Source organism: Erigeron canadensis, chromosome 7 (assembly GCF_010389155.1).
Source record: "Erigeron canadensis isolate Cc75 chromosome 7, C_canadensis_v1, whole genome shotgun sequence".
In the NCBI taxonomy this organism is placed as follows: domain Eukaryota; kingdom Viridiplantae; phylum Streptophyta; class Magnoliopsida; order Asterales; family Asteraceae; genus Erigeron; species Erigeron canadensis.
The window spans coordinates 28,938,862-29,083,040 of NC_057767.1; the positions used below are offsets into that span (position 1 = coordinate 28,938,862).

Here is a 144,179-nt window from a genome sequence, read left to right on the forward strand (position 1 = left end):
GATGAAATCATTGAGGGCTTTTCGTATGTACCAATAAAATCAAGTTTTTCATCATCACGAATTAACGTTAAATAAGCTAGTAAAAAGATATGTATGCTCTTGTACACAATGGATGTAAATTTTTCTTTTTTACCTATATCAACCGGAAGCTGATTTTTACACGGAGGTTTTTGATTTACACACGGAAATTTAAATTGATTTGACTATTATACCCCTAATTATGTTTTCCCTACTTTACTCCTTTTACATTTATAAAATTTTCTAGACAACTCTTATCACCTTTTTAATTTTTCCAATGAATATTATCTCCATTATGAAGAAAAATTCCATTGAAAAACCCAGCATTTGTTTTCTCTTTTCATAATCATTGACAACAAAACTCCATTCATCTCCTTCACATAAGTAAAAGTAATACAAAGACGTCCAATTTATGTAGGAGATAAAGACAAACAGGTTGGAGGTGTGGTGGTGAAGGGGCGCTGTGTCGGCATCGCTAGAAGGGGTAGCCAAATTTTTGTTTATATTATAGATGGGAATTGATATCCGTACCAAACATTTTGATAAATTTACCAAATTATACAAACTTTATAACATACAGTACAAGTAATTCATGCATAACTTTGATAGATTAATAAAAACAAATGGTACAAATGTAATCTCCAATTATAGATATGGCCAGTGGTGTGGAATCCTGTGGATGACAATTTCAATATATTAAAAGATTTGCTTCTTGTTGTGGAGCGGCAGTTGGTAGCCATAAGAATAAAAGAGAGGCAACGATTTATCTGGTTTTTCATTCATATGATTAATAAAGATGATAGGGTTCTTCAAAGATATTGTATTTTTGATCTTATAGATCTTGTATTGAAAGGGGTAAGAATATGATGGGTTTTCGTGTGAATCAAATGGTATACAGTAACTTAATCAAATTGTAAAGGAACTAATACGATTATAAAATTGGGAAATATAACAATACAAAGTGTTAGTATTACTTTTGGCTAAAACCTCGGATCTTGAAGATTAGGTCAAAACCTTATGAATAAATAAATAATGAAATAAAAGTTAAGGGTATCTTAGTCAATTAACTTAAATTTATGTGTATCAAGTAAAAGTTACAGTGTAAATATCACCTCCCATATCAACCCCTTTAACATTAAACGCTAATAATAGCTGTCTCTGAATCTACTATTACTATTAGGCTATTAGCATGTACGGGGTCCAAATTTTAAATTCACAACAACTCATATGAAAAGTGTTATGACGCCTTATAAATGCTCTCCTATATGTACAAGTAAACCATAAACCCACTTTCATACATTTATACATACGGTAACTATGTTCCACAATCATTCATATACGACTTTTTAAACGCGCCATACGTTACACACTCATATTTAATTAGTAGAGACTATTATCTAATTTCATATGTATAACTAACATTACTAAATTAATTAGTAATCTTATATAGATTGGTTATTATAAAACAAGTATTAAAGTAAAATAAATAAGACATTATATTGAACCGTAGATCATTTATGTTGATTATCTACTAGTTAAATTTTTTTCAATTTTTGGTTAAATGGAATTGATGCGTATTCTATATTCGGTTGTAGCATACATGGATGAAATCATTTTTGTCTAGGGCATTCCGTATATGTAGTTATGTACCAATAAAATCAAGTTTTTCATCATCACGAATAAACGTTAAATAAGCTAGTAAAAAGATATGTAAGCTCTTATACACAATGGTTAAAAATTTTTATTTTTTACAGGTCAACCCCTTTAACATCAAATACTAGTCCTAGTTACTATTACTAATGACATATACGGGGTACAAAGTTTAAATGCACAACAACTCATATGACAACTCACCCGCCTTATAAATGCTCTCCTATAGGTACAACTAAACCATAAAAGACATTTGAGATAAGTATTTTGAAGAGTTAACCACTTGCTTAAACCCCAGTGGTCAGCGGTGTTTACACTTCCCATCAGTGCCGCTTAAGGTTTTAAGGGGCTTAAGCGACATCAATTTTGAGGGCCTATTTAATTAGCATACAAAACTAACGTAAACAAAGCAAGCAAAAAGGAAAAGTACTTGCCTCAAGACGGATATACAAAATTACTGTAAAAGTTATTGGTGTGCTGTTCTACTTGTTAATCTGCTGCCTTTCCTTGTGCTAGTACCTGCCTCATTGTGTACTGTGGAAAGGGCCTTTTATGCCTTTAATTGTTAACGACTGCCTTTCAAGAATAAAAACCATCCACTTTTATTAGCTTTTCAATGGTCTAATACATACATGTTGCCTTCATTGTTATTAAGCCTTGCATTGTTATTAAGCCTTCATTGTTATTAAGCTAAGAAAAATCAAGAGATGAGAGTAAAGACATAGAGAATTGAAAATAAGTGATAATCAAAATACCTTTTATAAACTTGAATGCTATAATCATGATAACCCGACAGTCACTCTTCGAAAGGTGAGTAATGGAATTTTGATTTTCAAGAAAAGTGATTGGTTGAAACGGTTGATGTTCACTTCAAGCCGCTGTTTGTTTTTTTAAGATTAAAAACCCTTAACTATTTTTATTAATTTTAAACTACACCTTTGTATAATTATAAGTGATGTATCATAAGTTTGTGGGCCTTAGGCCCATGCCTAACCCACTATAACTATAAGGTCGGCACTGCTTCCCACTATGTGGGGCCCCGGTGGGTTTTCTCCTAAGATTGTGGGTTCAAGCCTCGGCTGACACAATCCTTGAGTTCCCCGTCTAGGAATTTTCCACAAGGAGGGGGGCTGAGAGACTGCAACTTATGCTCAGCATCTCACGAGTTCCAACGATAGTTGGTTAAAATTGTCTCCAGCCACGTCTGAGTCGAATTATACATTTCAAAAAAAAGTATTTTGAAGAGTTAATTGCAAAATTGGTCCCTGTGGTTTACACACTTTAGCAATGGGGGTTTCTTTTTAAGTATCGTTGCAATAGGGGTCCGTGTTTTGATAATTTTTTGCAAGATTGGTCCTTTTCTAACATAACCGTTAGCGGATGTCGTCAAATCTTAACAGAAGGGTCCATCATTGCTAGTAAACTCAGAAAGGACCCCCATTACTTAAATGGAAAAACCATAGGGACCAATCTTGCAATTAACAACTTGATATCTTTTTGATTTAACTCGAGAGATTGAAATATACAATTGTCAGTGTGTCGGATCCCTAATTAGTAAGTTTATGTATACTCAAAAATTTTGATAATGGAAATGTACCTCGTATAATCTTTTTTACTTTGAAAAATAATTGATATATAATTTTTGTTATTATATATAGTTACGAAATTAGAGGTTGTATGTTTGAAATTTGATATTATCAAAAATTAAACCTATTCAAAAAATATAATTACCATGTATGGTTTTTTAATTCCCTGTGTAACATGTTAAACATTTATGTGGTTGGTGGATTAATAAATATTAATTAATAAATATATAGTTTATTTTAATATAGATCATAACAAACTTTTTAATATGTTTTTTATATATCGAGTAACATTTTGTTATTTTAAGACGTGAATATAAATATTATGTGGATTTAATTATCATCAACAGCTGAAGCATTTACAAATTTTATAATATTTTTTTAGAAATATGTTTTTAACAGTTTAATTATCAATAATCATGAAAAGCTAAAGTATGTTAATAGTTATATTTAAATTAAGTATTTATTAATTTTCATTCTTTTATAGAAAAGTTAAAAAGTATACATAGGGATTTGACGCACTGACAATTATATTTTGCAATCTCTTGAATTAAATCAAATATAATATCAGGTTGTTAACTTCAAAGATTGGTCCCTAGGGTTTTTTCATTTTAGTAATGGGGGTCCTTCTTGAGTTTACAAGCAATGATGGTCCCTTTTGTTAAGACTTGACGACACCCACTAACAGTGTTGTTAAAAAGGGACCAACCTTGCAAAAAATTCTTAAAATAGGGACCCTCATTGCAACGATACTTAAAATGGGACCCCCATTGCTAAAGTGTGTAAACCACAAGGATCAATTTTGCAATTAACTCTATTTTGAAATGTAACAAATCTCTCTATATAACTAAGAGAGGATATGTTTTTTGCTTAGTTGGTATTTATAAGAGCATGACATGTAGGATTTTGTATGAGTTGTCATTTTTCCATTAATTTCTTAATTTTAAGGTGTCATATGTCTATCTATATTATTTAAATTATTCATAATCATTAGTCCTAATCATCATTAGTAATTATTAAAAATAACTTCTTCCGTTATTTGTTATTCACGTGGAATCGGCTGCATCATATCATAAACCTACAAAATTAATATATAATAAGTTGCACAAATATTGAATCAGTAAATTAGTATATAATAAGTCAGTTGCAAACTTATATCATCTTGAATCAAATTAATGGTATCATATAAGTTATCTTAAATCTACTCTAAAGATTAAATTTTAGTAATAATATTTAAATTTAATTCTTTATATATAACTAAAAAAATTATGTATTTTTAGGTGTAATCTTTGCATATGATTTATAAATATTTACGTTGTATTAGTCATGTTTTAACATATTTGATATATATCATATATTCATAAATTATAATTTTACGCTTTTAGTCGGTTTAATCTAGTTTTAGATAAACAAATACAACATGGGTCTATAGTTTATTTGGTTTGTTTTATCATATAGGCTTAGAGAGTGTCCCCCTAATCTAATTATACTTGGTGTGGTAGGATCACCAGTTACGTACAGACACATATATTATATATTGGTGAAGTAAAGCAATTCAAAAAAGTGAAGATTGTACCCGATTTAGTAACCTTAATTACATCCACGACTAGATATCTTGCTCAATTTGTTGTTTTAATTTTTAAAATAGTTTCTTTAGTTTCATATTGACCCTATGATTCTATTTATTTATGATTGATAAATTGGATGACTACATTTCTTATTGAGTGCCCTTGTGTAATGTGGGGAGTTTTACTTACAGATATCACTCGAATAGAAGCCGGCAATGACTCCTAATAAACGTATGAAATATGCTACTACGAAAGATAAGTAGCCGAAATTGTTGTAATTATATTTATTTATATTCTATCGTCCTATATTTGTTGACTATCTACTAATATAATTTTCTTCAGTTTTTGGTGAAATGGAATTGAGGTGTAGTCTATATTATGTTGTAGCATACATCGATGAAATCATTTTTGAGCGCTTTTCATATGTACCAATAAAATCAAGTTTTTCATCATCACGCAGTAACGTTAAATACTTAAGGGGTGTTTGTTATTATAATTACAAAAAAAAATTTGCGTTTACAAAATAAATTGTGCGTTTTCAAAACTGCGTTTTCATAGCAGATAATCACTTTTTTACACAAACACTTTTTTAGATTATTTGTGTTTTGTGAACGAAATAATCAGATAATCACTTCAAAACGCATTTCCAAACACCCTCTTAGTACACAATGGTTGTAAATTTTTCTTTTTTACCGATCAACCCCTTTAACATTAAACACAAATACTAGCTGTCTCTAAATCTACTATTACTATTAGAAAGTTCTATACATCCTACAATGAAAAAGAATAGGAAAAATTTTTTTACATCCATGCCAGATCCGGTAACCAACGAAAGATCTGCTCGCCATTAAACCCAGATGAATGAACATTTGTAAGATAATTAACACTGTTTCTACACTACTGCGGCCCCTCACCAATCGACAGTCAAAAAAAACAATTAAGGAAAAACACAGTGATAATAAATCGGCAAATTTGCCGTCGACAACAACCTCCAACAACACAGTCATTGCCTCTCTTACCACTGACGACTATAAAAACTAAAAATCTTGTATTAACAAAATCCTGTTAATCATCTTTTAAAAGCTATATAGAATTCAAACTTATGATTACTCATGGATCTGAATAATATTATATGATTATCTTATCTTTTAATCTTCAAGTATTTTACTCGCACACAATTTTAAAATTTATTTAAAATAACAAAGTATCTTTCATTATACTACAACACAGTTGTTTTAATTACTTATCGACCAAGAGGTTTGTGTCTGAATCTGGATACCACTTCTGAATGTTAAGAGGTGGTTCAAACATCTGAAATCTGAATACCTATAAATATCTAAATATTTATAAATAGATATATTAACATTTCATATACCTACAAAATAGTAAAATATATATATACAGGGACGACTCTACAATGGGGGCAGTGTGGGCAACTGCCCCCATTCCAATTTTGGTACAATGTAATTTTTTCGAGGTATATTTGTAGTTTTGTTCCAAAATAATAATAATAAAAAATACATTATACATACAAATATCATCATCGTTGTCATAAGCCTCTTCTTTGGAAGTATGTTACTTATGTTGGAAGCATTAGTTTTGAGATAAAATCTTTTATTGGTAAAGTAAAAATCTTCAGTTATTTTGATTTTTTAACGAAGTTGAAAAAGAGAAGTTGAAGTGTTTTATTTGTGTGACTAATTGTATCAAAATTTATCACATGCTCTAAAATTGTAAAGACCAATGTTCAAGTTAAAGATAGATGTTCTCATAACTGGCACCAGGACGAAATTATTTTAAGGGTCCATTTTTTTTAATTCTCCGGTTAGAGTTAATTTTTGTTTAAAAACTTTTTTCCCCTCAAAGATTCTAATAATATAATAAGAGACTTTTAAATTTGCCCCCTCACACAAAAAATTCTGGCTCCGTCCCTGTATATATATAAAAAAAAGTTCTATGATAACATACACACTAAAATCAAAAGCTTTTTTTTATAGACAAATTAATTAAAATGTATATGTTTATCTCCTTTAACATACACACCCCATATACATCTTCCTCATCTTGAGAACTGAATATCCCTACCTACCAACCCACCCAAACTCACGATTAAAAGTTCAAAGCCTCATAAATTTAGTTTACACAAACGGATAAAAAAAACTCATCATTTCATTGAACGAATAGATCAAAATCATGTTTTCCTATTGCTTTTGTCCTTCTGTCGTTACTCAATTCAAATGTTTATGAGGGTGGGTGAGCGAGAAATCTATACGCGACGGTGGTGATCGGAAAACATATCTCTGGTGGTGTGGGTTGTCTCTTACATTTTCTCAATCGACATTTACTTCTGGTCCGAATTAGTAGTTTTAGTCCATTTTTTTGTTAGAATTATTTGTTTTTCATAATTAAAAGAGAACTTTTTTAAGATGATTATTTTAACAAATACTTTACATTTCTATTAATTTATACTATTAGATCTTATTTAGGTTTCAGAAGGTTTTGTATGTTTTTTATCGGATTTATCAGATTTATTAAGTTTTCATAACTTTTAAAAGGAATTAATTTTGTAGATAATATTTTTTTTAGTTAACTTTTTTTTAGATATATATTTTATCTGTTTTCCAGAATGTTTTGTATGTTTTTTTCAAATATAATTTTAGAATTTTGAATCCGAATTAGTAGTTTTAGTCCATAATTTTTATCAGATTTATTAGGTTTTTATAATTCTTAAAAGAGAACTTTTTTTACGATAATTCTTTTAACAAATTATTCACTTTTCTATTAAATAATACTATCAGATCTTATTTGGTTTTTGGAAGGTTTTGTATGTTTTTTTTTTGGATATAATCTTAGATTTTGATTCCGATTTAGTAGTTCTAATATATAGATAATGCAATTATCTATATTTATATGTTTTTTTTTGTGGATATAATCTTAGATTTTGATTCCGATTTAGGAGTCCTCCTATTAGGGGTTTTGTATGTGGTTGGCGTAAGCCGCATACAAACCCCCAATAGGAGGAATCCTATCCCACCGGTGGAAGCGATCTTGTGTGATGTTGGTGTTATCATTGTCGAACTAACTAAACACTTAAACTTTCTCAAACCAAGGGGGTAGCCTTAGAGGGAAACGTTATAAAAAAAGGACTCAAACATCACAATTTTAACAAAATCATTCAAAAACTAATATAAAAAAAAGACACAAAAACACACCATGTCTATCTGATCCAACAGCTCTACACAACCCTCATGGTCGTTGAAGCAGTATCGACACAGACTTATAACATACAAAATATCGGTGCCGACCATTGGCCTAAGGTGAAGCTCATCATAGTGGTCCATGGTGTCTTGGAAGCTATCAGAACGCGTCTCCATCTGCTTCAGGGCCAATATGCACGAACCTTTGCGGCATCATCTAATAGCGCGAGTTTGTCTCGTTCTCCCGGTTACATCAAGAGTAAGGGGAAAAAACTGGTGTTAATAATTTACAAAGAATTTAATAAAAATAAAAACAACATCAAATTTAATTAGAACTTGTATCAACTATTTACAAAAGAATATAAGAGCACAAAGTTAAAGGGGTTACCTGAACCACTGCATGTGGAACCAGCTCAAAGCGAGTAAACAAACCTGTTATTCTTTCCATATCCTGCAAATATGATTATGAGCTTTTTATTTAAGTAAAAAGTAGATTAAGGTTAGCAAAAAAGAATATTTTTTTTTAAAAAAAAATAATAAAAAACTCTTGAAAGAACTTATACTTAAAAATATCATCAATGAAATATCTTCTCAATCTGTCTATAGCATCCGCCAGAGCTTAGCGTATTTTTTCACTTTCTTTAAAATCTCAAATCTATCCATCGAAGCTCCATCGCTGAATCTGTGATATCCGACGCAGCTCCGCTGCAGTTAGGCGACCGTACAGCCGCCACCTTACTTTCACCACCGCAGCAACCGTACCGCCAGACTGTAAAGCCATCGCCGAAAGGATTATACCGCAACGACGATCTCCCCTGTGATTTTAGACCGATCATCCGTCATGTAAGTACTCTTATCAAAAACTGCCATGAGCAGAGTTTCAAGTATGTAAATGAGTTTTGATAAGTTATATCAAAAACTATAGTATATACATGGATTTGCAGTCACTTAGTTATTACTTTGCCTTATTTGTTTTTGTTTGACAGGTTTCTGCGTAGCATTGGTTTCCACTCCAGGCCTTGACTTTGTTCCGGTTTTATGAGGCATGTAAAGCTCTCAACATTCGTTGTAATGATGGGCTCACTGAGATTACTTGCTGGTAAATATATTCGGACAATGAAGTCACTTCTGTTTTCTTCTTATTAGTGCCTGGATGGACCAGTTATCGCCCGGGGCGTTAATACCTGGCAGGTAATTGGAATTCTGGATATCGGTTACTAGTGATTTCCAGCTCTATGTAAAATTTTGCAGGTGTCATGCTGCCTACACTCCTAAATAGTAGCTTGTTAGGTGTTAGAAAGCAATGCTAGATTGCTATCTATCTTAAGATTTGGATTAATTATATTGTTAATTTAACATTTTACAGAGTGTGATAGAGTATGAGAGCATAAAAAACAAGCCAGGATTGTCAAATATTAGCCTGTTACATCACATTTCTCATTATGAGATCTACCCATTTTCATTTTCTTAACTACTCTTTGGGTGATCTGTATTTGACATACTAAGTATTTATTGAAGAGTTTATAATAGGATTTGGACAGAATGTTATGTAGAGATCACTGAGTCAAATGTGCCCTGTAGATGTAATTTATTTGTTATTCAAATTGTTGCTTTCAGTACGTAGGTGTATTAATTGGTGCAAAAACGACTCATTGGACCGGAGTTTCGTGTTCCGACACTTCAGTTATCCAAATGTAATTGTCAAGTACTTCCTCCTTTCAGTTTTATTCAGCCATTTAAAAGACTGACTCTTTCAAATGATGCCAATTACATTCATATCAATGGTTATAAAACTTGTAATTTTGGAATTGTGACTTTCGTTCAGAATACATGGGATTATATTCCTTAAAATGAAGTTAACTGGCTTTATTTAACTTGCAGTAAACTTGACATTCTAAACATCGCTGGAAACCTCGGCTACCAGCTTGATAATCAAGTCACTCAAGGCGGCTGTAAGTTCTTTTGATTATGCAATTTCAAATGGTCTTGATTAAATAGCTATATCTTACTTTCTGAAATGTGGTGCTTTGATACTAGGGAGGTTGCAATTTCAAATCATTTACTTATAAATGGGTCCATTTGGGCTTATTTATATCTGCCAATTAAATTGTTTCACCTTAAGGAGACAGGTCAAATGAAGCAATGGGTTGAAAGTCATGTGAAGTTTACTTGAATGCATAGAAACCTCTCAGAATCTCGTTTCATTATTTGAGAAGTAGATTATTTTGTAATCATATAGTTTTTGTGAATCTGTTTTAATACAGCACCTACAATATACTTGCAACTTTTAAGCATTTTTTTGAAGTTTTTGGCACCGCTTTTATTATATTTTCTGTTTATATAGGGCTGCTTTCCCGTGTGCAGAATGACGTAGTTCATGGATGGGCTCTCGATTTTGCTCTTAGGAGATGTGTACAGGTGAGACTTCGTATTTTTACGAATACTTCACGTATATAGACATATAGTTTCACTTGGATTTGTAATTCAAAAAGAACATGGGGTTTATTGGCTTTCTTATTAGAATTAAAGATTCCTACCCATGTGATCAAGTTTGTTGGTTGGTACAGCCTGCTCATGAGAAGATAGGTGTTATAGATGGTCAGCCGACTAGTTGATTGGTATCCTTCTTTATTTATGATGTTTGGTTTTGTTTGTGGGAGATTTGGAAGTTTGATAGCAACATTAGGATATAAAAAAGGTGTTAATATCTAAAACTGGTCATATCTAGTTATGTACTAAATATAAAGATATTTTGGTTGTTTTAATCATATTTTCTTTTAAAATTAGGCTGTTGATACTGGATGTTTATATTTGGAATCCGAAACAATTATTGTATATAACATTCGATTATTTAGAGGTGAAAATAAGTTTGTAATGGCTAATGGGTCAAAATAGGTTTGTCTGCACTTGTTTAGAGCTGAAAAAATGGCAGTTTGGGTAATGGGTCAAATAGGTTTGCCTCTTCATCGGTTCTCCGCCCTTGTTTATTTTGCCATGCATTTTTGGACATAACAGCAAGTGCATCTATAATAGCTTCTGCAAAAGGAAGCAATAATTCCCGTCAGTACATGTAGATTCGAACCATATGAACATACATGTTTTGTATATTTTGCAGGCTACCATCAGAGCTCTTCTTTCTTAAATAATCTGCTATAACATGAGGCTCGGTAAGTATGATACAAAAGGTTATCCAGTTGAGTATTAAGGTATAAATATGGGTGTTTCCAACTATTATCAACGAACAATTCTTTTCTTATTTTTTTAGTTAAAACATGTAGCACTTCCTAATGGAAGCCGAAAAGTTCATGCTCAAGAAGCAGATATGCCATCACTCCAGTAATATAAAATGCTATAATCTTTTGTGATGAGATGCACTTCAACCAAAGAAATAGATCTTTGGTTTAAATTTAGAAACTTTTTAATGTTTAGTTTATTTAGAAGTTCCTTTGGATGTTAAATCGAAGAATTAGATTATGTAATGTATAATAGTTTGTATTTGAATATCAAGTTCTTCATTTGTATAATTTTCCGTTATTTAGCTCAAAAAAATTTTGTTTTAATATAAGCAAATGTTCGCCATATATAACGAGAAAAAATAACATGGAACATGCAATCGTAGGTTATAATTAGCATTGCACAGTGACATGAATAGCGACTAATTTGAGATAGTGACAAGGTTACCTTCATAGTAGCCATGTCGCTATAAAAAAGTTAGTGTCACAACTAGGACTAGAGGTGAACAAAAACCGGTTTCTACCCAACCCGAAACCGAAACCGAACCCGAACCGGTTTTTCAGTCAACGGAACCAAAACCGGGTTTGACCCAACCCGACCCGGTTTGAAACCGGTTTGGGGTCAAACTTTGACCGGGTTTGACTCGGTTTTTTTGACCAAAAACCGAACCCGACCCGAACTCAACCCGGTTTCTAACCGAAAATAAAACCCGAAAACCCAAACCGGTTTGTAACCGCCAGGTTGGGTCAAACCCGAACCGGTTTGGGTCAAACCTGATTGTTGACCAGTTTCGGGTTCGTTTTCGGGTTCGGGTTCCAACCCGGTTTTTTTGAACACCTCTAACTAGGACAACGCTATTATTGTCGCTATTTTAGCGTCTTGTAAATTAATGTCACAAAAATCTGCGACTTTTTTATAGAAACTTCACACTTAATATCGCTATGTAAGTCGCTAGCTTAAAATATGTCGCAAACCAAGTCGTTATGTATGTTGCTAAATGGCATTTTTCTTGTAGTGCCGCCGGTAACAATCCAAAGAAACAACTGTTGGTCTACTTTCACCGCCGCGAACAACCACCACAAGTAACCATCGGTCTCTTTTACTTCGTTTGCAGCCGTTTGCTTTGTATGATCCGCCGTTGCAATAATGATATCGGAACCGACAAACCAATCCCCATGTCCGTAATGTCATCACACTTTCAAGTCACTGACCTAACACTTCCACACACATATTAAACATCAAACTTAATTTATGAGAGCAACTGTAATTAATTGAAAGATCTATTCTTGGAAATTGGAATGAATTGAAATAGCATGGTCAAAATTTCATTTGCATTGTTTTTTTTTATTATTTTTATTTTGTCTCTGAGTGAAAAAAGAAAAGTGTAAGGGCATGTTCAATGGAAGTTGAACAAAAGTTTTCTTTGAATAAAAAAAGTTTTCTAAAAGCTTATAACCATTTGAGAGAATGAATTTTTTGAGGTAACGGTTGAGGATGCTCAACCCTTTAAGAAAAAACCTTTTTTGGTTTAAGAGAGAAAAAAAACTTTATAAAAACATTTCCATTGGAGTATATAACTTTTTTATAGGTTAAAATTAATAGATAGTTGAGGTAGCAAAATAAAAAGCTTTTGAAAGGTTTTTTCCATTGTAGATGCTTTAAGGAGTACTATATTAGCTAGAAGCCTTAGAGGTGATGTATAATGAAAATGACACGTATCATTACAATTTTACACATTACGCCTTACAATACAATGGGGTAGGTATATGACATTTTTAACTATTATATTATATTATCTTTTACTGTATAATGTTATATGTTTAAATGTGAGAAAATGATATATCTTTTTAAATAACCCATACAATATCACACATACATGATAATTATAATTTAGTAATTTTCTCTCCAAATTTTATCCATTAATTTTGGCAAATGTCATAATCATTTTTAAAAACACTCGACTACAACAATTAAATTTAATCAAATTATAATATAAAAATTCAAAGGAAATGTTTAAGTTATTAACAAAATTAGATCTGTACAAGTAAATCTTTTTTAATTGCTCTAATTTTTTGGAATATTTTGAAAGAAACGTATATATACACGATAATATTACGTTTAGGATTCAAGGATATTTTTATATGCGGTCACTTTACTGGTTTAGAAAAAAACTCTCCCAGCAACACGCGAGGAAATTTTTCTTGTTATTATTACACTACAAATGTAAATAATCTAAATAATTCTGTCTGGATTCATAAAACTTACAAAATTTAAAAAACTTGATAAAAATTTTAAAAATAACATTCCCGGACATTTGTCCGTAAGGTCTGAGGTTCGATACTCTGGGGCGTGAGATTTACAAGCTTTAGGTTTCCTTGGCCTTCGTGGAGCATTTACCGGGTGGGGCGGACAGGGGGAGGGAAACAAGTTTTAGGTCCACGGTAACTAGTCCAGATACCCGTTGCCCGACCCTTGCTGTTCTAAAAAAAATGTGTGGTATTTAACATTATCCGATTCATGTTGATTCCTAATGTGACTTTTATTTTTTATATCTTAGATGCAAATTTAACATTTTGAGAAAAGAAAAAAGCAATTATATATATAAATAAAGTTATTTATAAAGATATTTTAGTATGAATAATATTGGGAAATATTTAAATTATATCATAAATCATTTAAAATACTTGATTGCAGATAACTAGCGTATAACCCACGTAATACGCGGGAGAACCATATAAAAATAGTTAAACTTGTATATATAAAAAGCTGGCAAAAATAAAAATAAAAATTAAAAGGTATAAAAAACTAAGAGAAGAAAAAATGAACCGTAATGAGAAAAAATATTTTAGTTGATTACCTTATTTATCTTATATTTTAATCATCTTGTAAAGAAAAATATAATTAGAATATGGAGGATCGATCATAATCATTATATTAAAAATCAAGAATCTGTAAACTTGTAAATAAAAACACTCATTAAAACATAGATCGGAGTTAAAAAAAATCGTTTAAAAGAGCGTTTCTCATATTGCTTTGTTATTAAATTATTAGGCATAATTTTTTGTGATAATTCGTTTGATCTCACTTAAAAGAGTGTTTCTCATGTTGCTTACAATCTATATTGCTTTTAATTTATATTACAAAAAAAATAGTGGAAACTTGCAAAAGGTCAAAATGTATGGGTCTTTAAAAAAAATAATAGAAGTTGGAGGACTAAAATCATCTTTGACTAAAAGTCCAGTCAAAGATGATGTAAGCATTTTAATCCTAGGGTTGAAAATAAAAGATGAAATTCAATATAAGGTCCAGATTTTCCATTTTTCTAATTTAGGTTTCTCTTTTAATATACTAACATGGTACTCACGCGTTGCAACGGATACCATTGATAGGGCTTCTCATATCACGATTACCAGAACAATATAACTGGACAATCAATCAATTAAGATCCTACGCTCGATAACGTATCAATCTTCATGCCAGAATTGAAATTGCTAAAACTAATAGTGATTTCAAGTTTTATCCGTTGTAACTTTTGTTTGTACTATATCTATACATTGAGCATACCCATGTCAACAAAATTTGCAATTTACTCTTTGATTAGGATACAAAATATTCATATTAAACCAACTTCTCTGAAATAAGTAGCCTACATTGTCTTGTAAAAAAATATACACTTTTTTCTTTCTCTAAATACATGTCGTCCATTTCTGAGTCTCTAACTTAAAATAATTTTTCAAACTAAGTCTCTAAATCAAAATAATTTTCGAACTATTTTAAGCTATATAGTCAATGAGACGTTGACCCGTCTACTGCGCTACTCGCAATTTGTCCCCTGGTTGAATGACAAAATGATCAATGATCTTAACTGTATTTAGAGGATTCTGATGAAAAGCATTTACCGTCTAATTGCTCAGAAATTTTCTATGGTGGCTTGCCGACTGAGGCTATTTCACCTTTTCCCGCTGGGGATCTAGCCCTTTCCTTTGGAACCTGCATATTAGAATGTTTATCAGCCATGCAAGAGATGGATGTCAAATATACAAATCTAATGTTTAGATGTGACAAAAAGGATTGTCTAGTAGGGAAATGGGTCAAATCGGTCATTCTTAACGGGCTAACATTTTTAAATACCATTGAAGAGTAAAGTATGCGTACTACTTATAGTGTTATATGTAATACTTGCAAAGAAAAAAATTATCAATGTTATATACCCACCTTATCAATGTTAAGCCCAAGTATCATATATGGCTGCACCCTTTAGTGAGATTAAAATCATCTCATTCTTGCATATATTGCTCCGTGTCACAACAATAACCTGGTTATTGCACAAGAAATCAATTTTATATAAGTGAAAAGAGAAAATGGTACCAAAATTATAAAAATCGAACCTCTAGAACATCAAAAGCGGACATGAGATTCCTGAGACATAGGTTTAGAAAAGTGCTCACTTTCCACAATCTGTACCATTCATATAATGTGTGATAACCCGAAGTAGCCAAAGCCCAAAAGGCTATGTTGAACGCATAATTCAACAACTAATTCCATAAGTAGGATGAGAATTAAAGTAGCTATAAGGTGTGCTGAAACACGCAGAACTCCTATTACTACGTTACTTTTTTCTGACATTATGGAAGGAACAAATGATATTGCAGCCACTAACAGTAACATGGCACCCACAAATGATACATATGATTGCCCAAGCATGTACATAAAAGCATTCTATACATTCCTAAAAAAATCCTAACATGGCCCGTAAATGTATCGTTTTTCTTTAAGATATGGCCAAGATTGCACTATGAAAAAACTATAAAAAAAAAAGTATTCTCGATCTTCAAGTACAGGTTAATGAGAATATTAGCATAATATATACCTGCGGGAACATTGAAAAGGCCAATATGAAGTAAATGAACCCGCCAATAAAATCAAGCACCCAGTTTTTCTTTCGGAACTTCAAGATATTACCAAGAGCAATCTGCATCTCATAATTAAGCTCTAAATTATTCAGGCCTTTAACTATTTCGACACTAAATCACATTGTTTTACGAAACAAAAGAGGCACTTGGTGAGTTACCTCTCGACTACGATTGACAACACCAATTCATAACATAAGACCATTACTAATTATGATACCTGTGTTGCAATATAGAATATAAAGAACCAAACAATGGATAGATTATAATTTAGTATAACTCGAGAAATCTAATATAGTAAGAAAAAAAGAACAATCTCCAAGATTTTGAAAACCTTACCATCTAGCAAGTGCACTTGTTGCTCCATGACTTGTAACCCAACCTCAATTCAGGTTTTCAGCATTCACGCAAGTTGTATCCTGCTGAAATAAAAAAACAATTTCATCAAATCATGTTTAAAATTGTATTCTTGTTATTCAAGATATACTTCTTTTTCTCTGGACTAAGTTCGAGATCATCACTTGGTGAACTATGAGCCTAGACGAAATTCAAACTCCCAACAATAAGTTACACTAAAGTTTTATTTATGACTTCAAATAGACTATTTTTGCAAAGGGAGTCTCCATCCGTTTTTGAAGTTCAAAAGTGGGAGATGATCGAGAACCGAATCTTAATTTGAGACCACGCGATTGTACCTATTCTAATTTTACTTGTACAGGAGCAAAATAACTAAAATATCCCTCTTAAATGCATAGTAGTATAGATAGATAATGGGTAAGCAAGGATAAAAAAGTAATCTCGCAACTCTTCTTTTCAACGGGTGGTATTTTCTTTATAAAAGAGTAGAGATAAATAAGTGCACGCATATTTGTTAAAAGCGCTTTTGTAGTCATAAGTAATGCACTACTTGATTATTAAAAAAAAAAAAAAACATGAGCAATAAAGTGTCTACAGGTCAAAATTATTGAATTTTGACCCGTTACTCAACCCACATGAACCGCCCAACATGCCACCTTCAATGAAAGTAAAAAAAAAAACAAACAACTTACACGCGCCACTATTCATCTTCCATATTACACCTAACGCCTAACGCTTCTATCTCACTTTCTGGTCCGGTGTAAGCATGTTGTCAGGAATATCAAGAAGTGTATACTTTTCAGTATTAGAAATGTCGAGGATCTCCTCAGTTTCATCTTGATCGCCCGTGGACTTCTTTAAAGATTATGTTAGTTTGTAAATAGCAACTTCAATTTCTTGACTCGGCACGTAATGCCCAATATTGATCATTAACATTCTCGAGCTTCTCTGTCAGTAGAAAGATCTATGAGGTTAAGCTAAACAAAACTAAGACATTAAATTGAGCCAAACAGTCTAAGTCTAGCATTTGGATGAGATAGATACAGTTGTTTAAACATGCAATTTATATGATCATGAGTGATAACATGATTTCAACATATGTTCCATTTGTGTAACTATCCAAAGTATATACCCTTTTATCTTTACATCTCCAACAGTGCTCTACTCAGGAATCCTAATATCGGAGATTGTAGGCTACACATAACATGGCAGAGTTTAGAACATGAACAGTCTTCTCACCACCTTTACAAAAAAAAAAAGAGAGCATATAATATTTGTAGTACTTGAAATGTCAGGATGGTAACATGATTCATACAAATTTTATTAATCTGGTGAGACAATATCAATTAGCCGAAAATTTAGTAAAGACGGCAAAAATCGAACTAAAACCAAACATTTGCAAATCTTAAATAGTAATGTTTAAACCTATAGGCAGGTCATATGAAAGTGACTCTAATACCTGATATGTTTAAAACTCCCCGCAAATAATAACCGATAACCACATTTCATACAAAAATACAAATTTGATTTCTTAACGGATAGATGATGCAAGGAAACATACTATAGAGAATGATATTTCGTGATGGTGACCAATATACTACCAGCCCTTTTTGGCTAGGAAAAAAGCAATTTACCGGTCAATACTTCACCAAATATACATCCAGTGCCCAAACTATCATCAGCAAGTGTATACTGCATTTACAAAATAATTGATGGTCGACGGTAAATTAAACAAAAGATAAGAAACAAAATAGTAAGAACAAATAAAGAAAAACCCTTGTGACAAAATAAAATTGATGGCTGCGGCGGAAAGAATCAAAATCAACAAACGTAAATTATATTATATTATAAATATAAAAGATGGGATATATTTTATAAAATATTTTTTTATTATAAAAGTTATATAAAGAATCAAAATCAACAAACGTAATATAACTTGCTTATTATATATTTATATTATTATTATTATATTAGTATTAGGTTGATTTATTGATGGAAGTATAAAATTTAAGTTTAGTTGGATTGGAAGAAAAATTAGTTTTTTAATGAATAATACCGTTGGGTTGGGTTGTAAATGAAGTATGGCGTTATGTCCGGACTACAAAGAGTGATGACACAATCAATAAACTCTAAAACAATTATAAACACTAATTTCAGAAGAATAATCAACTGCTTCTTAATGTTTTAAATCATAGCATTAACATCTGACAATGTTTTATCAATACTAGCATGGTACCCGCGCAAATGTGGCGGCGGTGGCCACAATGCGATGGTGACGGGCGGCGGTTGCGACTGACGGTGGTGACGATGAGTAGTGTGAGCTATTATGTAAATCTAATTAATATAATGGTTAGTATAGTTATTTTAAAAGTTGATGGACTAATGGTGTTTTTGTTTCATTTAGAGTGGGGTTTTATCATATTTATGAGTTATTGTTTTAATGGAGGGCAATTCTGACATTTTTTCTCCTGTAACTTTTAACAGGGTTCATTCTTTTTAATAAGGTGTATAGATAGATGAGGAATGAAAGATGGTCAAAATTTGCACTACTCTATGTGTACATATGGAGAATAGATATAGCAAAACTGAACCAAAAATGAGAAATAAACAAAAGTTGTAAAAAATAAATAAAAATCTAATCATCGGGCCTGAAATATAAACAAAAAAACTAAAATATAAACATCTTTGTCACGTATCACGGATTCACGGCCTACAGCGACCATACATGACCAACGTAAAATTAGTGCCCAGCTCAGATCTTCTCCTGTTTTCGAAAAGCTTTTCACCATAAATTTACAGCCCAACTGCCATAACATTATGTTTGGGCCTGCACATTACTTAGAGTTTTCCATCTTTTGTACTTTTGTTCCATATGACCATAACTAAAAAAAATGACCATAACTAAAAATCAGTAGACGAAAAAATCATATCTATACTATATTATAAAGCAGATCTCTCTGTCTACATTTTAAGTTTCAATATTTACTTTTCTAAAATGTCCATATATCAATTCTATATTTACTTAACACACTTTCTCTCTCCTCAAATCTCAACCAATCATTTTTTTTCTCTCATCCATAAATAATTTATTCCTCCAATTCATTCAAAATCTTTTATCTCAAAAACCATACATCGATAAATTCTAAAAATTATATGGGTGTTCTTAAAATTTCATGCTCTTTCATTAGAGATGTCATTCGATATACTTTCGACGAATTTTTTAAATCCGAGGGCAGAGCCCGTACGGCTAAGTCATTTGGTATCACACTATATAACCTATCACCCCCACCATCTCGCTGCCGTAACGCACGGATACTTGCTCTCGTTCACTATAGCACATAAATGGAATGTTTGATCGAGATACGGTCAAACAGGCCGAAGACTTATAACTTATTAACCCCATGCTTCACCATTCAAAAAACCATATGACTTGACTTTCACTCTCAATGACTAGGCTTATTGGCTTATGACCATTAACTGAAAAACACGTAGACTTCTTTCTTGACCCAAAAGAAGCATAATAACCAACTTAATTTCTCAGTAACTCAAAATACGGCCTAACGGGCCAATAACGCATCGATCCAAAATATAGATAATAACATACTTAATGTTCTAACTTACACATACATATAATCCATCAGTAACCAGTTTTGTAGATAACAAATATGATGAAAAATGAAACTGGAAAGTATATTATTACAATATGATATGAACATTGTAAACTAAAAATATCCCATACCACTTAAACCAAGTCGATCGAGTTGACGTTATTTTAAAGTAAACCTAAACATAAACAAAATCTATTAAAATAAAAACAATGGGAAAGAGTTTCGACTTTCGAACCCTTTCTCAATTGCATGACGGGTGAGTTTCCCATGACCTATCTTAACCTTGTGGTGGGATCCAACATGAATTTGGTAAAAAATTGGGACCCGGTAATACACACCTTTGAAACCAGATTATCCCAATGGAAATCTTCTACTCTCTCTCTCTCTGGGTGGTCGAATCACCTTGATTAAATTCGTGCTTGATAGTCTCCCAGCCTACTACTTTTCTCTGTATAAGGCCCCGGTAAGTGTCATATCAAAACTTGAATCAATTCGTAGATCTTTTTTTTTGGAGGGGGGGGGGATCGATCTCTAAGAAGAAAATATCGTGGATTGCATAGGAAAAAATCATCGCTCCTGTTGATTCGGGCGGGTTAGGGTTGGGTTCTTTACATGTTAAAAATCTATCATTGCTTTCCAAATGGTGGTGGCGCCTCCGTAAGGATCCCCATTGTCTTTGGGGACGCGTCATCTCTTCCATACACTTTTCTAATCGTAGCCAATCCCCTGTCCCTTTTAAACCGGATTTGGTGGGAGCTTGGAGAACTATCGCCAAACTTGACTCCCACCTTGTCCAATTTAATGTTTGCTTGGAGTCTCAAATTACAGGTCGTTGGCAATGGAGGTACTATTCGATTTTGGTCAGAAACATGGATCAGCAATTCCCCTCTTTCTGTTTTATTTCCTGAACTATTTCAACTTGAACGAGAAAAGACCTGCCTCATCAAAGATCGTTGTACCGGTAATGGATTATTCTCCCAGTGGCAATGGAACTGGTCCAAGCCTCCCACTTCTTCCACCGAACTGCAGCAACTCGAAGCCCTTTTATCTTTGATTTCACGCACGCATCTGACAAACTCTAGTGACACCTGGACATGGAAACTTGACCCCTCTGGATCCTTTACCACCAAGTCTATGCGATGCTGTCATCAAAATGCAACTTTTGGACCGAGAACCTGGCCTTTTCCATGGAACCGTTTGACACCTTTCAAAGTAAATATCCTGGGATAGCGTATTGAACAAAACCGTCAAGTTTGTAATTTCTCGCTTTATATTATGCTATGTACTCCTAGCTTCTCGCTAGTATTTCCTTTATTAATAAAATATCCCTTTTGACTGTTTAAAAAAAAAAAAGCCTCAAGATATTTTAATTTTAATAATCAATAAATGGGGATAGTATATTTGTTGTTGGCTGCATCAAAATTTCTTGTGGTTATATAAAAGTCAGGGAATGATGATTTATACTTATATAATGAATGGGTTAAATTGTAGTATTTTCCAAAAAAAATTCTTCTTTGCTGCAGCCATTCCATTTTGCATATTTGATTTACCCTTAATAAATTAACTAATTGATAATAGTAATAGAACTATAAGTATTTTTATGAGGTTTGTTTTCATTGTGTTGTAGATGGTTTTACTTGTTCATGAAAACCTTATTTTCGTTGTTGGCATTGTTATGTAACAAGTTGCTTATTTTTAATGCAACACATCCATACCAATTTATATAAAAAAAAATAGTCTATTTGTTTAAAGTTACATGAAAAAGTTGTCTAAAATATCTTTAATGATTAAATTACATTATATTATTTATTTGTTAAAATATATTCATTAACTCTTTATGACAATTAATTTTACATTAATAACCTACACCACTCGACGCCACCTCTCACCCTACCACCACACTGTCGCCGCCATGTCCACCGCCACATCACGCAGGTTTCGTGCTAGTAATAACTAATAATCAAAACCACTTGGTCTTAGATCAAGTAGCCACATGGGGCCCTCTTTGGGGGTTCTAAGGGAGGGGATGTTGGCTGGAAGACTTGGGATCGAATGTCAATTCCCTATGGTCTCGGACATTTTTTCTCTTCGGACGCGTTCAGGTCGTGTTATCGCACCCTTGGTCTCCAAGGGTGTCTTCGGGTTCTAACCGCTAGCATACTGCCCACTTGGATGTCACTGTTAGGGTTCGAATCACTATTAAACTAACACACCGTTTTTAAGGGGGAAAAAAGTACTCGTAATAAAATAAAATAGAAAAATAATCAAGGTATATATGTCTCGCAGCTCGCACAATCCAAACTAATGATTCTCGTCATCGTTTACTTAAATATATGAGGTTTTATGAAATTATCACATACTCGGTTAACCTCTTATTCGTGCAACATGTCCTATCACCAAAGTACTTTGAAATTTCTTAACTTGTTATGTCAAAAACAAATTGTTAATTTGATTTTTCAAGTCCAAATACATCTTTAACTAACACATTCACCAAAACACAAAAGGTTAGTGACTAACTAACAATTAGGCTTTGTATACAAACTCAAAACTTTCTGTAAAAGTAACTTGATCAAACTAGCAAAAATTGAAGGATTATAGCTAATTCATTAACCTTTTTGCAGTAATGAATGTTAAGAAATATAACATTTTCATTATAATAGTAATAATACTGTAATATTTATAACACAAACTATAAAATACGTTATTTCCAACAGAATCATATAGAGCCACATATTTCCATTCACAATAAGTCAAAGTTAGCATGTGTCACATTTTTGGACTCAAAATGGATTAATTAATTGAAGTGTGACGCCATTTACATTTGAATATCATGTATTTCCAAACATTTGACCAACTCCAACTATACCACTTTCGTTATTCTTTCAAGACTTCATATTTTTCTCCCATGAAAAAATGTCAATCTTAGGCAAACCCAACAACAATGAAAATCTGGGATCATCATCTTTCCATGAATTTAAAAAACAAGCCTCTTTTTTCTTTAAAGAAAAGATCAAGACTGCTAGATTAGCCTTGACTGATGTCACCCCTGCTCAATTGTAATCTCAATTTTTTTTTTTCTTTTTTACGTATTTGGATTAGTTTATTTTCTGGACTTATCGGCTTATTGAAATTTCAAAAGACCGATAAGTGCATAGCTAGTTGGCTTATAGCCTTATATAAGTATGATCAAAGTGATAAACTCATAAGCCGGGCGGGGGGAAATGCGTATACTGGTCTTTTGAAATTTCGATTAGCCGATCAGCTCAGAAAATAAGATAATCCAAGCATCCCATATTTAAATTTTGGTTTATATTTCCTAAGAAAAGTTTAACTTACTTTTTTTTTTTAATATGGGTTATTTAAGATTGGTTGAAGAGTCAACAAATGGCAACCAATGGGCACCAGATGCAAGAACCTTAAAGTTGATATCAAAAGCTGCTTTTGAAATTGATGATTATTGGAGGATTGTTAATGTTCTTCACAACAGGTATATAGTATGTATTTTGTATCTATCTGTTTTTGTTGAAATTGTATTATTGAGTGTGACTATTTGGACTTAAATAACAGATTAGTGAGATTTGATGCAAACAATTGGAGGATGTGTTACAAAGCTGTGTTGGTATTAGAACACTTGTTAACACATGGCCCAGAAAGTGTTGCACAAGAATTTCAGACTCATAAAGATGTTCTTCAAGAAATGACTAGCTTTCAATATATTGATGAAAAAGGGTACCTTTTTTTCTTCTTGGTTTTGGATAATTTGATGTAAAAGATTAATCTTTATTGTTGGTTTACCTTTTTTATAATATCGGTAGCAATAGTTTGTACTTTGTAGTATAAGATTTTGGTCTTTTGACTGTGTTTTACGCCTTTACGGTGTAGATTCAATTGGGGGCTTAATGTAAGAATGAAATCAGAAAGAATCTTGAAGTTTTTTAATGATGGGAATGTTTTGAAAGAAGAAAGAACAAGAGCAAGAAAATTAAGTAGAGGGATTGAAGGTTTCGGGAGCTTTAGCCATAGAGTTTCATCCGAAAACGGTGTTCTTCAACAATCTTCAGCCGAAAAATACAGAAGGTCCAATACACAATTTAATGAACATGGCAATCTTGAAGAAAATCAGGTCCAAGATGCGAAATTGGAAGCAGGAAACTTCATTAAGAAAAAAACGCAGAATTTGGGTTCTAGTAGTGGATCCGTTGATAACTTAATAGTAGAAAAGTTGGGAAGTGAGTTTAGTGTGAAAGAAAATATGGCTCCAAAGGAGGATGTTGTTCTTGCTCCGATAGAGGAATCAAATCCGTTATTGGGTGATAGAAAAAATAGTTCAAAGATTATGGTAGACGTTGAAGAAGATCATCCATTCAACGATGAAGAGAATGAAGCAAAAATGTCCTTGATTTCATGATATGGAGTAGACAAAAGTGTTTGCTTATATATTTACTTGTAGCATTTATCATGCTATAAAGATGTGTTTTGATCAAAAGAAATATCATGCTTTCTATGTACACAAAGTTAAAAGTACAATATGATGTTGTTGTGTGATGAAAACAAATAAAAAGGGATTTTGGTCTGACTAAGATATGTTAATCTGATGTTGATTTTGGTCTAACTATAGATATGTTAATCTGATGTTGTTATGTGATAAACTCAAACAAAACTGCAATTGAATTAGACACCTCGCAACCTCGCCAAAGTGCATACAGCTGTTTCAAGCTCTTATTCAACCCTTGGCTATGCTTTTCTCACATACATATCTCAGTTTTCCCTGCAATTACCTTAAGCATCACACCCTTTTGCTAATATTATGTGACGGCCATTTGTATAATCATCACCTTCGCAACAATTCCCTCACATAACCAGTATGTATCCGATTACTCCTCTCTTTAGCTTTCTCTTCCTCTAAAATCAAGTCATCCATCCCAGACCCACCACCAACCTTCCCCTTTTTGTCTTTTGCCACCTTATCGACAACTTCCATTTTTTTTTTTTTAACGACAGAATTAATATATATTAATATAAATGGCAAACTAGCAAGGTATCATGAATCGACAACTTCCATCTCATAATAAAAATCTCGAGCTTCCTTCCCCTTTCTCTTTTGCTTCATTTTTCGTTAGGAGAACTAACGCTAAACTTCTTCTTCTTATCAGTGTTGTAAAATCGGATTTATCGGCCGATATATCGGTTATCGGCCTTCACCGATAAGAAAAATGACTTATCAGGCAATTTATCGTTTTGGTCAAATTTCGGTCAAACTCGGCACTTATCGGTCAATATCGGTCGGAAAAAAAATTGACCAATTTTTTTTTATTTAAAAAATTGGGTTTTTATTTATTACTTTCTTTAATTCAATTTTTTCTATCTGATTTTTAATTAATTATTTAATTTTTGAGTTAATCTTTAATAATCTTTTAATATCTAGTTGTAAATTGTAATTACTTTCTTTACTACCGTTTTTCCCTTTTGAATATAGTCTATAGAAACTTAAATTTCAAAACTTTAAGTGGAATTATTTTTTTTTCCTATAATTTTATATTCTAATTATTGATTTATTGTATTACAAATTGTTTATTTGTTAGTATATATATAAATTTTAGATAAATTCCTTTACATTTTAAGGTATCCGATATATCCCCGATATATCCTATTTATCGCTTATCAGTGGTCAGCCGATAATAAACCGATAACCGACATTTGCTTCTTACCACCAATAAAGAACATAGATAGAGAACTACAAATGGGTGGGTCAAAATGGTTGCCGTGTCAAGACAAAAGTAAGTTTTAAGTCAACTAAAACACATTTTATCCTTCATAACTTTTTACCTGATTCGGTACCAATCTATTTTTGACCCATTACCTACCCACCTGTTTTGCCACAATTTCTAGGCATTGCAGTTCCAGACGTTCTGAAGTTTCCACCATTTTTGGATCTCTATCCTGCAACAATGCAACTTACACTTACTACTAGTTCCTGTTGTTACAGGTTCTGATTGTTGCTTTACATTTTTCATTTCCAGATACAGCTACGATTTAACAAATACAAACATGTAAGCACAAAATCCAAGTTAATATGTATATGTGTGTGTATATATATATATATATATAACATATATATAAGAACCCTGAATGGTACAAGAAGATTGTAAAAGCATTCAAAATAAACGTTGATCCATAATTACGTAATTCCATTTACCGGAAAGCATTCAAATATGCAATCACCTACTCATCCAACAAACCCTGAAAGTTTCGGTGTATAAATTAGATAAGAGGATATGAATTAAAAAATCAGAATAAACCCACTGGCCACTGCTCGCCATTGTCACAAGAAACTCTAACCTTGCCTAAATGAATGAGCATTTATTCAAATATTTCACAAAAACAATGTGTTAAACAATGTGTTGCTTTGAAAGAATAGGTGGAAAAATCGATCAGCCAATATCTGGATATGACAGTGCAACATAGTTCTAAACAAGCCACAATTCATTTATGATGTTAATACCTCAGTTTGTTCAAAATACAGCCTAATGTGCCATTATTTACAGTCGCCTATGGTCTTATAAGCTCAGAACCATGCCAACGTGATTAAGCATATGTACCAAGCTTTGACATATGATTCATACTTAAAGGGTTGATTCAACTATAACAGTATATAACTGACTCTTTGACATCTTATAGCATTGCTTTGGTTTCTTCAAAAACCTTGAAAAAATCATTTAAAAGTTTTGTGAAAGGGTCAACAGGAAGGACAATTTTTTGTGAGTTAAGCATCATCTGGGAAAGCACGTCAAGTAACCATTTGAAACCGGCATAATTGGTGGGAATACAACAAGTCAGATATCAGACTCCTTTATCTTCCAACATCTGGGGAGCAATACCAAGACCCCTTGAGAGAAGGTATCTAGAAATATATCAAAGTTATGGCGACTAAGAACTCCATAGAGGTAGCTAGTGAATTTATTATGAGTTTCCTTACTCCCCTGATACACCATCACACTATTTTCTTCAATCCTAATATTCTCTCTTTATTAGTTCACCTTAAGTTATTCTGTTATTGTCAAACTTTATGCAGCAATATATTCTAAAAAACCCAGCCTCAATCTACTCCGAATTTAGGGGTTTATATCCTAAAAAATTCAAAATTCGTTGTTCATTGAGTTAAGCTATCTATTCAAAAGCCACATAAAATAATTCCACTTATTTTGCAAGCAATTTGACTAAATAAAGACTGATGCAATACAGTCAAGTTAGTTTGCGATTTTATTTCTCACCAGTCACACGCAACACCAACTGAAGGAAGATTGTATATGAATAAGTAGTAACAATTCAAACTACAATTAAAATTACGGTAAACAAAATTAAATTCAATAACTAGCATGTACTAGCCCAAGCATAACTTCCATATTTACCCACACTAGACCAGTCATCATTGAATCATTCATACGGAAGTTAACTCAATTCCCTGAGTAAACCGGTTCAGGGTATTGACAGCCGCGAGTTAACGATTCTTCTGAAAAGCTCATATATTACACCCTAAGCAAAATAAAATCTTGGACAATCTTAATTTCTGGAAAGACCCAATTATTCTCTAAATACACAAGTACTGCAGATAAATCAGATTGTTCATTCCATGGCACTGATTTCCAATTTGCAGGTGCACAAAAATACATTATTAAACAAACAAACTATGTTGAACTTCTAGTCTTATATGGCTTTCAAGTTTCAATTATTTCAGGAGTACCAAGAGTGATGACTGGTGACACAATCAATAAACCCTAAAACAATCATAAACACTAATTTTAGAAGAATATCCAACTACCCCAAAATGTTAAAATCATAAAATTAACATCTGACAACTGGCATGGAATACAGAAACTTGGTTTATTTCCCCAGATGAATAAAACGCAGCAATTCCATAGAAATCCAAACTAAATGCTACATTCGTCTGTGTAAAACGATACCTGGAGGATTTATGTAACAGTCTCATGCTCCTATTTACTAACATGCAGTTTACAACTACCCACATTTAAAGGAAAGAGGTTGCTATTTTGTAGCAAGTGACATGTGCAACAATTGAGAAATTATAAATGACATAACTGTTGTTGACATTCCTACCGGAAAGGGGAATAGCACCAGCATAGGATCCCCTCTTTGTTTGAATGTTTTTCCATCTTGAAAATCTTTGTTTGATTGAAATTCGTCATCTTCAATTGTCAATTACATATCTCCATCTAAATCACCTGCAAATGTAACTCCTATAAGCCACAATTTCATCTAAACATCAACAAGAGTATACAATTATTAAGGTAAAGATTGAGTTGTCACAGATATACTGTAGTTTTCTCGAGTTTCTTAATAGTCACAACATTACATGTCTAGAATAAGTTATGATGAATGAGGTGAAAATATTATGGTAAGTATCAGTCGACATAACTTGTAAAATAAAAAAATATCAAGACTTGAACAGTATGCTAGTATAAAAACATTAACACAATCTCGTAAATGCTGGTGCGTATAAGCAAATAAGCAATGCACACTCAATATAAGGGATTACTGAATTACTAAAATACCATATGCTTAGCATTCCTCATTATTCAAATCCGCGGCTATTATTATGCTAAAAAAAATCATATGCATGTAAATATTTTGATATAGCAGACTTTAAACTACAATCAACAATAAAATTAAAAAATTAAAAACAATCCCTAATATCTTTGTTACAAGAAACATATAACTTCATTAAGCAAATATCAAATGATTTTATGAGGTTTTACCTGCTAGAGACAATAGTAGTTCATCACACAACTTTCACTGAGCAAGTTTACATATATCTTCATATTCTATCGCTTGGATAACTCTCCCATCATAGATACCCTTCTCAATCTGGACTTTGGCACAGAATTTCTCTGTATTTACAGAAACCAACCTTGCATTCGACCCACGGTACGCACCGTTCACAATCTTCACAACCCCACCAATTTGCGGAATAACCGTCTCAAGCTCTTCTTGATCTACCCTCAACTTATGCTTACTCTCAACCATCTCAATCTCCCCGACATACTTATCAATCACCTTTCGTACAACACCCTTTTGCTTATAATACCCTTTCTCCGCCAAATCTTTACTCATCACCTTCACAACGATCCCTTCAAATAACCAATAATCTTTCCGGTTACTCCTCTCTTTCGCCTTCTCTTCTTCCCTTATCAACTCATCCAACGCCGACCCACCAACCGTCTTCTCCTTCTTATCAACCGCCTTCTTCTTCACATCCTCGACTTCCTCAAACACAAATCTCGACCCCCCTTCACCCTTCTCTTTCCCAACACTCTTTTTCTCACCGATACTCAACTTAATCTTCTTCTCACTCCCATTGTCATCTCTCACCAACAACCTCGCTTCCTCACTCTCCAAACCCGCATCCCCTACACCCCCATTCAATTGCCCGGCCCGTTCAATCTGCCTCCTAATCTCCCTCTCTTGTTTCTCTTCATCAGCAACATCCGCTTTAACCCGCTTACTTTTCAACTTTTCTTTAAAAAGGGTCTCGGAATCCCTATCAATATAGGTCATAAACCAACCTTTCGACGTCTCCTCAACCTTACACTTCCCCGTCTTCCCTAAATACTTAACAAACTCAGTCAACGTAGCCCACTGCGTCGAATTCATATGCACATGATGTCTATCATTTATATACTCATTATAAACAACAGTCGCGGCTACTCGACTAAACCTATGACTCCTTTTCATATGTTCCAAAAACATGCTCTCAAACTCCTCGGAATATCCCTCGACTATCCTATGCGGGTTTTGCCCGAAAACCTCCATTTGTCTTTGGTGACTTTCACTCATACAATGACACTTGAATCCATTTTCATCTCTACATTGTTTTTGACACATTTGACAATACCATCTAAGTTTTTGTAACCCTTTTGCTTTTATTCTGTTTGCTATTGCTTTTGGTGTTAAAAAATCGTTTTTCCCCATTTTCTAATTAATTATATAACTAATATATATTGAGATAGATATAGATATAGGGATTGAGTATGAGAGATGAAGAATTGGAACTTACAAAACGACGTCGTGACGTTCAGATGGATGGATTTTGCGAACCGATCGGTAATGAAAACAGACGAGGGTTTGTTTAATTTTGGGGAAGAATATTATTGAGGATTTAATTTTAATCTAGAAGCTGTATGTATATATTTCGGGCCAAATTATTTGGAATCCCCATCTCGTTTGGGCCGACTTTTATCTTTTGGACCGACTTATAAATCTAGGATCTATATTTGTCCATGTATGTATTTGTAAAACATATATTTTTATTTATTTGTTATTTATATTTATTTGTTATTTAAATCTAGCATTTTTCTTTATAATATACTTTTTCCCTATGATGAGATACATTACCTGGACGCTGTCTAAATTACAATTATTTAAGCGGTAAAAATGTAAAATTTGGCATTTACCTTTCTAACACTATCTACTTAACTATTCCCACACATTTGTACCCTATAAGGTTAATCGTAATGTTTTCAGAACCGAACTAAACACAGGTGTTTATACAAACATGACTATAGAATGTAATGAGTCGTTCAATTACCGTGTTTACTATACTAGATAATCGAAGTTTTATCATTGTTTCATTCCGTCCAACATAGGTATCCATTTGTTTCTAATTATTAATATATAAGTCTGGAACTCAAAACTTGTATCTCTTGATTATTTGGTCACATTGGTATTACTAAACTTATTCAATATTTTCCGATTAGGAAATCCGAAAATCACTCCTTGTTTAATAATCAATAAACTAAGAATGTCAAGCACTCAAACTTGATAGTTTATACGTTTTTATCATTTTTTAACTCCCAAAATAACTTTAGAGGACACAAAACCTACATCATCAAAACCAACAATAAACACTTTCTCCACCTTGATATGTTTGATCATATAGCGGAAAAGTTGTTTTTAGCCTTTATGAAAAATAGAAACAAGAACAAAAATGAAGAGGCAAAATGTAATGTAATGGCTTAATGGGAAACATAAGAATGAGGGTGGTGGCCAGAGACTAATGATCGTTAAAGGCAGAAAAGCAACACAAAAATATGCTAACAAAATGATTTAAGTAACCATAAAACAAGCATAAGCATGAAATTTGCACTTGATGGCTGATGCCATCAGAGTCTGTGTTTTCTTTCCTTTCTCCTCATTAATTTATTCTTACAATCTTACATGCCCCACGCCATCAGTATAATATAATACTACTCCGTATAATTGACGATAAGTATTAATGTATTATTATTGTATTAAAGATGCCCAATTTAATAGTTCTTTGGTGCTAAATCGTAGACGATTAAGCAACAATGTATCTCCACGTTATTTAATTATGTAAGGTTAAGGATATAGAAATGCATAAACAAGGTATTTTTTCACTTTGTTAGATCAATTTTAATCGTTCACCTCTTTCACCTACATTTTTATATTACACATCATCTTCACCCATATATGCACTCATCGCCATCACCTTCTTTTTTTTATTTAAACATTCACCTTCAAATTTAATATACTTCAGAATACACCACAATATCCAATCAAAATAAATTAGGCAATAAAAGACAACGAGATGAACACCTTCACCACCATAAGTGAACACATTCTCCTTTCTCTTGTCACCTACTCCTTTCACCCACACCTCTTGTCCAATCATCCATTTTACCTTCACATTTCATCTTCCCTATTCGCCCACCTTTAAAAATGTTCTTATAGTGTATGTAACGTATGGACTTTGAAGCTTATTTCGCTATAAACTTAAGAACCACAATATCATTAAGGATGACAACGAGCCAGGTATGGGCCGGGTTTAGATAATATCAAACCTGCATCCCAAACCGGACTCGGACCTGACGGGTCCCTGTTTACTTACCAACCGTCAAGTAAGTTTCCCCACGGGTAACCGAGATTTATTAATTTTTTCCTTTTCTTAATGAAGTTCGTATATTAATTAATAATTATTACTGTTTCAAATATGATATTGAAATTAGAATTACATGTACCGGAAATAAATCATATTATCAAGGTTAGTCTTCTAAAACTCTCATGCTTTTTAATATTGGGATGTCGAATGTGAGTGTTAACATGTAGCAAATAACCAATAAAATTTTAGATACACATTGCAAATTGACTCGTTATATATTGAAAAGTTATTTTGAGAACCTTTAAAAATGCAAGAACTTTTTAAAATCAAGCTTAATCCATAATTATTATTTACATGATAATTGTTTTTTGATTGTTTTTGAATTGTTTAGATGAAGTTTTATATTTTACAATTATGTAGAAACATGGATTATTATCCATTATGTTATTTTTGGAGACATGAATAATTTTATGATCACATGTGCACGAATAACGTTATGATCACATGTATACAGGTTGATCATATGTATGCAAGTATTTTTGTAAACTAATATTTTCATGAGATTGGTGATGATCAAATGTATATAGATGGTTATATGAACATTTTTAAGCAATTATATAAGTTTGTGTTTTTTAATCTCGATCTATGAACGCATGTATAATTGTAACACATTATTTCATTGTTTATCTTCTACCAGAGCATCAGTTCTTGTTAATGGGAGCCCCACTGAGAAGTTTCCGATCCAGCGTGGTCTTCGCCAAGGGATCCTATGGCCCCTTTCTTGTTTATCATTGCTACGGAAGGACTCCACATTGCTTTTGACAACCTTGTCCGGAATGGTAAGTTCCATTGTGCTAACATTAATAAGGTTCCTGTGTCTCACCTTTTGTATGCAGATGATGTGATGATTCTTAGTGATTGGAATGATATTAATTTATCCACCATAATTAAAGCACTCAAGTTCTTTCATGGTCTTTTTGGACTGAATATAAATTAGGAAAAATCATCCATAATTGGTGTAGGCGTGCAGGAAAATGAGGTGTCCCGGATGGCTTTGTCTTTTGGTTGTAAACCTGAAAAATTGTCATTTAAGTATCTTGGTATACCTGTCGGAGGTAGCTCGGCCAGGATTAATATGTGGGATCCTATTGTGGTAAAATTCCATAAAAGATTATCTAACTGGAAAGGGAATCTCTTATCCATCGGTGGAAGGACTACTTTGATTATTTCGGTGCTTGGATCTCTCGGTTTATACTTTTTGTCTCTGTACCGTATGCCTAAAGAGGTGAACAACAATCTGGAAGCTATGAGATCGAAGTTCTTTTGGGGTGGTTCCAAAAATCAAAAAAAGATTGCCTGGGTTAAATGGAACACGGTTCTGGCTGCCAAGGAAGATGGGGGTTTGGAAATCGGTAGTCTTGAAGCCATGAATCAAGCTTTACTATATAGATGGAGGTGGAGGGCTTTAATTATCCAACCCTCAAAGTCATTGGGTTCAGATTATTGAGGCCATCCATGGTAAAGATTGCTTTTTCAATCTCTCAGCTAAAAGTAGAGGTACTTGGTACAGAATCGCAAAGACAATTAAATAAATGCATAAAATTCCTTCTATCACTTCGAATATTATTATTCGCAAGGTGGGAAATGGAAAGAGTACAAAATTTTGGAAAAAGACTTGGTATGGTGATACTTCACTTGCTAAAAAATTTCCGAGGTTATTTGCTCTTGAAATGGATAAAGATTGCAAGGTTTGGGACCGCTGGAACAGTCCTAATTGGTCGTGGAAGTGGAGACGTAACCTGGAATCATCTCGTGATGTGCAAATGCTCACAGAATTGATTGGTTGTCTTCCTTCTAACATGGCATCTGGTGAAAATGATAATTGGGTTTGGAACTTCAATGGTAAGTCATATTTTTCTATTTCTCAACTTCGACTCTCTGCCGATCATTTTCATTTACCCTCCAACATCAGCTTGAAAACTAAATGGAATAGATTGATCCCAAAAAAAAAAAAACATTTTTGTTTGGCGCCTCAGATGTGATTGTCTTCCCAATTTAGTCAATTTATTTGCAAAGGGTGTTGACATCTCGACCTTTACTTGTGTGTTTTGCTCTAAAGAGGCTGAACTACTAGACCATATTTTTCAACATTGTAGTGCCATTAGTGACACACGAACTCTGCTTTCCAACTGGCTGAAAATATCTATCCCAAATGAGCCACCTGCTGGTATGATTGATTGGTGTGAAAATCTGAATATTTCGGTGATAAGTAAAAACGTTTGTAAGCTATTCTATTCGTGTGGTGGTGGCATATATGGAAAGCTAGGAACAATAATATGTACAAAGATAGCAATGATAATAGTATGGACATCTTTAACTCAATCGTTGCTACCTCATATCTGTTAATCGCGACAGGAAGAACTTTTCATCTTGGGAAGATTGGATCGAGAAACCCTTAGGTTTGTAATAGGTGGTTGAGTCTAGTTTGTGTAATGTTGTATCTTTTATACTGTTGTACTTGTTCATTAGCATTTTGCTAGTCGATTTTTAATAATACTAAATACTTTTGCCGTTCAAAAAAAAAATATAGCCATTTGAACATGTATAAGCAGTCATATAGTGAATTATTTAAATTTAAAAAGGGTTCTTAAAGGTTCCTATCTTTTTAAATGTTTTTAAAATAACCTTACCCTATATATATTCGATTCATCCGGGCATCACCCGGGTTTGATAGCTACTTGTTCCATACATAAAAGTTGACATAGTTAAACTGCAAGCTAGTAGGTTACTCTATCCTAATATTAAAAAACGAAATAATCTTTATAATATACAGTATGTTGTAAGAATTTATATTTTTTTAATAAGATAACTTATTGTAGGGTAAACAAGTAATTAACATGGTGAGGGATAATGTACCTTTCACGTTTTTAATTTTTTACTTCAAGCCAGTTGACAATCAAAAGTCAAAAAGACCCATATCCATCCAGTGATCCAGGCTCACTTGAGTACTTCAAAGCATCCCGGGCCAAGTAAATGAGTACAAACTAATATATATGTTCTCATAGGAATCTTTGTATAATACTCCGTAGTTATATATTTACTTTTTCAAATTCAAACAACTAATTACTTTCCTAATTTGTTAAAATACTATCCTGATCGAATGTCAATGAATTTAAAACTTCTACTGCAAATAGCCCCTCTTTTATCTCATCTCATAAATATGAAAAGTGATTCTCAAACTAAGATGACTAAGATGATTGATCTCAAAGTAATATATCTTTACGATTGAGCCATCAACTCTACCGATTATATGTTATTATTAATAACCATTCATATATATATATATATATATATATACAAGAACAAGTACTCGCGCGTTGCGGCGGTGAGATGGTGAGGGTTATAGGTCATAAAGTGTGATAGGTCATAGTTAATGATATGTCATAGAGCATTATAGCCAAATGCCTTAGCCGTACAGGCTCCGCCATCGGATTTAAAAATTTATCGAAAGCATATTGAATGACATCTCTAATGAAAGAGCATGAAATTTTAAGAACACCCATATAATTTTTATAATTTATCGATGTACGGTTTTTGAGATAAAAATTTTTGAAAGAGTTAGAAGAATAAAATGATTTATGGAGGAGAGGGAAAAAAAAAATTGGTTAAAATTTGAGAAGATAGAAAGGGTATTATAGTTATTTTATATAAATATAGAATAAATGAGATGAGCATTTTGGGGAAGTACTTAAAATCAATATTGAAAACTTACGTTCAATGTTGAAAATCTAGAAAAAATTTATTTTATAATATAGTATAGATAACATAGACCCAATTATAATAATAATAATTTATCGTAAATGACATTCATCCATCTATGTTGAATTGGGAGTGATTCAAAACAAGTAGTTAAAGAATAAAAAATCTAACATTTTGTTTGCATATTCTAATGAACGAAAGAAAGACGTAAAACTAACCGGCATATGATATGTGAGAAAAGCACGTGAAAAGATTCATTAAAGTTTTGTGGGGATCACAAGAAAAGCAACAAAAATCGCAAATGCAAAAAGAAAATGTGAAAAGAGAGAGGCAATCAACTCCTTGAATCTCAATTCTCAAAACGCCCCAAAATCATTTTCGAATTTTAATAGCGTACCCATATGCTTGTCTTTGACATTGACAACCTAAAATATCCTCAAACCACCGCCACTAGTGATGACGGCATCACCACCTACACCATCATTACCAAAATTCTCCTATGAGTGTCCAAAACGCCCTCGTGAAGATCTGTTATGACTCTTCGTTTCATTCATATTAATGTTTTATGTATGTAGATATAAAAATATATGCATCATGTGGTTGTAATATACAAACATGTGATGCATAAATTATTGTGTATGGTAAAGGTATTTTGTGTAGCAATCATACTCACTTTAGATAGATAAATAAATATTAAAATATGTGTACGTATAATGTATGTATATTCATATATATATATAGGAACGGAGACAGCATGAGGGGCAATTGTCGTCAATGATATCGGGACAATGTAATTTTTTTAAAATTATTTTAAGGATATATTGAAATTAGGGAAAAGAAGTTGAGTGGAGAGACAACTAAAGTGAGTAAGGACTAAGGAGTGTTTAGAACTATGAATAAACGAGTGACGTGGGAATTGGTGGACACATTAACAACAGGACTAGAAGGTATATGTGAACCAGTACTCAAATTCACAAGTTCTATATACGTTGATATCTGACATGGCAAAATACAAAGAGTAGTGACTCGAGTCAGAAAAAAAAAATAAGTTTTTACATAAAATTACAACAATCTTTGCATAATTTCTAAATCCAAAAATCAATTATAAGAAAAGCGATTTATATCATTTATAAAAATCCAAAAACCATCTACAAGAATTATCGAAAACAGAATTCTCTCAAATGTTAACACGTTTTAGCTATATATCGTTTTTAGTTTATGCAAATGAGAAGAAAAATACTCCGTAAAAGTTTCGAAATAAAACGGTTCAAATTTCATTAAAAAAATGTCTGGATGAATGGTACATGTGTCTTTGTGTTTGTTTTTTGTGTTTAATGTTATTGCATTGGATCCTTCGCCGAATTAGACGGTTTCTTTGTTTCCTACGCCATGTGTACTAACCTGTTTATTCTTCTTTTCTTTATTCATATGTTTATCAAATATTCGACTCCCGCAGAAGAATAAAATATAATAGAAGGGAAAAACCTTTGTAATACAGTACGTCGTATTTATTAGAAAGGCTTTAATGTACTACTCTCATTCCATAAATTGCCTGGATGGGTTTAGAAACGTTATAAATCGTTTCCATTTATAGCTAATTAAATGCTAAGTAAAGATGATAATGGTATCATTCAACTCAATAGCATTAAACGAGACTTTACAAACTCCACTGTTTAAAGTTTAAGTTATCCTACAATTAAATTATCCCAAATAATTCTAAAACACTCACAAAGGGTTTAATGTAATTGCGCATCTATTATTTGTTGTGTCTAATCGGTCATCAACAAATGTTAAAAAAAAAAAAAAAAAATCGGTCATCAACATCATCCTGACCCAATTTCTACATGTTAGATATGAGGAAGGTGAGATGTATATAATCTAATCAGTCAAATAAATTATTACTGGAAATTTATCAATTAATCTTTAAAAATGAAGATTTAAAATGTGCGCCACACCAAAATAGAATTATAAACTCTTAAGTAGGACGTGGAAGTATGACAAATGATCAAGAAATTACCCTTTGGTAACAAGCTTGAATCAAACAAAAAAATTCTACTAAACTTTGTATTGTTTAACAAGAGCGGTCAGATCGCAAATGTTTCAAGGCAAACATCTTAATTTCATCTTAGAATAAGAGTTTATATGTCCAATAGTTTTATATGAATTAACAAAAACCTTATAGTTTTGTACTTTAAAATGAATTGTTTCATATGTATGTATATGCATAACAATATACTAGCACAGTATCCGTGAATTACGGCAGTGTTCGTGACGGTGACAGTGTGGTGGTGAGGACGACTGTTGGTGGTAAAGTCGTAAAGGCGATGTCGAATGTTGTAGATAATTGGTATAAAGTTAATTGATGTAAAGGGTTAATTGAGATAGTTTGAAAGATAGAATACTAATAGTGTAATATGAGTATAATCTTTTAAGGTTACTTTAGACAATTTTTTTCATATATACTTTTAATTAATATGAGGCTTTATTTTAGAAGATGATATAGATATAGCAACTTGTCGATCGAGTTACACCAAATAATCATAAAAGGCTATAATTAATAAAATATCATAATTAGTCTCCTTCACTCACACCTCCATATATGCCCATTTGTATAATACGACACAACTCTCCCTTTCTATCTTTCACATCCACATCCATCCATTTCATTGTTTTCAGTGCCCATTCCGATTTCCAAATTTCTCTCCGTCCGCCCGATCACTATCAAATTCTCAAATTTCTTACAAAAATGAACCCGGCCGGTCCCGAAACCCGTCAACCCGAACACAATTCAGCCCCCACATCAGAACAACAACCAAATGCATTCCAATTATTACAAAACCAAACAAAAAAATTACAAGAAACCGAAAAGATTAACATTTCAACTCTAACGGTCGAATTACCATCAACACGTCAAGAAATGGATGACGATGACGAACCAACGACGCCGACATCTTTAGAAAGTAAACTTTCGATACCAACAACATGTCCACCGGCACCAAGAAAACCAAAAACCGTTTCAATGAGTCATCATCATAAAAGAAAATCGCCGAGTTTTAATCGAATTTCGGTCGATTTAATGGTCAAGATCAATGCAATGTTTGCTCATCATCCGGTTGAAGTCGTCGTCGTTCCTGATATTTTGGCGGGAGATCTTGACGCCGTCGGTAACCGGGTAAAGAAAGTCAAGAAAGCCGATGGCTTATAAATAAATATTCTTTAAATCTAACCATATGTTATATCTTTCTATTTTTAGATAATCAATTGATTATTTTTTTTTCTAATTTTTTTTTTTACTTTTTAATTGTGAAAAAAATAATGTAAATTGTTTTAAGTGATCGATTAACAAAGAAAATGAATTTCATGGTATATTGTCATTGTGATTCTGTTTGATTTTTCTTTTATTCTGATTTACAAGTAGATTAATTTTTTGTGCAGTGTGTAGAAATTACTTAATTAACTTGTAATTTTACATATTGATCTTTAAATTTTATATGTTTAATATATTTTTTATATAACATTTAACAAAAAGTATGCTATTACTCGTAAATTAAGGTTTTGCTGGCATATAAATCAGTTATTAACCATTTTTATTACTTTTGATAAACTTTTTTACTAGCTATAGTTATATTATATACTTAATTAGGTTAAATAACAGGCATTTCTAGCTAGCAATATTAATTATCTAGCATTTCTCGTTTACCAAATATTACCGATCGTGTGTTTTATAACCATAACTCGTAAAAGGATAGAAATATATTATTTGTGGCGGCAAATAATAATAATAATAATAATAATACTTGGAGCACATTTATTAATATTACTTTTGGTAACAAAATCTTTATGATTAATAGTATCAGTATTATTTTTTTGTAATTTTTATTATTATAACTCTTAAGCTATAAATTATGTGATCAATATCATAGCATGTATTTATTTTTACTCTTGTTGATTGATAACTAATCTATATCTATATTTATACCCCTTAGGATTAGTAAATTTTTTCTCTTAAAATACCTCTACTTAAACATAAGACTTTTATATATCCTTATTTAATAATCATAACACAAACTCATCGACCTATCTTCTATCACCTTCCGCCGCCGTCCTTCTTCTCATCCACTGCCTCCCTTGATCTCCACCATGCCTTTCATTTCCATCGCTGCCGCAATGTGCAGGCCCTACGCTCGTAAAAAAAATGGGATTTCTAAGTAAAAGCTAATTATTGATCAAATCAAAATTGACCCAAATCATAAATTTTTATCTGGATGGGAAATAATATATGTTAACGACTTAACGTCACAGAGCACCGTTGCTATACCTTTTTAATCCATTGCTCGTACAAAAATTAAGTAGCTTCATGCCTTAATTATTTGTAACCGTCGTAAATTCATTTTTATTAAGAGTTGTTTATTATTTGTACTTATTTCTAATTTATTTATTAACGTCAAGGATTAAATTCTGGACCTTCATCAAGTGGGCTTGTTAACTTATGTCAATCGTTTTAATTTTGTAGCCCAATTTGTTACTTCAGGTTTGAAAAAAAGTAATATAGCAAAACTTTCAAATTAAAATCTATCTATACTACTATATAAAAATTATAAGCGTTAGAAAGTTTAGAAAAAAATGAAACATGCAAATTAACCAAAATACTCATAATGAATTAAATCACCCATCAACCCTTAATATAAAATAACATAATTAGTCCATTATATTATAAAATATCTTTACTAACCCTCTTTAAATCAAATAAATTTACCTATACCAATTGATGCGGTTACCACCGTCACCATCCGTTGCCGCCATCACATCACCGTCATCGCCGGCTCGCCGTCGCATCGCAGGATACCATACTCATACTCGTCAAATTAAAATCTATACTACAACCTCCTATTTTATATAGATTTGGGTCAGCTGCAGTTTTATATTCATATTTGTGACGAAATGTAACAAAAAAGAAAATGTAAACATAATATGGTTGATCAGCATGCACTCTTCGTAGCTTTTCAGCTTTGTTTTCACGTTTCGTCACATGTAGATACTACTTTTATATTTCAACATGTAATAATTAATTCTGCATTGCTTTTTTGTTATGGCAAGGTTAGATTTCATTAAGCAATTAGTAATTCTTTAATATTAACTGACTTTTTATGCAATTAGAATTTCATTAGTGTATAAACTGATTCAAAATGACAAGTTAACTTACATAATATTACGGAAATTTAAGTCTAATGGTTTATCAAAGTTTCGGGGAAGAATTGGAAATTGGTAATGTAACTAGTTAGCTAAGACTGCTAGATAACAAGGTTAATTACCTCAACTTATTTAGTTCTGACTTATACATCTTGTACATTTAAGAAATTGTATATAATTATAAGTATGTATAAAGTACATACATCTATATATACTACTTTTGAGAAATCCTTCATTTTTATAAGTGTAAAGAATTCCCCGGTTAAATCTCCACCTTTGTTTCAGGGTAGGGCCGTTCTTCCTCCTGCTAATCCAGCCATTAAATTCCAAACCGGTCTTTCTCAGATGTCAAAGAAAATATTTACATCACTTAATAGGATTACATGGCCAAAGATGATGAAAATCTACGTTTTGTACAACTAAAGATTCATAAAAATGATATCGAAGTTATATAGGTGAAGACACTTAAATTTTTGGTCTAAATATGCACTTATGTCCTACTAGATAATACTCATAAAATGAAGTAATGATCGATTGAAACTGTGAGTCATGTAAGTTATTTTTATAACGGGGAGGTTCAATTCTTGCCAAGTGCAAGTTTGGCCCATAATAATTCCTAGTAGTGTATGGAAACCTAATTAGTTTTTCATTCGATTGGCAACTCAGTTAGAAGAGAGCAAAATTCAGTTTAGACAACGATTGCCGGATGTTGAAAATGTCTTCACCTGTGTATGGTAAAACGTGCATTAGCATTATGAATGACGTACGCATGTCCAAAAGATAAAAGTAATTATTTATTTAAGTATAATTAATAAACAGCTCTTCCAAAGCAGCCACCATTATAAAAGCCAGCTCAATAAGTTAAACTTAATTAACTTAGCCTTTGATATCCTTATATGGTTTGCCAATTTCAATCTCCTCACAACTTTATTGACCTTGTTTTTATTATTAACTAGATTATTGTCCCGCATAATACACGAGATAACGTATTTAATTAGTGACAAGTTATCGTTTCATAATATCATACATTGACAACCATAAAAAAATGTTGAAAATAGATTAATTAGTATCATGATGTCAAAGATGTAATTCAATTAGTATCTTGTTGTAATTAGTTAATATGCATATAAGCAAATTTTCATTGAAAACTAGGCATTTACGATCAAAGTTAATGTCTGTTTGTATAAACAATTAGTAACACTTCAAATTATTGTATCAAGTGATAGTTTGAAATTTAATATAAACAGATTTGTTTAGCGGAATATAAATAATAGCTCTATATAGATTTGACTTCTCTTTAATTAGTGTAACTATATTAGTCATTTTTTACAATTTTCACGTAGTTTAATGTTTATATAAATACACACATAAAGTTAATTTAACAAAACAAAAGTAGTTAGCATTTGAACTACGTATGTCTGGGATGAAACCCAGTAATATCAAAAACCCTCTTAATTATCCACTCCTACAAATGTCAGAAGTGTGATTATACCTTGATGGATTTTCCAAAGGTTAAAGATCTTGTCAATAGCTCACCTTTTAAAAGTTTACTTTTTGTGTTTATAGTTAACCTTTTGAATTTTTAAAATTAATTTTACATCAATATATTGAGAGTTTCGGATTATGTTCTTATAGTTAAATTTTTAGAGTTTTTCAAAGTATTTTTGTAAAATCATGGTTGAATTTTGTTATTAATATTAATAATATTTGAAACAAATATTGGATTTATGTAACAAATTTAAAAAACTAAAATATTTAGGAAGCTAAAATCTTAAACTTTTAATATTTACTTTAATTAACATCACTTATGTAAAAGCAAATTATAATATAATAGTCAAAATTTGAAAGTTAATAATATATTTTTATAAGAGACCCTAAATTTGAACATTTAAAATTATTAGGAAAAACATATAATAAATAACATATTAAAAAGTGTCAATTAATAAGTTTTTCAATTTGCTAGGATCAACAACATAAGCAAATGTTGATTAAGTGAAATAAAACATTTCAATTGGTTAATAATTATTTAAGAAAGTCGTATTTTTGTATATATAAAAGTAAAATTATATTTTTCCGCATATTACGCGAGACAATATAAATACGCGAGATAAACATAATAAGCTTTAAGAATAACATAATATTAAATATAGATAAAACATGTTAAAATACAATTGTATTATTATTTAAAGTTTTATTTGCATCAAAAATGGCTAGTAAGATATATAAATTTTTGTATAATGACAATGTAGTGTTAAATACATCTAATACTGGTGAAGATAGTGATATTCAAAATTGCTCTTTAGTGTAGTTGGTTTTATAATATGGTTGTTATATATTTGTATAATGATGATATAAAAGTAAATATAAAGAAAACACTTTATTTACTATAATGATTAAATTTCAAACCAACTCATTTAGGTGGGTTGACCACCATGACATCATTGAGTCTGTTATCTTGAGGGACGCATGTTCAATTCTTGCCATGGATAAAACTGATAGCTAATCATCTGTAACAACCGTCATAGAAATGTTTTAAATAAATTCCTCGAATTGTACTGTCGCCATTAGGACGATTAGACGACTCAATTTAACTTAAATTGTAGGTATATTTCAGTCCTCATTTATGTGTTTACATGAAGGCCTATTTGATCTTAAATCTTGATTTGAATGACGAGTTTATAATTTAATACGATAACATACTAGAATTCGAGTCGTAAACGTTTGTGTTAATAAAAGTTCTAGTTCAAAAATGTTTGCAAATGGCCCTTGCATTTATGGAGTTAATTTATTATGGGAAAGGTATATAAAGAAAAGATTGGAAACCCTTGAGAGAGAAACTCCTATTCACCTTCTTCTTCATCTTTCTCCTCTCTCTCTCTCTAAAACACACACTTGCAGCCACCATAAACACACACAAAAATCACCTTTTGATTTTAGGTTATTAAACCAAAATTATTTGTACTTTTAGCATCCTTGTGATAATCAAAACATATTTCTAGCATCAAATTTCAGGTAACAACAACAAATTTTGAGTTTTTGATCAAATTAAAAGTGTACTTTTTCAAGTTTATGTTCTTGATGATTTGGTCCAATTTTTGAATGAAAAACGTGTTCATAGCTAATGGGTTTGTGTCTAAATGTGTTTAGTAACATTTTTATGAACAAATTTGGGTCATAACATGCTTTAATCTACAAAACCCATTTTTTGAAAATAAGGGAAAACTTGTTCTTGATGTGCCACACCTTGTTCATGTTATAGATGGTCTTGAAATCGTTAAAAGTGTTAATAGTTAGTGTTATTATGTATATATGTACTAGTTTTAGGTTCTAACTTGTCCTGAAATCGATCTAGACCTTGACATTGATCTCGTGCTTGTTCTTGCCCATGAAACGGCCCTGATGGGACGATCTTGAGGCCAAGATCGTCCTGGGGCAGCCTATGTTCTCTCTTGATTGCTCGTTCGATCTTGTGTGGTGTTGTGATGTTGTTGGTACGTTTAATGGGTAATTGATCCTTTGGATCGGTTTAGCTCAAACACTTGTTCTTGTAACAATCATGAGACCTGTTCCCGTCCTTGGAATGGGACGATCTGGACCAAGAAGACACTAGGACGATCTTGTATTTTAGGAACTTAAGACGACTTTGAGCTAACTTGCACCTAAGACAATCTTAAACTAAAGACTAAGGGACGATCTTGAGCCCTAGAAACCAGGACGATCTTGACCATGGTGGAACCTAGGACGGTCTTGCACCTCATATGCTAGGACGATCTTGAACTTCAAAGTCCTAGGACGATCCTGAACTTTTCCAGAGGGACGATCTTGAGCTCCTTAAACCCTAGAACGACTTTGAAACCCAAACACAACCTAGCACCTATAACATATCACACTTAAAACAACCTAATCATGTACCTAATCATCAAAATCACTTCCTAACCTCATTCTCATATGATTAATCACATTCAAGGCTAAGTTATAACATTGAAGCTAGTTTTTAAAACGATCTAGAACAACGAAGATTGTGCAAACCCTAATTGAGTACACACGAGACATGTGCTATCTAAATTACTAAAGTACGAGTTCTATGAACAAACAAAAATCGAGTTCTTAAGGCTAAAGTTCATCATTTAAAGACACGTTCAACTCATTAACACGATAAGTACTTATGTGTAAGTTCAATGACATTCAGTTCGAGTCCAGTTCACATACTTAAAGTCCATTCAAACACTTTTGAGTCAAAACGTTCAAAGATCTTTAAGGGACCAAATCATCAGTTCATCAAGGACATTTAAATGATTAATTAATCACAAGAACTAATACACGCGTTTATTTATACTCAATGACTTGTGATTAGGTTAACATCAAGACGTATTTGGATTCAAATAGATATAACCTATTTATATCGGTGCTTGTTCTCTGTGCTCGTAAACTACGCTTGTACCAGATCATAGTGAGTCTTCGTAGCCCCTTTTTCTTACTTATGTTTTGGGGTGAAAGGAATACTACTCATACTTTTATATATGCCGTAACTCCTTTTATTACTCTATGGCTGTTAGACTACCTTGTGTCATACTTGCCGGTCATGTTGATGACTGTGAGTGCACGATTGATATACATATAATAGCCGGTTATATTGATGACTGTGAGTGCTCGATTGATATTAGTCGGTCATATTGATGACTGTGAGTGCTCGATTGATATATACTTGCCGGTCATATTGATGACTGTGTGTGCACGATTGATCTATTCTAGCCAGGTACCGTAAGTGCACGATTACACATAACCACATGCTTATGAGCAAAGTTGGTCTCTAGCCACATCATACTACTTTATTCTCGAATTCTATTAACGGCATAAAACATATCTGTATAACCTATTTATGTACTCAAACCTACGAACTCACCAACCTTTGTGTTGACACGTTTAAGTATTCCTTTCAGATAATCAAGCAAATCGTGGCTAGGATTGGTAGCATGGGACTTTTAGCAAACTGTAGGCTAGGTTTTGGAGTTTGCATGCTTTCATTTATGCTTGATGGCAATATGCCTAACCGTTTCCCCTACGTGGGAACTTATCTTACTTTGATTTGAATATCTTTGTTGAACCTATGTGTGTTGGCCCCTCTTTTGCTAAATTGACTATGTAATCTACTGTTTATGCTTAATTTATGCACTCATTCAGTATTCCTATGTAACATCCATGTGCGCGGGTGCTTTATCTTACATCCCGAGTTTTCCGCCGCTGTCGGGGTGTTTCATCATCCGTGCAAAAAAACTCAACATTGAGGTTTCGTATGTATCAATTCGGTACACGGGATCAAATGATTCTCATAAATCTACCCTATGTTATATTTATGTTGTCATGTATGATCTTTATCACCAATTTTGATCATAATTATTAATCATAATCCTAATCATTAATATTTAATTTTCCATTTTATATATAGGTACAAAGATTATATACATGATACTACTCTTTTTTTTTTATTAATTCACTGATAGTTATCTTTTATCAAATAAGATTGTTTATTATATTATGTTTATTAATTTTTTGAAAAGTATTTATTATATTATATTTAATAATTATATATTATGAGAAAGATTTTTATGATTTATAAATATTTATGTTTCATTAATCTTGCTTTTATATATACTTGGCGTATATCATATATATTCATAAACTATAATTTAATTGTTTCTATCAGTTGTAATCTGACAGTTTTTTATATTACCATAACTATGAATAATAATGTAACTATCAATTATTGTTTTTATATTTATGTTTCTCAATTATCTCGCATAACCTACGGGTTTAATCTAGAATCTAGTATATATAGTTACAATATGAACTCATACATGCATGAATATATATATATATATATATATTAGTTCATTATGTTTACACATTACACTGATTGATCGATCTATGACTTCCTAGGTATATATATATATACTTTATTAAATATACAATATTTAATTATTTAAAGTACAAGGACTAATATTATGTTTTTTTAATATTATTGATTGAATATTAATGGTGGAAAGTGTAAATTAGTGATGGAAAACAAAAAAGTGTAAATTATTTAAATTAGATGGACTAATGTTGTGTTTCTTTAATATTAAATCTGGTAATGGTACTATTATTTGGATTTAAGGGTTGTAATCAAAAGTTGGAACTCATCTAACGGTCATTGTTTCTCCATAAAAGAATTTAGGACCTTGTTATATATATATTGGTAGATTTATTATTTATTATTATTATTATTAGTTTACTATTATTGAATAAAATAATATTTTAAATTTCATAATATATATCATGAGTATTTATCGAACTAATTTCCCATTTTCATCCAATCAGCCGTGAGGCCCATTCTATATGCAAATTATGAAAACAAACCATAACGGGCCGGCCATATTGGGCCAAGGTAAAGTCAATGGTCGAATTCGGATTCATCTATCCATAATTTTGGTACTATACCCAGATTATCGGCTCTACGACGTGCCCTTCATATTTTCCGCTAGCTTCATTTTGCTTCGACGAAAGTTTGTAACATCTTTTTATATAATAGTAAATACAAAATCTGTCAAAGTATAATATTTTTTTTAGAACAACATTATATCCTATTTCTACTCATAAATATCTGTGTCTCGGGACCCTCAAAAACCTTTCTATTTATCGATCCCGCAAATATGTGAAATATGACTCGAACACAGATTAAATACTCTTAAGGTAAAGAACCTTACAAATGGGCCATCAATTTTGTTTTCATTTAGGCTAACCAACTTTACAAATTTCCTAATAGGCCATAAAAGTATAAATTCGATTTGAAGTTTACCAATTCTAACAAAAAAACAACTTGCAAAACTGTTTAACATTACAAAAGTATCACCTTCCAACAAATTATAGCAATGTGGTTAATGTATTTATTAAACCATGTATTAGAGAAGGAATTTCTTTAATTGGCACTTTAACAATGGACATAATAAGTATGATACATCTAAATTAAAATTTAACATTTTAATTTTTTTTAAAAAGGGATACTTCAGTCTTTTACCAAATCTTGGATATAAATATTTATGGGATTTTTGCATAAATCCCCTTTAAAACTATACTAAGTACATATACACCCAAGCTACAATTAAATTAACAAATATCTCCATTTTATCATATAAATTTACATTTTTATCCAATCATATTTTTTTAATTAAAAATACTTAAATTTTTGATAATTTTTCCCTCTCATTCTTAACCACCATCCATTCAAGATTCATCCAATTCATAACACCTTAATATCTAAATAAATTATCAAATTCAATTCAAAGAGTAATATCTTAAATGGATTAAAGGCTCGTGATCTTTAATATTTTACACGATGTTCCATCTCAGTTCTTTATCCTGCAATTAAACGGACACAGTTATGGGTTGCTATTGTGTACGTGTCTCAATAGTGAATTCCGTACATCTCATAACTATATATGCCTCACTGATAAATGGTAATACGACGTCGATCGGTGAGTGTAATCATATTTGGAACATAACAATTGTATGCTAAGATAATATTTTACACATGCCAATGTTGACACGAATGAACTAGATCAGTTGCTTCTCCATATTCTATATGAACTTAACATATTTGCAAGATCATATATCATGTCCATTTTTATACAACAATATATTCCAAAAAGCGTATATTAAACATAAAAGGATAATGACAAATCAGAATTGTAAAATCAAAAAAGTATATACTACTACTACTGCTACTGCTACTGTTACTGCTACTGCTACTGCTACTGCTACTGCTACTGCTACTGCTACTGCTACTGCTGCTGCTGCTACTGCTGCTGCTACTACTGCTACTGCTGCTGCTACTGCTACTGCTACTACTCCTGCTCCTGCTACTGCTACTACTACTACTGCTGCTACTACCACTGCTACTACTGCTACTGCTACTACTGCTGCTACTGCTACTACTGCTACTGCTGCTACTGCTACTGCTACTACTGCTACTACTGCTACTGCTACTACTACTGCTACTACTGCTACTACTATTACTGCTACTACTGCTACTACTACTACTATAATGACGAACAAGAAAGTGATTAAAATTGTGAAATAAAATAAGTATTAGGATTACCATATAAAAGAGAAAAACAATGATTACAACAATGTATCGGATAGGGTTTGATTAAAACATTTACGTGATTGAAAAACTCTGTACCAATTCTTGAATAATTGTTTAATTGATTGAGAGATTAAGGAGACATATTTAAGAAGACTCAATAACCTAAATCGAGGGATTATTTGGGGCTCAATCTAGAATGGAGGGAAAAGGATATAATGGTCCTAAGATGAGAAATACTAATATTGGGGATATTTGTTAATTTAATTGTAGTTTGGGTGTATATGTAATTAGTATAGTTTTATAATGGATGTATGCAAAAATCCCAATATTTATTTCATTTTAGAACTGGAGGGATATAAATATAACATAGGGAACCTTGGAAACCCACTGGGCTTCTTTTCTTGGATACCTTTCATGTCTTTTCCATCTATAATTCTTTGGTCATGAAATGGGCCATTCAACAGAAAAGTCAAAAAGTAATTAAAATTTCTACTGTATATTCCAACAAGAAATCAAGGATGGTGCTTGACTGCTTGCATAGTCGCATGTTACTGTGAAAACTTGTTCTTTTTAAACAACAATTTATTTCAAGAACGAACGGAGTAACATCTAATTTTAAGGAAAGGGTGAAATGACAAGCTTTGCATCTGAAACAGTAAAAATTTATATTGGCTAATGTAAATCGGTAAGATAAACTAACTTAGTTTTAAATTCAATCAATTCAGGGTGGTTGCGTAGTTACGAGTTACTATGAAAACTTGTTCTTCTTGAGAGACTATTCATTTGGGACAAATATTGGAGTGTTATATATATAGTTAAAAGAAAAAAAAAGGCTGAAATACCACTCATGCATGTGAAAGGTAATTTACTTCGGCTAACGTATAAATTTTTTAAAACATAGTAACTTGGTTTTGAATTCAACCAATTCAATTTTATGTGACTTTTTTATAATGGTAAATTTAGATTCAACGACATTGCTTCTTTAAAATAACTCTCTTCAAATAACTATCTTTTCAAGTTCAAAAAAAAACTATGTAATTTCAGGAAAAATACTATCTCCAACATATAGCATTTTCAAATTCAACCTTAAAGTCTCAATTCTCCTAAGTAGTATTAATACATCTACTCAATTAAATAGTCAACAAACTAACTAATTATAATTATACTAACTAATGGGTATGGGTTATATTCTTTTCTTATTTTATTTTTTTAAAAGGTGAATTTCGCATGAAACTTCGTGTCGTAATTCGACAACGAGAGGTATAGTATACGTTGTTTTAACTGGGCCCGCGCTAGAGAGCTCTCTCGGAGTAGAAATGTTTATTTCAAATATTCAATATGAGAAAACGCCATATTAATCTGTCCGAAAACATGACGATTAATAGGGGTAAACCCCTTATACGATTAATATGGGTTATATAATAGCATAAAGTTAATAGTGAAATTTCATATTTAGAGCAAATATATATTAGCTAGTATCATTAATCATTAGATCGATCAAAAATTGTTATTTCTTTGGCTATTTTAGTTTGGGCTTTTTATGGGATATGTGTGTATTCCGGTGTAAAATATAAATGTACCACCTAATGTCGTTTTTTTATCGATTTTAGGTTTCAATACTTTAACGGTGTATATAGAAGGTTGAGATGTATCCAGTCTTATATATGTAAAGAAATTCTTTCTAAGTTTTATCTAAATAATAAAAAAGAACCTTCGTTTTTGCATATATTCCCACACCGTATATACGTGTATAAATAATGTAATGTGTGTAATGAGACGTGAGAGTAAAATGTTTGAAGTTGAGTGGTTAGGCCGAGAAATATGGTAGAGAACTAAAAATTTTAAATTAGAATGGTGGGAAATGATTGCACTGATTTTCTCTTTCAGTTAAATAAAAGTCTAAAATACATCTTATTTTAATTTTAAAGTCAATACAATAATACATGCTAACCACTTCAAATTAATTTAGAAGGTGAATGCAAAGATATTGTAGGGTAAAGATATATATGCTATAATAAGCGGTGAGACCCTCTTTTTGACCCTCATCATCATTCTATAAATGTCATTGCTTTGCACAACCCAAAAAAAAAACATGATATTTATACAACAAAATTTTAATTATCTAAAATAAAAATATAAACTGTATTACGCAGTTCATATTTGTAGTGTACAACTATATAATAACTAATATTTGTAATAGTAATATCACTTCCAAAAAAAACCATGTGTTTTCAACATGAATCTCTTTGTTTTTTACCCTTTAAAGACCATTAAAATCTAATGCTTTTGGTACCCACTAAACATCAAATGACATGACCATTCTCATCTAAAATAAATTCAATCAGTCCTTCAATTTAGACTCTGAAAAAACAAACAAATCAAGCCTAGTACACAAACACAGGTGCATGGCTCATCAGGTATATATGTCCCTTAAAACCCATGTGGGTATTTCTGGTTATGCATATGGTTCAGTGGGGGTTTCTTGAATTGACTGATTTAACTGCAGGTTGAAGAAGGTGGATGGCCTTTAGGTTTACAGCCTCTGAATATGAGATCTGTCTCATTCAGTACTTTTATTAGTGGTTCTCCTTCATCTCTCTCACATTCTTCTTCAGATTTGGACACTGAGGTATATATATATGTATATCCTATCTATTTGATTACTTTTTTGCTATGAAGCATACACTAATACTGTGAATAAGTATTAAAGTATGTCTAAACTAAGTGTTCAATGTTACTGATATGTAAGAGAATCATTGACTCATTACACTAGTAATTAGAAGACTATTTTGTTTTTTTTTTTCCTTTTAATTTTACAATGTTTTGGGAATCTAGCCTTAAAAAATGAATAGAATTATAAAGTTTCTCAAGATAAGCGGTGTTGTCACCGGATGCTATCACATTGCAATATTAAAAAAAGAGTATACTATATTCACAAATATAACTTAAGAGTATATGTATTTAGTATATGTATTAGTTTGCATACTCTATTTTAAATGTTTATGTCTGATTAGTATAAAACTAATATATAAATGTGGACAATTAAAATGTTGTATTAATTTGTAAATCTCTTATAAGATCGGGCCCTGCCAGCCTTGGAGGCGATATACTTATCGTAACCTTATATAGCGCGTTTTCTAGTCAACTATAAGAATGGTATGTTGTGGTAAATAAATCAAAAATAGTTATAGATCATCTCACTTTAAAAAAAATGAAAAATGATAGATATGACTAGTATTTACTTTTGTCAAACATGCCTAAAAAATTGATGTTAGACATAACAAATCAAACTTTAAAATTAAGAGAAGTATGAATGAAGTTCATATGTCTGTATTAAATTTAAACAAAATTTTAAAACATTAAATTAGTCAACTTCAACCATTTTCGAAAATAACCGTATTTCCACGAAATAGTGTACTCTGCAAATTGCCAAGACATTGTTTTCAGAATTACAGACGTGAAATTACTAAATGGAACTGTATTCTTAAGCTAACTGTTAATACTAGGGGTGGTTGGTTAGATGTATTTAGGAGTGAGGAATGGATATAATAATAAAAGACTATGTTTAGTTAAAAAAAAATAAGTTAATTAATACTAAAAATGGATAATGAGGCATTATAGAGTAATTTGGGGTAATCACAATCCATTACCCACTTTTTAATTTCTCATCACTAACCACCTCCTAATTTTTCTCTCCACTCATTTCCAACAAATTACCTTCTTGTACGTTCTATTCTCATAACATAATAATTAATATTGTTAATCAATTATGGGCATTGTTATTTAATATTAAATTAATATATCTATTAATTAAAAAAAAAAAGAATATGTAAGTCGTAGCAATCTTATATGATACTGATTTCTGATCACCTAAACTTTTTTTTTAATATATATACTATTTTTCTTTTAAAATGTATATATCAAATTTTTATTATATATATATATATATTAGTTAATATTAATTTTGTTACATATATCTTATATATAAAATTTATTAATATTAGATTTTTCTATACTATTATATAAAAGAAATAATACTCTCTCTCCTAAAGTTTTGAAATGTAACCATGCAAATGTATAAAATTGTCCTTCTTCTATTTCAATTCAAATGCATTCATATCTAAACCATCTCACTTTTTCATTTCAATTGATTGCCTAATACATGAATTTTATTAGTTTACGTTGGCTGCTATTGAACCTACATTATCATTGTGGTATCTCGCTTAATTGATTGTTCACTTATATAGTTTCCGGGGCAATCACGACATCAAACACGTTATCAATGGTGTCGCTGCAATGCACGGGAACCATGCTAGTTTATTATAATTAGACAATTATATATACACAATTATATAATATAAAAACTTTTACTAATTGTATATCTATAAATACATCCAACTTAATATATAGGATTACTAACCAAGCATCAATATAATGGAATGCTTTGATTGCATTACTTAGTATTCCCATTATGTTTTCCATTACAATTACCTTATTTTAACCAAGCACCCCCTAAATCAAAGGAGTATCTTACAGTTTTGGTAACAATCGATCATTAGTATAGATGTACGGAAGTTTTATTAAATATTTTGTTAGGAGGATTAATCATTTCCCTTATTATTATTTTTATATCGTATATTTTGTTTTTTTCAAATGTGCAACTTTCTCAAATACCAGACCTCTAGACCTTAATATATACTTCTCTGTCCCATTTTAGTTGTTTACTATTGACTTTTAAAATTTTTTTGCAAAAATTTTGACCGTAAATATTTTTGTTTGTATTATATAATACTTGATGAAAGTTATATCATTGAAAAGTTCGTTTAAAATCAAATATATTTATATATTTTATATCAAGTGTTATAAAATATAAACAAAAATATTTACGGTCAAAGTTGAAACAAAAAGACTTTGAAAGTCAACAATGGACAACCAAAATGGGACGGAGGGAGTATCTTTTTTAAATACCGGTATATACCGACCGGTATTAAATAATGAAAATACTTGACAAAATACCAGAATAGTTGTATCGGAATAGTTTCTAATACCAATATTACGGTAATATCGACTGGTATATACCGATATTTAGAATATTTAGAACATTGACAAGAAAAACGTAGCTCCTAAAAATAATCACCGTTATTCTGAAAATGGCTGAGGCGTTGCTTTTAATTCACATAGATACCCTTTTCTGTACTACAAAAGACTGCTAAGAGTCAGTGATATGTTTCAGCATCTTGGTAGCACTCCTAGGTTAATTTGTAAAATCAATTATTGATTCTCTTTTTCAGTAGTGGAAAATGATACGAGTATTTTTATTTTTTATTTATACCTGGGAGTTGGTCGTAGTTCGTTTAAGCACAACATGTATACAATTTATACAATTTAACACTAAGACTAGTGGTAACTAAAATTTGGTTATGGTAAAAGTAATTTTAAATGCCAAGGTCGAATTATATGAGCAACCACATTATAGATAGAGAAAGTAACTTCAGAAAACTTGTGATTTCGTTGCTCATAGTTACAAACCCAAATAAATTGATTAAAATTATATGTTATAAAATATATTTGGGACAGTCAAGTAATTTTCACTTTAAGTATACTCCTTTGTCATCACGAAGGCTCACTCGTGATGATGTTGGGCTACTAGTAAAATGGGTCGTTGCCCTTAGATTACTAGATTAGTCGGCTCTCATACGTAAGCTAACCCGGGCAAATTGTGTTATGTACAAAGTTTTTTTTTTTTTATGACAATTTATTCAACTTTTAGGTCGTGTTTGGTTCGCAGATTCTGATGGAATTTGATGGAATTGGAATTTTATTTCATTCTTTAGTGCGTTTGGTTGCTCAATGATAAAGGAATATCCTTCCGTTGGAATGTCAACATTCCTTCATTTGATGGAATCTCCATTCCATGGGGATGAGAGAAGGAATCGCATTCCGTCTCTCACTTAAATCTTAAAAAAATGAAAAACATTCCGTCAAATTCCATTCCATCAGATTCCAATTCCTTCAACAGATTCCATTCCTTCTAAAAACATTATGTGAACCAAACGCGCCCTTACTCTTAAATTATACGTTTGTCTGGAAAAAAACTCTAAATCCTTGAAAATGTGTGATGATTACTTGACTAACTTGAACAACGTACAATTGGTAAGATAACTTAATCGCATTTCGTGAGTAAGTATCTGAATAACGCAACGAAATAAAACTAGTGAAGGGTCAAATTACTTGTGTGCAAGTTATTTGAGTCTCTTTCCTGAAAAGAATTTTTGAAGGAATATTTAACATGTGTCTCGTTTGTATACCATGTAATGTATTGAAATTTTAGGTCATTGCACACTTGCATAAATTCTGTGTGATTGCTAGCATAAATTTGTGTGTAATGTTCATGCTGAGCTACTATAGAGTATTACTTGTTTTAAACCGATGGTTATCTATACTACGACACATTTCAAGATTTTATTAGGTGTCTATAGTCTATACTATGACACATTTCAAAAATTTTAATACTGTCATGTTATTATGTCACATTAGTATTTCTTAAACCATCAATTTTTTTTCTTGTTAACTTACATCCCCAATCTTATAAATCTTCCGAGCCTTATAACCATAGGTTCCACTGAACCTTTCAACAAAAAATTAAAAAAATGAAAAATTACTAGGTTCCGCTAGAAATTAATATTAATTCATACTCTCGTTCTTGCTTTTTTATTAAATTTTGATAAGCCTGATAGTGCTAGGTTTCACAATTCTTCTCTCCGTCCATGGTTCAATTACGCATGAACTTGGCGTCTATAGACTTTCAAAAACTTGATAAAACAATAATATAAAATAGTTTATAGGTACGTACACATAACTGACATAAGCTTGAAAATCTTCGATGGACATACATTAAAATGCTCCTAGTTTGAATTTGGATAAAGGTGGAATAATTGATTATAGGTGAACTGGATATCGATGTTTTTAATGAATTTTGAGCTTTAATACCTCAAAGGTGTATAAAGATGTTAAAATGTAGATAGACTGTCTTATCTCTATCTAGGTAGATAGACTGTCTTATCTCTATCTCTAAAAAAAAAAAATCCCTCACAAATTCAACAATTTTCTTATTCATTCATTATATGTACCTAAAATACCCTTAACAATTTCAACCCACACAAATATACGGTCAAACTTTAATCTAATTATCTATCTACATCTATATTATATTATAAAACAAATCGTGTTTTGTTGAATTTTAAGTTTCAATATTCCATAATCATCAAACCCACATTATATCAACAATATATACTACTTACCGCCACCACCACCACGTACCACCCGTCACCACCGCCACCGTCGACGCTAGCACTGTACACCAACATTCGTTACTACTACCGTCGCATGCCGCCACCACCTGTCATCGCCATCACCGCCGCATCGCGCAGGCAGTGGCGGACCCACCTTACAATGAGGGTGGTCCCATGCCCCTCCTCAAGTTTGCTTAATTGTTATAAATTTTTCGTAGTTTATATCAAATAGTTCTATGACTTCTATCCTACGTTTTCAGTTGGTATTTGTTATTGTTATAAAGGGTTATAAAGGGTTTCAGTCCAAGATAAAAAAGAAAAGAATTCCAAGCCCACTTGCTAGTTGAAATATCTGGAAATGGTTCCCTCTTTTACTCTTTCACGTCTTGTAGTACTGTAGGTTAAGAACTTAAGATAGGTTGAATATAAAATAAATCACCAAAAGCCTTTTATTTTATATTTTTATCAAAAGTTCTTATATAGCGCTTTGCATTTTATAAGGATGTTTAAAGAGGTATTTTGTTTTTATGATTCTAAATTTTTAAATAATTTAACAAATGGACTTTTGACTTTTATTTTGAGTTTTTTTAATAATATTGATATTGCTTTAAAACTAAAAAATAGTTTTAATCAACATTTAATTAACTAATGGGCAAATATTATTTAATTATGCATATACTATATGGACTATGAAGTATCATTGTATGATACGATTTTTAATTTTCCTTTTTTATTTTTTTACAATTCGTTAAAGTGTACGTCATAAATGATTGGTGCCCCTTGCGAAAAAATTGTCTGGGTCCGCCACTGCGCAGGTATCTTATAGTTTGTTATCAATTCAAACCACACTCTTTAAAGATGGAATAATTAATTAATACTTTTATATACGAGTGATTGTAATCGTCTTTTAACCGTTTGGCTTATTTGATGAGCATGTCTTCTATTAATGCAACACGACTAAAAATAGTAACCAAATACTTTTTCACCTTGAATATAGTGAATTTCCGACATTTTAATCTTGTAATAATGGAATGCTTTTCAATTGCATTTATTAAGGGAACGCTTTTGAAAAGTATTAAGAGCATTTGGTCATTTGGTGTACCTGCAAGATGGTGTGAGATCGTTAATGTGACCTTCTTGGTCCAAACGGGAATACCACCCCGTCATAAATTCTGATACGTTTAAAGACGGTATCATGAAAAAAAAATCCAAAACAGAGCAAAATTGAAAGATATATAATCCAAAAAGAAAAAATGTTAAAAACTTATATGAAAAATTTTGAAATCTATGAAGAATTTATAAACAAATGACAAAATTTAAATTTTGTGTTAGAAGATTTTTAAAAACCTATACATGATCGGATCTACGAAATATCATGATAAACTTAGGTATTAGCGCAATTCTAAAGATGTTAATGTATTATTGCAGTCCACGGGATCTTTCTTTCACGATAGGAGCATCACTCTAGGAAACCTCTTGGGTGTGTCAAGCATTGTAGAGCTCTCGAGGAGAAGACACAAAACGGTATCAGAATCAGTATCATTAGGAACCAACACAAAATCAAACACGAAATTTAAACCTTGGTGTTTTGGTCTTTGTTTATGCCAAAGAGACAATGATGATGATATCGTCAACACTTCTAATAACAATATTATACCTCTTGGCCATTTTCTTGAAGTTGAAAGAAGGGCGGCTCAAGATATAAATCGACAAGGTCAACATAGTCCACTTATTTATGGACCGGATGAGCTCGCATTGGCTCAACCTTTCGGGGAGTCATTAAACTCCTTATTCTCGGATGGGCAAATCGTGCCTCCAACTATGTCAAGCCAGTGGCCTAATTCGGATACTAGTTATGGGAGAAGAGATGGAAGAGGGTTCATAACTCCATGTTTTTGAAGTTTTTTACGTTTCTTATATTGTTAAAATACTCAAATTCAAGTTACTTTCATGTTTTTTTTTTTGAAGTTTTTTATTTTGTTTGTTAAGAACTTAAGATATGGTGAGCTAGCATCCAAAGTTTTGTTCTCTTGTTTGGGATTTAGTTGCAACTTTTTTTTTTCTTTTCTTGAAAGTGCTTGTTAATTAAGTCAAAGTTATACATGATGATATTTTTTTGTTGTTTTAATTAGTCCCAATTACAATGAATACGTAGAATACCAAAGTCATCGATCTCAATAAGTCCATATCACCATACGGATTAATAAGTTGGATTTGAATAAATCCAAACCTTTCAATAACTTAGGGGGAGGGAGTCGAAGGCTCATCCCACTCATCTTATTCTAATTATCCAATCAAATTACTTTACCTCATTTTAACCCTTCAATATTTTTTCCAACCTTTTTTTAATAACAACCATCACTCTCAACCTTTTCTTCACATTTTAATAATTTATCTTTTACATTATTAACTTTACATAATTAACCCTTTTAATTATTCATAATATTTTTTTAACCTTTTTAAATTTTAAAGTGAGTTTTAAAAAAACTTTTTATTCAACTTATTCATAATAATTCAAGTTATTTACAAAAATACTGAGTATAAATTTAAGTTATTCATAATAATTTTTTTAACCTTTTTAATTTTTAATCATAAGATAAAAAAAACTTTTTTTAACCTTTATAAATGGGTTATTTATTATAAAAAAAGAAACACAAACAGTTTATAATACTTCTTTTTAGCCGATTTACATATCAATCTATAGAGGAGGGGTTATTTGAGAATTTAAAAAAAAAAAAACTCAAGAACCCCTCTCCACCCTTGGATCCAAAAAAAATGGATGGATTAGATTATAAAAATAAAAAAAAAACCCTCCCAATACTAGAGGGGTATTTTTGTCACTCCTTTTTTCCCTCTCTTACTTTACTAAATTAATAGAATTTTATCTAATTCACTAAAAAACTTTTATTTTACAAATCGTAAATCGTTAGATAAAAAGAAAAGCATGGGTAGTCTTAGAATTCCGTCCTCTTTCATTAGAAATGTAATTCGACATACTTTTAACGACTTTTTAAGTTTCGTTTTTTTCCCATCACGTACATCTTACACATGTGTAAGTTATTATTCTTTGATATCCTACACATGTGTAGAATGAACCTTTTAATGATTTTTACTTTTCTTACACATGTGTTGAATGAATGAACATATGTACACAACAATGAAGGTTAAGGGCGAAGCCCCGTCAATCCATGGCGGAGCCATGGTGGCCAAGGGCGGAGCCCGTCAGTCCATGGCGGAGCCATAGTGGCTAAGGGCGAAGCCCGTTAGCTAGATCACCCATCACTAGTCACTCCTATGACCTATCACCCTCTATGACCTATCACCCTATGACCTATCACCCCCACTAGCTTTGGTTTATGAACATCCTTAAGGGCGAAGCCCGTTCCGAATCATAATTTTTGTTCAACCTACACTTGTGTAGGATGAACCTACACATGTGTATGATTAACGTGATGAAAAAAAAACGAAATTTAAAAAGTCTTCAAAAATATATGGAATTGCATCTCTAATGAAAGAGGGCGAAATTTCAAGAGTACACATGTTTTTTTTTTCCGTCTAACGATGTACGGTTTGTGAGATAAAAGGTTTTTAATGAATTAGATATTTTTATTAATTTAATAAGAAGAGAGAGAAAGAGAGAGATGTAGATTTTTTTCATAATGACAATCATGTTCTTCTTGAACTTGATAAATGGAGGGCTAAGATTGGTTCTCGCGTTTCTTTATTTTTTTTAGTGGTTCTCAAAATAACTCACCCATCAGTCTCTCTCTCTCTCTCTCTATATATATATATATATATATCAAACAGTGGCTTCATCAAAACTATCGTATATATCTATCAATCTATAAACATAAAACGGAAACACAAAACAAGTTCGTGGTATAACTCATTCGCACAGAACAGAAACAAAAACAATGGAGCTTTGTCTTTTTTTATATATACAAGAAAAAGCCTTGAAGTTCAAAAAATATACAAAACACCCCCCTAAAAATCTTTCATTTCACCCCCTGCAACGGTCAAGTTGTGCAGCCTTCACCCATCTCCCTGCGAGCTAGAAGCTCGCTCACCCCAGCTCGCAATCGTGGCACCCAGAGACGGAGCCATAAAATGTTTAGCGAGGGGTCAAATTTTATAAAAAAAATTGTCATACTTATAGTATCTGAGAATGTAAAAAAAAATTGGGCTCTAACTCGGAAATAGAAAATGGACCCTCAAATGAATTTCCGTCTTCACAGCGGGTGTAACACTCATATTTAATCCTAGTTTTTTTAATAAATAAAAACCACACATGTCGCGTAAGATCTTTTTAAATGAAAATATATACAATCATAATGCAAGAAACCCAAAAAATATATCTTTTATGAAATAATTGGCTTGTATATATATCTTTTCTACATAACTATAATAATTTGAAATAAAATAATTTTGTCACAAACACCTACACTATTAATGTATTACAACATTTATATACCCAAACAAAGAAAAATTTTTCTTTAACCTTTTTTCAATTTTTATATTAATAATTAAAACAAGTTTTTTATTCTCTCAATTGAGAGATCTATCTCAAAATTAATGTTTCTATGACCAATTATTTGTAAAGAATAAGTTTATGATAACGAAGATAATATTTGTATGTATTTCCTATTTATTTTTTCTTACTTAAAAAGATTTACAAAATACCGTTTAAATACTAAAAGATTACATTGTACCAAAATTGAAGTGGGGACAGCTGACCCCGCTGCCCCCATAGTAAATCCGTCCATGATGGCACCCGAAGCTCGCTGCAGCCCTCTCCATCTCGCACGTGAGCTCGTAGTCGACTCCCTCCCCCTTGGGGCTAATTAAACTATGATCATTCCCGACTACTTAATTCAATATGTCAATCTTATTTTCTGCTTCTTCTTTTTTAAATTTATTATACGGAGTATCTTTATATTTTTTTTTTCTAACAAACTACTAAGTACTGTGTATAAGAGTATTTTCTTTACACTTGGCCGTGTTTGAAAAGGTTAGCTAATCAGTAATCACACTTGTTATAAATGTATAGGTTTTACATAAACATATAGGTTTTACAAGTCCACATGATGGGTAAGAAAAGTAAAATCAGGGAGATACAGAGAACGTACGTAGCAAAGAAAATACGTTTTCTTAGACGATAATTTTGAGTTATTTTGTTTAAAATTGAATTCTTCTAAGTTCTAAGCATGGTCAGATCATGTTATGCAATAAATGAACCGTCTTTTTAGATATAACGAAAAATTGACATATATGACATGTTTTCTACATGTTAACCAAGTCTTTGAGGCTATGGCTAACAAGATTCTTAAAAGTTTAACTATAGTAAATAGATTGTGACTGGTCGGTTTTGTTCAAGTAAAATTTTTGTGACACCTAAAACTCGTTTGGTTAATTAGATGTTAATTATACATATAAAAACAATAATATCTAACGTCTTAATTAACTTTATTAAAATAATTAGATGTTATTAAAACTAATGGTTGTTTCTGTTAGTATGTAAAATTGTAAATTCAACCAAGTGAACACTTTTAGATAATTTACATTTAAATGAGTAGATGTATTATTTTTATTCTATTTGGAATGGTAAAAGAGTAGACATTATTAAAGGTGAAGTATACCACTTTAACTAAAAGTAGACAAAGTAGATTTCAATCAATTTGTACTCCATCAGTTCTATACCTTTCAAATAGCGTACTAGCAAACCAAGCAGTCATTTTGATGTTTGATAAATTAAAGTTTTGTAATCAAAAAATCAATAAGATTCAAAAGTGGTCAAGATACATTAACTAAGTACACTGATTAAACTTGATCGCTTCCAATGTGTAATCTAATTAACTTCGTCGGATTTAATTTTCACCCGAATTGTAAAAGAGTATAACTGATCGTAAAAGTTATTAGTAGTATATGTTGTTTAAACTCTCACATTACCAGGCTTTTATGTGAGTTTAGTTTATCTCATTTACAAATTTAAATGGCATATAGCATGTTCAAATAATCAAATTGAAAAATCAATTTCTTTGAAATAGGAAATATATTAGATTTTAGACATGTGTCCAACATTGAACACGGGGTTTACGATAATATTAATATTATATTTTCATACATTTAATTCATAAAAGCTTATAATTTTGAAGATATACGTTTCTAAGTGTTATAATTTGCAAGTTGTAGTACAATAATTACATGTTCGTCACTGTCATTATTAGCTTATAATGATGAAATTGTTTCTCATAGTCATTCCACAAGACACATACAACAATAATTAATCTATTCTAAATTTTTTCGAAACCTTATTATGATTAAAATTAAAAATTAAAATATAAACATATTTGTGATCCAATACTTCAGATTCAAGTATATAAATTTGATTATGATGCAGACTCATAACACGAATAGGTTTATTATTAATCATATGTCCTATGATAATTAGATAACAATTAGGATTGTTTTCATATTTTTTGAGAACAATTAGAAATCTTGATTAGAGTGAGAATTGTAACTTTAAAAAATTAAAATAAATACATTTTGTAACTTTTTCTATATATAAGAAATTTAAATTTTTAATTGAAAACTACTTTTAAACTTTGTCACCTCAAAAGGGAATGTGGGATGGGCCCATGGGTGTTCAAATTCATGTATGGAGCTTTCGACATCGAATTACTTGTCTATAGAAGAAAAGTCTTCAAACCCATCTCGTTTTGGACCCACATAGAGGTTAAGGTGGCTCCTTCAAAGTTGAAATAAATTATAAACTTAAAAGTTTGAATAACAGAACCTTCAAATTTCTTTTATCAACAACGAGAAAAAGTACCGAGATGGTAGCGGTAATAGGTTATAGGATATGATAAGTCATAGAGTGTGATAGCCAAATACTTTAGTTGTACGGGCTTCGCCTTCGGATTTAAAAATTCGTCGAAAGTATATCGAATAACATCTCTAATGAAATAGCACGAAATTTAAGAACACCCATATAATTTTTATAATTTATCGATATACGGTTTTTGAGATAAAAGATTCTGAATGAATTAGAGTAATAAAATGATATATGAAGAAGAGAAAAAAAAATGAGTTGTTGAGATTTGAGGAGAGAGGAAAAAAAATGGTTGTGATTTAAAGGGTATTATAAGTATATTAAGTAGAGATGTTTAAATTAATAAATAAAAAAGATGGATATATTAAGTATTTAAAATCCTTAATTAAGATTTTTTAAAATGGTATTCCTCCTCTATAATGTATTATAAATTATAGATAAGCGAAACTACGAGTTTCATTTATCGTTTATTTTTATTTATACCATATATTATGGGAGTTAAAACTTTTTGTCGATAAAAAAAAAAAAGTTTTATATACCATGAATTCAAAAGCCATTATGTACAAAAATTTACCAACAATCAGTTTGGCGTAAACAATAATATAAGGATATTGTTGGAATGAATTGGTTAACCATACAACACATGTTCAAACCTGATGAGCTTAGCCATAACGAGGAACATGGTTCGTCAATCGGCAAACAACGATAACATCGCTGCTACCATTCGGTTAGGGTCTTCTGTAAAGAGAGATCGGGGAAGTTCACAGAGTGATAGAGAGTTCATCCGTTGTGGTTGGGGCCCACAACGGTCAAAAATTTGATCGTTACCTTGTTTTTTTAAAAAATAAAAAATTTGGCCCTTTTTCAAACCATTATCACTATAAATACCCACATAACTATTAAGAAACACTATACAAACCATGGATCCAAGGAGCGTTAGAAAATACACCACCCCAACAAATAATCGGGGTACACACTACTATCCGTAACAAACCTCCTTTGCCAACCAATACTATTCTCAACCACCTCCGAATGAATATTCTCAAATCTCAACCACCATCCCCTTACGTTCCATAATCGCTTCTTCACATTACGAGTATAGTATGGATCCCCTTCCTCGGCCATTGATTGCCCAACTCTGCAGCTTTTCTAGGACTGTCGAGTTTCAACCATTCAAGGATGGTGATGATGACTTTATGGACGAGTTTGTAGCCGAAACTCAACAACAACCAACTGGTTTTTTTAATAATGTTACTTTTTTTTTTATCTATGTACTTACTTTATTATTAATAATGTTTATTTTTTTATCTACGTAATTAGTTTATTATTAATACTTATATTTACTTTCATGTAGATTTGGATCAAGAAACGAAGATGAGGATGTTTAAGAAGTTGATATGTGCGGGTAGAAAAAGGCATTTGACGGGAAGCAAAAGCATGCAAATTGGCCACCGAAACAAGAGGTGGAGTTGGCACAAGTATGGATTCAAATCTCAGAATGTAAAAATTTCAGAATGAGCAAATGGCGGATTACTATTGGAAGCGGGTTCTCGAGCATTACACACATACTATGGGTTCCACATCGTGAACCATTCATGGTTTGACGGCGAAGTAGAAAACAATGAACGCCGCCATGGATCTCTTCAACGGATTGTATATCCAAGTAGTATAATTTATATACTTTTGCTATCTATATACTTATTTATACACTTATGTTATTTATACTTATGTATATACTTTTGTTATTTTATATACTTTTATCTTCAATTTTGTAGAAACATGCTAAGGTTAGTAGGTGTAACGACTTGGACATTATGGAATCGCTCTGAAGCACTACAAGACTCGGACAAAGAAAGATTATGGTAATATGCCGGCATGCAAGGTGGTGAAGGATCACGACAAATGGGTCGGGCAATAATGTTTTCAAGATTGTAGGCATAGGAGGTTCGACTAGCGCTTCTTCAAAAAAGAAGTCGGGGAGTATGAATTGGCCAGCAACGACAACATTCTTCCCGACATGAATGAAGACCCCTCTCCCATTGAATCAAGAAAATCAAAAATAAAAGCAAGCTGCATCCTCTTCCTCGGCCCACAATGTGACGATGACATTAGCTCCTACGCAAATTCATTTTAGGACCTAAAACGCGAGAATGATCAATTTGCAGCAAAATTTTGGGCTACACAACTCGATGCGGTGAAGATGAAGGTTCGAGCACATCACCGATATCTCTATGCCAAAAAAACGTAAACTTACCAATAAGTACGGATGACAATGTAACTTTTAAGTTTTAGTTCTTTATTTTTTTAGGAACTTGTTAAATGTTTTGTTTTTTAGTCTTAGATTAAAAAAAATTTTAAGAAAAGTATTTAGGAAGTGTTTGTGTTTAGTGTTAAATGTATTTTTTATATATTTTTTAATGAAATGTTATGTTTCTAATGTCATGTCGTTGGTGTTTTTTATATATTAGATTTAAATGAAATAAAAAAGATGATGTGGAAATTGAAAAAGTTTTGTGAAGTTTGGTGAAATTTGGTAAAAGTTTAGGGTGAATTGAGACATTGAATAATGATGATATGGTATTTCTTTGACCTGGACATAGTGAGTTTGGCTACTTAGCAATTTATGCATTTGGTTTGCTAATAGAGTGGCCTTTCGTTATTATATTATCCCGAATTACTGAGTTTTACTCGTCGGCAATAAAAAATAATAATTTAACCAGTGCTTGTCCAAGCCTATGGTAAAATCATATAATGTTGTAATGTAACTTTTATATCTATACTGAATTATGCTTTACCTAAATCCAAATTAGCAATTTCGCAAGGGACGAATCATGGATACTAGACCAATTGATTTATAAACGATAACGATTAGCAATTTATGATTCTGATATTAATTAGAGAATAAAAAATTGAAGAACGAGAACCAATCTCAACAGACATTTGATTCCGTTTGCCTCCATACGAGCTTTAGTACGTGTTGGCTGTACATAACAAAAGATGATTGTGCACATTTAATTAGAGTATTCACACCATTTTAGCCGGTGAATGGCCGATTGTAGAAAAAGTCAAGTGGTGCGTCGCATTTTACCTTATTTCGTGATTGAAAAGGATTATTCATATATACTATACAGTACCAGGATCGGTTTGGGATCTAAAGACTATTTGGGACCGGGATGACCTTTTGATTCGATACAGACGAAATACCAAGCTAATTGTCTCTGCTTCTCATAACTTAAACCTTTCTTATATATTTAACTTTTATAAAAATGTTTGATTCGGACAAATATACCGTTACTATAGTGATGTGATCGATGCTACACGGTTTAACTAGCCTTCATCAACATAGTTCTCTTGGCCCAATTCTAAGTTGCCACAACGAAAATGTACGTCGATCTTTTAGTATGAGGTGTCTAAGACTGTTAATCCACGGTCCAGACATATAAAGACACCCTAGCTATGTAGAAGCAAAATCGTCTATATTCATTTAATATCCTCAACTTTATATGCGAAAGAAAATGTATACCTCCGCAAAGTCTAAATTCATCATAACCGTCTTTTGAAGTTGTATTGACATAATAACGACCCTAGCAAGTTATTGATATCCACAATTTGACATATAAGGACAATAGTATTAAAAGAGGTGTCCGTTATCTATTAAATTATACCTTCACTATCTTGAATTAACTTTCATCACATACAGATGCACGATCTAGAACATGTAATATACAATGTTCAAAAAATAAATAAATTGTAAAACAATAGTACAATTTATCGGTGTATAAGGGCTCCATGGTCATAAAATCATAAGTGTTTGTAGCTCGAGTTTTCGATCTTGCAACATTTTCATGGAACGAATAAGCAATCTCATTTTTATGCAGGTGGGCGATATAGATCACCAAATTGGACTTGACCAAATCGGATAATTTCTTTTACTTTCCTATATATCGTGCATATAATCGTATATATTGTTTGTAGGATAATAGATGGCGGTACTCATTGACGGAGCCAACAAGGAGGTTTGGCCGCTGTTTGGCCTCCTCAATCTTTCATTGCAAGTTTTTGTATAATGACCATTACTAAAGAAAAGGATTTTAGCAATCAGGCATCTCCTAAATCCCTCACTCGATTGATCTTCACATTTGGCCCCTCTAAACATAATACCTAGCTGGCTCTGCTTTTGATGGTATTAGAGCATGTCTTTTTATAAATTTTATTATTAAAGATATGTCGTCTAATACATTTAAATTTACTTGATGAAAGATCAAAACTTATTACGAGTAGTATTTTGTTTTCTTTCATATTCTTAAATTAATTCTCAAAACAACATTTGCTTATATTGGATACAAATTTCTTACATATGACTATTACCTAACCGTGCCTACGTATAGTTTTCTAACATATGTTGACACATACGTGTCTTGGGTTTCTTCTTCAAAATGAACTGAGACGTCCAAGGACCACAATTTCTTGACTAGTGTCACATTTGAAAACAATGGAAATTGAGGGGTGTCAAAAGGCAATCAAAGGTAAAACCCCACAAAACGTCAGTGTCTTGTTATTTCACCCCCACAAGTCAGACGAAAATTACAATTTGGTCCCCTAAAAATATGACCCAATCTCACTTGTCTTCATACATAAGAGGAATGAATACATGATGATCGTACAACAAATTATTGAAACCAACCAACAGACAGTGATCACATGACCAACCAGCAACCTCACACTTGTAGATACCATGTAATCAAAACTGTAAAATCATTGCAAAGAATTTGCACATCATGCTGTAAAGTTTATACAATACTATTGAAGTAAGCACGGTGAAGTGAAATTCTTTTTCATTTGCTTTTCTTTTTCACCCTTATGCTTTAAAATAATGAACCTTTACTAAAATGAACAAAAAACAATTTGTTACTAGGTTTGATTAGTTAAGTTGGTTTTAGCAAGTAAACTAATTCTGTTAAACACTAAACATGTACACTTATTTGGTTTTTCAATCAGTGACGGATCCAACATCGTGGAGGGAGGGAAGACCAAACTCAATCGGCCAACTCAAACCAGTCCAAGCTAAATAAATTAAATAGATTATTTACTTGAATCATTCAGAAATAAAAAAGAAGCCACCCTCAAATTTAAAAAGAAACTAATATTAAACTTTTAATCTTGTTATTAAAATGAAAAACAGTTTATGCCCCCTCATTAAAAATTCTAGCGTCGTCACTGCATTTCAGCTCAATTTCTTCCATACCTTTTGATCAAAATAGAATAACGAAGTTACATCATCCATTCAACCGTCACATCAAGTCAATGATGTCTAGTCTAGCTGGTCAGAGGCACTTTCTGTTTTACCTAAGGTCTTGAGTTCAATACTTAGAGTTGACAAACCATAGGGTTTTCCCTCTGAATATTTGTAACGGCCCATAGAAATATATCATTGTCTAGGGTACGTACAAGGTTCATCATTATACGGTGGCCCTGGTGTCGTATACCGACTGAACCTTTGGAAAAAAGAAAACCGTCCCATCAGAACATTACCGCATCCATTACAACACTAATTATATCATTATTAATATTGGACCGTTATATATATTATATATGTATTAGTTTATAATATTTCATAAGTTCGAGTTAGTCGAATTAAATAAATTCAAGGTAGTCAAAAGTAATTTGTAATTCTATAAATTGATATTAATGAGAAGAAAAAACCCTAAGGAATTTATTGTCTACACTTGTTGCTTACACTGATGATGACTGGGCTGGTTGCACAGACACTAGGCGTTCTACATCCGGGTATTGTGTGTTTCTAGGGGACAATCTTCTTTCTTGGTCCTCTAAACGCCAATCAGTTATTTCTCTATCTAGTGCTGAGGCAGAATATAAGGGCATTGCAAATGTTGTTTATGAGTTATGTAGGATTCGCAATTTATTGCTCGAGCTCGGCTATCCTTTTTGTCGAGCCTCCTTGGTGTATATCGATAATGTTAGTGACATCTATCTTTCTGAGAATCCGATCCAGCATCAACGCACTAAGCATATCGAGATTGATATTCACTTTGTTCGAGAGAAAGTTCAACATGGTCAAGTTTGTGTTCTCCATGTTCCGTCTCGGCATAACTTCTCAGACATTTTTACCAAAGGGCTACCGCGTGTTTTATTCGTTGATTTTCGGTCCAGTCTTAGTCTTCGGAATCCTCTGCCTTAGACAGCCGGGGGAGGGGGGTATATTAGACCGCTATATATATATATATATATATTATGTATTAGTTTAGAATATGCCATAAGTTCGAGTTAGTCGAATTAAATAAATTCAAGATAGTCAAATGTAATTTGTAATTCTATAAATCGATATAAATGAGAAGGGAAACCCTAAAGGATTTATTATCATCTTACAATTAAGTTTCGTTATTTGTTTTAACATAGTTTGAATGCTCCACTTTATAAACTTGAAAAACAAGTTCAGGGGACAACCTGAGGTACCAATTCCTTTGTTTATATTGTTGGAACCACGAAGTTGTGACCTTCACCGATCATATATCAGTCCGATATGATAATTGACAAATAATTGAAATCCTTATGTCGGTAAATATACGATGGGCGTATTTACCATTAATGACATAATATAGGGTTTCACATTAGGTGATTAGAATTAAAGAGGTTTATAATGCACATGACATAAAACACCAAGGGGGCTAAGTGTAAATGTTATATATATAAATATAACATAATTAATCATCATTAGTGACTAATGAATCACTAATCACGATTCTCCCCTTAATTGTGTGTGTATTTTCTCTCTAATCTTCTTCCCCATCTAATCTATAATCACCTTAATTTGGGAACCAATCTTAATGACAAGAATGCTGAATCAACTAACAGGTTCCTCAGGATCTTCAGGTTAGTAATCTTAATCATGTTTACATTATATTTATTAATACGAATCATTATTTTTCCAACATATATAACAAAAACTTGGATACTCGTTCAAAAGCCAAACAAAATTTTTTATTAATATAAAACAAAAATTATTAGTGGATAAAAGTCTAATTATACTTCAAATTATTCAACAAACCAAGTGACATGCACCATCAACTACTATTAACTAAATATCTGGATTATATAAAACAATAAAAGGTACGCTCTATAGACGCTCGTTCAAGACCGATGATGTTTTAATGTTTGTTGACATGGCACTTGTATCACAATCCCAAATGAATCAAGACTTGTTTACATGTGTTTCCATTTCATTAAGCTTGTCACATCTGACTCGTTCACATTTAGCTTTAAGAGAAAAATTGGATGGATTAAAACCTTTGAATTAAAATTAAAACTATGATTCAAAACTCATTTTGAATTTTGATCATTGATTTTACTTCAATGACAATTTTACTAGTAAGGTTGATTTAAACTTTAGAGTATTTCAATCTATAATCCCCACACTATGCTTACCTTTCTTACTCGTATCGTCTTCACTATAAACTATTTTCAATTTTAACATCAAGTATATCATATGAGATATTTACATACAGAAAATACCTCCTTGTCTCAATTGTATATCCATGGATTATAGATGATGTTATTGGTGTATCAAATATATTAGTTAATATATCTTCTTACATATAGATCTATCTTATTTCAGATATTTATTAGAACCACTAAAATATTAAATTGCCAAATTGAGTCATTACACTCTTGACCTTAAATGGAGTTGGAATTTTTTTGTAACCTATATTATACGTGTATATATATATATATATATGCTGATGATGTTTAGCTTATCACAACTTATTTTATTTGATGTTTGTTTTCTATTTTAATATTTCATTATATGTCGACCATCATTGATTCATTGTTATATTATATTGTAGTTTGTTATACAACTTCTAGATAACAATTGTCAAAAAACCATTTGCAAATAAACATCTACACTAAAATATTCTAACAGCAAAATTACTTTATTACAGTATCACATACTATCACACTCCATAACCATGGAAATTGAATAAAAAGGTGGGGTTCAATTTACCACTCACCTTTGTTTTTTACTGAAGCATTACATAGATGAATTTGAATTTTTCTAGCCTCAAGTAACAAAACTAAAAAGTAAAAAAGAATACTCTTTTAACAAGTAACTAAACAAAGGCCCCCCAATGGAACCTTTTACTTCTTCAAGTTGAAGTAAAAACACAACAAACAATACTACTCACCATATCCTTTTGCTTACTGCCCAATCAACACATTTTTGAAGCTTTGATCTTTCTATACATGATGCCCAATCGGGCCCGGACCAATCTTGACCCCGTTCTTTTTTCATGATTTGTCACATTCATTGTCAACAGAGACCCGACCCGAACGGCCCACCATTTTCCCAAATGAGGGTACAGCCGATAACCCCCTGAAGCTGCTACTTCCCTCGCTCAAGTTTTGTGACTTTCTTGATTTACGTAGCTTAGGAGAGGAGTAAAGGTCGAGTTCTTGGTCAGCAGAACTGACCTTGACTTTTATGACAGTTAGTCGTGCTATACTGCTTCTGCAAAACGGGCAGATGGGTATGGGTTGAATTGCTGTGGTCGGGCTTGGCTTGTTATGGCAGCATAATGAGAGTGTACATTGAGCACACATTTGGTGACCGCAATCTTGAACCTCAATCGCGCATAGCTGGTCAAAGCATATGCAACATAAGTGTGAATCACTGGCCTGCAATAAGAATTTTTTTTAAAAGTTAGTTATGGAATAAAAAAGTTCTTCATTAAACTAAGTTAAACCAAATGTAAACAGATGTGTAAAGTCAACAAAAATATCTACCGATCAAAAGTCAAAAGTCATCAACTATGACCATTTCAACTTATAACAATCCAAAAGCCTTTATATTTCAATACAACTTTCCATTCCCTTATGTCTTTATGTATTTGTTTACTGTCTCTTATTATTGACTTTTTGGAGGGTTTGAAACGTGCATTTTGAAAGTGATTATACTAACCGTCTCGAGTGAGACTTAAAAGGTCACCCCAAATACCCCTAGACCAAAGGCACTTGCTTAGTATAACAAGCAATACATTGACAGATGGGCAATTGGCATATGTTAATTTTTATAAGGGATTGTAAAAATAAGAAGAGACTGTAAAATAAGAGTTGAGGCTTGTTACAGTAGGCTGAAAGAAAGGGTAAATAGGTGATCTTAAACCGATATCACATTTCGTTCAACCAAGCATCAAAATTTGTAATAGCAAATCTTTCACAATAATCATATAATCACAATCAAACACAAAACTAGACAACCTCTAAAGTTTAAATGAAAAAGTTCAACTGAATTACCTCTGAGATGTTATCATCCATGCCCGTGGTATCAGAATGGGCTGGAGATGACACCGAGAAGCCGGAACCCTTCAAAATGTTTCTCTCTCTTTCCTTGTTAACCTCCATTAGAGCTTGCTCTAACAAAGCCTTCGCATCTTGATTAAGCTCACTAATGAATTTCAATGGTGATGGCCACACTAATGGTGCAGCAGATGAAGGGTTTAGTAACGCTGCACAAGCCCCATAATTGTGTTTCAATGCAACCATATACGGGATTCTCCTGTTATTAGTATAAAAATCAGTATCAATTGCAGGACTTTCGACCAGGATATAGTGATAGACACAAACATAAGATTGAATAACTGAATAGTGTATATATGAAACAAAAAAGATTACCCAGATGCGTCTCTAAGATATCGATCTGCACCCCAAGCTAGTAATTCTCGAATGCAGTCCATTGAACCTCCTCTTGCAGCCAAATGAAGTGGAGTACTACCAGCAAGACTGGAAAATGATATCGATTAGCAGATACAAATAGAAAAAAATTTATACAGAAATTTCTTGAAGTAATTATTACCCGTGTCCACCAGTGGAAGCACATACAAGAGCTCCATTGTCAAGAAGTATATGAACACATTCGGGCCGTCTTTGTCTGGCAGCTAGGTGCAATGGTGTCGCCCCTTTACCATCTCTTATATTGACAAATCTTGAAAACCCCCTGAAAATCAATATTCCCAATTCAATTTATACATTTTTTAAAGATTTAATTTCTAAAAAAAGTCGTATCAAGTATTAAAAAAAAGAATGGATTTGCTAATAAATAATGAATCTAAAGGCAACCCACCATGACACCGCAACATGTGAGGTCCGGGCAGAGGAAAGAATGGTTTGGAGACACTCAGAATGACCATAATAAGCAGCATAGTGCAAGCATGTTCTTGCATTTAGTGAATCAAACATCAATATCTGTCATATTTGGAAAACATTATCACTCATTTCTCCTTTGCATATTCTAACAAGATCCTATTTTAACAATCTTAAATAACTTGTATTGAAATGAAAGAATCTAACATACATTTGCACCAGCTTGAATTAACTTTTCAACACAAGATAGCTTCCCATGCATTGCAGCCAACATCAATGGAGTCTAAAATACCATTTAATCAAATCAATAAATAAGTATTCAAAAATAGAAAAAAAATTCCAGTAACTTCAAATCAATCAATCCTATACAACACAGAAATTAAAAACACACACCTGTTTGTGCCTATTTACAGAATCAAGATTCACTGATCCATTCTCCAAAAGCATAGAAACAATCTGCAAAATGATCAACACCCATCAATCAAATCACCCAAAAATCATAACTTTTTTTTTTATTAAAGCACCAAACTTTATCACAAAAACATCATGTATTTGGATACAAACATAACAATATGAACAAAAACTAAAATTTCTATTCATATATCACACAAAAAACCAATATAAAAAATCACCCGTTAATCAAAATGATCAAAGATCAAATCCTCATACAGTAAAACACCAAAATTGAACATAAAAAAATCAATATTTCACAAAAAGATTGAAATCCCATTTCACATATCACACTAAAAAACAAAATAAAAAACACCCATAAATCAAATTGATTAAAAATCAAATATTTTTACAGTAAAGCAACAAACTTTAACATATATACATACATATACATATATCTATAATATCAGGAAATGGAGAAAATCTTGAAAAACCAACCTCGATCTGGCCATTAGCAGCAGCAATATGTAAAGCAGAATGGCGATCATAAACAGTAACTTTCTTAACAAGATTTGGGTTACTTTCTAAAACTGTTTTCACAGTTTGTATATCACCATACTGTACTGCAGAAAATAAACCATGTTCATCATGTATCTTGCAGCTAAGATTTTGGCCCATTATGATGATGGTTTACGGCGGAGAGTCGCCGGAAACAGCCACCGGAAAAAGGGGGATGGTGGGAATGGGGAAAGTGGAGTTGAATGGCTGCGTTGTATTTAAGTAGAGAGAGGGGTAAAGATATTGAAGGAAGGTGGGAAATAAAACGGGCAGGTGCGATGAGTAAACGACTGACAACGGGCAGGTGTCAGTATATTACGGGCAGGTTTTGAGATTCCAAAATTAGTGTTGCGGGGTCCTCCGTATATCACTTGTACCTTGCCTCACAATACATTTTTGTTTGTCGCGAACTAGTGAATATACGAGTATATAATACTCGTAGTAAAAATATATGAATAAAAAATGAATATACAAAATGTATAATTTATGGTGAATTGGTGCTAGATAGAATATAGATATAACTAAAGTTAAACTTGAAAAAGAAATGGTTATAGTAACGTCTGTAGAAAAACTAACGTGTTAACCAGTCGAATGGATTTTACAATTTCGTCAATTAACATAACCTTTTACAACGACAAATTAATCAAAGAGGTGGGTCAAATGTCAAAAGTTTACGAAACCAATGAGGTTGTTGGCCTCACTTGTAGGATTAACTAGGAGATTTGACCGCCCTTTTGGGCGGCGGTTGTTTACAAGTTACAAAATTTTTGGTAAAATGATAGATGCAAGTAGATAAATTATATCAAATAACACTGATATTAACTGAGACGGTATATTACAAAGGTAAGAGAGAAGTAGTTAAATACATTAGCCATAAGGTAGTAATATACATTAGCTGTCAGGCATTCAGTTACAAAACATGTAGTAGTTTTCCATGACATATCTACATGGTTTGGCATGGATTTTACTTATAGTAGTCATATACATCAGTCGTTAGGCGTTTAGTTACAAAACATGTAGTAGTTTTCCATGACATATTTATATGGTTTAGCATGGATTTTACACAAAAAAGGGTTCAAAAGTTGCTGCTTTTGTTGGCTGTTACGTCTGGTCTTCGTGTTTGATGCTTTATTGACTTCGTTTCGATCTTTTTGAGTTTCCGGTAGTGGCACCTGCAAAGCAGCGTATGGATTGTTGTAAGAATGTTTGTCTACAACTATATAAAGTGTGATAGGTTGTTTACCTTCTGATTCAAAATCTAATCTTTTGCTTGCTATCGAGCTTATTTTGCGTGTTTCAGGTGTTGCGGGAGCAGGAGTGAGCTTTGTTGATGAAGTTGTAGGTGTGGGTGTTCGATTTGGAGCGTTTTCCATGTTAGTTACATTGTGGACGGTAGCTTTTAGCTTTCCAGATCTTGCCTCTCGATATGCTTGAATGTGAAAAGTCATTGATCTTCCTTTTATCGACCTAATCTTTGTTGGTATTGCATAGTCAGGCCTGCATGCTGAGTCTATTCTTAGCTGGGCAGTCAATTCCAATAATTGCGGTTGCTGGGCTTTCGTTGATGTTCGCGTGAATTTCTCCAGTGTTGTCCTCAAGTATTGCAGAGAGTTGATACCTGCGAGGATATTGGTTAGGTTTTGTTTGTTCATGTTGGCAACATAGAGAATATACTTTATAAAAATATCTCTTACATGTATATAGGTCTTTCGTATACGCCGTCTGTTGTGCACAACCAATTTTCCCCATAGTTGAAAATTTCATGGAACATGTTGGACAAACAGATCGAAACCATTCTACAGTAGATGTGATCTGCTGAACTTTGGGTTTGCATAGGAATGTAATGCCCTGAATGTTATGAGTTAATATTTAGTGAGAAGAAATTTTTTTATTGTAAGTTTACATTCATATTGTGAAACAAAATAAATTTTTGGTTACTTGTAGATCTGATGGCGGCTTTCCTAGTATTTTAGATATAGTAGTTGTTTGTTGCTCCTGCCTAATGCCTTCAAAATCGTCACGGTGTAATCTATTTCGAGAAAAAATGTTACTGCTACAACTAATGATGAAGAGGTAAAGCATTTAATGAAATTGAAAGATGAAGAAGATCAGCCCAAGTGTCATTGATACGCTAGCTTTAGTTGAGTATGAATGTTTTGTATGATCCGATATAGCAAAAAGTATAAGTTTTGTCAACTTGGATGATTAAAAAGAAAAATACTTTACAGAATAACTTTTTGTGACAAAGTTGATGTGTCAGAACTTATGTAAATGAGAGTGATGGATTTCACCTGTTCAGAAAGTGCTCGGTCTCGGGAGTTTGGGGGTTGAGAAACACGAACGTGTTGCCTGTTGATTGTAGCGCCGACCTTCCTGCATTAAGTTAAAAATTCCTAGTTAGTATGTACAAATATGTTGGTACTATAATTTATTTTTTGTTGTTTATTGTTTATATTATTTGTGGTAGCTTACTTGAGTAGCTGCTGACTTTCATTGAAGTAACTGCTATGATCACTGGTCCTGTTGCCTTTTCTATAGATTTTCTGTCAAACCTGTTTTTAGTTGTCGCAATTTCGTTCCAGAGTGTAACTTGAATTGGCTCATCACTGCATTGGTGACAGTTTTAGTGTATGTAACGTGAAATATAGAGTGACTTTCATTGTGTTGGTACCTGATATCTATGATATTGAAAGTAACGAAAGGGCTCCCGTCCCTTTTAGTTTTGTCTTCTATAATTCCTTGTAGTCTTCCGTAATAATCTGTTTCATGTTTAATAGAGTTTATTATGATATGTTTTGATAGTTGTTGGAAACGGTAGTGTAAATTGATAAACTGAAAATAGTAAATAGATTAATATGTGTAATTTTTCACCTGTTATTTCATCTTCACTATCGCAGATGTCTCTGAGTTTTTGATAGGTGCCAAAGTTGAAATAGTGGTGTGGTATCTCCGGAAGGTCTTCTAACGGAGTTATCAATGTTGTAAACCCAATTCTCATGTTTGTTTCATGTGGTAAGGCATTGATGTATTTGACTGGCTTTGCACATGCGTACCTATCAATCTCATAGCAGTTGCCTACTTCGATAAGTGATTCGACATGTTTTTGATCTTTGTTGCCCCATGCTATTGCTTGTATTCCAGCTCCCTGAATATGTATCGAGAATAGTTAGCATATATCATATTTACAAAACGGGTTGAACGGAAGTATAAGATAGCTTTTTTTGAAACATGATATACGTTTTATTGGGGATGATGCTTACAGATCTGTCGACAAAGACATAGCTAGTGACGTTTGTGTGGAAACGTGGATTCCATTTTCTTAAGGCTCTGACGCATACAGCCCTAGCCATGATCCCAGATTTGAGTGATGCCAAGCTTTCATCTTCCATTGTAAGATAGTTGCTAATGACATTATGAAATCATTGACATGAGATAGGTAAAAAAAAGTGGCAGTGAATAGCACATGAGTACGACATTTTTACCTTCTTATGGAATATGTAACATAATAATAATTACACATGCGAATAGATGTACAAAATAAAGTGACTAACACATAAGGTTGTATGTTCTTTCTAAATGCCATGCACATAATCAGAATATAAACGTAGCAAATAAGTTTATCTACCTGTTTACTTTCAATGTCATACAGATAATCAGAATATACTATGTTTAAAGTTGTGTTTGGTTTTTCATATTGTTCATGTTCTATTAACACTTTTAGACCTTTGTGTGACATCATTCTAGAGAGTGCAACATATAGTTGGCCATGTCCGAACACTGGTTGACGTAAATAAATTCCTATTCTGGTCAACGATTGGCCCTGACTCTTATTAATGGTCATCGCATAGCAAGGTCTTAATGGAAACTGTCGTCGTTTAAAGACAAAAGGTAATTCTTTGCTATTGTAGACAAATGTTATTCTAGGTATATACACTCTACGATTAATATAAGTTCCAGTGATTATATGGGCTTCTATTACGGTAGGTAATAATTGTGATATTAACAATCTAGTACCATTACACAAACCGTTTTTCTGATCAATGTTGCGCAACAGCATCACAGGAGTGTTTTTTTTTTTCAGCATGAGAGAATGGTGTGGTATTCCTGGGAACTTCAGCAAGTTAAGGTAATCTACTGGATACATAAGATCTGTAACACTGTTGTTTTTTGAGTGCGGAATCATAGAGTCGGTGCTGAGATATGTTCAGAGTGTACCAGGAGATTTATTCAATATCAGTTCATTGATTTCATCAACTGTATCATTTCTTAGACAAATGATGGCTCGGTTGGATATGTCAATAGCGGTTGGGGACTGAAGTATTTCTTTGGAATATACAAAGTCTATTAGTTCAGATAGCGCTGACTTAGAAGGTTGGATGGCAAGTCGATCAGGGATAGTGACAATTTTTGCATCAGAACACTGTTCTTGCAATTTGACAATTTTTCCATCACCAATATTAAGCAACCATTCGGAAAACCATGACGTGTCTTCAACAGAATTAGAAAGGCGCATGTTTTGGGTGAGCGTAAATACTTTGAAAAACCTCCATAGATAAGACCTGGTAATCGCCCCCTAGCAAGATTGATTTTCCACCAAAAGGTATTTTACTGTTATTTGTAATATCTCTGAGAGCTTTATCCAGCGATTCAAAACATCGACGATCATTCATTGGTGCCTCGTCCCAAATGATCAGATAAGTTTCAAATAGAAGCTTTGAAAGTTGAGTGTTTTTTTTATATGGCAGGTGGATTGCTCGGTTAGATCTAGAGGTATTTTGAATCTTGAGTGTGCTGTTCTGCCTCCTGGTAGCAGCAACGCTGCAATTCCAGAAGCCGCTACGGCTAACACGACTTTTCTTCTAGATCTTAGAGCAGAAATAATTGTTCTCCAAAGGAATGTTTTGCCCGTGCCACCGTGCCCATATATAAATAGAAGTACCTGTAAAGATCCATCAAGGTTGGCCAAAACATGGTTGTAGATGTGCAACTGTTTTGAATTAAGTGCAGAGTAAAGAGTTGTGTGTTCAATAGTCAGCGCGTCTCTGTCATATGTTTTCTCTTCTAGAAGAAGACGATTCGTCAGAACTGCAAGTATTGACTCGTTTGGTAGAGGTAGTCCAAAGTCAGATAGAGATTGTGGTTGAGGCCTAGACTTTAGCAATACTTCCAACTCATACAAAATGTACTCATGTATATCAGAGCTTGTACTTGTAGAAGCAGATGAAGATGGAATATGAGATAGCTGATAAGTAATGTCGTCTCCCATCTTTTGCCAATGCGCTGCCCATAGAGCTAGAGGGTTCGAGATTTCACAAAATACCAACATATGTATGAACAAAGATCTGAGTTCAGAAGAAGTTGCCCAATGAGATGCCTCTGAAAGTGTTTGTGACCATTCTTGGTCATCTCCGATAAGGCCGAGTTTTTCACAGGCTAAACGGTAGGTGGTATATGTGACGCCCGAGACAGTCCGTATATCTTCAAATGAAGTGCATCCAACTTGGTGAGTTAAAAGTAACCTCAAGTAAAAGAGCTCACCACAAGTTGGGTGAACATACACCAACTTGCTAACGGCAGAAGGTCTACGTCTGGCCCTGCGTATCCAACTTTTGCTGTTTGCATGCCAAGTGTATTCAGATGGGTATTCTGTGTACTTTAAATGCAAGCCGCTTTGTTCAGCTGGAGTATTGCAAGCCAGTTCACGTCGGTTATTTGCTAGCCATTCGGTTAATGTAGTGCGTGTGATAGCTCGATTGCTGACAACGGTAGAAAGCTTTTGCAAAGCTCTAAAAGTTACATTTTGCTTTCTCTCGAGGTGTACAGCAAGTATTTGAACTGCTGGGTTTCTATGATGTATAGGGAAGTTGAGAATGCGCCATGCTGCTTCATGAGGACAAATGAAACGGCCATCAACAAAATTATCGATTTCGTTGACAACTGTGGAAGATTGTTCAGAATTTTCTGAGGATTTAGAGGCTGTCTGCTTACTAACTTGGAACTTTATACGATCGACGCCTTTGGAGATATACTTGAACAAATATTTAATTAGCATACTCCACCCACAATACTCCACGTTAATGTGTGCGTCGAAATGTCTACAGAGATCGCTATTGTAAGGAACAACAAAACCGTTGTCGAGGGGAACACCGCCTTTCATAAAATGCTCATCAGTGTGTCGTCTTTTGTAATGAACATAACCATAAGAATCGAATCTTGTAACATCTTCATAAGGTTTTGGAAAACACTTTGAACAACGACCTTCAAACATACATCCAACATTTAATTTAGCTAGACCGCAAGGTCCATGCAACATACTCTCTGTTACAATTCTATAGAGAATCGGATCTGCAACCTTATCAGGTAACTCTGCGGAGATATAATTATCTAAAGATGTTGCCTCTTGAATCGTATGATCTGATGACACCCACAGAAGTATGTGACAATGTGGGAGTCCTCGTTTTTGGAATTCTATAGTGTAAACCTCTGCACAAAACAATTTTAATTTAAGCAATGGAGATATAATAGTGCAACGACAATAATATAAGAAAATGAAATGGTTAAGAGCATAAGAACCTGCTGTAACAGCTCCAAATAGTTGCGAGTCTTTTATATATTTTATGAAAGACTCCACTTTTAACTGGAAGACGCGAACAATAATATCCGGCCTATATTGAGGTTGTGCACCTGTTTTTAAGAGTTCACGGGCAATCTCGGGCCATTTAACATTACATGTAAATGTAATAAAATATTGTGGATTATTATGAACTCTACAAATGGCCAACGCGTCTTGGTAATGTTGATACATATACCGAGGACCACCAGTAAAAGATGCAGGAAGAATAACGCGTTTTCTGACATGGCGGCCTTCAACCTCCCCAGCAGACAAAGCATCATATAATCCTTCCAGAAATTCAGAACGGAGGTCGTTTTGGTTGTAACGAATATATTCCAATCTATTGTGCTCTATAGAAACATAGCAATCAACCAAGTATTGCTGAAACAACCTACCAGCATGCAACAAATGTGTATATCGCTCTGACCTTTCATGGATTTGGAATTTGTAAAACATGTTCATCGTTAAGGTGCGATTAGAGCTATCTGAGGTAGCAGCTAAACGGAGTGCAGGTGACCAGCCACGTTCACCGTGTAGAAACAGAAGTGGGTACTGTAAAGGCATATACGCCGGATGTAGTTTACTAACTCGCTGAGGTGTATCGTCCTTGGTACGCACAACGATGTCAAACTCTTCTGATGCGGAACCATCGTCACAAACTATTGCACCTAAAGTTCCAGCCTCTGGAAGACCATAGTTCTTAAGCCTGTGACAGTCACGTAGTCTGATAACAAAATCAAGGATATCTGGCATGGAACAATAATCTTTAGCACTTTTAAACAAACGAACGTATTCGTTAGATAAATTCAATGTGGAAGCCAAAGTGGAAACAACATCAGGGTGGAGTGGCTGGCGTGAGGTATTAGAAAAACAACTAAGACGGTTTGCAACCTCGCTCTCAGAATCAAAGATATACATTTGCAAGAATCTACGTTCACCAGGAGGCGGACAAATAGAACCAAGCCAATGAGAGATCTGGCCTGTAATTTTGAAGACATAAGGTCCAGTGCCTTGGTTGACTGAATCATCAACTTTAGCACCAAATGATGTCATTGAAAACATTGAATTGTATGCACGGATGTTGTTCATAAAATGTGTTTCTTGGAAAAGTCGGCGCAATGTATCTGGTGGGTCGACTGGGAAATCAATGATGACAGCTCCGTGCTTGCAACATGTCGTATATCTAGGTCGTTGCCCTAATGGTACGGACATCACACGCTCATCAAACCAGAATAAAGCACCACAGAATTCACAAACATAGGTACAGTCTCTAATATCCATATATTCAGGAGCACGAAGAACCTGTTGATTGGATTCTGGCTAGAAATCGAAGTTGTTACCTCCATTCGCTGGCAAAGTTTGGTGAGTAAATGCTTGAAGGTGGGAATTTTTATTCACCATAGCCACGCGTCGACATGCCTGACGATGCGACTGCTGACCAGTATAAGCCGTATTTGTAGAAGTAGATGACAGATTACTTTGTTCCAAAGATTGACGGGACCCTTTTTTGTTATACATTGGCGCTAGTTGCATAACTATAAATGAAACAACAATATGTGTATCTCTAATAGAAACAAAAGCTAATAACTTCTTCAAATATTCAACTACTTAAACACATAATAAAATCCGAAAGCTTTAATAAAGACAGTGAGTACTGTAATAAAGCATTTTAGCATGAATGATAGATAGAGGAACAACAAATATGAACAATAATATGTAGAGAAATAATATGCATTTCTAATTTAAAAGTTGAAGCTATGACTTACAGAGAGATACGCAAAGACGTATTTGTAGTAACGGAAGAAACTATTAGCAGAAAGGCGACCTATTTCATCAATAGAATTAGCATATCAACAATTTTTACCAAAAAGAAGGGAACTAAAACATAATGAAACCAAGCAGGTTACTTATATTTCTGTTGATAGTAAACCCAAATAAAAGACCTACTATTTAATGGGAAAGGCAAACCGCTGTTTATTTTCAAACATTGAAACTACATCTAATTGTCTTCCCATGTGTTTGAATAAAGGTTTTCATCAGTTAGCCTCCGAGTTTCAAAGTAAAACCTTAAAAATAAGTAGACTAAATTTTTAATACAATCCCTTTCAAGAATCCAAAAATAGACCAACAGATAGTACATATTTAAATACCACTATTATCAATCTTATATGATTTAAATTTGACAGCTTCAAATACATGTTATATACTCAATAATTTGAAAATCAAAAAACACTAATAACAAAATCAACAAACAAAAGAAAACGATAAAAAAAAAATTAGTAACTAATAAATAGAAGTAATCAATGGCAAGTGAGAATTCAGTTGTTGTGCGAATCAACAAACATCAAATTTCATAAGATAAAAAAATTACCTAATATTACTGTTTGAGATGAGATAATAGATATAATTGGGGTGATATTTTATTTTTTTTTGTGTGTAAGAATTCAGTGTAAGATCAAAAGAGATAAAAGGATGAAAAAATAGGTAAACAGGTAGCGTAATTGTGGTGAATAGGCATATGACATCAACCCAGCAGATGCACGTGGCAGTGCAACCATAAGGCAATAACCTCTGAAAGACAAAAACAAAAAACTAAAAGACATAGTGGAAGTATAACTCGAACGTACAACCAATGCTGTCTCAGGGACAAAGAAAAACCAACCAAGCAAAGCTACTTTGTTGTTTTTAAGTTGGCAGATATTGTATTAGTATTGCTTATGAACAATTATTGTTCATAAGCACGCTCAATGTTACTAATAAAATATGACTTAAACAATCATTTTAAGTAAAAAGAAACTTTTTAGTAAAATATGTGGCTTAATTGGAGTATATATGTAATTGATTTTACTTTAACTACCGACTTTGGTTACTTACATAATTTTTTGTCAAAAATATATGTAAGAACTAATTATAATCATCTAAAATATTTATACTTTGAATTGGAAACATCTACTATCACTATGAATTAGAAACATTTACCCGTAAACTTTGAAAATATTTATTAGAAGACAGGATGTTAGTTAGTAGAGCGTTACATTTTAGAACATAACTCTTGTATGGTTAGCGAAACAATCTTTTCAGTTTTTCTAGCTACAGTTAAATCTCTATAAATTAATACTCGATAAATTATTAACTCGATAAAATTAATAGTTTGTCCAGACCCAACTTAAAGAACTAGTGAAAATCAACATTCGATAAATTAATAACTCGTTAAATTAATAAAAAGTTTCTGTCCCAACACTATTAATTTATAGAGGTTTCACTATAGTAAGGTTTTACAACATATATAAACTTGTACCGCTCCGACCAAGGGCAACTTCATTTACCTTTTGGCACATTATGTATATATCTGATACGTTAATGGCCACACCAACTACACTCTCATACTATCATTATTGAACTTTGATCATTATAAAATACTCGAGTATTAAGACAATTATGTCAGATTCTGAAGGACGGTTTGGTATGGTGTTTTTAGGGCTTTTAAAAGTTTAAGAGTTCTAATTATTTAAATATAAGCTCATTTTTAATGGTTCATAACTTCATATATATATATCAAATGAAAAGGGTAAATTTGTTAATAATGTAACTACAAATACATATATTTTGCTTTAATAATGTAATATTGTTGATTCAGTAGGTAATAGGAATACCAACCGATGATTTTGTTCATATATAGGATGAACAGGTAAAGTGGTTAATACGAGTAATAATTGATTCGGTAAGTAATAGTAAATTCCAACCGATGATTTGGAATTTTATGCTTCCTTTCCTTTTAGTCATGGCCATCGAAAAAGATTTTCAATTTGATCCATGTTAGAATTCTTGGTCAAAAACCGATATACAAGTTTAGGGATCTTAATATTGTTTCTGTGATTCGGAGTATTTTTCTTAACATTTAGTTGGGGTACGACATCAGGAAAAACTCACCGTATAATGGTGAAGCTTTGTACACACCGTAAATAATGAGACGTTGACCATGTGCCGTTTCATGTAAAAAAAGATAAATGAGTGGGAACCTTCTAGTCTTATGTGCCCTTAATTAATTATAATTTACACTTTAAACCTTTATTTTAATAATTAACACTTTAAGCCATTATTTTCTAAAATTTTCAATATCACAATTACATCAACCTATACCACTTGACACCGCCACCACCACCAATAGTACCATCACCGACACCACTAGATCGCTTTCCCCACCACCACCGTCGCATTGCGCGGATACCATGCTCATAATGATAAACACTTTTATAGGTTTCATCAATTTTAGTATGTCATTCACTCATTTGCATAAATTTTATAAAGTGTTAAATATGAGTTAACCTAACATTAAAAGGTTTTAAAAAATAAACATCTATCGTTTCATGTCATCATAAACATTATCGCACTACACATGAAGTTTAACTCATAAAACATTTTTACTTATTGCTAAACTTCTCATGATCTGTCATTAAAAAATGTCCTAGCTAATACTCTGAACATATACATATATGTACATCGTATAACTCTTTAAGGATCAAATTAAAGTCATATAGATTCGTCTACAATGAATTAATCTGTACGGAGATTAATTATATTTTAATAAAAACAAATTAATTGGTTAAGTTAATCAACCATGAGCTTGATCAGATGCAACACGCTTATTTAGGGAATAATATAATTCAGTTTGGACATGTACTTGCTATTTACTTAATTATTATATGTTCCATGTTTTGTTGAAGGCGATATAAAATCGTTTATGAACAGGATCAGTTATTTTACTTAAAGGTGCATAAATTGTTGGGTGATGGCGGTGATTAATTTATTAGGAAATAGTGTAAATACAAAATCATGCCCTCACAAACTCTTGAAAGTAGGCTGCTGCTAGAAGCATAGTTGTTAGCCCCTAATTTATTTTATCATAACTAAACAATATTTACTAGAAAATGGAGTAAAATTAGCTCTTATTTTGTTATTTAATTAGCTTATTACTCACGTAATATGCGGGATTTGTACATTGTTCTTTACATTAAAAAACTTTTAATATATGAAAACGAAAAGTAGTAACGGACTTTTAGTGACAAAAAGTGAGTACTCAAAATTTTAATTGTTAGTGACGAAAATTTGGTAACTAACGACAATAGTGACCAAACTTTGATTGTTAGTGACGAAAATTTGGTCATTATGATAAATTAGTGGCCAAATTTGAAGTGGTCATTTTTCACCACTAAAGGTCCGTCACTAATTTGGTTTAGAGACCAAAAAATGTTATTTATTGGCCACTAATTTTGTTTAGTGACCAAATTTAGTGACAACTTTTTTTAATGGTAACTAAATAATGTTATCAATGACCAAATTTTAGTTGTCACTAATTGACATTTTTCTTGTAGTGACCCCTCGTATTATAAAGATATTTGAAAAAAACGTGTACTGTTGTTGAAATAAAATCGTTAATAACAAAAAAAAATGTAACCAAAATTTCTTGTTGTAATATCATATTTTTAATGTTTTATTATTGATAATAAAAAATAATACATCTAAGATTTTTTAAAAAAAAGAAGAGTGATGTAAATGATATATATTATTAACAAACAATGATTGAAATTTTCTAAAGTTAAAATGAACTTCATAGGTGAAGATGATGGGTGTGGACCATTTGATTAAAATCAATGGACAATATTAAAATAATTTTTGAATCTTACCTTTGATTTAAATCCAAATGTCAAGGTCATCCTAACTTTACCTAAAAAGTTACTATAACTTTAAAGGATCCTAACTCAACAAACAAATAGACATATAATAAATATATCAAAGATTTTTTTTTTTATCAAAGTTTATTACCATATTCAACATATCAACCAATTCTAAATGAAATTTTTTGTCGAATATTCATGTCATTTTACACCACATTATAAATACAAATATATAAAAGTATATATGAAAATATAATATACTATATAAATGATTTATATATTTATTTGTAAGTTATATACATTAAAGATTATGAAGTACTATTATTATAAAAATTATGATTAACAAAAATATAGAGTACTATTTAATTTAAGCCATTTATTAGTCTAAAATAAATAAACTTGAAAGACTTTATAAGACATTTATATAAAAATATGAGGACTAAATGTGTTATTGACTAATTTTTTAGTCAATAATGATGTTATCAAACTGATCTAATGATATAAAATAGGAGATAAAATTCAATAAGTGATCCTTACTTTTAGGATTAAGAGTTTTATTTTAATATATATACTTAACTTAATGTTTAATTGATTGTTTAATATTGTAATAATATGATTTTTCTTGGTCGAACCATTAACTTAAAATAAATATATACCTTGGAATTCATCAGTGGAATAAGTTGGAAGAATTTTATGTTAAAATATTAGGGTTTTCCAAAAATGTCATAATATAATTTAGGGTTAAATGCATAAAAATTGTAACTTATTTTTTTTAAAATTCTTAAAAAGGGTAACGTATTTATGTTTTGATTATTAAAGGGACTATGTTTTTAAATTATATGCAATAAAGGTAACATCGTTAGTTTTTAACTTTAAGCATTCGTTAAGTGCTAACGTAACCTGCCACATCAATAAAAATAAGCCCACGTCATCAAAGAAAATGGTTGATCTAAACAGTTTACACAATAATCGGGTATCATTTATTAGTGAAATAAATATAAAATCGGTGATGGCTATAAAAATCGTGGAAGAAAAATCGATGATCAGTGTGGGTATGAAATGGGATTTTCATTGCTATGTGTATAAAAATGAGGTGTGCATTACGACGATAAATGTCATGTAGACTTTTTTTAACGACGTGGAATGCTACGTTGACACTTAACGAATACTTAACGTTAAAAACTAATGAAATTATCTTTATTGCTTACAAATTGAAAACATAGTCCCTTTAATAATTAAAGGGAAATGATATTCTTACCATCATTTTTGATGGATGTACCACAATGTACAAATTATATAGCTGATTGTACAAGCCAGTAATGCACACTTGTGGTACATCCATCAAAATAATTGGTACGAATATCATTTCCCATAATTAAAACATAAATATGTCATCCTTTTTAAGAATTTTAGAAAATAGGGTTTCTTTTTATGCATTTAAGCCTGTAATTAATTCTATAATTTAGTTTATTTATTAAGGGGTTGAAAAAAACTATTTATATTGAAGGACTATAGTTGATATTGACTAAAAGATTAGTCAAAGATGACATCATATTTCTTGATCAATGGCTTAAAGTTAATGAGAAAACTTCATCTAATGGTTCATATTTTTTTATTTTTGAATTTAAGGTGTTCTTTTAATATTATTGTTAGATTATATATATATATATATATATAGACTATAGAGTTAAAATTAAAAGTCTTTCAAGCAATATATAATCGATGACTAATACCCTCCGTCCCATATTAAATGTCCACATTTGACTTTTTGAGTCTTTTGCTTTCAACTTTGATCGTATATAATTTTTGTTTGTGTTATATAAGATTTACAACAACAACAAGGTACCCAATCCCGACATAAGCCGGGCTATGGGGAGGTATGATGTAGACAGACCTTACCTCTACTCAAAGGTAGAGAGGCTGCTTCCAGATCCACCGGAGTGGAAGAGACCTCCGACCCAAAAGTGAAAAATAGGGTTAGATCCACCGGAGTGGAAGCCTTAACCGGATAGGGATAATCTCGATCTCAATCTCAATCCCACTCTTCGGATCACAAATTCAGATCTTAGATCTAGAAATTTGTTACCGTTAGGGAGAGGGAGATGTTAGAGAGAGAGAAGAGAGAGAACCCAGTCTATTGATTTTTATATTTATTGATTGAGTTTTATATGTATTTTTCATTAATATAACTTTCATCAACTAATATATAGCATAGACGAAGATATTTGCGGTCAAAATTGAAAGGAAAAGACTTGACTAATCAAAATAAGACAATTAAAATGGGACGGAGGGAGTATGATTGTTAGACGAAACAAATTACAAAGTTGCGATATCCTCGTGTGCCCCACTATCAAAGATCTATGGCCATCACTTACGAGCATTGGCAGTGACGAATTAAAATTGTTATCCAACTTGATGAATAATAAATGATTCATTTTAAGTGGTTGTAGTTGTGATAATTGATAAATAAAAAAAGATGAAAATATAGATATAGATGATGAGATGCTATCAACAAATTTAATTTACACATTAATCATCCAACATGATTATATATATATATATATATATACTACTTACGTTTGTCTATTAAACACACATAAACTTATAATTACAGACACATTGAAAGACAAAAAAATAACATTGAAAGGCAAATGTCATTTGTTGCTTACGAATTGCAACAACATTTTGTTATTAAATAACTACAATAATAAATCTATTATCTAATCTTCAAGCTGAAGTACCTATTGATTTATCTTCACATTTTATGCTAGCTATGAAACTACAGTATTTGTCAAGAGATAGAGAATATATATGTCTATCATTCTTAATTAAGGAATATGATATTTTATATTTATGGATGTTAATGCGAAAAGTTTCTTTTCTTTTTTACCTTTTCCTTTAAAAGTAACTAAAATAAAGATGATGCTTTTATATATTCTGAAGTTACTTGCGAAAATAGAAAGTATTTAAATAATGAGAAACACGAGATTGATGGTTCTTATTAACGACGATGTTGAAAAGGTTATGATCGAATAGATAGTACCATTCACAGAAGTAATACGGAGTAAAAAACATTAGACAATAGATATTAGGAACTTTTTTCTCTCCAAGAATAGTGAACTATAAATTACTCGTACTATTATCAAACTTGCTTATGTTTAATGTTTTTCAGTATGATTTTCAAATATGGAATTTAATATATAAGCTTTTACTAGAAATGTACTAGAACTGACCGTTTATTATGATCTTTATTCTTTATTTTAAGTTTTATGAGCTCGTCATACAACGGGTGCAATATATCATCTGTTCGTCATACAATGGGTTCATATTTTCTAGTTTGCGGTTTGGGTTCTTTGAGATCAAGATTTTAAATCTTTTGATTGGGTTTGACTTTTGACGTAACATTTATCTATTTTTGGACCGAGGATGAAACACACAATGCTATGAGGGCGATTGATATACTTTTTCAAAGTTAGGAACAATTTTTTTATTTGTAAATACAACGACCATCTATGTAAATATCTCATTTTTGTAATTAAAAACCATATATGATTAAAGTTCACCCGTTTTTTTAAAGCCATTAAGTGCTAAATGTATTAAGTGACTGAATGTATTGATAATATATTTGTATGTATCAAGTAAAACATAGGTAATTAACACTTATTTTTGTTTATTACGTAAAAAAAATATGAAATTTGACTGAATGCATTAAATTCTTAATTATTAAGGTTGTTAGGTCAAAGAAGAACGAGCCTAAACATGATTAATTCATTCATTTTTTTTATATACGCATTCTACTCATTTTTTTTCCACACTTAATCTAACCATGTGTTTTAATTGTATCCTTATATATGTTTTTAGACATTTAATTAAAACATATATATCATTGTTTAATATGATACTTTTCTTGAGTGAAGAAAACTTATTACGGTCTATAAAACTATGACTTTTTCCCAAAAAGAGTAATTAAAGCTATAATCAAGTGTCATATTCTTATACACCCGTATACATAGATAGCAAACATATGCAAGCTAAAGAGTATGAGATTCTCAAATAACCAAAAAAACAATTATATATTTACAAAAGATTCTTCCTCATGATATTATTGAATCTTAGTTATTATTGATTACTTTAATAACTAAATAATAAAATTATTTCAACCCCGATATCATAGACAGGTTTAAAAAATCAAAATTTTGGAATTACTCAGCTTTGTAATATATAGTTGAAACCTAGATATATATTACATACTACACAACTATTCACACACACATGTCTATAATGAGAGTCGAGGTTATATCATATTGGTTGGTGATCTACCACAAAGTCCAGTTCAATTCTGAGAAGGAGTAGACAATATTGTGAAAGCTTTGAGATCGATCGGTTCCTTATGATGAAAAATTATTAGCCAATTGAAAGGAACATATGATTCATCTTTACAATCAAATACAACGACCTTTTATACTTCAATTAATAGTGTTTGTACAAAGATTAGATATAACTTTTAACATAATATCATATTGTTCGAAGATGATACTCTATATGAACTTAACTCATTACACAACAAGTGACTTAATGATTTTGATACATTTCGTAACACCTCAACATAGATTAATAGATTGATTTAATGATATGGTTACTACTTACAAGGAGACATAACATATCAAAATCTCACACGCTCACACTAATAGGACATACCCCACCAATTGTTGAGGTGTCACCATGTCGGTTTAGTCATAAAATACAAGTTGTAGATAGTATATCATTTTGATAACATTATATTAGTGATCCTATCTATTAGTAAGATTCATCTTAGAAGAAAACAGGCAAATCATCATTTAATCTCTACTCTTATTAATTAACCATAGTTTAAATGATTGAGTAGAGGTATTCCGTGTTTTTAATAATAAGGAATTCATGGGGTTAAACTACATTTGCAAACAAAATCGAGGTCTCATTCTATAGGGGATAGAAATGATCAGGTGGCTAGTGGTTCATCAGTTACCCCCGTTAAAAGTATGCATGTATGAGAGTGTCATGAGAATTGATGAAGTTATCTTATTATTATTTGTTAATAATTTTTAAAAAGCAATAATACATAAGTTAAAGAGTAAATTACATTTTGATCCTTGCCGTAATCAAAAAATTATTGGCATCGTTTCTTAACTTTTACCTTTCATGTGATGTGTCTTGATTATCTTTCTTTTAGGCGCAAGCTTTTAAACATATATGTATCAATTATTTTTCATCAAAATAATCAAAGAAATGAGCTACATGGTAATATTTGTTAGAAACATGCCTTGAGTTTAAACCTAATCATTTTCTCGAGTAGTCTTATAGCCACTTATTTTGTGTTATGATAAAGAATTATACATAAAAGGATTGATCAAGCGTCAGAACTCATACCGGTTCCAAATGAGCTACATGGTAATATTTAATTTGTCTGACAAACCAACTTCATATTTTGTTAGTCATGTTAGAAAACTTGAGAGAATTATTTCCCTGATTAATGAATAGAGATTAATGAATAGAGTAGATGGAATTCTTTGTCGAGAATCAACATTTTCTGTTTCAACAATTTGTAAAGAAATGTATTCTTATTGTAAGTTACGTATTTTAAAAACAATTTACATTGTATTAAGGTTATTTACGGTGAGCTAACAATCGAAAGACAATAAGTTTAAATTTAGTTGAAAACAAATACGTGAACAATTATATAACACATGAATGTTTGCTTTTCAAAGAAGTAAATTAAACAATATAATCTTTAATAAAGTAATTATGTCGACAAACGCTTAAGCAATCGTTTATATAAAACCAAAACTTATTAACATAAAGCCAAAACCTTGAAAGAAAATATCTTGTTAAATTTGGTGAGGTGGTGCTTTAATTACATGGTCGATAGAAAGATATGTTTATCTTATGAAAATGAGAGAATAATATTGTATAAAATGACCCCATGACTATGAAATATAAACTTAATATAAGAAAAGTGGTTCGAAATGTATACACGGCAATGACATGGGCCAAGAGTTGTATGATACTTGCAAGTGATTCATTACATTTTACAACTAGTCATCATGAGGAATGTGACATATTCTTTGTTCCCATTCTTCTTAAAGTAGAACATCAACTTTCAACTAATTTCCACGATAGATTGATTTTGGGGTATTATTTTAAGTTGTATGGGTCAAAAGTCATAAGAATTCTATTTGATAGTATAAATTAGTTTTAATTTGCTTTATTAAGTAAGTAAGTAATTTTTTTTATATATATATTTACAATGATAATAATTGTTTATAAAATTCATAAATATGTTTTTGGGTCAATTATATTCCACTACATCTTATTTGTGACTCGAAGGTATTGGTGTGAAAGGTTTTACATGCGTGCAAGTGGCTTATGGATTAAACTTTCATATGTCAATTAATTATCTTCAACTGTTATACAGGAACATAATAAAAAACCAATAAAAGTTATATTTCGGGGTAATAACTTATTTGCATAATATAATACGAGTAATAACTGTAAAAATAATAAGAACCATATATAAGGTCGCCCATGATGCGCCGCACCATCTAGGCGATGTGCCAATGCCAAACATTTGAGTTGGCCAGATATTCGACCAGATCCAGACCCTATATATTCAACACTTGTAAAGGAGATTAGCGGCTTTTGCGCTTTTGGCTAGGCTAATCATTGATGAAGATACATATATTAGATTACTCAAATCTTAATCTCTTACTTGAAAGATTAATTACACTTATGGTTAATTAGGTAGCCCCGTGAGACGAAGAGACAGTTTACCGTAACTAGAAAAACATAAAAGAGTAACTATAATTTCAGTGAGTTTTTGTTTTAGTTCCCTTTACCCGTTATTCTGGTCAGTGGCTCCCTTTATCATGTTTGAGTCCACTTAGATACATATACACAAAGTTCACTGGGCTTTCGGCTCCAAATTGTTGGGCAATTAGTTGTGATAGTTTTGGGCCAGAGTAGCTGGACAATAAAAAAAAAAATCCCCAATAGTCTCTCACTTTTATAGTTCTATCAGAACGTAAACGTACGAATGTGGCAAAAATAATTTTTGGAGGAAACTTTTTCTCATGGTTCATATGATTACCAATTGGACCCTTTTCGGAGAACACAGGGTCCAAATAATAATCACTTGAATACCCACCATATAATAAAACTAGGGATCACACCGCCTTGTTGTTGGTTTGAATAGTTTGCAACACGGGATTGTTGTTGGTTGGGATAGTTTGTAGTCCCGCTTGTTGTTGTTTTGAATAGTATTGTTGAAATTCAGGAGTCCAAAAATCGGGACCCGTGGTCCAAGTCATGTATGCGTTTGGTTGGATGGATGTTGTACCATGGGCCATGGCATGTAGTTTATCTCACGCAGTATGATATACACGTAGTTTATATAATGCAGAACATTCACTCTTAGTTGTGTTGTTGTCAAACTACGGAATTTACGTTGGTTTGAGTTGCGGGTTTGTTTTCTTGGATCCATAGTGAAGTTTGCTTGATTTTGGATGAAAAGCTTTATGCTTGTTTATATTTATGTTGGTATGAAGTCTTGATTTGTATAAAAAAACCATTTACATATTTAGATCATTTAATAGTTAGGTAAACATATTGAATGAGTAAAATCATTTTGTTTTTAATTTTATATATTCTTATCCACTAATTTAGTTTAAAAAAATAAAAAAATGAACTGTAATTTAATTATACTCTTGTATTTTTGGGCTCTCTGTTACTTTGTTGGTGATCTTTTATTTTAATATATTGTCGTTCTAAATTTTTTTTTATAGCAAAAGTCACTTTATTGCAAAAGTCTATCTATTAAACAAAAGCCAATATTTCACATTAAACCAAATTCTATATATACATATATACTAGGGTTGTGTTCTTCAATGTCACAAGCAAATGTCATTTCACATTCCTTTTTCATGAAATCTGATTTTCTATTGTCATTTTTTTTGTGTAGTTACAAAGCCGAAAAAGAGAACGTGACTGCTAACTACTCTCTTCTCCCCTCATCAGGCATCACACTATTCATTGCAAGGAATGATACTCACCTACTCTCATCACGGTATCTCTCCCTTAACGACCCATTCCCTAGTCCCCTGGTTCAAATATTTCTTCACGCCTCTTGGTCAAAATCCCCCCATAAACATTTGTCTACAATCATTGATAAATGAAACCTCAATTGCGAAAAGTACAACATGGATTTCTACTTATAATTTTCTAAAACCTTTTAAACAAAAAATATGTGTAACAAGTGTAGAATTTACATTAAAAAGATATTGAAGCGTATTTACTGTTGTTATTTTGAACAGTAGTGACGATTGAACTTAGTGACATTGCCTCTTCATACTGTTGTTTACTGGTAAAAGCCGGATTCTGGCCACACCACATGTGCTTGTGTGGACATTTTTTCCTTTCAAGAGATAGACGACTATAATGAATGAATTCGTAGAGAAACAAATTAGGTTTTATTCTTAAAATTTCCCAAAAATATAATGAGAAAAAGGTCTAAGAATATAAACGAAACGAAAAAAAAAGCTAAGCTCACACGTAAAATTTCAAATTGAGCATTATTATTATTGTAGTTATAACTTATCAAAGTCGACACGATCAAAATATTATACCTCACAATTGAAGTATTTATGTAACAATTTGGCCGATTTGGTTTTATATATTGTTCATTCGTCCTAGGATAAAAATAATCCACACATCTCCTTAAAAGATGAACACTTTCTAAAATCAGCTATTTCATCATCTCCTTTAATAAAGCGTGTTTGACGATTCTTTCTATATACTGCCACAATTTATTTGTTGTTAGAATTAATCAATTAGTTCTCCATCAATTAAAGTAAAATATAGATATAGTATATCTAGAACTTAAACATATATATAGGTTATACTTAAAATGAAACAAGTATTAAAATAAAACAATAAGTTTATTTTCACTGTTTATCACCGTGTATCATGAAAATCATCTTGCATTAGTATATATACTTGTGGTTAGTAAATCTTCGTGCATCAATTTAAAACTTATCCTATTAATTTCTTTTACATTAATACTTGTTTTATAATAACATTCACGAACAAGTGAGAAAGAGGAAACATAATATATTTCCTATACCAAAGAAATATTTCTATGCAGACTTAGTGAATTAGGTTGGTGCCAACCCCGACGTGGGGTGCTCGGCGTGGGATGTTCCTCTTCTTCCCGCGTTGGCATCATGCTCGGCGTAGCCTCTTCCTTGAGCACCTCTTCCCCACACCGCTGAGTGAGGAAGAGTGGTGGTGGGGTTGGTTTGTACTTTTTCTTTTTTTTAAGTATTAAAAATAAAAACCCACCTTATTTAAAATAGCATTATCAAACTAAAGCAAACACATTCTATTATTAAACAAACACATTACATTATTTAAAAGATAACACATAAAAAAAAAAGACAGTACTTGATAAAAATACGAAATACATAATAGTGATACGATTACTCTTCATCGTCATCATCTTTGATTGACATTTTTCCTAAGCCAGGGTAAGTGCTTTTGTCGAGCCACCACTTGTCGTGTTGCGGACATTTGACTTCATTCGTTGTTTTGTTTTCTCCGTAATTGTCGTGGTATGATTCGGTCCAAGTGCATTGGTCACCAAACGTGTAACCGGCCCTAAAACATCATCAATCACCCTCCTGACCCTTTTGGCCTCATCCTGCAGAACTTCGTGTTTTGAGAACTTGCGCCCTGGTGCTTGTATTGCCTCAACCTTTTGCTCGCATTTTCTCTCGTAGGTAACCCATGACCCCAGAGAGGTCAGTTTGAAGGAGGGTGTCCTATTTGATATCAGTCATTATTTGTGTTTTCATGTCATCTTTGGTCAGACGAGGTCGATGAACATTCTTGTTTGATGATGAAGACGCCATTTGATAGAAAGAGTGAGTGAGTTTTTAGAATAATGAAAATTAGAATGGTGATGAAACTGAATTGTGCTCTGGGTTGGTATTTATAGACTCACAATCCAACTAGCTGTTTAGGGACTGAAAGTGTAAATGTTTTTGAATATTTGGCCGTTTGAGGGACTGAAAGTGTAAATATTTTGAATTCGAATGTTGGAGGGACTGAAAGTGAGCCACTAGTACATCTCGTCATCTTTGGCGACTAGATAGACATTACAATACGTTGTAACTAATCTTGTATATATATATTAGAATTGGAAAAAAATTTTGAAACGAGCATTTTTCAAAGGTATTTTGTCAAACAAGTTTTAGCAAAAATTTTTTTTATGAAACCGGATAAACTGGTACTCCTAATGCCAGGTTCAAAATTTTGGCTCGAACCCAGTATTCTCAAAACCGGGTTCAAATAAAGGAGCTTGACACCGGTATTGCCATCCCCGGGTTCGAAGTGTACATGTCCTTTTCATACAATGTTCAGACGATATGACAAGGCGTAGTACGAATGTTGACTCGCTAGAGTGGCTCCATGCACAAACAACAAGACCGGTACGTATTGCCAAAACCGGTCTCGACTTAGGTATATATATATGTAATTCGGGTTCCCTTAAACATTTAATCAAACATTATCAGTGTATATATTTTTTAAAACAAAACTTATGGCTTCTTCATCGTCATCTGACCCATCATCACCCCGTACAGTAACATTTCATGCATCGAAAGCGCAATGTAAAGAGGATATAGACGACATGTATGAACTTTACCACAAAATTAATGATTGTAAGCTTCTTATGGAACGAAGGAAGCTCGAACTTAAGAAGAAATTAAAAGAAATAAGAAAAATTGGCAACGGAATCATTATAAGTGAAGAAATGCATAGCGAATATATTGAGTCTCCATTCCACCTGTTTCCTAAGCGGGGGCGATAAGCATATAGCGCGTCTTCTTTGCGTGTCGTGACGCGTGGGGCAATCCGTGGCCTTCTTTCCCACGCCCTGGAGCAACAACAAAGACCCATCAATGCCCTTTCTTGCAGGCATACTACCCTTAGACAGGTTTCTATACAAACACGCAAGAACTGCAATACCCCAACTCTTTCTACCTTCTTTTCTCAAGTCTCTTAGGTTCCTACAAAAATTCAAGCTAACATCATATGTGTTCGCATCAAGAAAAATCTCTGAACCAATAATAGCTAGAATAATCTTTCTAGCTTTGTATAGACACTGCAGATCATCTTGGTGCTCAAACATGTTATGAATGTGCTCACATATGGTGTGAAATTTGATCCGACTGTTTTCAAGTTATCAAAATCTGCAACATCTATAGGAAAAAAGCCCAGATATTCCATACACATATTGTTCCAGTAATCAACATTTCGGGTTTCTGTAACCCATTCACCAGTCACCGTTGGTCCATATATAAGTAAACCCCATATCACCTGCACATCTTGCAAGGTGACAGTTGCTTCACCAATAGAAAAATGAAACGTGTTGGTCTCTGGACGCCATCTTTCCACCAACATGGTAATCAAAGGATGATCAAGTTTTTGAACCACTACCTTGAATATTTGGAAAAACCCAACATCCTTGAGATGCTGAATGACTTTGGCGGGCATACTATTCTTCATTGCATCAGACAGCCTTCCATCACCTTTTCTACATCTTGGCTCGCTTACAACACGTTCATGGAAAATGTTGTATGAGCGACGCATATCTTGAGCTTGTAACCACAACAAATATGGGTTTCTTGGTGCACAAGTAACATTAAGAGAGGCCATTTCGATTTTGAAAACACTGGTATAGTTGATGATAAATGAGTGAGAAATTGCTTATTGCTTATGAAAATATATAGTTTGCGTGAGATGCTCTAAAAAATATGCATGTATATATACACATTATAAACTGAGAATATATTGAATGCATGGCTGGCTGCTATTTTTGTCGCGACATTCGAACCCGGTTTTCCCAATACCGGGTTTGCAGGCACTAGTCACATCAAGTCATTCAACGCTGAATGAGGCTGCATGTTTACTGTTCTTCTGAAAAGTAGTATACGTCGTTCGAGACCGATCTTGCTAGTACCGGTGTCAAAGTCCTTTATTTGAACCCGGTTTTGCAAATACCGGGTTTGGGGCAAAAAATTGAAACCTGTACTCTCAGTACCAGGTTACCTGGTTCCAAAATTTTTTTTTTTGCAAAAACTTGTTTGACAAAACAGACTTGAAAAACGCTCGTTTCAAAAAAAATTTCAATTAGAATTAGAGTCGCCAAGTCGGGTCAAACTCAATATAAGACATTTTCAATAGCCTTAACTAAGCTTGTCACAATCGTAATTGTATGCAGCAACTTGCAAGATATTTTAAGCATTATAAGAAGTAAAAGAAGATTAAAGTAATCAACAAGAGTTAAAAAATAATAATAATAATTTTACAAAAACAAAACAACAAAGAATCAGGCAGAACCAATGAGATGGGGAAACTACAAGTCTACAACAATTTAATTTTTTTCATACGAATTCTAAACAAATTATGATGACATGAAGGTTATGTATGATGACTCCAGATCGAAATGAAGCTGCCTAGCCTAACCTAAAATGACCCATTCATAAATAATTCGAAAATGAAACTTGCTTCAGTCAAAATGAGTAATTAACATTATAGAATGTTCAAATGTACGTACATGATATGTTATAATTTAGCTTGTAAACTTGTGTGGTAATGTCATGATTAGCTAAATCTTAATTAATTAATTGAATAACATTTGGGATATTTGGAAAATGTAAACAAAGTCATTGGAGAACATCAATCATATGACACCTTTATTGTAAGCCAAACTATATATATATATATATATATATATATATATGTCACATATTGTTCAAGAAGCCAACATTTCTCTGTTTCCCTTGGTTTCGGGCATTTACCTCTTCGGAGGTGTATGAGCGTATTATCGCACCCTTATTTTCTAGAGGTGCTTTTTGGTTCCAACATTTAACACATTGCCAGCTTAGATGTTACTGTTAGGGTTAGAACCCATTATCAACTAACAAGCCGTTCTATAAAAAAAAAAGTGATATGTCCGATAATGTAGAAGATAACAAATAAATTATGGTTTCAGATAAAAGGTTATGTCTTTAATTAACACTTTTGAATCATAATAGCTAAACCTTTTTGAAGTACACATGAAAGCAATGGTCGTTAACTATAGGAAAATAGTCCTTCCACTTGGATTGCAGTGGTTGGACATAAGGCAACAATCTTTTTGTGATAGGGGAGGTCTTAGGATCAAACCTTGAAAGGGCAGGGTTTTATCTCTAATTAGTGTCGTGCCTTTGGGCGGCTAGTTAGGAGGTTTTTCCTCTTACCGGGTATTGGAGGGTGAGAAGGTATGTAAAACTAACTTAGCTAAAGCCTTCGCTGCAATGATTAATCCACACCTTTAAAAAAAAAAAACTATATGAAAATATATTTAATGCCAAGTGAATCATAAATCCAAATATTCAAATATAGTAAATATATATTCGATCAATTGTCTAGTTTTCACAAATTCAATCTGCACACTTCGCAGTTCTGTGATAACCGACAAGTTTCACCATACATCATTTTGCATATATAATCATTATTCTGGGGTTTGTTTTAAATATAATTAAATTAATGAGTAATTGACTTAATACAGTAGGTAATAAAAGTAAGTTTGTTTTGAACTTAATCGAGATATGACTTGACTGAAAAAAAATAATCACAAATATATTATTTTGTCAGTTAAAACATTGATTTTCAATAATTTTCTTTTACTAAATTTTTGTTCAACACATAAAACAAACCTAAATGCTGATTCATATATGTAGAAATGTTTAATGAACAAAAAAAGAAAAAAGAGGCGGCAACCATCTTAAAGGGTCGCTAAAATTCATTCAGATATTTCCTCCAAGAAGTATATACTTAAGTCGAGATATGTAAAGGGATCAACGTTGAGATATCAACAATTCAACATTTTAATGAATTGTTTTACTTTTTCCTTTGAATTCAATTTTAGAAGCTGTTTTGACTCAATTATATATGTTATATTTCACATGCAAGTATACAACTATTGTCCAAGTCATTTTGGGCCCCGCTCACATGTTATGGGGCCTAACCCTCTACAATCGGTGATATAAATAGAGATCCATTTGTTCTTGTTTAACATTTTATTTGGGTGGGGTGGGGCGGGGGTTGGGGTCCTACATAGGGTCGACATTCGACATGTGGCGTTTTGGAGTGAGGCTTCCTTTAAAAGGTGGCCTCCACTTATTTTATTAATAATTTTTTTTAAGTTTTATTTATAAAAAACATATACTAAAATATAAAAAACACATCACACACTTTATTTCAAATAAAAAACAAACAACACAACTAAAAATTATTCCAAACATCACACAATAAAACATAGAATACACACAACACAACTAAATGATTAAATGTTTCTAAAATTCGGATTGCTTCATACCAATTCCCACTCCTCCATGTGATGAAAATCGTTTCGAGATACCGCATTGTACTCGGCCAAAGTCCTTGCAACCATTGCATCGTGTTCATCGTCACGACCACGGTTCACACGGATGAACATCATATCGAATACGGCAATGTTTGTGCGCATGCAGTGCCATTTAGCGGCCACCGCATCTGAATCTCGATATGTGGATGGTTGGTTTTCATAAGCGAGGAAAAGCTGGGTAACTTCCGACCAGAACGTACGTTCCTTCTGATAATTGTTGCACAACAGGTCGTCTGCCACCTCGACCCAAGCTCGTGCCAAACTTATTTCTTCGAACCGGGTCCAAACTCGTGTCATTTGAATTTGGAGTAGAAAATATCAAGAAGTGTGTATAATATATAGAGAGAAATATAGGAAGAGAGGGTTTTTGTTTATAAAATTTAGGAGGAGTATGTATATTTATATATGAAGATTTTAAAAAAAAAAAAATTGGTCAAAAGAGCCGTTAACGGCTAAATTTTTTTTGAAAAGTGTGAGGGGGAGGGCGATGAATATTGAGCGGGAGGAATTGTTTTTGGCATTTGTCGCCCCCGAGGGCGGTGTAGCAGGCGGCAAGCTGGCGGCGAAGGGGCGGCGAAGGGTATTTATCCCCTCACTCCGAATAGTCTAAGTGTACCGGATAAAAATCCTCTAAAGTTGTTTCAACTTTATAGGTAAAGTAACTATTGGATTAAAATCAATAATTAAGATTCAAACTTGAATATTTAATCACACTTATTAATTTTAATCTAATGGTTCAAATTGTTTCAACTTTATCTATAAAGTTGAATCAATTTTAAAAGATCTCTATCCAAATCTATAACTAGATTAATACCCGGTCGGTGACCGAGTAACCAAGTAACTTAAAAGCCTTTATCAAAAACATAAGTTTATTATAAAATCGAGCATAATGTTAAAATAAAGTCCTAAATTTTTTACATATGTTGATATTAGATATATAGAGTCGGTTTAATATATATTAAGATTGTCAATAATCTACTTTGCTCGAAAGTTGACTTGAAACTGAGTGAAATCTTGACCCGGTAACCCGCTAACTTGATTTTTTCCCCGAGGTCGGGTTGACCATTTGGGTTAATAGGTCAACCCGCCAACCGGATTTATTTAAAGTTATATAATATATACGTTAATAGGTCGCTTCATCAAATCATTTGATCCGAAAACTCACAACTCATTTGACTTCAAATGAACCCGTCAACCAAACCAACTCATATGAACCGAGATCAACCCATTAACCCATTTAACACGCCAACCTACCCATGTACCATGTGTCTTGAAATCAACCCACCAACTCATTGCCAACCCGATTTTTGTTGGGTTGATAGGTTTTGGCTAGAATTTTCAAGTAGATTTTTTATATAACAAATTTTTTTGAAACAAACTAAGTATCTGATAACTAAATTAATATGTGACATAGTAGCTTTCTTCGTACTGATTAATGCAAAAAATACTTATATTAGTGGACTTATATTAATGGTATAAATATGTTATAACATTTGATTCAAAATCTAAAATACACCATCAGTCAAGTTGTAAAACTTCTGCAATTGTGTTCAAATATTTCAATTTCGATGTTTATACAATGTCTATTTTAGGTAAGTTTGACTTTAGTTTCAAATGTTATGATTTATTTTGTTTATCATTTTGAATAAATGGCTACAATCAAAATTTCATTGAATTTTCTATCCAAGCTTTACTAACATTATGTATATAATTTCAAAAATAAAATCTGTGCATGTGAAAATTATCTAGCCATATGACCCCATCCCAAAACAGATTGAGCTTCGATGATTTTATATTTAACCCGGTTTGAAAATTTGTGGGTAATATATAGCTTGCCTCTAAATATAAATTTGATACGATGGGTTGTATTTGCCAAGTTTAAAATCACTGGCAATAGTATATTAGTCAAAGTAGAGTATTTCATTTCATTTAATATTAATTACGAGTAATACATTGTTTATATTAGTTAAGTTTGACATTTAGTTTTTAAGGGCTAGGATTCATTTGCTTATTAATTTAGATGGTCAAGATTAAAAAGAAACTTATTTTTTTCTCTATGTTCTACCAACAATATATATATATATATATATATAATTGTGTTTTTACTTTTTATTGATCCCATAACAAATATTGAGCACTTAAAAATGTAATGAGTTTGGCTAACGAAAGTTTTAAACAACTTCGGTAATCGATTATTAACATATGTACTGATAATTATAGTAATATATTTTAAATCTTCAAATGCCAAATATATACGTAATTTCCTACACCATAAAATAATGTATTAACTAGATTTAGACGGAAGGGAATGGGGAGAAATGAGGGAGAGGGACTTGTATCATGTGGAATTTCAAGATGCTAAGACAATTTACCTTGGAACTCGAATAAAGTAGGAGATAGAGAGAAAAAGAAAGGATATGTAGGTGGCGGAATACACAAGACGTCTGACCATAAATTTATGCCAAAACGCCTAGTGGGGGTGGTGTAGCAGGCGGCTTAGTGTTATCTTGGAGGGATGTCGCCACCTACACCACCTCATACCCCTTAGTTTTATGTCTGTGTTAAATTCACGGATAATTTATACATTTAAGATATAAAAGCTCACTGCTAAGTTTATCTATCATACTGTTAATGAGGTTTACCTTTTCTTTTTTAGAACAACAAGTGTTAAATGTTAATGGTTCAAACCTCAATAGTGACATCTAAGGTGACAGTACGCTGGAAGCTGGAACCCGCACATTCTAGCACAACATGATTGATAACACATATGACCACATGTTCAAGATGTGCCTGAAACCACGGGGAATCAAGATTCGATTTCAGGTCTCCAAGCCAAGATTTTTTTATTTGTTCCCAATAAAAGGTTCCAGGTGACCATTTAATCCAAAACCAAGTGGTTAATTAATGAGGTTTACTTAATTGATTGGTATAACAAAGATAACATGTTTGCTACTTTATGTATTTAATTTGTTTAAAATAACAACAAATTTCGTAAGAATTATCATATATAATCACTAAATACAATATTAAGTATTTATTTTTATCAATTAAAGAATTCAAAATTAAGTTTTATTTTATTTTGTAGAATCCCAAAATTAAGTATAAAAGTTATCTAACCTTTAAGTTAATTATATTACCATCATTTATATCAATTACTTTTACAATAACAATTACATCGGTGCCGCCATCCGTCACCAACATCGCCGCCACACGCACCGCCACTTCATTGCGCGCTTGCGCGGGCACCCATCTAATACATATCTGATAATATTGATATTTCTTTAACAATATGAGTTCAATTTAACATGGGTCAATGATGGCCATAGGTAATTCCGGTTTTACTCAAGATTTTAGAGTTCAATTATTAGAGATAGCAAGTCTTGAGGTTTTTCCATCCGAATACTTATAATGACCCATTATCAACACTTTATTGTTTTGGGTAGGTGTAAGAATTCACCATTATACGGTGAAGTTTTGTCTGAATTCATATTTCGACTAATCGTTAAAAAAAAAAGTATTAAGTGAACTTTAACACTACTACGAAAGTGCCAAATTCCGACAGCAAAAATTCGTCAGAAATTTCCTACAGCATACCGACGGAAAAAGCTTTATTTTAAAATCCAAGTAATTGTGTATGTTTCCAACGGGTTAGTGACGGATTTCTGACAGATTTCTCATAGATATTTTAGATATTAGTCAGATTTTATTTGCTTTAATTTTATATGTTTATTATCTCGGTTTGTCGGAATCTGTCCGAAAATCATATTCAACTCCGACGGAACTCTAACAAACAATATTATACCTATTCAAATATTATCTGTCGGAGTTCTGTATAGAAAATTATATTGAATTCCTACACATTTTAAAGATTATATCTAACTATATTAAATGTTATCCGTCTGAAATCTGTTGGAAAAATATATTTCTGATTCCGACGCAATTCAAGGTTATATCTAGCTAAATGTTATTCGTCAGAATATCCCAGCTTTCTAGTGATGTAAATCATAGTTTAATTGTGTATATCAATATCACCTCCCTTCAATTATATGATAATATATCAAAATTCAAAATTTGCATGAATGTTTTGATATTTCAACAATGTACCCACTCGTATATATAGAAAAAATTTCATAATATTGGCATAACAGGCATGTAAGAATCATGAGTCTAAAAATGATTAAGATCCTCTAAAGTCAAATGAACTTTATAGGTAAAATTGAGGAATTTCAACAATTGGATTAAAATCAATAGTTAAGATTAAAAAGTCATTTTTGAATCTTAACCATTAATTTTAATCTAATGGTTAAGATTCCATTAACTTTACATATAAAGTTACTCTAACTTTAGAGAATCTTTATCCCTCTAAAAGCTGCATGATTAGTATGATCCACACTATCGACATCACATTTTATTGCAATTATTACTTTTACATGTGATTGTTGCATGAAACCGCTAAGAGTAAATCGTTAGTGTACTTTAGGATGACTCCAATTCTATTCTTTTTCCGAATTTTATGATGTTCAATAAATATGGGTTCTCATATATATTTGGCTATTTAAATACTATATAAAAATTGTACAATATTGCTCACACATTCTTTGACCTTAGCACTCTGGCTATTCAAATAAGAACTGTACAATAATTATAATTATTTTCAATACAATTTTATTATACTCCGTAACCGATTTTCCCATTATTATTGATTTAAAATACGCTTTTATAAAAGTTGTGCAAATTAACCTACTTAAAACAATATACAATACTTTTTTTAGAACGATATGTTATTGATTAGTGGTTCGAACCCTAACATTAACATCCAAATGGTCAATATGCTAGAGGTTAGAACCCGAAGACTTTCCTGGACAAGTTGCTTTTTATCTTCATCAAAAGCTGGTCTCTTCCTCTTTGGGTTTTTCCCACTTCATTTGTCTTCTCTTGGTCATCTAGAACCTTGAAGTGATTACCAAGCACCCTGATGTTCTTTTTAACGTAGTACGGCCTATCAACGGGTCCCTCCAACCCCAAATAATTCTATCACTAGCATACAACTCTTTATTCATAGGAACTATTAAAATAACTCTGTGACCAAAATCGGTAAGAGAATTTTAGACATGATACAGAAATAAGGATCACAATTGCAGACATGAATTGCCTGCTATATGTGTAGATTGCATCCATAATTAATATGTCAGCGACAACTTCATCGGTAGTTGAATCAACTATCATGATCCTTGATACTTCAAGCTATTATTTTCTGTCTCTTATTAATGAGACAGAACCATATGCACAGACAACCATATTTGAAAAACCTGTATCATTCTTGAGAAACCCCTTATAGCATCCCGGATACTTTGATATACAACTTCGGGAGCTATATCAATGGGTAACTCCACGTTTTCATTATCTCATACCACCGAGAATTTTTCTATACCACCTATTAACGGTAAAAACAAACAGATTTATTAAGATTTATAAAATTTTTTATGCATAGCTCTTTCATATATGACCTTTACGCTTCATTCTCGAGTTTTTATTAAAAGAAAAGAAAAGAGAAGATTGGATAGGAGAAGAAAGGATAGAAGAATACATTTATAAAACCCATTCTTGAGTTTGAAAGGAAAGTAAAAGAAAAAAAAATCATACCTTCAACCACCACCTTCAACCAATAACCAGAACCAGCAACCACCCCCACCACCTGCAACCATCCCTTCCACGCAACCACCTACAACCACCCTTTCCACCACCTGCAACCACGTCCACCATGCAATCACCACCTGCAACCATCCCTTCCACCTGCAACCACCCTTTCCACGCAACCACCACCTGAAACCCGCTTTCCACCACCGGCACTTTCTTTTCCCTCCAAATCTGGCCAGAAAGTTTTGGAATGAAAAAACCCTAAGTTTTCCTTCCCTACACTTTCTTTTCTTTTGTTAGAAAAATTCAATAATACAAAAAGGTGAAATTACTTATCTTTTCCTTTATTTTTTCCTTAAAAACAAAAGTCAAGAATGCAGCCTTAGCTTTTATGCCTCCTGCATTTTGTTTTTCTGGATCCGCTGCTGCACCACACCAAAAAAAAACCTATTTAACTCCATCGCCTATTAATCTCAAAGTCATTTGAAAAATTATTTTTAGCATCCAGCTAATACTCCTATTAACTAAAAAGTCAATAACCTCATCATCTTCATCATCATCATCATCTGCATCTTCTCTTAACTCAACCACAGTTAACCTCACCTCATCACACAACCCGCGCCACCCTCTCTCTCTTTCTCTCTCTCACACACCCACACTAAAATCCTTACACTGTTACTACTCGTGACAACCTCACCTCACCAGCATATATATACATTTCCGTCACCGGTGACTGTCACTGTCATTCTATCCTCTCAAATCCCGTTACAGATCTCTAACAGAATTTTTGTTATGACGGAATCAGGAAAAATCGGAGTAATAATAAAACTAATTGATGTTGTTAATGAGATTTCCGGTATAACAGATTACCGGAATACGGTTAGGAAACCGTTTTTTAACCTAGCTAGACGGTTAAAGCTGTTAAGTCCGTTATTTGAGGAGATTCGTGATGTTAAAGATGTGATTAATGATAATGATGATCATGATTTGTATCAGTCCTTGCTTTTGTTATTGCAAAGCTTTGAATCTGCTAAACAGCTCCTCAAATTGGGTAGTGAAGCTAGCAAAATCTATCTGGTATATATATATATATCTATATATCATTTTTCATATATATATATATTAAGTTATATCTATTGATAGTTACTGATTATGATGATAATAATAATTGAGCTGACCTAGGGTTTGGAAGTTGAGTTAATTTGATATATATGTGATAGTAGAAAGAGATCTAGTTGAGATTTTGGTAGTTTTAAGTAAATTTATGTGTTTGAATTTTGATTAATTTGTTAGTTTTATGGAGGATTTGGTGTATGTATATAATAGTGATGGAATGGTTGAGATACATAAGGATGTAATTGACTGAGCGATGGTTGATCGAGTATCCTAGTTTCTAAGTAGTATAGTAGTAGTTGATGCTTTTGCCTTCGGTTTACACAAAGGCGGAGCCAGGATTTCACGTTGAGGGGGGCTCAACCGTATTTCTTTCCCGATCGTTGTATACAATATAATGTGAAAGACATAACTATTTAATAAAATTTTAGTAAAATAGACTTTTATTACCATTGTTTACCTTTATGGACCAAATATAAAGATTTTACTTGAACTTTCATGGCTAGAAATCAAACATTTATAGATTGGGAGTGACTTACTTCAAAAAGACCTTTGTATTAGTTGGCTATGAGCTAGCCTTGCAATGGAAAACATGAATGGTTGGCGGGGGCTAAGCACCCCCCAGTCCCCCTACTAGCTCCACCCCTCTTTAGTGATATTGACCTCAGAAGACTACCTGTGTTGAATCACTGCGATTCAAATGTAACGGAAGATCAAACGAATATGGGATGAAATTGGTTGTTATGTATGAGTACATTACAATAAATACAATCAGGTTTTTCTGCAAATCTTATGTTGACGGGAGGTTTTGGTTATTAGAGTTTTCTACGGTTATGTTATTTTACCCTGTTGGTTGGAAATAGTTATTGGTTGTTCAAACAGCACATATTTGTGAGTACACCAGGGGTTGAGTTTAATACCAGAGTGAAGTCTTATTAATAAGTTTGTAGAAACTTTAATATGTTGATCTTATATGAAACAATTTACTCTCCTTATTTAGAGTTTTTGTTGTTGGAACGTACATGGAACTTCAGGAGATAGGCTTATCAACTCAACTTGGATTGTTAAGTTTTCCAATAAACTCTTTTATGCCAAGCTGGGTGTTATATTTAGTTTTTGACACTTAAATTTTGCGCATTTAATGATCAAATGTTGGCGTGTCGTTATATGTGTCCTCAAGTATATATATTGCCTATATGCGTAGGGTATGATCATGTTAAATATTGATATTCTCCTTGATACCGTGATCTTAGAGTAAACCAATTACATTCACTCTGAACTAATTTTTTTTAAATGCTAATTCAGTAATTTGTAACTCATATAGCATAAGTAAGTGATACTGCCAGATGAACTTTTGTTGATCAAGAAGTAGTTATTGATTACTTTGAGTTTAATCGTTAGATTTTGCCTGCTTGTGATGTGAGTTTGTATCATCTTTTTTGTCATTACTTGAGACTTGTGTGTAAACCATATGCAGAACAATTTTTTGACCTTATATAGAGTTCACACACTGAACTTTATGAGATAGTCAGATAGGCCAAAAATGGTATTCTCCAAGTCTTTTGGCCATCAGGTTTGCCAGATAATTTCTTATACGCCACATTTTTTCTAATTAATTGTACCTTCTTGAAAGACATGATAAACTTTTTCATGAGTGTAGAATTACCTAATTTGTAGCATAAACCCCTTAGACCGTGGATATATTGAAGACAAGTTAGGTTGCCAAAGTCAAGGTTGGAGTTTTTAAAGTGCAATAATTCAGCAAATGACAGAATCAAGAATAGCCAATAGCTTATGAGAATTGTTAAGGCAGGAAAAGGGTTCTTAGGCAAATCCTGGGTGTCAAGATGGAAATCCTTAAATATAGTGTTTGGCATAAGATGTTGTGCACGTGTCGTTATACGCATGCATACATGTGTGTATAATTGCATGCTTGTGCTATGATCATGTGAAGTAGTTGATACGTTTTATTTTCATGAGGCAAGTCATATAACATAAATCAGTAATACTAGAACATTAAAGATAATTTTATATTCCTACTAATGAAAACTGTTGTTGCAGAGCCAAGCTGGATCTTGCTCAGTTTATAAACACATTACATGGGTTTTTTTGATTTTATTTTCATTTCTGTTTTTGTGTGCAACAAAAATGACAACGTTATAAGTTAAAAGGAGCTCACGAGAAGCTAGAATTAGTGAATTACAAAATATGAATACATAACTTTTATACATGTCTAATTTGGATCCACAATCCAAATTAGACTTACTTTGCTACATCTACCATTATGAACAAGAGCACGTGCACCTATTTGTTATTTGTATAAGTCAACCGTGGAAGTTGTCGGCCAACGAATCCGATGTGTCATGCCTTGAGATGCCTATACGTTGTAGCAAGCTCCTCAAAAGAAAGTGGCGTGGGCCAGGGGATTCCCACCACTTAGGGACCTGAACCCGTAGCTGATGGGTGCACTGATATTGGAAAAGCACATCGTTGAGATCTTCACCGCAAGAATGACAATTGGGACATAAGATCTTCACCGTGAGAATGGCAGATCAGACATGACAGATCAGCGCACTCCACATCACAATTATGCAAAAGCTGGACCGGAAGGGAAGACCATTTTTCAGAATCATCCAGAACTTCCCATCACTTCTCCTGGCAGCAGATTGTTCCAGCAAATGTAGGGGCCCCTGACGTACGAATTGTGGACTTAATGGCCATCCATATCCAGTCATCCTTTAGAGGTTGTGAGGAGGTTGAATGGGCTGAGATTATTCTTTGAGTCAGCAGTATTATCTTGCTTGATTAGCCGGACAGCCTCCATTGAACGGAAGTGCTTAGGTGGAGCTTGAGCTTTTTCTTGGTGTATAGGTTTTTAAAAAACTCAATCTTTAGCTCCGGTAATATATACCATATACTACAGGTTTGTATTAGGCTGATTCTTTGTTATTGGATATGTGCCTTTTAAGTAAGGTTATTATCAAACTCTCTTTGATCATGTTAGAATTTCCGCTAGAATCTATTATAACCTACAGCAAGTGTACAATCCAGGCAAGCTCATACAGGTTTGGCAAGCTGACAACCTCTTTCCAACCGAGACTTGGCCTTGTCCCTGACTGTTGCAGGAACTGACCAGACTTAACTCGGGTTTACTGAGTTGTATAATGAGCCAGATAGCGAGCTCGTTCACATGGTCTACATGTATGGGTTTACTCTCTTGCATGTATGTTGAGATGTGGAATTAGAGCAGGTAGTATTAGCTCTAGAATGTCTGATGTGGAATTAGAGCAGGTAGTATTAGCTCTAGAATTTCTTACTTCCGCTGCATATGAATATATGATATCGTATGGTTATCCACTTCACTGATCCTTTAGCTTTATGATTTTCCATTTGTAAAGTCATTGGACATTATTGATTTTTTAGATAGTTAATCTAAAAAGGAATATAAAAGCCATATTAGGTTATAAATTTTATAATTAGGTTCCCTCTCATTGGCAAGATGGTAGATGTAGGTCAATAAAGCTATTATGGAAAGTAAATAAATCAATTTCTTCCATAAGCTTATCATCAAGGATCAGAAATCTAAGGACAATTCATATTCATAAAAATGTATAAATGTGAGATCCAACTACAGCCACAAAACTTTCATTTTTAGATTCGAGAAATGATGTTTATTTTTTTTTTCGTTATAGTTGCTTGTAAATTCTTATTACTAATTGCGTATGAGTATTTGTATAATTATATGAAAAGATTAATTTACTTACAAAGTATCCCTGTGGGGCAGGCCCTGGAGAAGGAAGAGATCATGAAAAAATACCAGGAAGTTACAGCTCGTTTGGAAAAAGATTTAGAGGGCATTTCTTTGGAGAAACTTGACATATCAGACGAAGTTAAAGAACAGGTGAAAATTTAATACCTCTATATCCTTATCAAAAGTCAAAACAAGGGTGTGATATGTGATGTGTTAGAGTGTTGGGTATTTGACTTGTCTTAAAGAAGTACCAACCACATGCTGATGCACTATTAGTGAATTGAGACGCACAAATGAATGTTTTTTTTATTGTTTAATATCAGGCCGCTCTTGTGATTGCTCAATTTAAAAGAGCCAAAGGAAGAACTGATGCACCAGACATTGAACTGAGTGAAGATCTTTCATCCCTTTACAACAAGGGTACTGAAGTGGTAGCTGATCCGGAAGTCTTAAAAAGATTAATTGAGAAATTGCAACTAACCGGAATTAATGACCTTACTGACGAATCGATAACTTTGCATGAAATGGTGACTGCCAGTGATGGAGATCCCGGGGAGACTATAGAAAAGATGTCAATGCTGCTAAAACGAATCAAAGATTTTGTACAAACCGAGAATCCAAATGTGGATTTACCACCTGGAGAAACTTCTGCTCCATCGAATACAAATGATCAAAGAACTTCATTGAAAAACCACAAGAATACAGTTATACCCGATGATTTTCGCTGTCCTATATCACTTGAGTTGATGAAGGATCCCGTTATTGTCTCAACGGGGCAGGTAATTTACCATCATTTCTTTTATCTTAAAACCCAAATCAACTTGTATGTATGTCCATATGTGAGGTGATGCTTGTGCTCGAATTGGATCCTTCCATGTTGCCTGCCATTTTTGGGCACCATAATTGGTTGGATTGTTAGAGTGAAGGGCTACATGGCAATATGGGATGATCTAATTGGGTAATGCATAATTGGGTACCAATATGACTCACACATTTGACATTAATATAACGCAGATCCTTCTAAATTATCCGTTTCTACTTTCTTAAATATCTTACTATTTTTGTAGACATACGAGCGAACATGTATAGAGAAATGGTTGGAACAAGGACACCGGACATGTCCCAAGACACAACAAAACCTAACGAGCACCGCTCTCATACCAAACTATGTGCTACGCAGTCTAATAGCCCAATGGTGTGAGACCAACGGAATAGACCCACCAAAACGAGCAAGTCGGTCATCTTCCGCATGCACCCCAGCAGAAAGGTCCATTATAAATGTGCTACTCACCAAGCTAAGGTCAGTCAGTCCTGATGACCAACGTACAGCTGCTGGTGAAATCCGTCTCCTTGCAAAACGTAACGCTGATAACCGTGTAGCCATAGCCGAAGCCGGTGCCATTCCGCTCCTGACCCACCTTTTAATTGCACCAGATTCCCGCACTCAAGAACACGCAGTGACCGCTCTTCTTAACCTTTCCATATGTGAGGATAATAAAGGAAGCATAGTATCTTCTGGAGCAGTTCCTGGGATTGTTCAAGTGCTAAGAAAAGGTAGCATGGAAGCACGGGAGAACGCGGCCGCCACCCTTTTTAGCCTTTCAGTAATCGATGAAAATAAGGTGACTATTGGCTCTCTAGGAGCAATCCCGCCTCTTGTACTGCTTTTAATTGAAGGCACCCAAAGAGGAAAGAAAGATGCTGCTACTGCCTTATTTAACTTGTGTATATATCAAGGCAATAAAGGCCGCGCAGTGAGGGCGGGTGTAATTACTACATTAATGGAGCTTCTGACCGAGCCACAAGGTGTGATGAAAGATGAAGCTTTAGCCATCTTAGCCATCCTCTCAAGCCATCCTGAAGGAAAAGTAGCTATAGGTAAAGCAGACGCAGTACGGGTTTTGGTTGATTTCATTGGGTCTGGTTCTCCAAGGAACAAAGAAAATGCAGCTGCAGTTTTAGTGCATCTTTGTTCAGGAGATCACAAGTATCTAGTGGAAGCTCAGGAGCTGGGAGTGATGGGGGTACTAATGGATTTGCTACATAATGGTACAGATAGGGGGAAAAGAAAGGCGGCACAGTTGCTGGAAAAGATAACGAGATTTACAGAGCAACAAAAGTTACATCATGGTGAAACCGAATCAAACAACTCATAGTTGGTTTTTTTTTTTTTAATTTTGTTGAGGTAAAGGTTTGGTACATTGTTGTACTTTTAAGTTCAATGTTGTTTTTTTCTTCCATTGAAATGTAGAAAAAGGGGGAAAGGTGGAAGATCACCATCCCCCACCCCCTTTGTTTCCATATTGTTTTTAATTTAAATCTTTTAAGTTATGAGGATCAATATTTATTTTACTACAAACAAGAAAGAGATGGCAAAGATGACTGACTGTGTTGTTTGTGTAAACTTGTATCTATCCTTGGTTTTAATAGAAGGATATTATTCGTCTTGTTTTTAAATCTTCAAATCTGGATATTAAAATGTCAATTGCTCTGCATATATGTGACTAATCACTACATATTTACATGATCGATAAAGTAAAAAATAAATTCCTTGTGAATACTCCTAGACAACTAGTTTCACTTAAGAATGTTACTAAAAATACATTAGATTTTGGATTAGGACAGGTCATGACCAACCGATCAACAACACACTCCACACATTATATGAATTTAGGTTCAATATCAAAACATATATATGTGCTTTTAGAACTAAAAAAATACACACTGTATCTAGGATACTGTCTCTTACTTTTATAAGACATTAAAAAAACCATTTAAAACGTATTTAGTTGCATCATATCTAAGTGTGCAAGTTTAATTGTGATGTTTTGGAAAGAAATTGTGCAAGTTTATCTTTAAAGTCAACCCGGTCCATATGACCGGTTTGATTGGTACCGTTTACAATCACTAAATCAGTTCAACTAAAAACTGAGTTTTAAAGTGTTGATTATAACTAAAACTATTTTAATGCCTTTGACTTACGATCCATATTTACGGTATAAAATTTACAAAATTATGCATTTGTTGATTCTATTCAATATATCACTTCAAGAACGTTTCCATTAGACAATGAAAGCTAGATCAACTGGCTGGAGTCATCCTTGGTTTTACCTCAGGTCATGGGTTCGACTCTCTAGAGTGACATGTCTTGAGGTTTTTTCCTTTGAATCACCTTTAACGTCTTATGGTCTACATCTCGTAGTTTAAAGTACATACAGAGCTTCACCATTATACGGTGAGGTGTCCCCTGATGTCGAATACCGACTGACTGTTAAAAAAAAATTTCCATTTAGTAAAATTTCTAGATAGTTTCACTAAAATTCGTCAGTATTTTGTGGAAAACATTGTACGAACTGTATGTGCTAGTGAAAATAGATTTTCAAACTATATTGAGATCTTTTAAAGTTAAAACCCAACTTCATAGGTAAAATTGGCATCTGACATTGAATTAAAATTAAAAGTCAAGATTCTAAAACCATATTTGAATCTTCATCTTTGATTTTAATCAATAGGTCAAGATGTTTTCAACTTCACCTATGAAGTTGAAAACAAATTTAAAGGATTTATATCCTTTTTAACTACAGTTTTTTTTATTTTTTTGTGACACATGTCTTTAAAGAAAATGTTCCTAAAAGGTAGAATCTAATACGTATATTTTACCTACACTGTTGATAAAAGTGTCGACATTATAACTTGATCATGACGCTTTTAGTGTGTCATTGAACCATAGCCAACAATTAACATATTTTTGGTGAATGTATAATAATGTACTAATTGTAGCTATCACCAAATTATCAATGTACATAAGCATTTTTAACTTCATTAATTACCATAACAACTCCATGTGCAATACCATGACTAAAGTTTAGATGTTTAATATACAACAATACCATTAGAAGGAAAATGTTGTTTTGGATATAATGATTTTATTCCTACTTTTTAAAGATTGTGGCAAAACATATAAGTTTACCTTTAGTGACACAATATCGTCTATATATAAAATGTTATGAGTTTAGTGATCTTTTTCTAAAAAAGTGTCCGTAAGAGTTAATTGTCATAAAGTGAATTGAAGCGGATAAAAACCATTACGACCTACACTACTGTATCTATCTACGTTTTTCATGTGTACGTACAATGTTGTTTTAGATGTTAGTCACGATTTTAGTATTTTTATATGGCATTTTGATGACTTTCCATGAAACTTTTCAAAATTGTTACTAAATGACATATATATATGTTGAAACTGTCCATGAAAAGAACAAGAAAAATTAAATCAAGATTGTGAGAATACACTTGAAATGTAGACTAGTAATTAATATGAATATATTAGAAACTCGTTGTCATGTTAAACGTATTTATCGGGACCCTCCTCGATCATAGACATATATAAATCTTGAATTTTCTTGAGCCTAAAGCTGAATAGCGTTTCTCTTACTGCTATGTGTTTGCAAATAGCTAAACACATGAATTATGCTTTGAGTCGTAAATTAAACCGTTGGCAACATGCTCCCTGTCTTGATATATATAATGATTTTTTTAAAATGCAGAAATTTAATTCAATAACTAAAATAAAGACCGACTAGCAAGATGCTAGCTAAAAGCCAACAATACGTATACAAAATGTATTATTTTGCTACTCGTATATGTTAAAGATGCAAAACATACTTTATGATAAAATTCTACATCCTGATCAATAATTATATATATCTCATCGAGGGGATAAATTTAGAAACATACCCACTAATTACCTTCTTAACTAAGGCTTACTTCATTTCTGAGGTGCCATTATGTGGCTACTAATTACATCTAATAAGATCGACTAAATCAAACTATATTGATATTATTTGATGTCTTTTACTGATATAGAGTAGTTGATTATAAAGGCCGCAGGACAACATAAAAAAGTATGTACATTATATTATTAGGCTTTAAGTAGAATGTGTAGTATAAAGAAGGGAAATGATAAGGCTAATCTGAATCTTTGTCGCTAATAAACAAAAGCAAGAGAGCAATATATATACAACTCAAAGGATCATACTTTCACGGTAGTCGAGAGATTCTTACATGATCTAAGTGTACTTAAAAACATGCTAAACTTAACCATACTCACTTGGATCAAAATCAAACAAACCAAACCACTACATGGTTTTCCGAGCCACACCCAACTAGCCATACAGCCAGCCACCTTTTCCTTCCTTTCATATATATATATATATATATATATATACTTTCCCCTCTCTCTCTACACAATATATATAGGGACAAATTTTTGGTTTTTATTAAGTACACTTAGACCAATTGGCTTAGTCATGTTAATGTGTTTTAAGCAGCATGATTTAGATTAGTTGTAAACATCTTGTTTCTAAAGACAGAGAGGTCAAAAGTTCGATCCTCATCCCATATAAAAGGTTGGAGGTCATTTTCTGTCATATAGGTAGAATCTTAAAATAGCTTCTCTATCTAGGTAGAGGTAAGATATGTCTATATCTTAACATGCCTCATATACTGTCGAGATATTGAGACCTAAAACTGGTAAAAGACGACAATGGGTTATGCTAATGTGTTGAAGTTTAAGGAATTAGTTTGAACTGCATGTGTTGGGTCATTTCGGGATGTTTATAAAAAAAAATTAGATCGAAAATGGTCATGAAAATATCAATTAGCTAGCTAGCTAGGTTGCATATATCAGAACCAAATGCTCTATTTCCACGGATAAACCGAATATGGATCTTTCTATATTTACCATTTTTGTAATGTACACATAATTAAGACAAATATTCAAAGTGAGTTGGCCAATGAAGTTAAGCCAAGTCAGTTGGTTTGTTTGTTTCTCAACTGGTTATATAAGGGTTTGTAGATGGTTGTTGCTTGATGAGTATATAACGTACACTTTATTGGGGGAGGGGGTGTGTAGTGTGGCCTGTTGATCCTTTCAATAAAGCAAAAATCTAAGTTTGCCAGATTCCTTTCTTTTTAGACTGCAAAAATCACTCTTTCATTTTTCGCATCTATTATGAAAGATTACCCATCACTTTAATTTTGTAATTATGAATGTGGAAGATTTGCTATCAAACTATACCTTTTTTTTTTTACTTTTTCAACACACGGAGGATGAGATGAAAATTAAGGCACTCAAGGATGCAAAGATTTTACCATGTGTGTTGTTTTAATTTCATTATTACTCATCATTAACCTCTCTTTCTCTCTTATAAACATATATAGAGATTGATTAAGGTTAAACATTTGCATCTCTTTTTTTTTTTGGCAAAACAGGAAAAAAGAAAAAAAAAGGTGGTGCTCTTCAAAGAGTAGTTATATCTACAACCCTTGCTACATTGATCAATCACCAACCTATAATTAGTCGTCTTGACGACACTCATCAACAAGTTAATTTATCATTTGTTCACACTTACTATCGTGAAATCAATCACTATATATACACATAAATACATATACATGCCTACACAAACACATATACATACATATGTATAATTAGTGAGCAGCTAATTATACTTCTTTCTTCTACGTTGTCTAGAGAACAGTAATTAAGACAGTCCCTTAATTACCAACAAATGTCTTGAAAGATTTTGTTGGTTTCCTTAAAGAATCTTCCATAAACATAATACAATCAAAAAGAAAAACTCTCAGTCTAGAAATGTGGCTGCATAAACATACCAATTAACTAAATTCAGGAATATCAAACACATTGTTTTGTAATAAGTTGAAATGCATCAGTTCTAAGCATGTATACATAAGCTGAACTTATAGGCACAAATTACGGTATCATCTTTATAAATGCTCAAAACAATAATGTAGCTAGAAGGATACTTAATTTCGAAGCTGAATAAGATAACGTAACAAATTAAGTGAGAAATGTCATATATGGAAAAATCAGTAATAGATAGATAGCTTAATTACTCAAGATAATTGCACACACTTACACACTTGCAACTGGTGAAACACATATTTTCTAAGTACAAGGAAATTAACTCTTACACACATTAATAGAAATAATTAACCAACATATATAATATCATCACATTACACTTAAAACATATATAATTTATACCTACCATGTAGATTCTCCTGCAGTTCTTCAGCGATCAAAGCGTTGAGACTTGGAATCTTAATTAATCGACAATTATACATTCATTCAAGCTAGGAATTAATTAGCTAGGGTTTGAAAATCCTTCAGCCAATATCATAAAACAATCGAATTCCCCCTAATCCGAAGATTATAAGAAGTGTGTAGTGGGGGTAGAATTAGTGCTAACACCAGGAAATTCTGACCATGTATTTCCAGCCCATGCTTGTTGATTGTTATTTCCCAACATACCCAAAAATTGTCTTGATAAATTCAAGGCTCGATTGTCTTCCACCTTCACTGGGGGATCGATCTGGGTGTTATCAGTTCCAGGATTATTGTTCTTTAATGTCATGTCTTCACCAACCATAGGAGAGGGTTGTGCTCCAGTGACACTTCCATTTTGATAGTTAAATAGATTGTTAGTATTGTTTGGCACTTCAAATCCAGGCAAGAAAGGTAGTCTCCAATTCTCACCTCCTCCAATTGATAGAATATTGTTGAAATTGTTAGCACTTGAGCTACCATTTCCTATTTGAAAGTTTCCCAATTCACTTTGAGATTGAAAACCGGAAATAGTACTTGAGCTAAGGTTACCCCCAACACCTCCATATTGGTTAAGAGAATTCATGAAAGGCAAGTGAAGTGAAGGTGGATGTGAGAGTTGTGAACTTGTCATATTTTCTGAGTTACTTCTTGGAGGACTTACACTTAGTGATTTAGGGCCCGAACGGCTTGGAGATTTTGAGCTTCTACTTTTGCTACTTCTTTTGTTTCTTCTACAACCTCCTCCAACCGGAACATTTCTTAGAGCACCTCCTCTAGTCCAGTATCGTCTACACGTCTTGCAAAAGTGTCGAGGCTGTGTGAGGCTATAGTTGTTGAAGTAACAGAATTTCGTGTTGGTTGAATCACAACGTGGACAATTTAGACCTGGCTCTGGTAATGGTAGCTTGGCTAACCTAGCTCGATCTACCATAGATCCAGGTCTAATTGATCCTTCTCCACCCCCTCCGCCTCCACCCCCACCTCCATCGCCAGGCTGAGAAGGAGGCGGCGGGGGTGGAAAACTAGGGTTTTCACCAATACCACCACTGACACCTCCACTTCCATGATGGTTTGATTGTTGAAGCTGAAAAAACAACTCAAAACATGAAATAAAATTTTATAAAACAAAGAAAGGAGATGAGCTTAAAAGATCATGGTATATTCAACTACAAGAGGTTTGTATAAGAATAGGAATGAGTATATATCATCTTTTTCACATAAAGCTTTTTTTCTCTCCTTTTTATCTTTGATTGGATGATGAAGTAGAAGTAATTATAGCCAAAGCTAGCTAAAGAGAATTCTTAAAAAGATCATTACCTGATGATGCCAATTCTGGTGATCAAGATATTGTGGAACAGATGAGAAAACCATGATTTAAATTTGTGCTATATATGATCTTTTTCTCTTTTAGAAAGTTTTTTTTCAAGGGTTTTTTTGGAAATAAATGAAGGTGGGGAATCAAAAACAAGGGAATAAAACACAGAGAAAGGGAAATTAATGGGAAGGAGAGGAGAAGGAATTAAGGATAAAAAGAAGAGCTAGTCTTTTTATTTATTTTTTTGTTTTGCTTATATTTTTCTTTTTATTTGTATTCCAAAGAATTCTTGCATCTTTCTTTTTGTATTTATTATTATAATTAGGGTTCTTGGGAGTTAGTGGACGAAGTTTCTTAGCCTTTAAGCTTTCTCAGAGTGACACTCTGTAGTGCTTGGGTAAAAAAGAGGATTCTGACCCCTCCATGCATGATATACATACAATAATCCTATATATATGTATCTATATATATGTGCATGCATGAAATTAAATATATATGAGAAATTTATTATATTTATTTATATAAAAGAGGAAAGTGTGATGTGAAGATATATATATATGCACATGTAAATTAAAAGCGTGTGAAATATCGTTGTCTTTTATGCAATATATGGTGGTGGGATCATTACGTCTCTTACGTATATTTATAAACTGCATAATCTGTAATAATTGGTCTCGGCTAATTTCATCAATTAATAAGTCCGTCAAGTAATTAGATAACATATATAATTTATCGATAAAAAAAAAAAAAAAAACAGACGATGTTAATTAGTTTTAGTTGCAAGTTTATTTTGGTAATATATGTTGTCTGCATTTTCCAAAAAAAATTAGTTGCAATTAGTTTTATCACACAAAGGTAACTAGTTAGGTAAGTACCAATTATTGTATTATCTCATGAAACTTCTTAAACTTACTAATTAACTAGCTACTACTTTAGATCTAAAATTAAATTTTCTTAGATTTTAACTACACATTTGAACGCCAAAGTTACATACATGTCTACTGGGCTTTCACCTGCACTGCCTTTCGCCTAAGACATTAGAAAGGGCGTTTAATATATCTTTCTTATAAAAAAAAACTTATTTTATTGAATTTTCTCGCAAAGTCACTAGTTCCAAACTCAACCATCAAACCTAGAGTTATTAATCTAATTATCGTCACTACTTAATTGCTCAGAGTGTTTGGAAAGCTAAAAATGATAGAGTATTCTCCAACAATTAAGCGATTTCAAGACAAATAGAAAACATAAAGCACTCGATAGTCTAATCGATCACTAAGGTCAAATTAAAGTATAAAGACTCTTGAAACGTGTACGTAGTGCTCCTTCTCAATGTAAATTTCTAGATTTTATTTGTATTCTTTAGTTAATTCCTTGCTGGTTATAACTAATAAAAATGTTACGTTGCCGTTAAAATAGATAGAGATATTAGGACTCAAGAATCAATTAAAATTATACTCAACAAGGGTGCAATCACTTGAGCAAACTAATTAGTACACCCTTTTGTTGAACTATTGACTGCCCCCTTTAACGAACTTATGCCATATTCACAGCGCACAATCTCTGTCTCTCTCTCTCTCTCTCATATATCTGAGTTGGTGACCCTCTTTTACTTTAACTTTTTTCTTTTTATTTCCCTTCTTTTTCTTGATTACAACACAAACCCTTTTTCTCGGTTTGATTGCATGGTCAAAAATAAGCACATGATTACTTGCATCATAATGCATTTGTTTTTATATACTAGAATAATACAAATTAATCCGGCCTATATGGTTGGACTTGAGCTTTATATATAGATTTGAAACAAATAATGTAAGCAAAATAAACTGTTATAACTGACTACATCTTGGACTTAATTCCATCGGTTGAAGAATTCAATTCTTTCCCAAAAATGATTCTTCAGTTTCTAAAAGGAATATCCTAATTTTTATGATTATTGTTATATTAGTCTTATATAACAAGTACTTTTATAATGAACCAGCAAGGTTGGATAAATGGTTAACACTTTTATTTTTAGGGACAGAGGTAAGAGTTCTATCTTAGATCGATAAAACCTAAAAACAACATACCGTCGAGGTATTAGGACCCAAAATACATGAAAAGCAGTATTGGTGTTATATATACAACTGTTAATCTGTTATAGTAGACTAAAAAGGTAGAAAAAAGAAAAGACTGATATGAGTATACAACTAGCTAGTTGGCTAGCTGAACCGGATCAGAATCGATAAGCTTAACTTTGCGGGTTGGTGTACTACCGAATCTTTAACGAGGTTCACCACCGAATTCCACTAAAGTAGGTAACTAATTAAATAGATTGATAACGAACTTTGTAAATTAAATCAAGTCGATCGAGCAATTAGGCAATTAGGTTATATGGTTGTGGATCGGTTCAAATTAAATATGGTAAAGGTACGTAGTTTTTATTATTTGTATATAAATAAATTACGTACGTAGATCAATATATATATATATATATATATATATTATTATATATATTAAAAACAAAGTCATCGATACACGTGCAAAGAATAGTAACGGGTTACTTTAATTGTCTTTGAACCCGTTTTCATTTCTTAACAGGCCATTTCCATTTTAATTTGGCCTGACTAATGGGCCAACTTTATTTTTTTTAAACCCGCCAATAATTTTTTAATTTTGAGCTTAACATATATAATTTGTTTTGAAACTTATGTTTTGATCTATTAAATTGTTTCTATTTTTTTTACAAATATGACTTATTTTAATTGAATATTATCATTATTCTAAGTTTTTTACACTTTTAACACTTTTTGAGCCCGTTTTCATTTCTTAACAGGTCATTTCCATTTTATTTGAGTCATTTTTAGTTTTTTAATTTGGCCCGACTAATGGGCCAACTTTATTTTCTTTGAACCCGTCAATAGTTTTTTAATTTTGAGCTTAACATATATAATTTGTTTTGAAACTTATATTTTGATCTATTAAATTGTTTCTAATTTGTTTACAAAGATTACTTATTTTAATTGAATATTATTATCATTCTAAGTTTCTTACCCTTTTAACACTTTTAAGAATATCGCATCTTATCACAGTAGTGGGTACGTTTTGAATATGTACATGTAGTCATCTCCAACTATTAATTTGTAATACTTATTAGTTTTTAATTTTATTTCAGATGATGTTTTATATTGTCAAGTTTCTTTATTTAATAATAGCTTATTCATTAAAAGATAAATATCAACTCAGTTTTTTAAACTATATAATATGTCTGAAAACATGTTATTGCATAAATTTACCTCATATGAAATACAGTAAATATAATGTCTCCCGGGGCAACGCCCGAGTGACATATCTCGTTTTAATTAAATATATAGATTGATAACGAACTTATAAATTAAATCAAGTCCAGTGCCATTGGGGTCTTAGCTAAGTGGTTAGAGGGCTTTTCACAATGTGGCTATTTCCTCATAGGGGTCTCAGGTTCGAATCCTACAACATGCAAATGTTGTGAGAGTGTCTTAGCAATGCTATACTCATCTAACCCATGGGGAGCAAACCCTTTAGGGCATTGCCAGAATTCGAACCGGCATGGGCGCATCCGCGTGAGGGGTATTAGCTATTTATCCGTTGGTGCCTTTCAAAAAAAAAAAAATCAAGTCCAGCAAATTTGGCAATTAGGTTATATATGTTTGTAGATGGCCAGGTTCGAAATTAAATCTATCAAGTTAAAGTTGGACGTATTATCACTTTTAATCATGTAATCAATGCGTAAGACAAATAGTGAGAAAAAAACTAACGAATGTGCGGAAATTAAAGGAGAAAAACTAACGAAGTTGGACGCGGTGACTAAAAGTGGAAAAAAACAAAAAAGAGGGGATAAAAGTGAAAAAACTCTCAATTTTGAAGACTAAAAGTGTAATTTACTAAAAATTAGATTTAAGGCCAAAAATACCAACATATTTTTCGGTTGGTACATGCCATGTATTCTTTTATTATTATTTTTTTGACATTAAATGATAGATATATATTAATGATTCGAATCCTAACATAAACATCCATGGTGGGTGCTACGTTGAAAATTGAAAGACGTGCACTCTTTCAGAACATGAGTGATAACACGTATGCGCATACGCTCAAAATGTAAATGCTTGAAACCATGAGAAATCAAGATTCGATCCTAGGTCACCTAACCAACATCTCGTCCGAAAGTTCCCCCAAAGAGAGCCCCAATAATTATTGCATAGGTTTGTTTTATCGTAAAAGAAATACTCTTTAATCTCTGTTTTGTCAACGCTGCATACATTTCCACCTTTTCTAATTAGCGAGTTTAATGATTAAACAAAACATTTTTACAAGAATTTCTTGCGACAATCATTGACAAAGACTGTTGAGTCAGGGATTCGTTGACCAAGACTTGGTTGCTGATGACTTTCATCAGCGAGTCCAGTGACTCCTTGCTAGCAATGCATTATTATCCAAATTGTAAGTCAAGTCGGGAAGAATTCAAACAAGAAGAAGACAAGAGTCATATGGTGATTGCTCCAACTGTAATGTACTTCTTATGGCAAAGATGCAGTTGGATTCAAGAGAAGGGTTTTTCTCTCATACCCGATTTGGTAAAGAAGACAGAGGGTGTCTGTCGCAAGTACTTCAAGCCAATGAGATCTCGACAATCACCATTTCATCACTATCAAGACAAGGTTGTGTTGCCATAATTCGCCCTTATCTAAAGCAACACAACCACATACAAGATTTGTGTTTGTCGCCACAAGTATGTGTCACTTAGAAAGTGTCTTTCATATTTCTTGTAATTATTTAAGTTCCCAGTTAGTCCAAACCCTTTACAATTGTATTTACTTTATTTATATGCTTGTAAGTTAAGTTATAATATCAACCATGTATTTAGTATTTAATGAATGATACATATGATTAGATTTGTATAGATTGTGTTCTTGATTTCTACTCTTGTTTTTGTTCTTTCGTTTGTATTAATTACTTTCTTGTTTAAGTTAATTACAGAAGTTAAACAAACAAATGGATTGTCAACACGTCATTTTAAAGTATATATAGTAAGGACACATAACCACGCTCATGTACGTTGGTGCAGTTTATAATTGTTGTGTAGTAAACCATTATATTATAATAAATAAATAAATGAGATATGAAAACCAATAGAATCATATGAAATCTACGGTCCATTAGAAAGCTACAAGCACAAAGTGCATGGAGTAGAGCATTATAAATTATTTATGATGCCACTCGTTGATTATCATATTCCATAGTGCATGCAATGCAAGCCATCATATCGACTAGGTCTTATTTTTAAGCTAAAAGACAAATTGAAAACCACCAAAGTTATAAACATTTTTTTCCCTCGTGGTCCATTGTGCATGGTCGTTTTTGATTGATTGATTATACAAAATATTGACCACGTACGTTAGGTTGTCGAAATTGTTGTCGTCAATGGAAAACAGTCAATTTTTAAAAATCATATGAGCCTTGGCTTATTTTGTTTTTATTACTCGAAAAAGACAATATCATATTAACTTCATATAATTATTTGTCTATTACGAGATAATTCCACAACATTTTGGTTGACAGGCGATTGAATGGTATTAATCACAAGAATTGAACTGTAAAAAAAATACAAAGATATACTCCTCCCACTAGCTCGGCTAAGCATAGTGCTAGGACCTAATTAATTTAACCTTTGAAGAGAATCAATTCACTACAAATAATATTATTTTTTTTGTTCACACTTTTAATTAGTGTAAATAAATTAAAATTTTTGTTACACTTTTATGCATGAGCGGTACTACATAGGGGGCAAGGGGGGCCAATGCCCCTCTCGAAATTTAGATTTTGTCATGTATTTTTTTTTTTATGAATTCTTAAAATTTTCCTATATGTTTTAATATTTTGTCCCCTTTTAGATTTATCTTTTATAAACTTTTTAATTTTGCCTAGCTCTTCTGGAATTTCTTTCTGGTTACCGCCTCTGCTTTTATGTGTGTAAAAATATGTAGAACTAGAAGTGTGTAAAAATTTATCCACACTAAAAAGTGTGTAGAATCGAACTTTCATAGTTATTTTGTAACACCTTATTTGTCCACACTAACTAATAGGGTGTTACAAATAAGTTAGTGTGAACAAATGAGGTGTTACAAATTAATGATGAAAGTTTAAATGTGAACTTTTAGTTCTACACACTTTTAATTATACATATTTTTATATACACAAAAACGTAACAAAATTTTTAATTTGTTTACATTAACTAAAAATGTGAACAAATGCAACATTATTTACAGCAAATTGAAAATGGTAAATGCATAAGTCTGTGGGCCATCTATTTTAAACGCTTGATTTTATAGTAAAACCACATCAAGGAGATGTGAATCTAAACTTGTTAGGAACTAATTACGTTAAGTGGAAAAGTATATGTATTATTGTATTGCATCTTCGATCTATAAATCGACATAATATTAAGTTATGACACGCAACAGTAGCGTAGCCAAGATTTTGAGCTTGGGTGCGCCAAACCTACAACCATGTCAACAAAAAGTCACCCCTTCGTCCCATTAAATTTGTCCACTTTTAAATTTTCAAAGTTAAACTTTATGAACATTAACCATAAATATTTTTGTTTGTATTATATAATATTTGATGAAAGTTATATGAATTGATTGTGTTTTAAATGTGTTTTTCATCGGTATAACTTTCATCAACTATTATATAACACAACTAAAAATATATATGGTCAAAATTTGTAGAGTTTGACTTTAAAAATTCAAAAGTAGACAACTTTAATCGGACGGAAGGAGTATAAGAGAAGTGGTAATTAAAATTATCAAAGTCGTATATATATATATACTCATATAATTTGTGTAACGATATTAATGTAGATCAACACAACTTATGAATCAAAGAATTGTAATGCATAACAAGTATAAACTAAAAAAAGTTTCAATTACGAGTCGGGGTAGTTAATCTTTTATTATATTAAAGCACAGTTGCTCTAATAACTTATTGACCAATCACAACTCTCGATTTCTTAATGTTGACTTTTGTTTTCAATTTTGACTTTAATTTACACTTTTTGGTTTTCCATCACAAAATTATACTTTTTACCCACTAATTTTATATAATAAATAAATAATAAAAGCTAATATATATCCGATAAAATAATAGCTAATATTTATCCTTTTAACCCTGAATACTTAATTTATATTTATTTTTGGCCATCAACTTGCAAAGATTTTTTTTAATTTTTTTTAAAAAGTTACAAAAGGTATTTATACTTAATTTTTAAAGTAACAATTGTCAATCAAATCAAGAATCCTAATAGTTATCAAAGAATATGAAAACAATCCTAATAGCTATCCAATTATCACAGAACATGTGATTGCAAATAAACCTATTCGTGTTATGGATCCGCATCATGATAAAATACATATACTTGAATGTCAAGTACAAGATCACAAGTATGTTTATATTTTAATTCTTAATTATCTTTAATAATAATATTACATTATGAATACACAACCGGTTTCAAAAAAATTCTATAATAGAGAAATTATTGTAGCATGTGCCTTGTGGAATGACTACGGCAAACAGTTCCGTCAATATATCTAAGCTAATAATGACAGTGACGAACCTGTGATTATTGTAATGCAACTTCTAAAGTATAACACATACCGTATATCTTCAAAATTATAAGTTTTTATGAATTAAATATATGAACATCTAATATTAATAATATCATAAATCTCGTGTCCAGTGTTAAACACGGGTCTAAAATCTAGTAAATTACTATAGTTTACTACCGGTGCTTAAGAGAGTGTTATTTTCTATTCTTTACTTGGATCAACTTATTGCAAATTGTCAAATGTTGATACTTCTTACCTTTTGCTCTTTCAGTAATTTTATTAACCGAGATGGGCCATAGTCCTTTTCAATGGGCTGCATATATACATTTACAGTTTTACATTATAAAACACTATATGAAAGATTTTCAGAGTGGGTCGTGGCCCATCCAAGTCTTAACATTCATTTGCCACTATGACACGGAAACTAAATTGCAAGTATAAAAAAATACATGTTACATTCTAAGTAATGTTTGTATCGAACCAACATGAACATTGTACAAAATCCCATCAATAGGAACAATATATCCATACAAACATATTAGCCATATACACAAATGAAAAGTTGAAAAAAAGAGAATCATCTTTAATTTGAGGTGCAAAAGCTATGAGAGGGTCTCGTGGGAACCATGCAATTGTGGGGGGGACCAAACTGAAATTTATTTAATTGTAAGTGATAGAGGCAAATGAGCCTACCATTTTGCCAATTCACCTAATCAATTATGCTTCACAGATTCCTTTGGTCGATGATTCTTCCTCAGGGACCCCACTGTACATTCTTCTTTTCTTTGGTACTAATATATAAATATATATGTTTCTTTTTCCTTTCAACTTATACACGGCAAAGATACTATTAAAAAAGTATGTTGTACCCAAATTGGTATAAAGAAATGTATTTTGTAATGGAAAAAAGAGATGGTAAGAATTATCACTATCAACATATCCTAGGATAGCAACCAGCCAACAACGTATAAAAAACCATAATTAAGATAACATAGAGTTGATCGATTATACAAATATCGACTTGAAAAACATACATGGAGCAACTTATTGTCAAGGGGTGGCTTTTGGCTAGAGTCAATACAAATTAGATCAAGTGTTACCAAGTCGAGGCCTAAAATTGTTCGACATGGAAGCTAGAGGTTCTTGGTGATGGCCCAAACAATATGATCGACGACAAAGAGTCAAGGGATTGACCAAAGACAAGTGAAACAAAGGATGTCAAAGGCAAAAAGAATAGGAGTTGCAAGAATCATTTTGGATCGATTGTAAAATGAGCTCTTTAAAGGAATGTATTCGCATAATATCTCATATTACACATGTCTACGTATACAAGATTCAAAGAAATGGGGCATAATTAACTAACGATCATTTTTTACCAAACTATAATTGGTGAATGAGCAAAAGTTAGGCTTCATAAAACTTGTTTTAAAGTTCGTGATATATTTAGCAATTTTTAGTTGATACTTGATAGTTTTTGAATATTAAGGTAATTCTCTTTGATATCTCCAATTTAGTAAATTAGTATTAAGCTAGGGTCCTAAACATTATTAAGGATCCGCCATGAAATAAAGTAAATGCCCTATTAGGCCGTCGGTTTTCCTCTCACTCATAAGTGGTGGAACCAGGATTCATATTGACCTAGTAGCACAACTCGCTTTATATCTGTGTAAAGTAACCCTAACGTGTAAATTGTAAAAACTTTTAAACGGTTTTAAGGATTCTTTTTTGCTATTTTCAGCATTTTAAAGAATATTACCAATTTTTTTGTTAGTTTTCATTCTTCATTTAGTGATACAAATGCATCTCTATATAAGTTATAATGTTATAAAAATATTTCAAAAGTTTATAGTTATCAATATTATTGACCGGTATCTCAAATATATTTGACTAGTGTCAACTTTTAAAAAAATTACTCGTACAATATTTCAAAGTTTACACTAATAATAAGTTGAACAAACCTGTAGCTCAGTCTACGTCTACTCTCGGTAGTTCCGCCAGTGTCCCCCGTTTTAGATTCATTATATCATTAATTAAAATTGGTTCGATGAAGTAAAATGATTAAATCATTCAAACATGTGAGCTTCAATCAGTTGACTAAATAGTAAACACATAAAATTTTACATTATAACAAATATATATACATAGACAAATACAAACATTAGGGAGTTACTCACGCATAACGACGGCAACGACAATAGTTTGTTAACATAATTTTGAAGTTTGTAGTACGTACATCTTGCTTTGTAATCTTAATTATCATGTGTTTCATATATATATGTTTGACGATATCGGACAACTTACAAACCGATACCAAAATCATTATTTTGTAATCTTAAATTCTTAAGAAATATCGATTTAACATCCATGTGACTAAGTCTCCCAGGTGGTGTCACATCAATTGCATGCCACATTGCTTAGAAGATCTGGATGTTTGTCCGAGCTTAATTGGTAGAAGCTGGTAAACGATGCAGCTTAATTGATCATTTGGTTTGGGCCGACAACTTGGGCTTCTGCAACATTATGACCTCTTACAAGTTACAATTCAACATTGTGATCCAAAGTCCAAACCGTCTTCTGGGCGTTATGGGAAAACAACAACCTTAAGTGCTTTAAACTTACAGACATTAAACCAGAGGCTACTTTTGATGATCTTGCTTTCTTCTTATATAAAAACAAGAACATGTTCATAGAATGAAATGTTGTTAGGCTCTCCAAAATAACCAAGACATGAAAATCCCTTTACAATTCCAATTGGCTCATAAAATGTTGCCCCATTATTACCAGGAGCTCTTTCGGTTGTGGTCCATATTTTTCTATAGGTGTTTACAGGTTTCACTGGTAATCCTCCCAAATCTATGGTCCCTTTTGCGAAACCTTCTCCTGAAATTGAAATTATCAAATTAATACGTGGGTATTTGCCTTTCGAATTTATTTATAAAAAAAAACATATCAGTATCTATTGGGGTGATCTACTTGGCGGTTATTTGAAATTTTTAGGTTGTATTATAAACATTCGTGTAGTTTAGGAGTACGAGTAAGATTATTATGATGTGAGCATTAACAATTTTAAGTAAAAATAGTTTTTTGATTGGTTGATGAATAGAAAACTCTTACATATAATAATATTAGATAGTTATATATATAGTTATATTTATCATAAATTATAAATTTTGATAATTAAATTAAAAACTTAATATGTAGAATAAATAAACATTAATTATAATTATAAACTTAGGGTTTTGATTATTAAAACTAAAATTTTCGTGAAACTAAAAACTGACCAAAACACACTATGATATGAATTAACACAATATGTTTTTAATATGTTTTTCGAAAACACATTGTGTTAAGTTCATATCACAGTGTGTTTGAACAATTTTCTGATTTATAGCGCTATAAACAACACATTGTGATTTAAAACTTAACACAACGTATTTTAGATTACACAATAAAAACACAATTAAAACACATTGTGTTAAATTCGAATCACGGTGTGTTTTGACCAGTATTCTAGTTTTCACGGAAAATTTAGTTTTTAAATGAACATTTCACTGCAAACTTAATGTATTTATACAAAACTAGAATTTCAAAAAAGTTTTTTTCCAATTCTATATACACGCATTCTACAATTTATATTCTTAATTTAATAAGTTCATAAACCAATTGAGTTTATTCGATAAAATATCTTCAGAAAATGACTCACAAAACATCATCGATTTTGAGGAACCCGTTCGACCTGTTGGATCCGTAAAGTTAGCAATTTAGCATTGGTTTTGAAATCAACCAATTAATCCAATCTGTTAATTTCTAATAGCCCAATTTTACTAACAGCAAAAAATTTACCCCAAACAAACCCAACTAAAAGAATTTGGGTATAGATTGTTAGGTTCATAGTAAGATAAATTGCCGTCAAAAGAAAAATCAAAGAAGAGAGCTAGATTAAGTAATCTATTTGTTGTAAAATACCTGGAAACCAAATATACGAGTTTTATATATTAGGTAAAAATTCATTCAATATGAATGATAAAACTAACTTATGTTATAAAGCCTAAAGCCCATGATCTACCTACTTACATCTTCACAGTTTTATGAAAAACAAATATGTAGTTGCATGATTCATTTTCATTTAACAACTAATTGCTTCTAGAACTTTATACGAGTTTATGCATAATTTGTGAGGATACTTTTGTATTTTGCACGCACCATTTTTTATTTTTTTTTTGCTTATTTTGTATCTAATGGATTAAACATCTTTTTAGCAATCAAATGCAATTTTTCTAAGTCATTGCATCTTAGTATTTCATGAAGAATCAAAAAAATTTGTAGCTAACCAATTATTAAGAGATAGACTGATATACTATGTAGCACTGAAACGGGTACGGGAAAGGGGTACGGGAATGATATGGAAACGGGGAACGGCAAAATTAAAAAATCCAGGATACGGGTACGGCAATAAAAAAAAATACAAATATAAATTATATCAATTTTTTCATAAAGAGAGACTTGAGACTTGAGTATTATGTATAATTATATATGTAGAACTGTATAATACATGTTTGATTAGTGATCACTCATTGAATGTTTAGTGTTTAATAATTGGTTTTGAAATATAAAAAATGTAATTTTGATCAAATTGTATATAATATAACATGTTTGGGTTTGGAGATTAGAAAAAGTCCTTTAAAACCTTGATATTAATTAGAAACCGTATGAAAACTTCAAAAAAACGTTTCGGTATCTATAGAAAATTCTAGGGAATGTTTCATACGTGTTTCGTACGAGGAAACGTTTCCATGGAGTTTCGGAAACGGGTACTGTCACACCCCACCTTAGGCGGAATCGTAGGATATGACGAAAAGATATAGCAATGGCACATGGAATTTGTAATAGAGTAATACTAAATGAAATCCAAAAAATGTAATTCCCACAAGCGAGATAAGTCTAAGCAACACGCCTCAAATAGCAAAAGATATAACAAATAGCAAATAGAGTTCAATGATTAAATGCAACTAGGAGTCCATGAATGATCTCTTTATTAGTCTTCCTAAAGTCCTTATGCTCAATCTCCCTAAGCATTGTTATTACCTGAAAATGAATGCTCGAAAATGTCAACATAACGTTGGTGAGTTCGTAGGTTTAAAGGAATACAAATGAGTTTGCTGTGCATGATATATCAAGTTTGGACAATAGTGTAAATATAAACATGTAGTAGCATACTAAATAATGATCAATGCCATCATAGTTATCCAACAACACAATCCCCATCACTCCTGCCAACAACTCAATCATGCTTTAAATACCAACAACTACCAGCTGGAGTATAAAGTTGGTCGATAGTTTTCCAATAGTCTTCAATAGATATCAAAAGACATCTATTGCATCAAAGAAATCAATGCAAGCAAGCTAGCATACACAATTTCATAATTACACGTATTTGTCCATGAAAACAAACAAGTTTTTGACACAGCTAGTAAAGAAATGAAAAGTGTTTTGAGCATCATTTTCCCCCAGAGAAATAATATAAAAAGGGGCCACGAAACTCACCTCAACAAGCAAACAGTTGTGCAAAGTCCAGAAAGGTCACTAGAATCTACACAACATATATATGAACAAGTTACAATTATGGACATGGGAATAACCGTCCATTGTAACCCGTATTTGATGAAATACACATATGGCTACTTTAAAAATATTCACAACCTGATTTGTCATATACTATTAAGTTACAAGTCACATAACTTAATATAGAGTATTTGTTTTAATGATTTAAGATTAAATTCTACAAGTTCATATTCACAGAAACTTTTGGTAACTTTATCTATTTTTTATTAGGATGAAACAACTAATTCAGGTTTTCAAATCTTAACTACTGTAACCTTAGAGCGTTATAAACTTACATGAATTTTTACTTAATTTATTTCGCACGTTAACATTTTTTTTTAAAATTCCAATATTACATACTAGTCAGAAAATTCACTATTTGCGTGCAGAAAAGTGTTATAAAAGTTAAGGGCCTTCGAAGCTTCAAAAAAATCCAAATTTTTAATGTACACTCTTAACATCTTAAAAATATTTCTGGAAAAAAAATAATCTTCCGGTTCATAAAATCGACCAAGATATGACTATTTGAAGTCGACCTAAATCTGTTCGGAAAACTCAGCTTTGCGCAGTTTTGTTATAAAATTCGTTTAACAACCTTAAACTTCATATTTTTACACGAAACCAATTCCACCAGAAAGTAGATTTCCTGAATTTAATTTTAGACACCAAAAACGTGACTTAACCATCTCCCATGACCAAGATCTGACCTTTTTAAGTTAGAAAACTGAATCTGTCCAGATTCTAAAGTAGTTCCAACTTACTGTTTTAAAGACTACTACAACTAAATATTTATATATGAACTTTTAAATCTTTCCAACACCATAATTAGTTTTCTTAAATTATATTAATTATTATTCTAAAATTAATACGTGAACTTTTTAGATTAATGTGATTTATACTTCAAACTCTTGATTTAACCTTAAAAAGACTTTCATTAATTATTATAAATTTTGCCATAATATATATTCATCAAAAAGGTTACTTAAAATAAAAGATCAATAAATATAAAGATAAATTTATATATGAATAGAAAAGATAAGTAATTTACCCCAAGGTTGATGATCACTTCTTAGACACCTTAGCAATATAAAATATAATCTTATAAGGATTTTATTATAAATTATATTTTGATCTAAAAAAAAATATATATCAATAACCTTACTAACAATTTATTTTATCAAAGTTGATGATCAAAAGTTGACTCTTGGTGGTGATGGAATGGCATGGAGAAGAAGAGTTTTGTTGTTTGAGGTTTTATTTTTGTTTTTTTTTTTTTCCATAAGACTAAGTTGGACAAAAAGGGTTTTCTTCTTCTTTATATATATATATATATATATATATTTGATGCTCCCTTTATGTAAGTGTTTATCGATGGATTTCTTTATTGTTAACATAAATTTAACTTTGGATGGGATAATGCCTTCTCGGCCACTAGCTAGGAAGATATCCCCATCTCAAATTCAAATTCTACTTTTGTTATAAAATTTTTATTTAATTAAATTTGGCTACTTCATTAATTTTCTTAATCATTATGTTAATATATTAACATAATCGTCTATGTTGGAAAATAGAGTGACTAAATATTTCCTAAGCTATTAGAATTCAAGTAATAAGAGTCAAATATTGGAATGATCATAACATTCTCTACGCTTATTATACTATGTAGGCACATTGACTAGTTAATAAATTATAAATTCCAGTGAGAGAATACTATAAACTATCGGTTTTGGTGACGGGTGTCACAGGTACGGCTACCTGTTTGGAGTTTCGGTGCATCATAGCTGATATACGGAGAAACTTGAGGCTTAAGTTATTTTTCGGGCTGGAAACATGAATTTTTTAAGAAATAATCGGGTTCTCTTTAATTGAAGAGATGAGCATATAGAAAGCAATGCCGCTGACATTCAAATTAAATAAGAAAATTGTAGCATTAAATCCAATATCAATGAATCAAGACAATTACAAACTAGTAACAAATGTTTAAAAAATAAAATATAAATGAAAATAAAATATTATACACAATCATCACACACCATCATACAAAAGGCACATTGACATTGTATATATGGACACAGTTTTAATAATCGTTAAAGTTATATAGTCCAAAATCATTATATATGGCATACTTTGTAGTTGTTGGATGTGAAAACTAGACATATAATTAGAATTACATAAATAGAACCTCTTGTTTGTAAAATGTTCATTAAAACCAAAAGGAAATGAAATCCAGGACACCAATCAAAATTCAAAAGTAGAATCACTTTGGCTACAAAGTTTCATCATACCCCTTGCCTATATTTAAAGTCCAATTTTCGAAGTGAAATGATAAATCTTCTTAAATAAAATAGACTAATTATCTTCTTCATAATTTGATTATGATATGTATAAACCAATAGATAAAATTAAAAGATAATAAATAGATAACACATATCATGTTTTAAGGTTATTAAAAAAATTATTAAGCTATCTTTTAAAAGAATTTTTTATTTTTCATTCTCAAAGTTATCAATCATAGCTTAACTACAAGCTATAGACACTAAAGACTAATCCACTTACTTGAATATATCGAAATTTGGATATTGACGTTCAGTGCATGCTGTTTTAATAGCCATGAAAACCACTACATGTTGGGAGAATTTTTATAACCACCAACCAATATAAGACAATTATACACTGATTATAATGAAAAGTAAGTTAATTTGTTATTTTTATAATGAAAATTTAAATTCTTAATATGATTTTGATGGTTTTATATGCATACTATATAAATAGATTTTCTTATGTTTGTTGTAACGTGGTTTTATTTAAAATTTAAACTATTTTAATGCATGATATAGCAACTAAGTTACTACGCATTTTCATATATATATATATAACCATGGACGGATCTTCATTGGGGCAAGGAGGGACTGTAGCCCCCTCAAGAGCTTTTCTTGTTAGGGTATATCTATTATATTTTTGGAAGAATTTACATCTTTTTAGCTAGTTTTTTTGGTTTTAAAAGGTAGTTAAAAGTATGAGGTGGAATTTTCTTTCTATCATTTTTGATTGCTCGTTATATTTAAGGAATATTACAAATCTTATTTTCTTCTTTGCATTATTTTTTAATATTTTAACAGTTTCTTATATATAAACATTAGTCAACTGTATTTCATTTATTAACTCTATTAATTTTAATTTATAAATTCACATAAACCATATATGTTATTTGACCTTTTCTTTTCTAACATTTTAACATTTAGATAAATTATATATATAGCAATATGTGTCCTTAGATGTTTTGGTAACCATCAATCAAAAATCATTAAACAGTTAATATTGACTATATAATTTTTGGCAATATGTGTACTTTATATATTAGATAATCATTTATAATTTAGCTTTCGCCCCCCTAAACGAATTGCTCAAGTTCCGTCACTATATATATATATATATATATATTTTTTAATTCTATCTAAATTAATTTAAATATGTTATCTATACAAGTTCATATTAGAAAAATAGACAGCATCAGTAACAAAACGTATTTATAATAGCATTATAATTTGTTTCCATATACCTGTTATATAGAGTACATTCGTCATCGATATTCTTCATATTGTAAACATGATATATACATAAATATGATTGGCATCAGTATAATTCATGTCTTATGATATCTCATAATCAGTGCCGGCTTGATAGTAATACATGGTAAGGCACGGGCCTTAGGCCCACCAGCCACTAAGGCCCCCAAAACTTCAATATGTTAAGTTAAGCTATGAGTAATTGACTATATGGATGTATTTTAAAGGTTAGTAATTTAATAGTTAATCTAAAAAAAATAGCCGCCTCTAATATCTATGAACATGAACCTCATTTTTTTTTTTGAAAATTAAAGTTTCATTACTCATCTAAGGTGATATGAACTTAAATTGAAAGACATGTAGCTTTCTTTTTCGCTTTCTATGTTTATGTTTATGTTTAGTTTTAACTAGGCCCCCAAAAATTGATCTCGCTTAAAGCCACCAAAAGGCTTAAGCCGGCATTGCTCATAATCAATATAAAGGTAAGTTTGATGGAAAATCTATCTATTATCAGTAAGGTTTAGGTATCCAAATATATCATAACCATACATTGTTTATTCACAACCATTTGTTTCCGAAAAAAGGACAACCTCACATGTCGCGAGGTTTAATTTCGAACAACTCATCAAGTTCAACTTCAGTGTTTGTCGTGACTTCATTCAAATATGGGAAATTAACTGGTGTTCTTTAGAGCCGCCTTAGCTGTTTTAACTCTTGTAGGAGTCTCCGTAGCAAGTTCTTCTGTGTTAAATTCGACCTTCATAACTGATGTAATTCGATGCAACATCTTTGTCTCTACCTCCTTTGTGTTTGCAGTGAGAATGGTATCTAATAGTTTACCAAACTCGGCACTACTAAGTAGGGTTTTACAAACATGTAGGATGAAGTCTGATATCAACCCAACACATTTAAGATACATATTTTGTAGATCAGATATATCATTGTTAATCAGACATGTGGAATGAATTCTGATATCAATTGCATATATGCCACATATTTGCCCAAGCTGGTAAAGGATGCAGCTGCTCCCTTTGTTATTGATCATTTGGTATGGGTCGACAACCTGGGCTGCTGCAACATTATGACCTCTTACAAGTTACAATTCAACAGTGTGTTCCAAATCAAGTCCAAACATTCTTCAGGGCATTATGGAAAAACAACAACCTTAATTAAGTGCTTTAAACTTAAAAACATTAAACCAGAGGCTACTTTTGATGATCTTGCTTTCTTCTTATATAAAAACAAGTACATGTTCGTAGAATGAAATGTTGTTAGGCTGTCCAAAATAACCAAGACATGAAAATCCCTTTAGAATTCCAATTGGCTCATAAAATGTTACCCCGTTATTACCGGGAGCTCTTTCGGTTATGACCCATATTTTTCTATAGGTCTTTATAGGTTTCACTGGTAATCCTCCCAAATCTATGGTCCCTTTTGCGAAAGCTTCCCCTGAAATTGAAATGATCAAATTAATACATGGCCCATATTTATTTTTACCTTCTTTTCTTAAACAATATATGTCCATAAAAAGACATAAGCACACAATGTTTTTATTGATACAACCAATTCTCAATAATAAGTTGTATGCCTATGACTATCATAAATCAGATGAGATATATTTTTATTTCACACGTACTATCATCGTTTTTCAGCATATATTATATGTTAGAAGATAAGACCAAATCAAGATTAAAGATAGAAGATATCGGATCAGAACAAATCATCATTTCCGGATTTAGGAGATATCAACTTGGTCATCAAGAAACAAGTTTTCAAGAATTGATTTAGTTTCCGTATTTACATGTTCTCTTCTTGTATAAATTGAGGAACTCCTCCATCATATTATATATCAATAAAAACATACAATTCAAATCATAAACATTAACATGGTATCAGAGCTAGTAATTCTAGCATCATCATCTACCTTTTAACCTCATCAAACCAGTATCATTATCATCAGATTTAAGCTACCATGGGCGATCAACCCGGCAGCTCTGATTCAGAATTGGCCTTACAATTAGCCAATTTTCTACAAAACAACTCTAATCAACAATCACAAATCCCGAAACTTTCTGATAATCTTCAGATTAATCTGAAGTTAAATAGCCAAAACTATGCCTTATGGACTCGAATGATTCGAGTTGCCATAGGCGGAAAATCAAAAAACCTTTTAAATCACTTAACCGAAAACCCACCTGAAAAATTATCATCAGAAAAATACGAGATATGGGAGCAAGAAGACCTGATCGTTTTTTCTTGGCTCATTCAAAACATCGAGCCAACCATAGCCGGAAATCTAACCGAGTTTTCCACATCAAAAGAATTATGGGATGCCTTGGTAACAACATACAGTAGCGGCAAAGACAAATTGCAAGCTTTTAATCTCCATGTAAAAGCCAACGAGTTGAAGCAACATGATAAAACCCTTGAGGATTTCTGGATTTCTCTCCAAGGTGTATGGGGGGAAATAGATCGGATTGATCCCAATCCAATGAAGTGCCCTGATGATATAAAAACATATTCACAAATCCGATCGGATCAAAAACTATTCCAATTTTTGAATGGATTAGATCGGAAATTCAATACAATAAAAAGGGAGATACTTCGAACCAACCCTGTTCCAACTGCTGAAGCAGCCTATGCCACTGTCCGAAAAGAAGCTGCTCACCAAAAGATTTTGGGAGCAACTACCACTGAATCACAAGGTGTCGCCGCCGGGTTGATTGCCGGAGAAATCAACGGCGGCGGTTTTGTGTCCAAAGGCTACCGACGATACGACGGCAAGAAAAAGGAGATCCAGGATGATAAATCACAACTAACGTGTGATGAATGTGGCATGTCTCGACACACACGAGATCAGTGTTTCGAGATAATCGGATATCCCGAGTAGTGGACGGACAATCACAAGACGGCGGCCAAGAAAAACTTCAAGAAAAATTATACCACCAAATCGAGCACTGCCACCCCTACCGCCAAAGCCAATACCACCAAAGAAAGTGATAATCGAAAATCGGAGACTAGGTTCGGTGGCATAGCGGCGGCCGGAGTTGATAAAGGGGAAGGGGAGTTTTCGGTGGTTGAAGGTAACAGGAATGGGGAAATACAAAAATATCCCAAGTTTCCATATAAATCTATATATATGTGTGATAATAATAAAAGGGTTTATAAGCCACATGGGCCGTACAACAGTGGGCCGAAATGGTTTGGGCCAATGGAGAAACAAGGGGGAGCCCATATCACTAAGCCCAGCTGCAATAAATCAAATGGGTCATGGATTTTTGACTGTGGTGCAACCGATACCATGACCTATGACCCAACCGATTTTTCTGTTTTTTCAAAACCAAAAAGAACCAAAATTGAAGTTGCAAATAAGCAAAAAATGGTTGTTAAAAATGGTGGAACCGTCAAAATTTCTCCAAATATCAATCTAACCAATTGTCTCTATGTTCCTTCTTTGTCACATAAACTTTTGTCAATAAGTCATGTGACAAAAGAGCTCAATTGTTCTGTTCTTATGCATCCACACTTTTGTCTGTTACAGGATATCAGGACGGGATGGATCATTGGGCGTGGCACTGAGAGAGGAGGACTGTATTATGTTGATGAAGTTACTGATAATGGAAAGGTGATGCTAGCTCATGGAACTAATGAAAGACAGGCTTGGTTATGGCATAGAAGACTGGGAGATCCTTCAGTTAGTTATTTGCATACTTTGTTTTCGAATCTTTTTCCTTTAAATAAAACAATTTCTTGTGAGACTTGCATTTTAGCCAAAAGTCACAGACAAACCTTTAGACCCACCAATACTAGAGTTAAAGATCCTTTTTCGTTAGTTCATTCAGATGTGTGGGGTCCTGCTCCAGTGGTTGGGGGTCAGAATTTCAAATATTATGTAATTTTTGTTGATGATTGCACTCGGATGACTTGGATTTATTTTTTGAAACATAAAGGTGAAGTTTATGATAGATTTACCATTTTTTATGCCATGGTTCAAACTCAATTTCAAAAATCTATCAAAGTTGTTAGAACAGATAATGGTGGAGAATATGTGAACACTCAAATGAACCTTTTTTTTCAATCCAAAGGGATAGTTCATCAAACCACCTGTCCTCATACCCTGAACAAAATGGTGTCGCTGAAAGAAAGAATAGGCTACTATTAGAAATGGCTAGGGCTTTGATAATTGAATCTGCTGTCCCTAAAAGTTTTTGGCCCGAAGCTATAGCAACTGCCACCTACTTGATTAACCGACTTCCTACAAAAATCTTAAAAATGAAAACACCGCTCAAAATCCTTGCCAATTATCATAATCTTCCTCCAGCTCTCACACTCCCACCTAGAGTTTTTGGGTGTACAGTGTTTGTACATATCCCAAAAACTTATCGTGATAAACTTGACCCTTGTGCCGAAAAATGTGTTTTTGTGGGATATGGGGTTACCCAAAAGGGATATAGGTGTTACAATCCAAAAACTCGTCATATGTTTACTACAATGAATTGTGATTTCCTTGAAACCAAGTACTTTTACTCCCCACAACACAGTGGTCAGGGGGAGGAACAAAGTGACTCATTGGGTTGGTTGAGTTATACTTCAGTAACTGATTCTCCAGAAAAACAGAATACATCAGCTGATCCCGTGAATGAAGAACAGTCCTCTCCTCAAAGTGTCAACGAACATACAGTCCCGAGCCTGATATCCGAGGTAAGTGAATCTATACCTAGTCATTTAGTTAATAATGAGAGTATCTTAGATGATTTACAAGATTCTACAGAAGATGAAGTACAAGCTGGGGTAGAAGAAGCAGTGACAGTCCCAGAAAAATATGTACTTCCTCCCAGGTCAACCAGAGGGATACCTGCAAAACGATATTCTCCAGAAAAAATTTCTCGAAACTCTAGGTATCCTATAGCCAACATTGCAGGCAGATTTTCTGAAGAAGCAAAAGCTTTCATTGCTGCATTATACTCAGAATCAATTCCATCAAGAATAGAAGATGCTTTGAAATTGAAAATTTGGAAAGTTGCCATGGAGACTGAGATGGATGCTCTTATAAAGAATGATACATGGGATATATGTGTTCTGCCTAAAGGAAAGAACCAGTAGGATGTAGGTGGATCTATACAGTCAAGTATAAACCAGATGGTGCCATAGAGAGATATAAAGCTAGGTTGGTTGCTAAAGGATACACTCAAACATATGGGATTGACTATTCTGAAACGTTCTCTCCAGTTGTGAAGATAGATACAATAAGGGTTCTCTTTTCAATAGCCGCAAATCAAGGGTGGTCTCTTCATCAATTTGATGTTAAGAATGCCTTTTTACACGGAGAATTGAAAGAAGAGGTTTATATGGAAGCTCCTCCAGGTTTTTCTCATGGTTTTAAACAAGGAGAAGTGTGTAAGTTGAAGAAGTCTTTATATGGATTGAAGCAGTCACCTAGGGCGTGGTTTGGAAGATTTACTCAAGCAATGAAGAAATATGGATACAAACAGAGCAACTCAGATCATACCTTATTTCTCAATCATAAAGGAAATCTGGTAACATGTCTAATAATTTATGTTGATGACATGATTATTACTGGAAATGATGAAAAAGAGATTAAGAAATTGAAGGAAGCATTATTTGCGAAATTTGAGATGAAAGACTTGGGAAACCTTAAGTATTTTCTTGGAATTGAAGTTATGAGATCACAGCAAGGAATTTTTATTTGTCAGAAGAAATATATATTGGACCTTTTAGCTGAAACCGGAATGATTGATTGTAAACCAGCAGATACACCCATGATTATGAATCAAAAATTGTTTATGAAACTAAATGGAAAGCTTGCTGATAAGAAAAAATATCAACGGATGGTGGGGAAGCTGATTTACCTTGCTCATACTCGACCAGATATAGCATATGCTGTTGGAGTGGTGAGTCAATTCATGCACCAGCCTCAAGAAGAACACTTGGATGCAGTTATAAGGATTATCAGATACCTCAAAGGAACTCCTGATCATGGAGTACTGTTTAAAGCAAATGGTCATCTAACGATTCAAATCTATACAGATGCTGATTGGGCTGGAGATAAAGGGAACAGAAGATCAACTTCAGGATACTTTTCTCTTGTAGGAGGAAATCTTGTCACATGGAAAAGTAAGAAGCAGAAAGTTGTCTCACTATCAAGTGCAGAAGCTGAATTTCGAGGTATAGCTAAAGGTCTAGCAGAAGCACTATGGTTGAAGAAACTTGTGACCGAGTTAGGATTCGCCTCCAAAGAAAGTATACGGATCATGTGCGATAATGAAGCAGCAATTCAGATTTCAGAAAATCCGGTTCAACATGATCGAACCAAACATGTAGAGGTTGATCGTCATTTTATCAAAGAAAAACTTGAAGATGGGATTATCAAAATACCGTTTGTTAAGTCTGAATAACAACTTGTAGATATCTTAACTAAAGCTGTGGGAACAGTTATGTTTCGTAAGTGTTTGAGCAAGTTGAACTTTGGTAATCCCGATGTCCAACTTGAGGTGGAGTGTTAGAAGATAAGACCAAATCAAGATTAAAGATAGAAGATATCGGATCAGAACAAATCATCATTTCCGGATTTACGAGATATCAACTTGGTCATCAAGAAACAAGTTTTCAAGAATTGATTTAGTTTCCGTATTTACATGTTCTCTTCTTGTATAAATTGAGGAACTCCTCCATCATATTATATATCAATAAAAACATACAATTCAAATCATAAACATTAACATTATATATTTAATATCAATGTGCGCTATTTTGAAAAATAAATGTGTACGTGGTTACATATATTTGTCACATATTACGCGGGATAATAATACAGTATGTGTATACCTGGAGACCATTTGGGCAAATAAGGGAGAAATTGAAATGTACGTAGTCTGAATATTGTCAACCGAGCCAACCATTGTTGGTCCTTTGAGAAAGAGGATGAAAAGCAAAATGAAGAGGCTGCTAGTTGTAGTCGAGGAATCCATGTTGGTGCTGGCAGAAGAGAATGTAAGTATCTAAGGGATTATGGTCTATTTATTAAGATTTTTGACTATGAGATGACCCATATGAATTCGAATACTACTTTCTACATTTGTGGGTGGTTTACTGCGTGGTTTGGTTTTTCGGAATGCTTAGGTTGTATCATAAACATGGTTCAGGAGTATGAGTAATATGATGTGAGCAATAACAGTTTTATGTAAATATAGCTTTTTGATTGGTTAATGATTAGAAAACTCTCTTATATATAATAATAATAATAATAATAATAATAAAATAATTATATATAGTTATATTTATCATAGATTGTAAATC

The 144,179-nt window shown here is 32.4% G+C and overlaps 9 protein-coding genes and 2 long non-coding RNA genes across 17 annotated transcripts; 6 read left to right on the plus strand and 5 right to left on the minus strand.

Moving 5' to 3' along the window:
- Window positions 1-7,980: 7,980 nt before the first annotated feature.
- Window positions 7,981-11,540, plus strand: LOC122607997. Of its 6 annotated transcripts, none has more exons than XR_006325143.1 (8): window positions 7,981-8,275; window positions 8,717-8,859; window positions 9,003-9,207; window positions 9,634-9,710; window positions 9,898-9,968; window positions 10,361-10,434; window positions 11,132-11,183; window positions 11,282-11,540. It is a non-coding gene; the product is annotated as an uncharacterized LOC122607997 (long non-coding RNA). The 6 variants fall into 6 exon arrangements; XR_006325147.1 differs by lacking the exon at window positions 7,981-8,275 and adding an exon at window positions 10,584-10,634 and having other exon boundaries at window positions 8,282-8,859; XR_006325142.1 differs by lacking the exon at window positions 7,981-8,275 and having other exon boundaries at window positions 8,282-8,859.
- An 11,411-nt stretch (window positions 11,541-22,951) lies between these two features.
- LOC122607662 (epsin-3-like) lies at window positions 22,952-24,701 on the plus strand. The gene is made up of 4 exons (XM_043780681.1): window positions 22,952-23,181; window positions 23,490-23,612; window positions 23,693-23,854; window positions 24,008-24,701. Exons 1-4 carry the CDS (start codon window positions 23,039-23,041, stop codon window positions 24,531-24,533), a joined length of 954 nt encoding a protein of 317 aa, XP_043636616.1. The 5' UTR covers window positions 22,952-23,038; the 3' UTR covers window positions 24,534-24,701.
- A 3,288-nt stretch (window positions 24,702-27,989) lies between these two features.
- LOC122607264 (KIN17-like protein) lies at window positions 27,990-30,282 on the minus strand. Its single transcript, XM_043780200.1, has 2 exons — window positions 28,900-30,282; window positions 27,990-28,365 (listed from the first exon to the last, which is right to left on the minus strand). Exon 1 carries the CDS (start codon window positions 30,110-30,112, stop codon window positions 28,934-28,936), a length of 1,179 nt encoding a protein of 392 aa, XP_043636135.1. The 5' UTR covers window positions 30,113-30,282; the 3' UTR covers window positions 27,990-28,365; window positions 28,900-28,933.
- On the plus strand, window positions 30,172-33,546 carry LOC122609238. The gene is made up of 3 exons (XM_043782296.1): window positions 30,172-30,263; window positions 32,737-32,878; window positions 33,037-33,546. Exons 1-3 carry the CDS (start codon window positions 30,172-30,174, stop codon window positions 33,544-33,546), a joined length of 744 nt encoding a protein of 247 aa, XP_043638231.1.
- Window positions 33,547-51,389: 17,843 nt separating this feature from the next.
- Window positions 51,390-58,433, plus strand: LOC122607597 (uncharacterized protein At3g17950-like). The gene is made up of 3 exons (XM_043780609.1): window positions 51,390-51,527; window positions 51,617-51,739; window positions 57,831-58,433. Exons 1-3 carry the CDS (start codon window positions 51,516-51,518, stop codon window positions 58,299-58,301), a joined length of 606 nt encoding a protein of 201 aa, XP_043636544.1. The 5' UTR covers window positions 51,390-51,515; the 3' UTR covers window positions 58,302-58,433.
- Window positions 58,434-64,156: 5,723 nt separating this feature from the next.
- Window positions 64,157-65,673, plus strand: LOC122608193. Of its 2 annotated transcripts, none has more exons than XR_006325184.1 (3): window positions 64,157-64,481; window positions 64,586-64,894; window positions 65,007-65,673. It is a non-coding gene; the product is annotated as an uncharacterized LOC122608193 (long non-coding RNA). The 2 variants fall into 2 exon arrangements; XR_006325185.1 differs by having other exon boundaries at window positions 64,157-64,467.
- Window positions 65,674-71,159: 5,486 nt separating this feature from the next.
- On the minus strand, window positions 71,160-74,557 carry LOC122607441 (putative E3 ubiquitin-protein ligase XBAT31). Its single transcript, XM_043780413.1, has 8 exons — window positions 74,275-74,557; window positions 73,780-73,842; window positions 73,598-73,669; window positions 73,367-73,488; window positions 73,100-73,240; window positions 72,919-73,026; window positions 72,541-72,802; window positions 71,160-71,922 (listed from the first exon to the last, which is right to left on the minus strand). Exons 1-8 carry the CDS (start codon window positions 74,452-74,454, stop codon window positions 71,536-71,538), a joined length of 1,335 nt encoding a protein of 444 aa, XP_043636348.1. The 5' UTR covers window positions 74,455-74,557; the 3' UTR covers window positions 71,160-71,535.
- A 4,467-nt stretch (window positions 74,558-79,024) lies between these two features.
- On the minus strand, window positions 79,025-82,465 carry LOC122609239. The gene is made up of 2 exons (XM_043782297.1): window positions 82,367-82,465; window positions 79,025-82,249 (listed from the first exon to the last, which is right to left on the minus strand). Exons 1-2 carry the CDS (start codon window positions 82,463-82,465, stop codon window positions 79,025-79,027), a joined length of 3,324 nt encoding a protein of 1,107 aa, XP_043638232.1.
- Window positions 82,466-97,417: 14,952 nt separating this feature from the next.
- LOC122609240 (serine/threonine-protein phosphatase 7 long form homolog) lies at window positions 97,418-98,370 on the minus strand. The gene is made up of 2 exons (XM_043782298.1): window positions 97,861-98,370; window positions 97,418-97,816 (listed from the first exon to the last, which is right to left on the minus strand). The coding sequence occupies exons 1-2, from the start codon at window positions 98,368-98,370 to the stop codon at window positions 97,418-97,420; spliced, it is 909 nt and encodes a 302-aa protein (XP_043638233.1).
- An 8,911-nt stretch (window positions 98,371-107,281) lies between these two features.
- LOC122606841 (U-box domain-containing protein 13-like) lies at window positions 107,282-113,967 on the plus strand. Its single transcript, XM_043779718.1, has 4 exons — window positions 107,282-107,839; window positions 111,660-111,776; window positions 111,950-112,405; window positions 112,694-113,967. The coding sequence occupies exons 1-4, from the start codon at window positions 107,555-107,557 to the stop codon at window positions 113,780-113,782; spliced, it is 1,947 nt and encodes a 648-aa protein (XP_043635653.1). The 5' UTR covers window positions 107,282-107,554; the 3' UTR covers window positions 113,783-113,967.
- Window positions 113,968-118,507: 4,540 nt separating this feature from the next.
- On the minus strand, window positions 118,508-120,243 carry LOC122607833 (dof zinc finger protein DOF2.4-like). Its single transcript, XM_043780888.1, has 2 exons — window positions 120,076-120,243; window positions 118,508-119,842 (listed from the first exon to the last, which is right to left on the minus strand). Exons 1-2 carry the CDS (start codon window positions 120,127-120,129, stop codon window positions 118,862-118,864), a joined length of 1,035 nt encoding a protein of 344 aa, XP_043636823.1. The 5' UTR covers window positions 120,130-120,243; the 3' UTR covers window positions 118,508-118,861.
- Window positions 120,244-144,179: the final 23,936 nt, after the last annotated feature.

Bases quoted from the DNA above. Each gene is read 5' to 3' on its own strand.
- LOC122607264 (XM_043780200.1), bottom strand. From the start codon at position 30,112: ATGGGGAAAAACGATTTTTTAACACCAAAAGCAATAGCAAACAGAATA.
- LOC122606841 (XM_043779718.1), top strand. From the start codon at position 107,555: ATGACGGAATCAGGAAAAATCGGAGTAATAATAAAACTAATTGATGTT. The intron at 107,840-111,659 runs GTATATATATAT...CCTGTGGGGCAG, and splicing joins AAGCTAGCAAAATCTATCTG to GCCCTGGAGAAGGAAGAGAT. The intron at 112,406-112,693 runs GTAATTTACCAT...CTATTTTTGTAG, and splicing joins TTATTGTCTCAACGGGGCAG to ACATACGAGCGAACATGTAT.
- LOC122609238 (XM_043782296.1), top strand. From the start codon at position 30,172: ATGAGAGATGAAGAATTGGAACTTACAAAACGACGTCGTGACGTTCAG. The intron at 30,264-32,736 runs GTTTGTTTAATT...ATCTTCTACCAG, and splicing joins GGTAATGAAAACAGACGAGG to AGCATCAGTTCTTGTTAATG. The intron at 32,879-33,036 runs GTAAGTTCCATT...AATATAAATTAG, and splicing joins TGACAACCTTGTCCGGAATG to GAAAAATCATCCATAATTGG.
- LOC122609240 (XM_043782298.1), bottom strand. From the start codon at position 98,370: ATGGCCTCTCTTAATGTTACTTGTGCACCAAGAAACCCATATTTGTTG. The intron at 97,817-97,860 runs GTGAGCACATTC...GATGATCTGCAG, and splicing joins GATCAAATTTCACACCATAT to TGTCTATACAAAGCTAGAAA.
- LOC122609239 (XM_043782297.1), bottom strand. From the start codon at position 82,465: ATGTATAACAAAAAAGGGTCCCGTCAATCTTTGGAACAAAGTAATCTG. The intron at 82,250-82,366 runs GCATGTCGACGC...TCCAATCAACAG, and splicing joins GTCAGCAGTCGCATCGTCAG to GTTCTTCGTGCTCCTGAATA.
- LOC122607833 (XM_043780888.1), bottom strand. From the start codon at position 120,129: ATGGTTTTCTCATCTGTTCCACAATATCTTGATCACCAGAATTGGCAT. The intron at 119,843-120,075 runs GTAATGATCTTT...TTGTTTTTTCAG, and splicing joins ACCAGAATTGGCATCATCAG to CTTCAACAATCAAACCATCA.
- LOC122607441 (XM_043780413.1), bottom strand. From the start codon at position 74,454: ATGGGCCAAAATCTTAGCTGCAAGATACATGATGAACATGGTTTATTT. The intron at 73,670-73,779 runs GTGTGTGTTTTT...ATGGTATTTTAG, and splicing joins CTGTAAATAGGCACAAACAG to ACTCCATTGATGTTGGCTGC. The intron at 73,489-73,597 runs GTATGTTAGATT...CAAATATGACAG, and splicing joins TAATTCAAGCTGGTGCAAAT to ATATTGATGTTTGATTCACT.
- LOC122607597 (XM_043780609.1), top strand. The intron at 51,740-57,830 runs GTATATATATAT...GTATTATTGCAG, and splicing joins CTTCAGATTTGGACACTGAG to TCCACGGGATCTTTCTTTCA.
- LOC122607662 (XM_043780681.1), top strand. From the start codon at position 23,039: ATGTCAATCTTAGGCAAACCCAACAACAATGAAAATCTGGGATCATCA. The intron at 23,613-23,692 runs GTATATAGTATG...CTTAAATAACAG, and splicing joins GTTAATGTTCTTCACAACAG to ATTAGTGAGATTTGATGCAA. The intron at 23,855-24,007 runs GTACCTTTTTTT...TTTACGGTGTAG, and splicing joins CAATATATTGATGAAAAAGG to ATTCAATTGGGGGCTTAATG.